Source organism: Panicum virgatum, chromosome 4N (assembly GCF_016808335.1).
Source record: "Panicum virgatum strain AP13 chromosome 4N, P.virgatum_v5, whole genome shotgun sequence".
NCBI classification, from domain to species: Eukaryota; Viridiplantae; Streptophyta; class Magnoliopsida; order Poales; family Poaceae; genus Panicum; species Panicum virgatum.
In genome coordinates, this window is record NC_053148.1 from 5,535,200 (window position 1) to 5,663,508 (window position 128,309).

The 128,309-nt window shown below is 47.3% G+C and overlaps 8 protein-coding genes, 2 long non-coding RNA genes and 2 pseudogenes across 14 annotated transcripts; 5 read left to right on the plus strand and 7 right to left on the minus strand.

Annotated features, from left to right (window-relative positions):
• The first annotated feature begins 2,375 nt into the window (after nt 1-2,375).
• LOC120671196 (probable galactinol--sucrose galactosyltransferase 6) lies at nt 2,376-5,922 on the plus strand. The gene is made up of 6 exons (XM_039951480.1): nt 2,376-2,626; nt 2,731-3,855; nt 3,961-4,170; nt 4,266-4,404; nt 4,481-5,341; nt 5,437-5,922. The coding sequence occupies exons 1-5, from the start codon at nt 2,436-2,438 to the stop codon at nt 4,745-4,747; spliced, it is 1,932 nt and encodes a 643-aa protein (XP_039807414.1). The 5' UTR covers nt 2,376-2,435; the 3' UTR covers nt 4,748-5,341; nt 5,437-5,922.
• A 1,393-nt stretch (nt 5,923-7,315) lies between these two features.
• LOC120670303 lies at nt 7,316-13,500 on the plus strand (annotated as a pseudogene).
• Nucleotides 13,501-38,818: 25,318 nt separating this feature from the next.
• On the minus strand, nt 38,819-45,060 carry LOC120670553 (26S proteasome regulatory subunit 6A homolog). Of its 2 annotated transcripts, XM_039950688.1 has the most exons (9): nt 44,819-45,060; nt 44,581-44,697; nt 43,535-43,642; nt 42,549-42,740; nt 42,160-42,351; nt 40,052-40,170; nt 39,420-39,627; nt 39,180-39,320; nt 38,819-38,998 (listed from the first exon to the last, which is right to left on the minus strand). In XM_039950688.1, the coding sequence occupies exons 1-9, from the start codon at nt 44,945-44,947 to the stop codon at nt 38,921-38,923; spliced, it is 1,284 nt and encodes a 427-aa protein (XP_039806622.1). In that variant the 5' UTR covers nt 44,948-45,060; the 3' UTR covers nt 38,819-38,920. The 2 variants fall into 2 exon arrangements, with proteins under 2 accessions (XP_039806622.1, XP_039806623.1); XM_039950689.1 differs by lacking the exon at nt 43,535-43,642 and having other exon boundaries at nt 44,819-45,053.
• Nucleotides 45,061-59,324: 14,264 nt separating this feature from the next.
• On the minus strand, nt 59,325-60,380 carry LOC120669043. Its single transcript, XM_039948869.1, has 2 exons — nt 59,941-60,380; nt 59,325-59,829 (listed from the first exon to the last, which is right to left on the minus strand). The coding sequence occupies exons 1-2, from the start codon at nt 60,378-60,380 to the stop codon at nt 59,325-59,327; spliced, it is 945 nt and encodes a 314-aa protein (XP_039804803.1).
• A 1,860-nt stretch (nt 60,381-62,240) lies between these two features.
• Nucleotides 62,241-64,875, plus strand: LOC120670044 (sulfiredoxin, chloroplastic/mitochondrial-like). Its single transcript, XM_039950022.1, has 5 exons — nt 62,241-62,455; nt 63,019-63,185; nt 64,350-64,383; nt 64,488-64,581; nt 64,662-64,875. Exons 1-5 carry the CDS (start codon nt 62,302-62,304, stop codon nt 64,675-64,677), a joined length of 465 nt encoding a protein of 154 aa, XP_039805956.1. The 5' UTR covers nt 62,241-62,301; the 3' UTR covers nt 64,678-64,875.
• A 179-nt stretch (nt 64,876-65,054) lies between these two features.
• Nucleotides 65,055-68,586, plus strand: LOC120670043. Its single transcript, XM_039950020.1, has 4 exons — nt 65,055-65,566; nt 66,510-66,795; nt 67,001-67,117; nt 67,214-68,586. Exons 1-4 carry the CDS (start codon nt 65,205-65,207, stop codon nt 68,204-68,206), a joined length of 1,758 nt encoding a protein of 585 aa, XP_039805954.1. The 5' UTR covers nt 65,055-65,204; the 3' UTR covers nt 68,207-68,586.
• Nucleotides 68,587-69,178: 592 nt separating this feature from the next.
• Nucleotides 69,179-73,933, plus strand: LOC120670086. 3 transcript variants are annotated; one of them, XM_039950078.1, is made up of 4 exons: nt 69,179-69,431; nt 70,277-70,551; nt 70,795-70,908; nt 70,981-73,933. In XM_039950078.1, exons 2-4 carry the CDS (start codon nt 70,288-70,290, stop codon nt 73,612-73,614), a joined length of 3,012 nt encoding a protein of 1,003 aa, XP_039806012.1. In that variant the 5' UTR covers nt 69,179-69,431; nt 70,277-70,287; the 3' UTR covers nt 73,615-73,933. The 3 variants fall into 3 exon arrangements, with proteins under 3 accessions (XP_039806012.1, XP_039806010.1, XP_039806011.1); XM_039950077.1 differs by having other exon boundaries at nt 69,294-69,431; nt 70,269-70,551; XM_039950076.1 differs by having other exon boundaries at nt 69,181-70,551.
• Nucleotides 73,934-76,782: 2,849 nt separating this feature from the next.
• LOC120671252 (protein FAR-RED ELONGATED HYPOCOTYL 3-like) lies at nt 76,783-78,617 on the minus strand. Of its 2 annotated transcripts, XR_005673568.1 has the most exons (4): nt 78,429-78,617; nt 77,913-78,291; nt 77,520-77,801; nt 76,783-77,437 (listed from the first exon to the last, which is right to left on the minus strand). XR_005673568.1 is itself a non-coding variant. In XM_039951542.1 (2 exons), the coding sequence occupies exons 1-2, from the start codon at nt 77,730-77,732 to the stop codon at nt 76,934-76,936; spliced, it is 717 nt and encodes a 238-aa protein (XP_039807476.1). In that variant the 5' UTR covers nt 77,733-77,890; the 3' UTR covers nt 76,783-76,933. The 2 variants fall into 2 exon arrangements, 1 of the variants encoding a protein (XP_039807476.1); XM_039951542.1 differs by lacking the exons at nt 77,913-78,291; nt 78,429-78,617 and having other exon boundaries at nt 77,520-77,890.
• A 14-nt stretch (nt 78,618-78,631) lies between these two features.
• Nucleotides 78,632-80,418, minus strand: LOC120671253. The gene is made up of 3 exons (XR_005673569.1): nt 79,830-80,418; nt 79,192-79,456; nt 78,632-79,102 (listed from the first exon to the last, which is right to left on the minus strand). It is a non-coding gene; the product is annotated as an uncharacterized LOC120671253 (long non-coding RNA).
• A 729-nt stretch (nt 80,419-81,147) lies between these two features.
• Nucleotides 81,148-85,836, minus strand: LOC120670105 (vesicle-associated membrane protein 711-like). Its single transcript, XM_039950098.1, has 4 exons — nt 85,470-85,836; nt 82,781-82,971; nt 82,321-82,484; nt 81,148-81,549 (listed from the first exon to the last, which is right to left on the minus strand). The coding sequence occupies exons 1-4, from the start codon at nt 85,687-85,689 to the stop codon at nt 81,459-81,461; spliced, it is 666 nt and encodes a 221-aa protein (XP_039806032.1). The 5' UTR covers nt 85,690-85,836; the 3' UTR covers nt 81,148-81,458.
• Nucleotides 85,837-100,501: 14,665 nt separating this feature from the next.
• On the minus strand, nt 100,502-101,030 carry LOC120669802. The gene is made up of 3 exons (XR_005672821.1): nt 100,917-101,030; nt 100,702-100,768; nt 100,502-100,557 (listed from the first exon to the last, which is right to left on the minus strand). It is a non-coding gene; the product is annotated as an uncharacterized LOC120669802 (long non-coding RNA).
• A 2,498-nt stretch (nt 101,031-103,528) lies between these two features.
• LOC120669044 lies at nt 103,529-119,361 on the minus strand (annotated as a pseudogene).
• Nucleotides 119,362-128,309: the final 8,948 nt, after the last annotated feature.

Genomic DNA, 128,309 nt, shown 5'->3' on the forward strand with positions numbered 1-128,309 from the left:
CCACTACAGTAACCCACCACTATCAGCCGCTACAGTACCACATCCTCTCACAAAACACTATTAAATCATGTGCTACAGTAGTAAGCCCCAGTCATCTGGAAATTGAGATCGGTGAAGAGCAGGAGAGGCAAAGCTGTCCGAGTGATTGCTTTGCTACTGTACTGCACTATGGGGAAAATACTGAAGGTTTAGAAACTGACAAATAACTCTGTCAGAGAATATGCTGGTACACGAAGATACATATTTTAGAAGGCCAGCTGTTCAGGTTTCTGACCGTGTGTTCCTTAAGTTGTTTTTTTGCGAAAAAAGGAGAGAGCTTTATTAATCAATAGGAATTACATCCTGAGATACCAGGTGTTCGACACAGACCGGCCAGCGTTCCCGCCAAACCGTGCTGTGGTTCAGCCGGCGCACGAGCTAGGCAAGCTCGTGCGCGATTACATTTTGCTCTCTCCCTACATGCCTAAACACGACCTTGGGCAACTTGCCAGCTTCACGTAGTGCATCCTGGATGGTGAAGAACGCAGGGGCCCTTTGCTTCTGTCGCTGCGATAGGTAACTGATGACTCTAGAGTAGTCGGACTCCAGGATCGTCGGCTTGTGAATCCATTCAGCGACGAGGTGGAGCCCCTCTCGGCAAGCCAGTGCTTCCACCTCCTCCGCAGTCGCAACACCATGGATGGACTTCCATGCAGACAGGAGTACGCACCCACGATGGTCCCTGACAATGGCACCGATGCCCGCCATCCCAGTTTTCGGCACTAGAGCACCATCCACATTCACCTTGACCCAGCCCTCCTCTGGGCGTGACCAGCTTTCCTTCGGTTTCAAGCTATCCGGCCTTCTCAACGTCAACAGAGGAATCTCCACCACACCTTTGCCCTTGTCATCGGATGCCTCTGGGATGCTGCTGCAACTAAGCGAGTCCCAATAGTTCAGCAGGAAGTTTACCGACGCCTGGATGTTGAGCCACTTACCCTCGTGTGTCCATCTGTCCTGGACAAACCAGGCGCGCCACATGGTGAGAATGAGGCAAGCTACTGACTCCGGCTCTGAGATGCTCACCACATGAAGTAGCCATTCCGGCCCAGAGTGGACTAGAAGATTTTTGTCGGGGAGCGACCAATGTTCCCGCATCGCAGAGCGGAGATGCTGTGCATGCTGACACTTCATGGTACCATGGTAGCTGGATTCAGCCTCCATCCCGCATATGTCGCATGTAGCGTCATGCAAAATGTTCCTGCTCTTCTTGTTTTCCTTCGTAGCTAGTCCTCCCTGAATGACTCTCCATGCAAAGATGCGCACCTTGTGTGGGAGTGGTAGTGCCCAGAATTTCTTCCACACTGGTCTTGTACCATCCGGGTTCGAGCTCGAAGAGCCGGCTCCTCCAACATCATCACGCAGATCCATCCCCAGCTTGTAGGCACTGCGCACAGAGAAACAACCAGATTTTTCAAAATGCCAGGCCACAAAATCCTCTGAATCCCGCCACGGAATGTTTATACTCTTAATGGCCTCCACGTCATGCCGGTAGAAGAAGCGCTCAAGGACGTCCTCCTTCCAGCTTCTACTCTCATCATCAATCAACTCCCTGACCCATTTCAGCCTGCATGATCTTTTGCGTCCCGACGGTTTTAAAGTGATTCCGCGAGGGATCCAAGCATGCCTCCATATCTTGATACTCGAGCCATTACCGACTCTCCAGATAGCTCCTTTCTTCAAGAGTTCCAGGCCATGCATTATCGCTCTCCAGGTGGGCGACACCTGACTCGGGAACGCAGTATCTAGCAAATCACCATTTGGGAAATATTTGGCCTTCAGAATTCGGGCACACAAACTGTCAGGGAACTCTATGAGCCGCCATGCTTGCCTTGCTAAAAGCGCTTGGTTAAACACTCTGAAATCCCGGAAGCCCAGTCCGCCCTGGCCCTTCCGGCGCGTGAACTTCCTTAAGTTGTTGTTTAAGAGAGAGATGCGAAGAATCAGAAATGAGTTTCTTCCCTCTTGCGGTTTCTTGCTTGGTTTCTGATCAGGGCTAGATAGATTTTTCTACTGGGATAGAACAAAGCATATGGAAAACATCTTATTAGTTCACGCTGCATATGAGGAACTATCTTAGCTTTGTGGCGTTATTATTACCAGTGATGCTTTGTTTCTGATTATCCTCCCTCCGTTTTTATTTACATATCATCACTAGCCCATTTACTTCCGATCCGTATAACAAGTTAGCAACTAGCAAGTGGAAACAGATCGGACAGCCGCTGACGCCCGTGTCCCGACTGTCACCGTGACGGTGAAGGCGCATTTGGCGCGCAGGATGATTCCGCTCGCCGGCCGTCTCCTCTGCTGCTGCGCCGTATATATACCGCCCTTCCCGCCCTCCTCTCCTGGCATCCTTGCCAAGCGTCTCGCTATCCAAGATAGGCGAAGAGGAGATGACGATCGCATCATCCGTCAAGCTCGCCGGCGGCACGCTGTCGGTCCGCGGTAGGACGGTGCTGTCCGGCGTGCCAGCCGCCGTGGCGGCGTCCTCTGCGGCAGCGGCCGGAGCGGTCGACGGGGTCTTCATTGGCGCCGACCTCGCCGAGCCGGCGTCCCGCCACGTCATCTCCCTCGGCACCTTAAGGTCCGGTGCTGACACTGGGGAACACGAGAAAAAAAAATGCCATTCTTTCGATCCATTCCGTTACACATTGACTCTGATTTCGGTTGGGGATGATAATGGCGCAGGGGCGTGCGTTTCATGGCGTGCTTCCGGAGCAAGCTATGGTGGATGTCGCAGCGGATGGGGGACAAGGGCGGCGATGTCCCGCACGAGACGCAGTTCCTGCTCGTGGAGTCTAGGGGCGCCGGTGGCGAGGACGAGGCGGCGGCTGCGTACGTCGTGTTCCTCCCGCTGGTGGGGGGCGCGTTCCGGGCCAGCCTCCAGGGCGGCGCCGGCGACGCGCTGGAGCTCTGCGTCGAGAGCTGGGACGACGACACGCGCGCGGCGTCCGTCGAGCGCGCGCTCTTCGTGGGCGCCGTGGCGTCGGACCCCTTCGCGGGCGTCGCGGGCGCCGTCGCCGCCGCCAGGTCCGCGCTCAAGACGTTCCGGGTCCACGCCGAGAAGAAGCTCCCGGGCATCGTGGACTACTTCGGGCGGTGCACCTGGGAGGCTGGGACGCCTTCTACCAGGACGTCACGCAGGAGGGCGTCGAGGCCGGGCTCCGCAGCCTCGTCGCCGGCGGCGCGCCGCCCAAGTTCGTCATCATCGACGACGGCTGGGCGCTGGCAGTCCGTCGGCACGGACCAGCCCGGCCCCGACGACCACGCCGGAGAGGCCACGCGGCTGCGCCTGCCTCGGCTCACCGGTATCAAGGAGAACAGCAAGTTCCAGAACGTGGAGGACCCGGCCGCCGGCATCAAGACGGTGGTGCGCGCGGCGAAGGAGGAGTACGGGCTCAAGTACGTCTTCGTCTGGCACGCCATCACCGGCTACTGGGGCGGCGTCCGTCAGGGCGCCGCCGGGATGGAGCGCTACCGCTCCAGCATGCAGTTCCCCAAGATCTCGCCGGGCGTCGCCGAGAACGATCCCGGCATGACGACCGACTGGATCACCGCCCAGGGGGTCGGCCTGGTGCACCCCCGCGCCGTGTACCGGTTCTACGACGAGCAGCACGCGTACCTCGCCGCCGCCGGGGTCGACGGCGTCAAGGTGGACGAGCAGTGCATCCTGGAGACGCTCGGCGCCGGCCACGGAGGCCGCGCGCAGCTCACCAGGCAGTACCACCAGGCGCTCGACGCGTCCGTCGCCAAAAACTTCCCCGAGAACGGCATCATCGCGTGCATGAGCCACAACACCGACGCCCTCTACTGGTACTGCGTCCGCCAGAACAATTCCCATCCACGAATTTCGCAGTCTTTTTTTCACGGATTTTCTTGACCAGTTTGATCGTGCCGTGCTGTGTGTCGAATTGGCAGCTCGAAGCAGACGGCGGTGGTGAGAGCGTCGGATGATTTCTTCCCGAGGGACCCCGCGTCGCACACGATCCACATCGCCGCGGTGGCGTACAACAGCGTGTTCCTCGGCGAGTTCATGCTCCCGGACTGGGACATGTTCCATTCCCTCCACCCCGCCGGCGAGTACCGCGGCTCGGCCCGTGCGATCAGCGGCGGCCCCGTCTATGTCAGGTCGCGATCAATTCATCAATCTTCAGCAGTGTTCATGCTTAGGTCTGGCGAAATTGGGAGCTGAACTCTGTTCTTGGTGATGGATTTGATTGTAGTGATGCCCCCGGGAAGCACGACTTCGAGCTGCTGAAGAAGATCGTCTTGCCGGACGGCTCGGTGCTCCGCGCGCGCCTGCCTGGCCGGCCGGGCGACCAAGGACTGCTTGTTCACCGACCCGGCACGCGACGGCGTCAGGTTGAGATGATCTGTTCACATGTGCCAATTGTGCTCTGCTTTGTTTGTGGTCTCTGAGATTGCTCTTGCCGTGCAGCTTGCTCAAGATATGGAACATGAACAAGTTCACCGGCGTCCTCGGGGTGTACAACTGCCAGGGCGCGGCGTGGAGCTTCGTGGAGAAGAAGACCACGTTCCACCACGCTGGCGTCGGCGCCCTGACCTGCGGCGTGAAGAGCAGCGACGTCCACCTCGTCTCCGAGGCCGCGACGGACCCCGATCAGTGGAGCGGCGACTGCGCCGTGTAACCTCCCGCCTCCCCGAGGCCGGGCCCGTTTACATCTGGCAGTTTTCTAGGACATAGACTGTCCTCACAGATCAACACTAGTCTTTTCTGCACACATCTGCCTGCTCATCCTGTAACGTCCCGCCTCCCCGAGGCCGGGCCCGCTTACATTTGGCTGCTTTCTAGGACATAGAGTGTCATCACAGACCAACACCAGTCAGCTTTCTAGGACATAGACTGTCCTCACAGACCAACACCAGTCTTTTCTGCACACATCTGGCTGCTCATCCTGTAACGTCCCGCCTCCCCGAGGCCGGGCCCGCTTACATCTGGCTGCTTTCTAGGACATAGAGTGTCCTCACAGACCAACACCAGTCTTTTCTGCACACATCTGGCTGCTTTCTATGACATAGACTGTTCTCACAGACAACACTAATCTTTTCTGCACACTTTGTTCTCACTCCATCTGGCTGCTTTCTAGGACATAATCTGGCTGCTTTCTAGGACATAGACTGTCCTCACAGAAGAACATCAGTCTTTTCTGCACACTTTGTTCTCACTCGTGCGCATCCGAGAAAAAACTTCCCGGTCGGTCACCCATCCCCAAATTTCTCCGGACCAAGCACGTTTAACCTCGGAGTTCTTTGGAGACCGGCCGTGTCGCCCATCAAGGTCAGAGCCCAATGCCAAATGTCTCCATGTCTGATACTGAAGTTTGCTGACTGTGAACTAACCGATGGAGCCATGGATCGTGCCATTGCTTGCAGGACCTGGCACCCGGGTTCAGGTTCGCCCCGATCGGGCTGGTCGACATGTTCAACAGCGGCGCGGCGGTCGAAGGCCTGACCTACCACCTCCTCGACGGGGGGCAAGCTCGTCGGCGGTCGGCGACGCCGGCTCCGCTTGTAGATCAGAGGAGGCCGTCGGATTGGCGTGCATGGAAGTGCGGGGGCGTGGCAGGTTCGGCGCCTACGCTTCTGTCAGGCCTAGGAGGTGCATGGTGGGGTCGGTTGAGATGGAGTTCTCCTACGACCCTTCGTCCGGGCTGGAGACCCTGCAGCTGGAGGAGATGCCCGGGGAGAGGGTTCACAAGATTGTCGTCGAGTTGTAGACTTGCGGTGCGGTAGCATCAGCAATCCAGAACACCATATGTACTACTCCCTCCGTCTTTTAGAATACAACTATCTCTTTCTCTTCCTGGGAGTCTCACCAATTTTATATAAAATAATATTAATATTTATGTTTGTTCTCGACCTCTGCATGTCTGCCTTCTCGGCGATATGAACTGATGCCTTATGGCTTATTTAGATGCAAAAATTTTACCCTGTAAATATATCGGATATGCCAGCACATTTGAAATATTAAACATGGATTAATAAGTATGAAATAAAGTATAGATTTTGTCTGTAAACTACGAGACGAATCTAATGAGCCTAGTTAATTCATCATTAGAGTATGTGTTAGTACAGCAATTTAGTGTCTAGTTATGGTTGAATTTTGAATTTTCCATCTAAACCAGACTTGAAAAAGTCGCACAAACAAGGAGACAGCCGACAAGACAAGCAAAAGCAGCGAACTGACTTCACTTGAGATACAAAGTCCACGCATGCTTACATTACATTCCATGTTGGAAGAAACTCATGAACCAATAATCGCGAATTAAAGCAAATGAAAAAAAAAACCGAGAGAACGACAAGCAGGCCGACCACACCACAAGATCAATGATGCAAGCTAGAGCGTCACAAGAAGAAGGCATCATCACTTGCACTTGTCCAGCAGCTCCTTTTTCTTGAGGCACCAAATGTTGGGCTCCTTGCTGCCTTCCGCCTTGAGCTTCTTCTTCAGCATGCAGAGGCACGGGTCGCCTAGGTCGCAGCAGTCGTTGTTCACCGTCTGTCTCACGACAGCACGAGACAGGAACTCGGTCGGCACCTCAACCGTCGGGTCCACCCGCGACAGGAACTCGGGCTTCCCTCGCCTGAAAAGATCTAGGCACTTCTCCGCACGGGTCTCCCGGTAAGTGCGGCCCGTTATCGGGCCTACGCGCAGCCGGCACCCGAGGGCGAGCGCTGCGGGGGCTTTGGCAACCAGCTCGCCGCGCCTTGCCGTCGCCGATGGCCGCCGGCACATGCTCCGGCGCCGCCCGGCGGTCCCAGCCCTCCGGAGCGCCACGCACGCGGCGGCGCGGGCCTCCGACGCCGGGGCCAGCACGTCGCGCGCGAGGGACAGCGTGTGGGTCTCGTTGCCCCCCACGTCGCGGAGCACAGCACGGCCAGCGCCGCCGCGGCACCGTGACCCGACCGCCGGCCCTGCAGCCTCATAGGCGGCATTATTGTTGCAAACAAAGGAATAATAACTTGGATCTCTGGAATTTGTCTCCGAATCTCCATCTCATTTTTTTAGAAAAAAACCTAAAGTACCGTAGTATTTGTATAACGGAATTTATTACATCATTTCTTCGCCATTTGACATGTATATATATGTCCCCAAACAAAAACAACTCGAAAATGGCAAAGCCGTGCAATCATATGTGTAGCAGTGCCAAATACATGTATAATCCGTTTCCGATTTGGGTTGGCGTAATCCTTGGCGTCCTTTTCGCATTTTCCGCGTCGCCTCACTGCAGACGACTTCCCCCCACCCCAACTGTCGCGCCACTCTTCTCCCGCGCGCCCAAATCCGCCCTCCACCACCCTTCGCGCCAAAAACCAAACCCTAGACCTCCGCGACCATGCCGCCGCCGCCGCCGGTGGCGCGTGAGGTGGCGGAGATCGCCGCGGAGCCGGACCGCGCTGCGGCGTACGCGTGGCTCCTCCACCTTCAGCGCGGCTGCGCCGACGACCCCTCCGCCGCCGCGGACCTCGCCGCCGAGCTCCCCTCTCCCCTCCTCCCGCTCCTACTCCACGATGCCGCCGACCCTGAAGAGGCCGTCGCGGCATCCGCACTCAAGTGCCTCGGCTTCGCGCTCTACCACCCCGTCCTCGTCTCTACCATCTCAGGTACTAGCTCTTCCCTGTACCCGCGTCTCTTCAGTTAAATGCTCAGTGTTGGTTGATCGACGGTAAACAAGTTCGATTCAGCAAAGTTCACACCGAAATTTGTGCTAGTTGCTCGGTGGGAGGAAGCCTATGATGTGAACGTGGAGACATTGCTTTTCATTGAGAAGTATATTGGCCTTTAGCAGTGTTGTCTTACATAAAAACTCACCCCTTTGCGGCATTGCGTACATGTATCTAGAATACTAGGTCACGCATCTGAACCCACCTGAATGTTTTAGGACTTTACGGGTCTAAAATTTCGCTTTGGATTAGTGTTTTATGATTAACTGAGCTTCTTTTGTTTTAGAATATTATCTGTACGCTTTTCTTCGAGATAGCATCATCATTTTGCCATCCAATATCATAATCATGATGAACTGTAGGCACTGCATTTTTGTTTTAAGGAGCATAGCGAATAATATATTCATCTTATCCTTCAGCGCAGACGGCCCATGATGTATTGGATATGTTGGTGCAGCTAATCATGAATACTCGGATGAAGGTAGATCTGGCCAACCATTTTTCTAATTTTCTTTGTCAAGTGCTTAAAGCGCTCAATTTTTATGTTAACAATATGTGTTTGATTTTTTAGTATATGATATGATTCCCATTTTCTCCTCTTAAATTTGTTATTGCAGTCTGTTTGTAATTTGGGAATCTGGTGCATCTCCGTTCAGCAGTTGGAACCATTGATTATAGAAGATATAGCAGAACCAGTGGTTACTGCTATTGTTCATGCACTCGACAATCCATTTGGTTCCTTGTCAACAACATTTGAGGGAGCTCAGGTAATTATGCACATGTAAATTATGTTCTATGTCATTGCATTTTTGTGAATAGGATGTTGAATTAGCAATCGAATATTTGCTGTAAAATAACTGCTTTGCAGCATCCATTATTGAACAACCATCTTCCTTCACGATGCTTCTAGTTTCATCAAAATTTGCCTCAAATGATGTAAAATCATATTATATGAGTCATATCTGTATGAACTTTCCTCATGTACCATAGACTGCAAGATAACTACTTAATATATACCTTGATCTTTATTTCTCTTGCTTTCTCGTGTAATCTTTTAATGTAACTTGGAGTGCTGAAACTTATGATGAAGGCTATCATGAAGCTTGCTTGTCAAAGTCACAAAAGAATGAGGGACCTATCAAGCTTATGGGTTCCACCAATATACCGAAGACTCTTAAGTGCTGATAAACCAGAAAGGGACATGGCAGAAAGATGCCTCATTAAAGTGTCATCCATTATCCTACCACCTCAACCGCTTCTTTCCAAGGTAACTGAAAGATTGCTGTTACTACAGATGTATTTAATTCACAATTTGATCTATCCTGTAAGTAATTACTTGTCTGTTGTATGCAAATTCATTGGATATATGCACACTGTGGCGGAGTTTAGTTTTTCTCTAAACAGATTAATTTTTTTGTTAGTGTGTAAGCAACCCAAGTACCTGAATACCTGAGTGCAACTACTTTAATACAGTCACTCAAAGGTATAAAGAATACCTGAGTGCAACTACTCAAAGGTACCTGAATACCAGAGTGCAACTACTCAAAGTTACCTGAATACCTGAGTGCAACTAAACTCGATCAGCTTCGTATGGATAAGTCCTAATTCGTACACATTTTTCTTGATGTGTCTAGAGTGCTAAGGAAACTCAGCTGAATTGCTTTAGTTTGACCAATTAGTGACATTAATGTCCTTGTGACACAATATAGTAACAACAGTATAGCTTTGTTAGAGATGAGTAAAATGATACCGAACTAATTCCCCATCAAGAATATATCAGCGTTAAGAAGGCTTAACATCATACTCATAGGGCTTGGAGGCTACACAAGCATTTCCTCCTTTAGTTGTACTTTGTAGTATTGAAATTCCTGTAATTTTATTACTTTTAGTCTAAATTGATTATAGGAGGCATGTCCCAACACAAGCTGGAAATTACTATTATTAGATTAATTTAGAAAACGTATACATCGCATAATGTTTGTTTTTATACTAGTGTTTGTATGGCATTTGATATGTGGATTGTTTTTTTCCATCACGGGCAACACCTTGGTATCATTACCTCACAGCAACAAATTGCAGATGGATCCAAATTTACGGGTGGGTGGGGGGTGGGGGGGGGGGGGGTGATCGTGAATTGTTTTAGATACCTCCTTTTTCTATTCAGTGCTGTGACCCTGCAACTTTGTATATTTCATCTGTTTTACTTGCTGTAATAGTTCAGTTTCGGATGAGCTCATCTGGTGATTATTTTCTCAGTTTATCTTCATTTTGGTGCTTTCTGCATAGGCTGTAGCTATAGACCTTGAGCGAAAGCTTCTCTGCCACATGATGAATATGCTTGATGATCCTTTGAAGAAAGTTCAAGCAGTGAGGTCATGGGGATGGATCATATCTTTACTTGGTACAGACGCAGTGAATAATAGATCTCTACTTAATAAACTCCTAAAGGTTCCTGAAAGAATGTTCATTGATGTAGACGCACAAGTCCAGATTGCTGCAATGGTAGGTTACACTATTGGGAATGTATCTGGTGGAAACCACAACTTTCGTGAAAACCCGTGCAAACCATGGCGAAAAAGTCGTTTAAATTCACCTAAAATATCACACATGTAGATGATATGATGATACACAACCTTGTAAAATATCTTGTCCAAATTCGACTTCGTTTGTGAGATATAAAAATAACAATTTTTAAGCCAGAAAGCTGGCCAGATGATTTGTTAGAAATTTGTTATTTTTATATCTCACAAACAAAGTCAAGTTTGGACATGATATTTTACAAGGTTGTGTATTATCATATACTCTACATGTGTGATTTTTTTAGTGAATTTAGACAACTTTTTTGCCATAGTTTGCACGGGTTTTTACAAAGATTGTGGTTTCCACTGGATACGTTGCCTACACCATTTCTTCTTTTTCTGATGCACAGTAACTTTTCTAGTAACATGAAGTTCTCTATTGCATTATGATAGTCATTTCAGATCCACAGGTTTCCTGGAGAAATTTGGTAGATGCATTTTTCCCATCTCAGGCTACAGAATCTGTGGGTCAAGAAACTGTGATTGCCCCATCAGAACCCAGAGAACATGCAACTCCTCAGGTTAAAAGGACAAGGTTAATTATGGTGCCTTTATGTCAAGTTCTTTCGAGAAGTCGTAATATTGTTCTGAGCTCTTCTTGTTTGAGTACATGGAATTACCTTCTACATAGACTCGGTAATTTGATCAATCATTTACCCATACTGGAGGCTGCTTTTGTGCCAATACTCAAAATAATTTTCTCATTTGGAATCAATGATCAGAACAAGCCACTGTGGTCATTTTGCATGAATCTTTTTCATGATTTTAGTTCATCAAAAAGCAGGCACAGAGAGGATTTGTGTACTCCAGTGAATCAGAACTTGGTTGCCCAATCTTGCATGCATCTCAAGTCTTTGCTGAATGCTCAACATATCAAATGGCTACCATGGGACATTGGTTGCTTTCATTTTCAACTCGACATTCTTGGCACAATTTTGAATCCAGAACTGTTACATGACATGATTCCTGAAAAGATGCTGATTGTTATGGATTCTGCAACACAGATATTCAGGTTTCTTCTAGTAGGAGTTCAAATTGAACTCAAAGAAAAGGATTCTTATGGACAAGTCAGGCTTTGCATTACAGATCTCTGCAAGTTTGTAAAGACGAAGTTGTTTCAGGATCATGTAGGAAAGCATAGTGGTAACAAGTGTGCAATGCTACTGGATTTTGGTCTTCAATTTGTGAAAGTTATTGTGGGGGAGTTGGATCATTCTCTTTTAAATTCTGAAAAGATTGAGATATGCTTAGACATCGAATACATAAAGGAGAACCAATCTGCAGAATGCAGTCCAAAGGTCTCTTTTCCAAGAATCCGATCACTTTCTTACATGGAGATGGTTTCTCTAGCAGTTTATGCGACTGCACTGTCTCTGTCCATGGTAGCTCAGTATACTGGAGAGCTGTCGCATGGAGATACTGAGAAGTTGGCTTTTATTCTCTCTTCATCAGATATCCTGAAGAGTTTTCATGCTGTCGTTTCTTTTATGTATATGCAGATCATGTGTCCGATGTTTATTGAGCAAAGATTAAAATGGTTGATGGTGTGGAACATAGTTGCAAAACACTTGAATGAGAAAATTATCTCTACTTTCAGACCAAGTTCCTATGATGTGCTCCATCATTTCTTCTGCTATCCATTTTTTACTTTTTTATACCCTGGGGCCTCATCTGTTCTTTGGAATGCTGAAAATAGCTCATCTGCTCCTGTTGCGCAAGAACTGGAGGTGGAATTAGCCATTGAAGTTTATAAATCCCTCTGTACAAGCTCCTGTAATTCAAAGGCTGCATCCAAGGTTTTTTTTAAGGGTTTTTATGACTATTTGGTTAACATTATTGATGAACACATGGCATTGTTCCAAGCCAACATTCAGCATTGCCCAGAGAAGTTCGAAAATACTGCTGTCCTTTCTGCTCTCTGTGAAGTAGTCCTTGGACTGTTGGAGAATGATCAAATCTTAGCATACGCTAACCAAGAGTTGCATGGAACAAATGAAGACTTCACTGGATGCAGGCAGCCTAACCTTTTTTTGAGCTGCTTGAACCTTGTTAACAGGTTTGTTGACTTATAAACAAATCAGATCTAACATATCATATCTAAAATAACAATGGCCTCAATCTGTTTCAATAATATCCAAGCATTTCATGATTTGCAGGTTTATGAGGTTTTCAATATTTGGCTTCAAAGCAAATCCAGCTGGACAGCACCAAGTCACAAGCAGGTAATTTAACAGATTTACAAAATTGCAGTCTTGTTTGTTGGTTTTAATGCCAGTAAGCTGCTATCGGCTGAGCACTTGAGTTTATATTTCATTCCTTCTGTTAACTTGGCTTTGCTTCAGGTTTTTTCAATCTTTATCCAATTTTGTTGTGCATGTCATATTAAAGAAAGATATTCTTCTTCTTTTCGAGGTTTGTGCATATTTCCAGAATAAAGTACATATATAGCTCCAAATGTTTCTAGGAGAGTCAGCTTCATTTGACAAGCACATATACTTTATGCCTAACTGCATGAATACACCCTTGCAGATTATTGGAGATCAACTTATTGAGTGGCTCTCTTTATCTTCCACATTGTACTGTGAAATGCAACAAGGAACAATCATTTACCAGCTTGAGAAACTTTGGATCAAGATACTCAAGTGTCTGAACATGAGCTGCCAGCTCATCAGTGATGGCCCCTTTAGTCAGAAGCAGCGACTTCTTCAAGTGGCACTCAATCACCCGCATCATGTCATTCCAGTTGCAACAGCATCAGCTTGCAGAGCAGAAGCTAATATCAAGATAAGCCTGCACTCTGGTTGCTTAGGTCCTAAGTTGGATGGATTGTTGATGGATAGAAGAAAGGGTCATAGTAGCTCCATCGGTGCTGGCAAAGCCATTGCACGTGAAGAAGTTGACATCTCGAGCAGGGTTGTATTGCAAACGTCAAAGAAAAGAACCAAGCACACAGATAGGGCAGCTGGATCTCTGAAGATCTCTGCGGGTCTGGGGCGGAAAAGGCTGAAGATCTTGAAGTATTCAACTAAACCGAAGGAATTCAACAAAAAATACAGCTCATATTGGCGGCATTAGCTCTAGGATAGATAGCGTCTTCTCATCCCGTTGTATGGAAAGTAAAGAATGTAGGAAACCAGAATTGATACTGGAAATGCTCAAGAGAAAGAGATAGCATTTTTGAACTGATTGCTCATTGCTGTCGTGGTTCGAAGAACTCAAATGTGTTGATAACCGGCATATGCACCAATACGTCGGGAACTTCCATATCACAATCTTTTTTTTTACCCCCAGATCATACCGTGCAAATAGTTTTGTGGTGTATTGTATTAAACAAATCCTTAGGTTAATTGGATAACCTGCATGGTTAATACTAACCGTCTGCCAGTAAACGCGCGGACCACTGCCACTGATGATAGTTGATCGTAGGATATATGCACACAAAATATGAAGTTTATATATTCTAGCATGATGAACATATGCGCGTCAACATATAAGGATTAGTGGTTCAGCATCCCTCGGCTGGCCCTGATGGCTAGGCAGTTGATGCTGTAACTGGAACTAAGAATGTATACAATAAAAGAGAAATTAACACGTAAAGTAAAGCAAGCCAAGCAAACAGATTGACCACAACCGATCAATTCGCAGATTGTCAAGGCTGATCAAGATTCAGATAACATAGGATGGGAATCCAGCAAAGCCTTCATAGACGACAGAAAAGAGAACTAGTACAATATATATATCACAGAGAAAGCAAACTTTAGATAACCAAACAAACTAAACTGGAAATCCACCTCATTTGAAGATGATGGGGTTTGGTTAGACACAAGCACCTCAAACGCAGCAGCTGCTCACGCCACCCGGACCTTCAAGTTGCCAACACAAACTGCAGCGGTCATACCTCACACTACCAAGGAGTTGGAAACAGCAGGCTGTAATCATGTAGTGCAACTTCTGCTACCTCATGCTTTGGCTTGAATGGGACGAGCTGTGACAACTGTTGATGATGCCATGCAAGCTCATCGTATTCTAACTCAACGTCTATTACAGATAAGCTGTAGAGGTCCAGCCATTCATCTGTAAGTTGCAACTGTAACTTCTTCTTCAATTGTACCAGCACTGTCGAGAAAGGGATTATGACTTCACCATCAATATCCTGACAAAAGAACTGGTGTCGCCATTATGTTGTCAAAAGCTCAGTGTAACACCCAGGAAAACCGCGGACGGTCCGCTAAGGATCAGCGGACGGTCCGCCAGAGTAACGCCCAGATATTTAGTTGGATGTGGGCCCGGTCGTCATCTCCTCCCTCATTCCCACCTCGACCAGAGACGAGCGGAGCTCGTCCGCTCGCGCCGCCGTCGCCTCCTTCCGTCGATCTCCCTCCTCCGGCCACCATACTTCGATTCCTCGCGCGAGCACCTTCCCCAGCACCTCCTCCACCTTCCCCAACCCCCAGCCTAGCTTCTCCCGGCCGGAATTGCCCCTGCCACCGCCGGTCACCATTGGAGCCGCTTGAAGCTTTGCTCCACCGTCGATCCGCTTCTCCGGTCATCCTCCGCTCGAACCGACCGCGGGAATGGAATCGTGGTGAGTCACTTGTGCCCCTGGCCTCTTTCCCCCTCCCGTTGTTGTCACAGAACAGTCCAAATAATACCAATCAAGTGCAATAATTAACACTTAAACTCAACCAGAATTATTGCACTCAATCGGTATACTCAGACCGCCTGCTTTAACCAGGATCGATTACACAGGAACTCTCGCCAAAAGACGAGCACAGATGATTACCGGCAACAAAAGCGTTTAAAGTCATTTACAACCCGAGTTTAACAGAAGCACTAACTTAAACTACAACAAGTGTTTACAAGCTAGTTTTACAAGTCAAACCTCAGAGTTCAACGCAGAGGAAAACAATTTAGAGTTTAAAACAAGCTTCAAAATACAGTACGATAGATAACGTCGATGTCACAGAAGACGAACTTCACATCTTGCCCACTGATGTGAGGCTCACCTGCCCGACTTCACGGAGAAGACGGGACCCACTCGACCGACCAACCGGGAGGAAGTGGTTGACCGATCCACGAGGCGCAGATCTCTTCGGAGTCCTCCGGAACGTAACCTACTAAAATATATGGCAACAACAAGCCTGAGTATTCTAATACTCAGCGAGACTTACCCGTCTATGGGTATACTTAGCCCATTATCTAGACATGAAAAGCTTTTTGGCTCTGGAGTTTGTTTTGCAGAAAAGCTACTAATATTGAATCCTTACTTTCAATATTTTAGCGCCAATTGAGTTGACCCCTATAACTTAGGTTTGCCTAGTACTCTAGAGCATACAAGGTTGATCACATTATCTTTTCAGCTTACCACAGCCAACATTCTCAGTTCAAACTCATTTCACTTCTTTACTACGATGTGACAGAGAGATCAAGGTTCTCATATCCGCGAGTCACGACGAATCGATTCGATTTAACCTTGCAAGGTGGACCTAACCAACACGGCACGTATATGCCCCGTCAACACGGCACGTATATGCCCCGTCGGGCTATACACACCAACCCTTCACATATGCACACCGAATAGGCGAACTGCCCTGCGACCCGGGACTGCTAGCCCCACCGATACCAACGAAGGGACAGCCATGAGTTTGTATACTAGCTCCACTGGTGAAGACAGTATCAAGTCCGCGCTACCGGTGCACATATGGTACTGAGCTTACCGGTTTCGACTACCTCCTACTCCCGGCATGCGGTTAGTACTGTTCAATCCTAGATCAGTAGTGCCAACAACGGTACGGTCCTCAATCGACACAGACGGAGGCTCACTTTCCATAACTTCCATATCCATAACCAATCCATCTCCGCCCGGTCTCCATTTTTACTTTCTTTTTCTCAAAGATTCATGCTCCGGAACTTTTTCATAAGTAACAAGACCTATATCTCGCGAGTGACAGGAATCACTCGTCTTCTACCGAATCCTAATTAAGCATTGCAGTACTAACGACCTGTATACTAGTAGAGCGACTGAGGAAACCTAGGGATCATGCTTCTAAGGTTCCAATCAACTCCTGGAAACTTAAATGCACAATAAATATATAACAAATATTGAATACTGAAATTAAGGGTTATGCACCGGGGCTTGCCTTGCCAGTCAGCAGGGTTAGTGGTTTCTCCGGGAGCTTGATTAACGACTTCTCCTGGCTGCGGTTCTCCTGCCGAAGGCTTCTGGACCGGCTCGGCAATCAGCTCGTATGCAACTTCGGTTTCCGCGTCTATACGATTAAAATATGTCATGCATGAGACTCAAGAAATGATGCAAGGCAATGCAATAAACATACAAAAAAATGCAGGGATAAAACGATAACAACAACCCTAACTATGGTTCAAAAGGGATGGTTCAGTGCTGATATGAAGTCCTGGTCCAAAAGTCTTTTAGCCTGAAGTGTTTCCATCAAAGAAGACGAGAGGGTGCATTGATCAGATCCAGTTCAACTTTAAGTCCGAAAGGAGGTGCTCTAGGTCTCAATTACCATTAAACAAGTGCAAACAAAACCATCTATCAAAAGTGATGAAACTATCCATTTCATGGTTCTATCAAATAGAACATGAAATTACGAAGCTAATGCAACTGGTTTTGACTTTTTAGAATTTTTCTAGGAATTTCTATGAATATTGGAAGATTTCAGTCAAATAAACAAAAAAAAGAAAACATTAAGGGGGGCCTGACAGCTGGGCCCCACATGCAAGTGGGAGCCCAGCTCCCAGTTCCACCCCCGCCTCCCCTGTTTTGCCTGCTCGGCCCGCCGTGCCGTGGCCGGCGCGCGGCCAGGCAGGCTCGCGGCGGCTCGGCCCGGGCGGAGCGCGGTAGGGGCGGCCGGGGAGCAAGGGCGCACGCATAGGGGCGGCGCAGAGGCGCGCGCGGCGCTGCGCGAGCCGCGCCAGGGCGGCCCGCGGCGGCACAGGCGGCGGCGCACAAGCAGCGGAGCGGCGGCGCTCGGCGTTCCCGCCGGCACGGCGCAGGGCGGCGGAGGAGCAGGGCGCGACCGCGATTAGGGTGGCCGGGCAGTGGTGGGGCACGCGGCGGCGCTACCCTAGCTCGCGCAGGAGCAACTCGCGGCGGCACGACGGCATCCCGACGCCGGCGGTGGGGGAATCAAGGGGGAAAATAGGTCTGGGAGGAGGAGGAGAGCACGAGGAAACTCACCACGCGTTTGATTTGGGCGGAGGGCGACCGGAGATGGGGCTCGGCGTGTGAGGGCGGAGCTCCGACGAAGCTCTAATGGCGGCCGGCGCTTGGCTATGGTTTTCGGCCAACTCGGCCGGGGAGGAGCTCAGGTGAGGGGTAGTGAAGGTTGAGGGGGTGGTGAGGGAGCTCTGGGCGCAAGGAATCGAGAGGAGGTCGAGCGGAAGCGGCGGATTGCGGCCGGGACGGTCGCCGGCGGCGGCTCTGCTCGGCTTGGCTCGTCCCGAGCGCGAGGACGACGGAGAGGAATGGGGAATTCAGGGTTGGCCACTGGAACGTCGTAGAAGCCTTAGGTGGGGGCGCGGACGTCGGCACGGCGACGCGTGGAGGCTCCGACGTCGAGGCCGGCGGTGCACCGACAGAGCAAGGGAGGCAAAGTGACCAATTCAAAGTTTTTGAGCCGATTTTGACCGTCCAATTCTCGAAATTTCACATTGGCACTCAAAATTTGGTCAAAATAAAAGTTGTAGAGGACAAGATGAGCTACAACTTTTGTTTTGGGCGAAAGTTGGATTGAAGCTCGGATCAAGGACAAAAACGAGATCGAACGCGGCTAACTAGAAAGTTACTCTGGAAACTTGATTAGCGCTAATGACGGCGATCAACCCTGATTAGCGACTAACCACACGATTAGCACCAAAAATTAACAACGGGGTGTTACAGCCTTCCCCCCTTAAAGGAATCTCGTCCCGAGATTCATACACGAGGGAATATATATAAGGCGAGAAGATTGAAAGGTGAAGTACCTGGATGAGCGTTTAAAAAGTCCGGATACTTGGATCTCAGAAATTCCTCCTTCTCCCAAGTAGCTTCGTCTTCGGAGTGATTACTCCATTGAACTTTGTAGAATCGGTTGGTTGTTCGACGAGTAACTCGATCCTTGCGATCAAGTATCTTGATTGGACGCTCAGGATAAGTGAGATCAGATTCTAACTGAATGGTGTCACTATCAATAGATTCAGTTGGAACTCTCAGACATTTCTTTAATTGAGACACATGGAAGATGTTATGAATTGCCGAAAATTTTGCTGGAAGATTCAGTCGGTAAGCCACAGGACCGCATCTTTCGACAATTGGATATGGACCAATGTAGCGGGGAGCTAGTTTTCCTTTTACTCCAAATCTTTGCACGCCTTTCCAAGGTGATACTTTTAAATAGACGTGGTCACCAACTTCAAAAACAAGTGGATCACGCCGTCTATCCGCATAACTCTTGTAACGGGACTGTACAATCTTCAAGTTCTCTTGAATAAGATGAACTTGTTCTTCGGCTTCTTTAACCATGTCAGGTCCAAAAATAGTCCTCTCTCCAACTTCGGACCAATTCAGTGGAGTACGGCATCGACGACCGTATAAAGCTTCGAATGGTGCCATTTTAATGCTTTCTTGATAGCTATTGTTATAAGAAAATTCAGCTAATGGCAAGCATTCATCCCATTTCTGCGGGTAGGCTAAAACACATGAACGGAGCATATCTTCTAAAATCTGATTAATTCTCTCTGTTTGGCCATCTGTTTGAGGGTGATAAGCTGAGCTGCGTATCAATTGAGTCCCTAAACAAGTATGCAATTGTTCCCAGAAGCGAGCAACAAACTGGGTCCCTCGATCTGATATGATAGTCTTTGGCACTCCATGTAAACATAGGATGCGATCCATATACAACTCGGCATACTTCCTTGCTCGATAGATTGTTCTAACTGGAAGAAAATGTGTGGATTTGGTCAGGCGGTCTACAATGACCCAGATCGAATCATAACCCTTTTGAGTTCGAGGTAAACAGACAATGAAATCCATGCTGATGTCTTCCCATTTCCATTCAGGAATATTCAAGGGTTGCAACATTCCAGCTGGTCTGAGATGACTAGCTTTGACCCTACGTCAGATGTCACATTCTGACACATACTTGGCAATCTCTCTTTTCATCCGAGTCCACCAGAACTGTTGTTTCAAGTCTTGATACATTTTGTTGCTACCAGGATGAATTGATAGTCGAGAGTTATGAGCTTCATCAAGAATTTGCTTTCTGAGTGCAAAATCCTTAGGCACCACTAATCGGTTCTTGAACCATAACACCTTCTCACTATCTTGGTGAAAACAACTTACTTTCGAATCTCCTTCTGATAATCTCCTCTGAATTTCCTTTATTCCTTTATCTTTCTTTTGTGCTGTGATGATTAGATCACGAAGAGTAGGGGTGAGTTCTAGATGGGCCAGTGTGCCATGTGGTACAATGCTCAAGTTCAGCTTCTCCATTTCAAAGCAAAGAGACTCGCTTAATGGTATAGCTGAGATGCAATGACAATGAGCTTTGCGACTTAGCACATCTGCAACTACATTCGCTTTACCAGGATGATAATGCACTTCAAGTTCATAATCCTTTATCAGTTCCAACCATCGCCTTTGGCGCATATTCAGATCAGGTTGAGTAAAAAGATACTTAAGGCTCTTGTGGTCAGTGTAGATGCGACAAGGACTACCCAAGAGATAATGCCTCCATATCTTCAGAGCATGAACTACAACAGCTAATTCCAAATCATGGGTTGGGTAGTTCTCCTCGTGGCGTTTGAGTGACCTAGACGCATATGCAATCACTCGGTTCTCCTGCATCAAGACACAACCAATACCAGTACCAGAAGCATCACAATATATGTCAAATGGTTTTGACGTATCGGGTTGAGCCAGGATAGGTGCAGAAGTTAACAACTTTTTCAGAGTGTGGAAAGCCTCTTCACATTTTTCATTCCAATGAAACTTGACACCTTTCTTGAGTAGCTCGGTCATAGGCTTAGCAATTTTTGAAAACTCTGGTATGAATCGACGATAATACCCAGCTAATCCTAGAAAGCTGCGGATTTCCTTAACTGATATCGGAGCCTCCCAATCCAACACATCTTGAACTTTTCCTGGATCAACTGAAATACCCTCTGCAGATATGACATGGCCTAAGAAAGGAACTTCTTTAAGCCAAAATTCACATTTGCTGAATTTTGCATACAGCTTGTGCTCTCGTAGACGTTGAAGAACAATATGAAGGTGCTTGGCGTGCTCTTCTTCATTCTTGGAGTATATCAGGATGTCATCAATGAATACAACAATAAACTTGTCCAACTCAGGCATGAAAACCGAATTCATAAGATACATGAAGTAAGCTGGAGCGTTAGTCAATCCAAAAGACATGACTAGGTACTCAAATAAACCATAGCGAGTGGAGAAAGCAGTCTTTGGAATGTCCTGAGGTCTGATCTTTATTTGGTGATAACCGGATCGAAGATCTATCTTAGAAAATACCTTAGCTCCGGCTAACTGATCAAAGAGAATGTCAATGCGAGGCAATGTGTATTTATTCTTGATGGTAACTGCATTTAGAGGCCGGTAATCAACACATAACCTCAAACTTTGGTCTTTCTTTTTCACAAATAAAGCTGGGCATCCCCACGGTGATGAGCTTGGACGAATGAAACCCTTATTCAGTAGATCTTGCAATTGTACCTTCAGTTCTGCCAATTCATTTGGTGGCATCCGATATGGCCTTCTAGAGATAGGTGCTGTACCCGGTTGGAGTTCAATAACAAACTCAACGTCCCGATCAGGTGGCAGTCCAGGTAAATCCTCTGGAAAGACATCTGAATAATTACACACTATAGGTATGTTCTCCAAGCTTTTATCCTCCAATTTATTTATGGCCGGATTGTGTGTCTTGTACTTGGTCAAAAGTAACACCGTAGAACCATGTGCACTTGAATTGATATGAGCAGCATGCGCCTGAGTATCCAACACAACTCCATGCGCCTTCATCCAATTCATACCCAATATGATATCAATCCCTTGATGTGGGAGAATGATAAAATTGGTCGGAAAGATTCTACCAGCCAAGTTGATTGGTACCATTCTTGCCATTTGGCTTGTGATTATTTGACCACCTGGGGATTGAATTTTATATGAAGTGTTCATGCACTCAATTTTCAATCCGTGTCTATCTGCACAAGCCTTACTAAGAAATGTATGCGAAACACCAGAGTCGAATAGAACCCTAATTGGATGATCATTGAGGGAAAATATATCTGCCATCACGTTCTCCCCTTCTGGCACGTCCTCACAAGTGGTGTAACTCACACAACCATCCTTAATATACGGCACCTTCTTTTTCTTATTTGTATTGCTAGAGCCTTTTCTCGGCTTGGGTAGAGTGTAACAGATATTCTCCGAGTGATGGCAACCCTCGGCTAGGTGATGCTTGCACGGGTCAGGGTGTGAGCGAAAAACATGCTGCAATACGGGTTTCTTTTGCTCCAACAGTGAAGGAGGCACATGTTCAGGCATCCCTTGTTGTAGTTGATATTGAGTTTGGAAAAAGCTAGTGGACCCCAGGCGTAGGCGTTGCACAACATTCCCAGAAGGCCCAATAGGTGATTTCTTCCTCTTTTTCGCCTTTTCATGCTTCAGCATCACATCTTCTTGGAGGATAGCTTTACTGACCAAGTCACTGTAGCTGGTAAATGTTCTTACTACTAAATGCATGAGTAACTCGGTATTTAACCCTTTCTTGAAACAATCTTGCTTCTTTTCATCGGTATCTATGTGATGTGCAGCATATTGTGCAAGATGATTGAAAATGTTGGCATATTCCATCACTGATTTGTTCTCTTGTTTCAGATTTAGAAACTCCTCCACTTTCACTTTTATGAATCCTTCTGGAATATAATGTGCCCTAAAAATCTCTCTAAATTCTGACCAGGGAATCTGTCTCTCTGTTGGTTGCATAGCTAAATGACTAGCCCACCATATCTTTGCCGGGCCTCTCAGCTGTTGCGCTGCAAAGGCAGTCTTGTCCACTTCTGTACAATTAAAAATGCCAAACTTGTCCTCCATGGTGCGAATCCAAGCATCTGTCTCAAGAGGATCTTCGGCCTTGTGGAACAGAGGTGGTTGGGTGGCAAGAAAACCGACGTAGTCAGTTTCTACTGGTGGTGCTTGTCGACCTCTGCCAGCATTGCTTTGCACTAGTTGCCTCAACAATTCGGTCTGCTCATTGCGGTCGGCGATAAGAGTCGCAATAGCCTGAGTCAAGTATGGAGACGGTGGTGCCTGTACTCCTTGACCCCTATTTCCACGATTAGCAACGTTGTTATTGCCCATCTGCAAAAGCACCATCCCTTGGTTAGCCATTCCGCTATCGGGACTAATCCATGCAATAAAGAATGTGCATAATTAATATGAACACACAGCATGAATCGTTCCCGTCGCGCTATGGTTCACCAAGAGAACAAAATGGTTTGCTTCAGTTTAAACCGCATCTAACCGGGTTGAACAACAGGTTGGTAACTCGGCTAGCTATAACGTTGCAGTTTTAAGATTGCACCACTATTAACCACGAAGCGACCAACCAACTCAAAAATCCAAGATGCATGCACGTTTTATCGTTCTCACCCAAACAATTACCAATTATGGTATACGAAGACGACCAGTGGCACAATTACGTACTCTCCCTATATATACTAGTCGTTCCTACGATCAAGGATTCATAACGTACTTACGTAGTTAGTGTTCCTGCAAACAAACCAAGACAACAAGATATAGATATAAATATCCATTTCTGGACCCTTCGTGCTAGCACACACGAACGGCCCCCATGTGTCCTACACCACACGGGTAATGCATATGCAGTTTCCCACATATTCACACATACATTATCATCCACTATAGAGATGGCACCCAAACATTTGACGCTGAATGGGCAGCGCTGCATATGTTACCGAAGCAATGTATTCACTTCCCGTACAAATCGCCTTACGGGACACCCAAGGGTACACGTGTCCCAAGGTACACGGTTATGACCAACTGCATAACGAGTCTTCACCTCGTAACATTGCCTTACGAGATGGCCGTGATCACAATCACACGGTTAGAAATCCGCACTCCATATCAGGCGGCAGATAGCAACAGGCTCGTTTGAATTGAGGCTTATCACCTCCTCGTATGCTCAACATACGGGACCCGCACACGTATGAAACACGTGGGCTATTCTAAGGACTATCAGGATACTCACCTTGCTTACCTCAGCGTAGGTGCGTCGTTACAGAATAGTAGTTGTGCATAAAAGTAAGGTTTAACGAGAAGTAAATGCTGGAAGTGCTGGAATAAAATAGATACTTAGATGCCACCTAACTTATAGAACATAATTAGGGCATACGAATTATCTACACTATTCCTTATCGCATCAAGCGTCAACTTTTCGAAAACCCGGATTTTTTGCAAAACAAAGTTTACTTAACGTAGTTAAGTACACCAGTAATCACCCCCAGTGCAATTAGCTCTGATACCAGCTGTCACAGAACAGTCCAAATAATACCAATCAAGTGCAATAATTAACACTTAAACTCAACCAGAATTATTGCACTCAATTGGTACACTCAGACCGCATGCTTTAACCAGGATCGATTACACAGGAACTCTCGCCAAAAGACGAGCACAGATGATTACCGGCAACAAAAGCGTTTAAAGTCATTTACAACCCGAGTTTAACAGAAGCACTAACTTAAACTACAACAAGTGTTTACAAGTCAAACCTCAGAGTTCAACGCAGCGGAAAACAATTTAGAGTTTAAAACAAGCTTCAAAATACAGTACGATAGATAACGTCGATGTCACAGAAGACGAACTTCACATCTTGCCCACTGATGTGAGGCTCACCTGCCCGACTTCACGGAGAAGACGGGACCCACTCGACCGACCAACTGGGAGGAAGTGGTTGACCGATCCACGAGGCGCAGATCTCTTCGGAGTCCTCCGAAACGTAACCTGCTAAAATATATGGCAACAACAAGCCTGAATATTCTAATACTCAGCGAGACTTACCCATCTATGGGTATACTTAGCCTATTATCTAGACAAGAAAAGCTTTTTGGCTCTGGAGTTTGTTTTGCTGAAAAGCTACTAATATTGAATCCTTACTTTCAATATTTTAGCGCCAATTGAGTTGACCCCTATAACTTAGGTTTACCTAGTACTCTAGAGCATACATGGTTGATCACATTATCTTTTCAGCTTACCACAGCCAACATTCTCAGTTCAAACTCATTTCACTTCTTTACTACGATGTGACAGAGAGATCAAGGTTCTCATATCCGTGAGTCACGGCGAATCGATTCGATTTAACCTTGCAAGGTGGACCCAACCAACACATCACGTATATGCCCCGTCGGGCTATACACACCAACCCTTCACATATGCACACCGAATAGGCGAACTGCCCTGCGACCCGGGACTGCTAGCCCCACCGATACCAACGAAGGGTCAGCCATGAGTTTGTATACTAGCTCCACTGGTGAAGACAGTATCAAGTCCGCCTACCGGTGCACATATGGTACTGAGCTTACCGGTTTCGACTACCTCCTACTCCCGGCATGCGGTTAGTACTGTTCAATCCTCGATCAGTAGTGCCAACAACGGTACGGTCCTCAATCGACACAGGCGGAGGCTCACTTTCCATAACTTCCATATCCATAACCAATCCATCTCCGCCCGGTCTCCATTTTTACTTTCTTTTTCTCAAAGATTCATGCTCCGGAACTTTTTCATAAGTAACAAGACCTATATCTCGCGAGTGACAGGAATCACTCGTCTTCTACCGAATCCTAATTAAGCATTGCAGTACTAACGACCTGTATACTAGTAGAGCGACTGAGGAAACCTAGGGATCATGCATCTAAGGTTCCAATCAACTCCTAGAAACTTAAATGCACAATAAATATATAACAAATATTGAATACTGAAATTAAGGGTTATGCACCGGGGCTTGCCTTGCCAGTCAGCAGGGTTAGTGGTTTCTCCGGGAGCTTGATTAACGACTTCTCCTGGCTGCGGTTCTCCTGCGGAAGGCTTCTGGACCGGCTCGGCAATCAGCTCGTATGCGACTTCGGTTTTCGCGTCTATACGATTAAAATATGTCATGCATGAGACTCAAGAAATGATGCAAGGCAATGCAATAAACATACAAAAAAATGCAAGGATAAAACGATAACAACAACCCTAACTATGGTTCAAAAGGGATGGTTCAGTGCTGATATGAAGTCCTGGTCCAAAAGTCTTTTAGCCTGAAGTGTTTCCATCAAAGAAGACGAGAGGGTGCATTGATCAGATCCAGTTCAACTTTAAGTCCGAAAGAAGGTGCTCTAGGTCTCAATTACCATTAAACAAGTGCAAACAAAACCATCTATCAAAAGTGATGAAACTATCCATTTCATGGTTCTATCAAATAGAGCATGAAATTACGAAGCTAATGCAACTGGTTTTGACTTTTTAGAATTTTTCTAGGAATTTCTATGAATATTGGAAGATTTCAGTCAAATAAACAAAAAAAAGAAAACATTAAGGGGGGCCTGACAGCTGGGCCCCACATGCAAGTGGGAGCCCAGCTCCCAGTTCCACCCCCGCCTCCCCTGTTTTGCCTGCTCGGCCCGCCGTGCCGTGGCCGGCGCGCGGCCAGGCAGGCTCGCGGCGGCTCGGCCCGGGCGGAGCACGGTAGGGGCGGCCGGGGAGCAAGGGCGCACGCATAGGGGCGGCGCAGTGGCGCGCGCGGCGCTGTGCGAGCCGCGCCAGGGCGGCCCGCGGCGGCACAGGCGGCGGCGCACAAGCAGCGGAGCGGCGGCGCTCGGCGTTCCCGCCGGCACGGCGCAGGGCGGCGGAGGAGCAGGGCGCGACCGCGATTAGGGTGGCCGGGCAGTGGTGGGGCACGCGGCGGCGCTACCCTAGCTCGCGCAGGAGCAACTCGCGGCGGCACGACGGCATCCCGACGCCGGCGGTGGGGGAATCAAGGGGGAAAATAGGTCTGGGAGGAGGAGGAGAGCATGAGGAAACTCACCACGCGTTTGATTTGGGCGGAGGGCGACCGGAGATGGGGCTCGGCGTGTGAGGGCGGAGCTCCGACGAAGCTCTAATGGCGGCCGGCGCTTGGCTTGGGTTTTCGGCCAACTCGGCTGGGGAGGAGCTCAGGTGAGGGGTAGTGAAGGTTGAGGGGGTGGTGAGGGAGCTCTGGGCGCAAGGAATCGAGAGGAGGTCGAGCGGAAGCGGCGGATTGCGGCCGGGACGGTCGCCGGCGGCGGCTCCGCTCGGCTTGGCTCGTCCCGAGAGCGAGGACGACGGAGAGGAATGGGGAATTCAGGGTTGGCCACTGGAACGTCGTAGAAGCCTTAGGTGGGGGCACGGACGTCGGCACGGCGACGCGTGGAGGCTCCGACGTCGAGGCCGGCGGTGCACCGACAGAGCAAGGGAGGCAAAGTGACCAATTCAAAGTTTTTGAGCCGATTTTGACCGTCCAATTCTCGAAATTTCACATTGGCACTCAAAATTTGGTCAAAATAAAAGTTGTAGAGGACAAGATGAGCTACAACTTTTGTTTTGGGCGAAAGTTGGATTGAAGCTCGGATCAAGGACAAAAACGAAATCGAACACGGCTAACTAGAAAGTTACTCTGGAAACTTGATTAGCGCTAATGACGGCGATCAACCCTGATTAGCGACTAACCACACGATTAGCACCAAAAATTAACAACGGGGTGTTTCAGTTGTGCGCCACCGGCGCCGGTGAACGGCCGCCGCCGCCGCCGTGCCTGCTGCCGCCTGTCGCGCGGTGTCAAAAGATGTGAACTGCGGACGGTCCGCCTAGGAGGGCCGGACAGTCCGCTGGTCAAGTAGAAGTTGTCCAGAGACGATGTTGTCTCTGGAGGGTTTCGCAGGATTGCACTGCGGACGGTCCGCTATTGGAGAGCGGACAGTCCGCTGTAGAGTCTAGGATTTTGTCCAGAGACATTGTCGTCTCTGGTGGTTTGGCAGAGTGAACTGCGGACGGTCTGCCAAGGGGGGCCGGACGGTCTGCCGTTAGGATTAGAAATTCGTCCAGAGATGTCGTTGTCTCTGGTGGATTGGCGTAGGTGTGTTGCGGACAGTCCGCTAAGGGTGAGCGGACAGTCCGCAGTATAGATTTGAAATTTGACCAGAGAAGTAGTCGGTTCTGGTGGGATTGTAGAAGTGTGTTGCGGACAGTCCGCTACTGAGGCGCGGACAGTCCGCCAGTCAGTCTAGAAATTCTCCAGAGACGATGGAGGTTCTAGTGGGTCTGCGAAGTTGAACTGCGGACGGTCCGCCCTTCGGTGGCGGACAGTCCGCAGGACATTTTATTTTGGGTATAGTGATTATGTAGTTTGGGTTGCACTCAATCATTTCATATGCATTCGTGTAGCATCCGCAGCTGAGGGCGCCATATTTGAGGTGATTGCGGCACCGTAGGAGCAGCCAGAGCAAGTCCAGGAGGAGAGGCGTGAGAACCCGGCCTAAGGCCCGTCTGACCCCAGCTTTGAGCAGCAGCCCGAAGGCAAGCCCCGGTGCACATCCTATTAATTTAAATTATGACTCTTATATATGTATTTATTACTTGTGCACTACGTTTAGGAGTTGTTTGAAACCCTAGTTGTATGAACCCTAGGTTTCCTTGAGTTATACTAGTATGTATAGGACGATAGAAATGCTATGCTAGATAGGGTTCGGTAGAAGTCGAGTAATTTTTGGTTACTCACGAGATATAGGATAGTTTTATGATTCCATATATGAGTTACTCATCTTGGGATGAAAGTCTTGGAAAGAAAGAAAGAATAGAATCTGAGACCGGACGGGAGAGGTGTAGTTCCGCCTGTGTCGGTTAAGGACCGTACCGTTGTCGGCCCTGCTGATCATGTTTGAAATGTACTAACCGCATGCCGGGAGTAGGAGGTAGTCGAAACCGGTAAGCCGAGTACTGCCTCACCTCGAAAGTACAGGACTCCATCTCACCTCCTGGGGTAGTCGAGTAGTCGCGGAGAAATGGGGATGCACATGTTTATTTTTGGTGGTCTCACGTTGAGCTCGGCTGACCATATGATGGTGGGGCGGTCCTGTAGTTCGAGGCGGGGAGGGGAAAGGTCGGTGCGTGGGGTCCGACGGGGCTTTTGCGTGGCGTGTTGGTTAGGTCCACCTTGCAAGGTTAAATCGAATCGATTCACCGTCAGTCGCTTTCGGACATGGGCACCTTGATCACCGAGTCACATCGTAGCAATATGAGTTGGAACATGGAGTCTATTATATATGTTGGTTCTATTTTGAATTGTAATTAATTTTCTACCATGTTTGTTTTAGATAGCCATGCAAATATTAGATTATGATTAATCCATATAGAATCTGGAGCAAAAATATTGAAATTAAGGATCCACTTTTAGACGTTTTTCTGCAAAATAAACCACCAGCCAAAAGCCTTGCATGTCTAGATAGGTGGGCTACGTATACTCAATAGTCGGGTAAGTCTTGCTGAGTATTAGTTGCTCAGGGCTTTTGTTGAAACATTATTTCAGGGTACACAGACGTAGACTTCTGTCCCTGCTGCATTAAGTTCATCCGCCGGGACGCAGAGGGATGGGAGGTTGTGGACCCATATGCTTAGTTAGGGACCTCCCTAGGGTACACTTGTGGTAGTTGTAGGCCTCTTTCCTCTGTTCGAACTCGAATTTCAGTAATGTAAAGTTTGTAAATTATGTATTTATTCAAACTTGGTTTGAAAAATTTATAGTAGAATCTTGTGTATATTGCTGTATTTTCAAATATGTGTCGTGCTTGTACCATCTGCGCTCACCTTCGAGTGAGACTATCGGTGTTGTTTCGATCGGGACGTGGGCTCAGAAATGGCTGTCAAATTAAACCATTAAGCTAATGTACCCGATGTGTTCGAATAACGGCCATTACGCTTAATTGAGAGTTTTAATTTGGCGGTTCCGTCACACTCAGAATAGGAGATATCATCACAATGTATATCCACTGCGATATCAAAGCCGCCAGATATTACCAATCCATCATCCATCAGTATGTTGAATTTATCAACAAGGAAAATTATTGTCAAGACTTTCTTCAGACTCTGTGAAAACATCAACACGGAGCTCAGCATGCGCCCTGATTCATCCATGAAGCGACCTCTTGTGGGCCGAAAACCACAGGTTCCTGTAGCATGGTAGCGTTCCACATACCCCAAAACCTCAAGAGACCTTGGTGATGTTGATGCTGATAGCGGTGTTGTCCTTGAGATGGGACGAAGATGCTGATAATCACCATCCTCCAACTTTCGGAGCATGTCTTGAGGGCATTCTTCATTGATGTACTTGCACAAAACTTGCTTGTTCTTGTTCATTGATAGATTGAACATGGGCACCAACGCAGGCTGCACCCCACCATTCTTTTGCAGTACAGCATCCCATCGAGGTGGGTGCGCCGGTATCTTCGATGCCGCCGCCGCCGCCTCCTTTCTCCTCTCCTCGTTCTTTCGCTGGCATATCTTCCTCCTCTCGCTTGCGCATCACCTCCTCCTCCTGCACCCTCCTCTCCTTCTCTTCCTCTGTCTCGCTTCGGCGCCTCTCCATCTCTTGCTCCTCCTGTTTGCGCATGTCGTACAGCTTCGTTGCGAGGCTCTCCAATGGTCATCTGCTTCTCTGAGCATCGCCGGTGGACGAGGTCATGGAGCCGCAGGACGAGGTGATGGGACCGGTGGGCCCTCGCCGGTGCGGGATGAATCGGCTGCTGTTCCGGTGAGACCAAAAGAGCCGCGCTTTCTTCACGGACAACTTCATGGAGTAGACGACGCATGGGTGGGAGCAAACCTTCCGTGCCACGGACGCGCCGCGCCGCTCCGCGCCGAAGGACTCCATGAAGCGCTCCAGTAAGAGGCGCCGGCGGCGGCGGCCCATCTCCTCCTCATCGACGTCGTCTTTATGGGTCTGCTTTCCGGGTAGTACCATCGACATCACCGGAGGTTGCTTGCAATCTCCCCTCCGCGTCTCGGGACACCCCGGACTCGACCCTCGTCGACCCGACCGCCGCTAGCTGCCGTGAGATGGTAGAAGCGGATCGTAGGATACGGGGGTCACGGGGAAGAGAGGCAACGGAGAGTTGTGCAAGATTTTAGGGCCTGGAGAGCATTCGCGTTTTATGAATCTGGCGCATTTGCATCTGCTGGGCCCAAAAATGTTGCGATTTGACAACGTTACTGACATGTGCGAGTTTGTAAAAAAAAGTACAATTTCTGAATCATGTAGGAATGCATAATACCATATTACTGCAATTGCTCAGTTCAAAAGACTACACTGGCTCTGTCAAGGGTTGCTCGAACAGCATCGATTTCAAAGAACAAACTGTATTTTTTTTTGCGAGTAGAACAAACTGTATTCTAACTGCATGAAAAAAAACATCATTCACCATCGGCGGAGAGCGGGCACGATCATGCACGAGCGCGCCGCCAGCGGCGGAGCCGCAGTCGAAGCCGTGGAGGAGGCGGAGGCACGTGGGAGACAGTGGAGCCTACAGGGCTCCATCAGGGCCGCGCTCGATCCGGCAGAGTCGAGCAAACGGCACGCACCAGTGGCGGATCCAGGATAAATTAAGGCTGTTGATTTTTTTCTTTCTTTTCCTTCCTTTATTCCCCTTCCTATTTCTCCTAAAAAATGGAGAAAACTCAGAGATGACTCCATTGTTTGTAGGGTGGGGAAACCAGCCGACAGAGGCAGGCGTGCAACCGGCGTGCATGACCAGCTTGGGAATAAGATGAGAGGGGGGGTATGCAGGAGAGGGGAGAGAAGGATGAGTACGTAGGTCTCACAAAACATTGGAGAGTGGACCAAAAACTGGATTGCTGGAGAGATTGGCTCTTGTGGTGATCTAAAGTGTCTTAAAGCTAGTAACTAGCTCAAACTGTTGAAGTAGACGACGCATGGATGAGAGCAAACCTTCTGTGCCATGGACGTACCGTGCCGCTAAGGACTCCATGAACCGCTCCAGTAAGAGGCGGCGGCGGCCGGCGGCACATCTCCTCCTCGTGGCCATCCTCTTTCACTCTTCCGGGCATAACCAGGACAAGTTTCCTCATCTCCACCTCAAGGCACACCTCTCATGTCGCCAGCGCCGCCATGGGGGTGGTGAGGGGGATTGAGATTAAGTGACACCAGTACTGTAGCAGTACCTTACCATCTTCTGAAAGCCATCCACCGCAAAATAACGGTTAGATTTGCATGAACGGTCCCCATGCTATAGTACCAAATAGTATTCGTGCAACAGTATTTTTGCTATAGTAATCTATCGCTAATGTGTCTTCCCTTATCCTTCAGTGCCCGTTACATTGTGACTTACTGAAGGTAAGTTACCGAATCCCGCTTGAGGGGCGGATTGGAGAAAACCTTCTCTCTCTAGATGATGAAACCCATTTTTTATATATAGGCGGGTGGGCAAAGATAGTATTATTTGCCACGTGTATGGGGTTGATTGGTTGACTAAGCCTCTTGGGATGCAAAGTCTGTCTGTATTGGACAGCCTACTCAATATATGTCCAATTCTAGTCGACACATAGCTGCCTTTTTTTATCCTTCCATTTGTTTTCTTTTCGATCTTGGCCGGTGGCTTCTCGGCCGCTTCGCATTCTCTTTTGCTCCTCACATCGCCTCTATGTGTTGCAGCCCCTACCTTTCCCCTGTGCCGCACCGCCCTGAAAGCTGTCGGCGGCAGCACTCTCAACTCTCTCCCACTTACTGCGTCCATCAGTCTTATGTTATCCCCACCTCCATGGATGAAGCTGCCAGTTCTTGCTCCCTTGCTCCATGGTTTGATCGATGGGATATTAGGAATCAGATAGAGCTAGCGCTATGAGAGATACGACGAGAGGCCGGAGAGGATGGCGGTGATGAGCTATTCACTGCCATGCCGTTGGCAACCTCCTTTCTCTCACCTGATACGTAGCAACCAAGGACAGGCTGCTTCTCCTCAAAAGATGCCGATCTTTCTGGGGAATGGAGTCGTTGGTGACCAGAGGAGCATGACAGGGACGATAGTGTGCCGGCTATGGAGAGATGATATTCTGACTATACTTTTGATGTTGCAGTATATCATGTCGCATGTCACAGTTGGTGATTTTGCATGTTGCGGCAAAAGCAAATTAAGATGCTACAAACTTTTCTTGATGTTGTTGCATGACACATTGTTCATTTGTTGGGATGGGAATTTGTTTCTCTTACAATCTGTAAAAATTGAATACCAATGAGTACTTGATGTTGCAAAAGTTATGGTTTGATGTTGCAGACTGCATTTTCGCATGTTGCAAACCGTCTGATGCGAAATTTCACATCAGACGTCAGAGCGCTAGTAGCACCGTTTTTTATATTAAGTAAACCTCAGACTTGTCTGGCTGTATAATGTCAGTCGATGAACTCTATCGTATCATTACGCTACCTAATTAATATTCACGAATAGAATGAGTTTTAGTCATTCCGCCGTGGCCGACATGGTCAGCAACAGAGAAGATACCAGATCACTGAAAATTTTATAAACGCCATGCATGGTCCTCAAAACTGAGCTCATCCATCCAATTTCTTGCATAGATAAGCATGCACCATAGCATCAAAAGATTTGGTGGCATGCTAGCTGCTTCAGCTCGCAACCCCCCAAACCCCCCCCCCCCTCCCCCCACCTAACCCCCAACCCCTATTTTTTAGATCTTGTGGGGGACTCATACCCATTTCTATATCTTGCTATGTAATTAGGTGTTAAAAGAATGTTGATGTACAAGTTTATTATAAGCTTAAATTGATTCTACGATTATCAACTATCGGAATTCATGTGTTTTCATGTAAAGTTGTACTTGTAATTTCTAGTTTTATTTAGCTAATGAACATTAATTCATCATTTATTTATGACTAGAGTTTGTTAAAATTTCAGAATGTTACATCGAATGAGTAAAAATGATTTAATAATACTATATGTTGAATGGACTATATCATAACAGTTTGGTGAGTTTCAGCTACCAATTATTCTGAGCAACTCATTGATGCGGCAGGAAAATTTAAAGTGCAAATTGTTTAATTTATTGCTGATACTATTTCTGCTAGAGTGTAGCTGAACAAGTCACATCAAAAGTGTTAACAAGCCACTACTAATGCCTATTTTGGTTAGACAGCAGCAGAGGAAGTCGCATTGAACATGTTCTGGAGTCTCTCTCGGAAGCAGAGGCGATGTCATGCGATGTGACCATGGTTCCAGAGAGTTGAAAGGAGATTGATGTTTATAAAATTAAAATATTTAAAGCACCAAAAATGATTCACTAATTTGCAAAAATAGTTGAATTAACAAATCTTACATGAAAAGACCTGAACCATCACAAAATGTTAAGTCAACAAAATTGCTTAAAAAACAGAGCAAGCAATTTTTTTTAATAAATGTTGGATTAACAAATTTGGCAGCAAAAGATATCGAGTTAGTAAAACATCCAACCGACATCATAATATATGCATGTGCACTTATGTCATACTGGGCAGGTTTATATGGAGCTGATATGCAAAGCAAGATTTTGGAGGGTGTGAAGATCCTTGTCTCCTGCGTCCACAAGGTGATGGCACAACAGAGACGCCCCTCTCCCCGTCTGCTGCTTGACACAAGAGAGGATACCTCAGAGGATGACGCTTGAGGCACCTGCTTTAGGAAAATGCTTGGTCTATCTTAGCTTGTTCTGCCTTTTGTTGGGGTCTGTTAAACTTGGTTTGTGGTTCGTGGCGCTCGCTCGTTTGAACTTGGTGAACTTGTATTAGAAATAGCACGAGAATGAAAGTCATTCTCTTGGGCTGCTCTTTCCGATCTTCCGTTCTTTTGTACCTTTCGATTTCCTTCTTTGGTAGACTTCTTGTATGAACTTGAATTACCGTTGTGCAATGGAAATGGGGTGTTCCTTGCGTCAAAAAAATGGGAAGGAACATTCTCAAAAGAAACAATTACACGCACTGATATAAAGACAAGCTTATCTCCTTGTTTAGGTAAAGGAAATAGAGAAATAGAGAAGAATACTTAATTCTTAAAAATTGCTCTTACGCTCAAAATTTTAACATTAGTCCGTAGACAAAGAATGTGGCCAACTCTTGCTATCTACACATATTACAAAAATAAATTAACCAGACAATATGTATTGTACATTAGTATTTGACAGCTACTTTTTTTTGCAAGTTGGATTACTATCAGTAAAGATCTCCATTCTTGAATACCTCTCTTTCTCATGCTGGTTTATTATCTTGTGAAATTATGTGGTAGAAGAAGATCTGGTTCTGGTGATATTTCAATTTCTTCACCTGTAGCAACTTTGTGTTATTGAGAACGTTGATCATTTCTTGGCTAGTCTCCTTTTTCTTGATACAACTTTTCAATTGTTGTTTGGTTCTCCTCATGATCAATTTCTTGGCCCCTTTTGGAACTGGAGCCCCGATCATGAACGTTGTCCCATGCAACTTCATCCATGCTGAAGAAGACAATAGGATTGAAAGCCACACAACACAGTTTCTCCATCATGTACTTTTGATGGCTTGGCTCTAGTAGCATCAGTGAGATCAGGCCAATAAATCTTACAGCATCTCTAAAATAGCTTCTCTGATTAGGCATATTAGGCTGCAACTTGATAAACACTCATACCAGATGGTATATGTAGCAAATTGTACTGATGGATTTTGCTTGGCCAACACTATCTGATCTTTATCTCCAGAGACTCTAAACTTGTAAAACTGTTTTTGTTGAGAAATCGGTATCCTTGTCCTTAACATCGACTTTCGAGAAACAGTACCAAAGTAAGTAGTTCTGTGGACTATATACCCACACTATAATATGGTGACCTTCACCTGGACAACACAGAAAACCAACTCTTTAGAAGAGAACTTATCTTTTTATTCACTATAACTTAATGCTACACAAGACTCATGCAATCTTTATATAGCTTCCCTATGTGATACAACTACACTACATGACTATAATTAATCACACCGTTCGGCTAGCAACTGCTGCCTTTATTGGCTGGCTGATGCACGCACGCCTTTCGGCTTGATGCTTCTTCCTCCTGTTGCCTGCTGGCCTGCTCTGCAGCCAGCCAAAAAAAGGCCAGCCGAACAATGTCAATGTCATCATCTCCTACTTGAGACCTCTTATGCATGATATGAAAAAAGAGGAGGGAAGCACCTCTATTTATAAGTGCTTATGGTGGTGTGGTGTTGCCATTTGGCATCTTCCACAATCTTTTTTATAAAATATTTAACTCTAGATTTTTTTCCGTCCTTATCAAACTATGTAAATATCTAATTGTAGAGAACTTTTATCTAACCATGAAGCATGTCAACTTCTATCTCTTGTTATTTCCAAATTCTTTCTTAAGAATGCATTGTTATATTCAACATTTTTCACAGGCTTGACAACCTCTAACGACCACTAGTACAGAAAGGAAATCTTGTCCCGATTGCCAACCTATTTGTATGCCCCGTGGAATTTGAACCCAAGATCTCACCTTGTGCACAACTTTCTTACCACCCCACCTATACAATGCATGTGACTCCATATGAGATGCCTTCCTTTTAAACTAACCCGTGAAGAACCCTTTAGTTCATGTTGGTACCACCAACCGGGACTAAAGGGTCCTTTGGTCTGGGTTGGTACCACCAATCGGGGCTAAAGTTGGACTTTTGGTCCGGGTTGGTAGCTCCAACTGGGACTAAAGAGCCCTTCATCCCCTAGCCGTTGGACCCGGGACTAATGTCTAGATTAGTTCTGGGCCCAACTGTGACCCGGACAAATAGCAAAGATCAAAGACCTATTATGTAGTAGTGGACCTTGCTTCCGGGCTGGTAACCAAATCTATACATGTTGGAGAATTGTACTGTGGAAGTGGAAGAATTGGCTTGTTCCAGATGACCTCCTTCGCCTCTTTGCATGCCTTCTTAACAATTCCCTTGCATTGCATCTAAAGCTGGATGTGACTAACGACTTAGGTCTTATTTAGATGCACTCAAAATTCTAAAACTTTGTGATTCCCCATCACATCGAATCTTTGAACACATACATGAAGTATTAAATGTAGCTAAACTAAATAACTAATTACACAGTTTGACTATAATTTGCGAGACAAATCTTTTAAGCCTAATTAACTCATGGTGGAACAATAATTACTAAATACAAACGAAAGTTCTACAGTAATTTATACTCAAAACTTTTCGCATCTTATTACAAGGCCTTAACGTGGACAGTTGTTACTGCAAGGCTTGTCATGTCAATGAGCTGAGCCAAAGTGAGTTCGGGACTCTGCACGAGTACAGTGGCAAACAAAGAGCCCGTTTAGTTACCAAAAATTTTCACCCAAAAATTTTCACCTCCTCTTTGAACACATGTATGAAGCACTAAATGTAATTAAATAACAAAACTAATTACACAGTTTGGATGTACACGACGAGACGAATCTTTTGAGCCTAATTAGTGTATGATTAGCCATAAGTGCTACAGTAACCCACATGTGCTAATGATGCAGTCAAAGGCCTCAAAAAATTCGTCTCGCGGTTTCCAAGTAAGTTCTGAAATTAGTTTTTTAATTAATGTTCGAAAAACCCTCCCGACATCTGATCAAACCCTCGATTTGACATCCAAAAATTTTTGTTTCTACAACTAAACGGCCCCAAAGTCTGGTATTCTGTAAGAACAGTGCAACTGTTGTTGGACAAGCCCCAAACCTGTCTCATGGCCCGAGACGGACCGGCATTCGGCAGCCGCTGCCTGCCGTGAGCTTCTCGCTCGCTCCTCGCCTCTCCTCTCGATCGATCTCACGGCCACACGGCAGCCGGCGAGCAACTGGGAGAGACGACCTGGGGTTTGGAGCCAGTAGGCAGAGACATGGATGGGACTTCAGATCGAGGAGGGGCGGGGGCCACCGAGCTACCGTGTCTAGCTTTGCCCCGGCTCTGAGAGCAAGCCCAAGTCCAATAAGCTTGTCTTATAGACAAGCCATGTCATCTAACCTCAAAACATAAAAATTAAGGACCTTTTTAGTTCGCAAAATTTTTTAAATTTGACTATTGTAGTACTTTCATTTTTATTTAGTAATTAGTGTCCAATTATAAACTAATTAGACTCAAAACATTCATCTCATCATTTACAGCTAAACTGTATAATTAGTTATTTTTTAAACTACATTTAGTACTCCATGCATGTGTCCAAAAATTCAATGTGACGAAAAATCTTGAAATTTTTTTTGAACTAAACATGTCTTAAGCGTACCGGCAACGGGCCGTTAATGCTCTCTACAGCACAGACATGTCACAGAAAAAGTTGAAGAGGGAGAGAACATCGCTACGTCAGAGAGAAAGTTAGGCTCTGTTTAGATCACACCTTATAAACCACCCTATAAACCCGTAAGCAAAAAAAATGTCACATCAAATATTTCGACACATGCATGAAATACTAAATGAAGTCTATTTATAAAACTTTTTGCATGGATGGGCTGTAAATCGCGAGACGAATATAATGAACCTACTTAATCCATGATTTGCAACAGTGATACTACAATAACCATCCGCTAAATATTAATTAATCATGGATTAATTAGCATCATTAGATTCATCTCGCGATTTACAATTCATCTGTGAAAAAAATTTTATAAATAGACTTCATTTAGTACTTCAAATTAACAAGATTCTAACGCAAAAAATTTTGCGCGTAGAACTAAACACGGCCTTAGAAGAGGGAGAGAACATCCCTGCATCTAGCGAGAGCCGCTAGCGCTTGGTTCCATATTGAGGCCCCGTTTGGGAGGGCTTCTAGAGCGGCTTCACGAGCGGCTCCAGGTGAAGCCCTCCCAAACGTTTGTTTTGTAACCGGCTTCACGTGCGAAGTCGGTCTTGAAGCCATCGGCAGCTTACACAGGCAAAGTAAAGCCATGAAATCGTGGCTTCACGCGGCTTACACATCAATCTAACAAGTGAAGTTATTTTGCTAAACATTTTCTAAAACGGCTCCAACTCCACCAGAGAAGCCGCTCCATCTAAGGAGCCGGAGTCGGAACTGTTTTTGGAAGAGCCGGAACCCTAACAAACAGGCCCTGAGTGAGCTCCACTCATGGTTTCCAATGCCAAGCGGGCACATGCAAAGAGCAGAGAGCGTGCGCAGCACCACCACGAACGACCGGGCAGGCGGACCCTGCCGCCGCCCGCTGCTGAGTGGAGCGGAGGCGCCGAGTTTCGCCGCCGTCGCGTTCGGAGGAGAGGTGCCGCACCACCGCAGGCACGAGGAAGCGCCCTACCACCGCCCGCCGCGCGGTGGAGCGGAGGCGCCGCGCCACCGAGCGCAGCCTGAGGCAGCGAGCAAGCGTGCTGGATCGGTGGATTCTTGGCGCACCCCCAAAACTACAATTTTTCTGGCGCACCAGAGACTGAAGCAAGGGCCTGCCTGATGGTGTTAAAAACTCACATCTCCAAGAAAACGCAAAAATATATCTTGGACCGTACAGTTACAAACATTTAGCATACATTTTATTAAGCATAGTAGTTCAAGCTCGACTTCTTCTTGGCCTGGACTTGTACAATTCCTTCATTAAAGTCCTCGTGAGTCACCTGCACAAGCAGACACCAATCTCAGAAGCTACATCAAACAATCATCCCAAAAAGAAAGCGAGAAAAAAAATAAATTTGATCAACCTATAGACACCAAAAATATTTTCCCCCAATACTATTTTGCTTTCACATTCATAACAAGCAAGTTGTAGAATTGTACAAATGAAGGAAAGTAAGTCACCTCTGTAGCATCTCGCCTCAGGGCAAGCATACCAGCTTCCACACAAACTGCCTTGAGCTGTGCACCATTGAAGTCATCTGTTGAGCGAGCCAACTCTTCAAAGTTGACATCGGGATTTACATTCATCTTTCTCGAATGAATCTATAGGGAACCATACACAGATATTAGTTGGAGCATGACCTAGAAAAAAACTATTGACAAACTTGAGCAAATTAGACATAATAAGTTGTGGAGACCTACTTGCAAGATTCTAGCTCTTGCTTCTTCAGATGGGTGAGGGAACTCGATCTTTCGGTCCAAACGACCAGATCGCATCAGAGCAGGGTCAAGGATGTCGGCACGGTTTGTCGCAGCTATGACCTTTATTCTCTCATCACTGCTGAACCCATCTAGTTGATTCAGCAATTCCAACATAGTCCGCTGAACTTCTCTGTCACCGCTAACTTCACTGCAGAGACAACAAAACTATAGTTATCCTAAAGAAAGAAGATTTTTTCCTAATAGGACTATTTTATTTGGACTACATTGAATGACAAATAAATATAGTTTCTGTGATCTTATACATGACGAGATTAGTGTCTTCAGTACATGAAGGATACAATCATCAGCCAAGACTAATGCAGGAATGAAAAATTATAACACAAACCTAACTACAACGCAGAGGCACACAACAAAATTGTAGTTATCCTACAGGCTACAGAAGATATTCTTTTTTTCCTAATAAGAATATTTACATTGAATGACAAATAAATATAGTTTCTGTGATTCTATGCATGATGATATTAATCTTTTCAGTACATGAAGGATACAATCATCACCCAATACTAATGCAGGAACAAAATAATATAACACGAACTGTCATAAACACATACCTATCAAATCGCTTGGTACCAATGGCATCTATCTCATCAATAAATATAATACAGGGAGCTTTCTCTTTGGCAAGCTGAAATGCATCCCGGACAAGCTTTGCTCCATCACCAATAAACATCTGAAACAGCAAAAGAATGTCATTAGTACTCTATTGGAAACTATGCTCAAGATAAAAGAATAAATAAACAGATTTTGCATGGCAAAGTATCGTCTCATGTGTGTCTCTTCAAAGATGGATCACATGGTAAGTTAGTCATGCAATCAGATTGGCATTTAGTCAAACCACTAAACCATGCAGCTTTGTTCTACAAATGCCATAGCATAGAATACATAAACTATAAATGAAATGCAAAAGCCTGGATTAATTCGCTAAGTTCTTTATGCAACTGAGTAGAAGTCCAACTAAATAAATTTGAAGGGCAAGCACCATAATCAAAAAGTGAAATCTACTTGGACAGACACTAATAACAGAAAATGAATGGCGGACCTGGTGCAGTGGTAGAGACTCTCCACTTGTGGCCTCGAGGTCCTCGGTTCGAACCAGCCTCTTAACAGAATTTTAAAGGAATTTTGCAAGGGTAAGGCTGCCTAGGAATTCCCTTCCCCAGACCCTACCTTGTATGGGAGCTTTCAGCACTGGGTACACCCTTTACTAATAATATGTATGCAAAAAATGCTTACTAAAACATTGAAGAACACACTAGACCTAAACAAGATAACCAACAATATTTATGTCGGTACCTCAGGACTGGAGTACCCCCTCTTGCTATGTCAAAACTCGTGTAGTTATCCGTAACTGTGCCCTAAGGAGCTGAGCAGCCGGATCTCTGGGGTCCGGCTTCATCTCACCGGACCAACAGCCCCGGACCCGCTTCCTGCTCGGGACAGGTCCGGTGTCACCACGTGTCCTGGAGAAGAAAGCGCTCAAGGCCAAAACGGCCGGGGCCCCCGGACCCCCCACGGGGTCCCGGACCACCATATACTATCCAGATCCCTCGGCAGGGAGGGAACAGACACCCCGCCTGGGGGGTCCGGAGCCGCCACGTGTCCGCAGACGCAGATACGCGCGCGGCTGCCAAGCTTCCTCGGGAAGACTTGGCCACCTACCGCATTCAATGCGGGAGGCGTTAAGAGCGCTCTACCACAACAGAGCCCGAGGAGACTTTCGCCAGGCTATACTGTTGACCGCGCGTTACCAAGGCACATTGTACAGCCGTTGGCGCCACTCACGCCACGCACGTCAGTCTGCTACACCAGTTAGACACGACAACTCGGCGACGGAGTATCATAACGCCTACACGGTAGACCCAACAGTCTACGCCGCAAGCTACACTGCCTCAACGGGCGCCTCGCCGATGAGACAGGAGAAGACCCCCCCCCCCCTCGGCCAGAGAGTCTACAGGACGATGAAGGGTATCCGGCAAGAGATTCTCCATCACGGTAGCACCACTACTGTCTAGTAAAATATACATCCTTGTTGGGCCCACCTGTCGGGGTCCGACGCCTGTGTACGCGTCCTACTTGCTCTATAAAAAGGAGACGCCCATTAGAGGAAGGAAAAAGTCCAAAGGAGAGACTTGGGGGCAGAGGATAGACTCATTCATAGTGCAATACACCCCACAGTGGATGTAGGGTATTACACTCTGGCGGCCCGAACCACTCTAAATCCGTGTGTTCTTGCGTTCTTGCCCCGAAGCTAGATCAGCCTAATAGCTTAGCACTTCCCCGAGTACTCCCTCTCGGGGAAAAGGCGGGTGCGTGCTGTGGGTACCCCCAAAAGCCCACGACAATTTATATCAATGTCCCAAAGGTAGAAGGCACAAAACATGCCAAACTAGCTTCTGAGAACCTTGACATAGGAGAATACTGCTCCAGAACCAAAAGGTTGCACAGGAGACAACAGAAACCAACAAAATAGCAGCATTAACAGAACTTGAAGGGAAGAAACCACAAAACCATTCATGTACATAAAAATTAACTTGTGCGGTGCTATAGCAGAGATAACTCCAGGTAAGAACAAAGCGCAATAAGTAGCAAGTACAAACATTATCACATGAAATCGAGTCACTCGGGTGATAAAACAGAGCTTCTCGACTAAAATAATTACCTGAACAAGTTGTGGACCAGCTAACTTCAGGAAAGTTGCATTAGTCTGTGCAGCACATGCACGAGCCATGAGTGTCTTCCCTGTTCCTGGTGGTCCATACAGAAGAACTCCTTTTGGAGGACGAATACCCAACTTTTGGAACCGGTCTTTATGTGTCATGGGCAGCACAATTGCCTCCACAAGCTCTTGAATCTATTATATTCAATTGTATTAGATGCAAGGAAGAAGATATGGAGGAGCAAATGAGTGGAAAATAATACTACTCATTGTTAATGAATGGATTGATGCCACATACTCGACTATTCACTAAAGAGCAACAATTGGCTCTAGATATTGCCATTTACTAAACAGAACACTTACAAGGTTTCAACATTCATAAAGTAAAATACCTGCTTTTCAAGACCTCCAATATCATTGTAATCCTCAGTGGGCTTTTCATCTACCTCCATTGCCTTCACTCGTGAATCATACTCCGATGGCAGTGTATCCAGTATAAGGTAGCTGTCTTTGTTCACACCAACCAGATCACCTGGCTTGAGCTTGTCAGGGTCAACTAACCCAACAACAGGAAGGAATATAGTCTGAAATCATCAACATATAAAACAAAGATTTTCGATCAGTGATTTGATTCCTTAAACTCAAAATTATACTCAAAGAAAAAAATGCAGTTCATAAAATGCTTCAATGCTTTAAAGTTGAACCTTAGAACATGATTCAATCAGAGACATGGAAGAATTAGAATTGATGGGCTAATGACAAAGTAAAATATACATAATCCATACATGCAATGCCAGGCTCATACAGAAGAAAAGACTTTGAATTACTGATTAGAGCAAGCATACAACTGCTCTACACAACTCTTGTCTTAAAAAAAAAACTAATCATATGACTGCTAAAACATATTCCTCTTTTCGTTTAGTTTACATTTACATATTTAGTGGCATCATGCATGCACCCAAACCATAACAACATTAAGTTAAATTCAGATCCCAACATGCCTAGACCTGGTAAGTTAAGATTTATCGTTAAATTGAAATCCACTGTCTGATGATCAAAAGAAGCACTGTAATCATGATTCGCCATTTTATTGACTTATTGTCTTTTATAAAGGGCATCTAATGTAGCCTTTGACAATTACCCTCTTTAGATATATGTTAGTAACAACAAAAAAATGTTTAACTATCAATGATATGATACTTTTGATGAAGATTTACTAAACTACATCTTTCATACTATAAATCTAATACTCATACACATATTAATGGCCAAAGTTTAGAAAGTGCATTGCGACATTATATGAAATTTGAATGCAAGTAAAAGAGAAACGGTGAATATGATGTAAAAGACAGAAATGAAATGAAAAGAGATTGCTCACTTGTCTCGTGGAGGTCTTCAGAACAACACATTTTCCTTTCCTTTGTGAGTCTAAATCAATATTAGCACCATCCTCCTCAGCTTCATCCTCGGGGTTCATTTCCAAGATCTAAAACAGTTGATAAGGGTGGAAAATGATAAGTAGGTCATACAGGAAAATATCCCAAATCAAAACATGTACAGACCATCTGCTCGCCAAATGCCAAAGATAAAAAAAACAAATAACAACTATTTATCACACGTCCCAATGAAGAGTGGAGTGAAGCATAGTAAGCGACAACAGTGAATCATACTACATTGTGCAAATCATCGTTTATTTAACATGAGATACTTGAATGCTGCATAGATTCTTTTAAAAAAAAGTACAAAACCATCAATTCTGCAAAGATAGCGCTAATGTCCTGATGGGGTTTATTTGAACTTGAAATCTTCAAAGCTAAGGGTGTTGAAACAGACCAGTAATCATGTTCCAATGCTTCTGAACATTACGATTTCTAACCAGATCATGGTTTACTCAAATTAAATGATAGCTGCTGTAGAGACAAACTACCCCTATCTAATTTGAAGTGGCTGAATTTCTGAGCAGGAGAAACATGTGCTTAAGCCCTTTATGCCATAATCCTAACATGAACAAGATGGGGGAGTTTTAATAAAAATTACAATAAACAAGATCTGGGTGTTAGGATTCTTATGACCAGAACATGGTTACTCAAATTATAGAATCATTACTACTAATAAGGGCAAACTACTCCTTACTATAATTTGTAAAAGAAAACAAGCAGAACATTTGTTTTGTTGCATATTGTGGCCCTTACACATAAAGATCCAAAAAAGAATTAGAAGGCGGAAAATTGAGAACAATTCACAATAAAGGTAACACACATTTCACCCATTCCCTTCTTATGATAGCAAATCTCGTGACCACCGACCAGTAACATACATTTCACCCATTCGCTTCCATGATAATTTAAATTAAGATCAGAAACAACAATAACCAGAGGTCTAGCAATTTGGAAACGAATCCGAAGGCGTTGCGGCGTATCCTACCTCAACGATGTTGCCGACGAGGTAGGGCAGCTGCTTGTTGAGCTTAATCTTCTCCTGGTTCTCCTTGATCTTCTCCTTGACCGACTCTAGCTCCAGGTTCGTCCGCTGCAGCTCGTCCTGCGTGTCACCAAAAACAAAACCAACCCAACGAATCAAACCCAGGCCCTAACGCCGGACGAGGATTCAGAACCCTCGGGGCAGACCGCGGGGGACCCGATCTAGGGCTGGGCTCGCTCACCTTGAGGACGCGGATCTCGTTGTCGAGGAGGCGAGAGGCCCGGACTATGTCCTCCGTGGACATGGAGGTGAGCTGGTCGTCCTCCGCGTCGTCCACGGCCATCGCTGCCGCCGGGGCGGATGACGACATCGCCAGCGGAGTAGGGTTTCGTCGAGGTGGGGAAGAGAAGAAGCGAGTTCTTGCTGGAGGGAACGATCCAGTTCGCTCTGTTGGGCTTTTCCTTTTTTTTTTAGCGTCTTTCAAGGGTTAGCTATCCTGGTTAGGGTATTTAACATTTATACCATTACTCTCTCTGTTCTTTTTTTATGACACTGTTGACTTTTTTTTCAATTTTGATCAACATTAATTAATTAATTAGTTAAATGAAGTGAAATGAGTATCTTTACGTCTATTATCAAGAGTCTCTTGAATCTAATTTGAAGATTTGGCTATTTGTATAAATATTTGTAGAAAAGACGAATAGTCAAAAAAAAAGTCAATAGCGTCATATATTTAAGAACGGAAGGAGTATAATGCAATGTACCTCCTCATATAATATTAATTTTGCCACTACGAAAATAGCAGAGGAGAGAGAAAATCGATATAATTTTACCACTCTTGCTTGCGTGGACACCACCTTGTCGCTCCAGCAGAGATCCAGGTCCACACTCGCACGCCTAACCTGAAATGTCCAGCCCAACGCCCAAACCCGGCATACCCCACTCTCTTCTTTCCCTCTCCTCTGCTCTGTCAACGCACTCCCCCGCTCTCCAGCAACGCCGGCGGCACGCCGCCATGTCGCACTACGCGCAGTCGTGTAGAGCTGCTAGGGCGAGAAGCAGGCTTCAAGATGCCCGGAGCGGCCGCATTGCTCCCGACATTGCAGGTCCACTAGGTGAGCTCAGCGGCTTCCCGCTGATCCCATGCCCGGAGTGCAGCTTGACTCGGGTGGTTGAGGGGCGGACGAAGAAGGTGAGAACCATGGTCGCCTGTTCGTCAAGTGTCCCAGGAATGGGGTAAGTTTGGGGTAAGTTTTTAGGCTCTGTGCATGTTCTTCCATGTTCTTCACCTTGAATCAACAGCTAGGGTTCTGAGACTTGTTTGATTTTGCTTAAGTATCCCAAAATGTGTGGTTACTATAAGTTTGAGAAGGGATACTTCCAGCAATTGAAGGATGATGGCATCATCGTAGTTGGCCCGTCAAATTGGGAATAGGTTGTGGATCAAGAAGAAAGTTCAGCGCATAGTCCAAATGGTGATAAGATTGGAAATGAACTGGAGAAGAAGATGGAGTCACTGATGAACATGTTCTTTGTGTGTGTTGTCTATGTTCTAGTTGGATGCGTGATCATGTATGTTGTAATGAAGTGAGTTGCATGGTTCCGCTAGGCGCTAGGCGGATTCTAGGCGCTGATCCTCAGCCTAGCGCCTAGGCGGGATTAATCGCGCCTAGGCGTTGCTAGGCGTTTTGCTAGGCGTTCTATATCCATTCATATTTTACCTACAAAAGTCTATTAGAAAAGAAAAAATAGGACACATGTGGGCCAAATATTACATAAAAGGCCCATAAAACAGCCCAAGCCCAATTTGTACAGCAACCTTATCTCTAAGGGACCGCATCCCAACCCTATCCCTTCCACCGCACGGTGATTTCCCGACTGCGCCGGTCGCGGTCCCCGTCCCAGCCTCCTCTGCGACTTCGCCGCCCCCGTCCCAGCCTCCTCCGCGCCGGTCGCCACCTCCGCCGCCCCTGTCCCTGCTTCTCCGCGCCAGTCGCCACCTCCGCCCGCCTAGATGGGCGACTACCCCCATAGGCGAGGCGACGGGCTTCGCCCAGCGCGTAGTCGCGCCTAATCGCCGGCTAATCGACGCCTAGCGGAACAGGGGTGAGTTGTAATGAACTGAGTTTAATGAAGTGAACATGATGTTGCTCTTTGCCAAGATGACAGAAATAGCATCATGTTTGTGGCAGAACCACCTGAATTATCCCGGCTCAAGTGCGCAGGACATCATCATAAAGGCAACACTGGCACAAACGCACTTCAAACGGAACAATTCTTGGTCTGTCGGGTAATGTCCCGATACAACCACCGGTTCTCGGATCGAACAAGCATACCCCGCACGAAGGCGAGTCCAGAGTTATTACAACCACAAGTTTTGCATCACAGGCACAAAAGTTATTACAAACCAGTTCTAAAGCATAATTACAAGACCTACCTTATTAAAACAGTTATCCAAGCCATAACCATAAGTTCAGAGTTTAAACACAGCGGAAGATAAAACACGACGGCTACAACACGTCGTAAAATGGTGCCAAGCTAGCCCAAGCATGGCATCACTCGTCAAAGTCATTGCCGGCCGAAGACGTATCCCACTCTACGGACCAGCCAGGAGGCAAAGAGCATGGATAGATCAAACTAGCGATCTGCTCTTCGAACTCAAACCTGAAAAAGGGGTTCAACAGCAAGGCTGAGTACTCTAATACTCAGCAAGACTTAACCGTCAACGGGTATAAGTAGCCCACTATAGCTAGACTATGCAAGGTTTGTGAGGCTCTGGTTTTCCTTTTTGCTGAAAAGCAATAAAGAGTAGATCCTTACTTTCAAGTTTTAGCTTTCAAGATTCTAGTTGATTAACCATTCTATGTAAGCAATTACTAACCAATCATGGTAGAAAACTAAGCAAACATCAATATTGATAAATAATATTATTGCTCTTATTACTCTGTGTGGCAAAGGGATCAAGCAGTCTCATTTCATCGTGAGAGGCGGACGATTCTGAATCGAAATTCAACCTTGCAAGGATAAACCTAGCACACACGTCTGGAACACCGTCGGGTCATTCCCAAACAACCGTTGACCTTTCTTTCCGGCTTGTGGATAGGAACACTCTCCCCGACTACAGGGCTCCAAGGTCCACCCGTGCCCGGTCCACCCTTGTCCCTTGAAGTCATAGTGTGGCGCAACATAAAAATAAAATCTATCCCTACAAGAGAGTGTCAGGTATATCTATTCCCCGGTCCAATCGGCTACTAGGCTTGCCGCGTACCATATTTACGGCATGTGGCTAGTACTTTCAAAAACTTAACCACCGCTACCACACACCGCGACCTTAGCAAGTTCATCAATACAGACGAGGTCTCACCAAAGGTCATGATATCGAATACGACCCCGTCCGTCGTCCTTATATTGATAACAGAAAGTAAACAAGCAATTCCTATAAAGCTCGTGAGTGACAGGCAATCACTCGACTTTTACCGGTCCTATAAGCTTAGCAAGTAGTCGAACTCAAGTCTAGTGTTCAGTACATAGGTTCCTAGGATCATGCATCTAGGGTTTCAATTCAAATCCTAAGAACGGTAAATGCACAAGTAAGTAACAACAGTAAATGATCATAATTTGAAATATGGGTTATGTCCGGGGCTTGCCTTCTCAGTAGTCACTAACTATTTCAGCCCTAGGCTCTTCTGAACTTTGGTCCGGGGCTTCAGTTAGTACAGCGGTGTTCACCTGAGCTTCGAAATCCCTTTCTTCGGAATCCGGGATCAGCTCGTACGTTCCGTCCGACAAAGCAGTTGTATCTATATGTAATGCAAGAACAGAATTATAAACACACATGGGCAAACGTTTATAGAGTAGTTACATAACAAATTTAACTACACAAGGCATCAAGATCAACAGCACAAGAAGGTTAAACTAACTTCATAAAATGAGTGGTGGTTGATTCCTATAGCAATTAATTCCATGGTTGCTAATAAATAAATAACTCAAAGCACAAACAGTAATAAATTTAGCAAAAATTACCCTAAACAGAACATAAGCAGATTAAGCTACCCTGTAAAAATCATGCCAAGACATGTAGCCATATAATCACAACAATTCATTCATTCAGACAACACCTAGAGCAAGCTTGAATTATAGAGGTCAAACTAGAGAAAAGCAGAAGCTCAAAAATTTAACAGGAGGTTTACACAGAGATTAAATAGCTACTGTGAATTTTTCATAATTTTATCTACACAGAAATAATTTTGAGAAAATAAACAAAACAGACTTCAGTTTAGCAAGATTCATTTTTAACCCCTGTTCTAGTCATGAACTGATGCTCAAACTTCCTGGAAAAGCTAAGCTACTCAAGAAGAACATTCAGAAATATTTTCATGATTTATTATGAACAGAAACTATTTTCCATAATTAAAGTCTACTAAACAAACATTAAATCAAATAAATAGCTACACATGAGAACTGAGCACGGAATTTTTATAGTAAAACTAGTGTTACATGTGTAAACTACCATAAAAATTTCAGAGCAAGACAAGCTTTCAATCATCAGATGAGAAAAAGATAAAACATTTAGTATTTATTTACCTAGTGACACAAAACCATTTATACAGCAAAAACTTTCAACAAAAGCCTAACATATTATGATTCTACTGCATAGAGCTAAACACAAGGATTCCAAAACATCAAAGTTTATATTTTTCTGAATTTCCTATGAATTTCTATGGAATTTCAAAGTTCTCAGCAAAAATTACAAAGAAGTCCTTAGTGGCACTATTCATATGAGTCACAGCCTATTCACATAACCCCCTGAGTTTTTGATTCTTCTCACCCGAGGTCCTCGGCCGGGTCAGAGCAGAGGGGCGGTGGTTGACCGGCCAAAACCGGCGAGAGGAGTCGCCGGCGGCGAGGGTGGGGTTGGGGGAAATGGAGAGCAGGCCAAGGCGAACCCAATGGTGGTCTTTTTGGGGCTCGGGGTGGTCGGATTGGATGTTCCCCGCGGAGCAGTTGCTCCAGCGGCGGAGGAGGACGGCGGAGGCGGCGCTCCGGTGAGGACTGGGCGAGGAGGAGGGGTGGGTGAGCTTCGAGGGGCCAAGGCGGAGCTGCTGGTGGGGTTGGGTTGAGCGGAGGAGGACCGGAGCTATGAGCTCCACGGTGAGCAGGTGGCGGTGGAGCTCTTGGCGGCGGCGGAGCTCGACGGCTAGGGTTTCTGGTGGAGGATAGGCGACGAGAAGAAGTCAGTGAGCTGAGCGAGAGTGAGGCGGATCGATTGGCGGGGTTAATTACGGGCGGGGAAGGGCGGAGGGTGGCTGTCCGCGGCGAGCTCCGAGCTCGGGCGGTAATGGCGGAGGCGGTGGTGTTCTGGGCGTCCGGAGCGAGGAAGCGGCAAATGATCGAAGGGAAAAGAAGGAGGGAGTCGTCCTGGTTTTAAAGCGCGCGAAAGGAGAGGGCGGCGGCCTCCAACCCGTGCTGTCCACGGCGGTGTCGCGGTGGCGGCCGGCGGGGGGTTCTGGGCGGCGTGGCGTGCATGCACCAGGCCAGCGGAGCAGCTTGGGTGGCGGCGGGGACCTTCCAGGCGACGTGTGGAGGCCAGCGCAACGCAAAGGCGAAGTTGGAGTTGGCCGGGGAGGCGGCGGGCGGCGCAGCGCGGTTCGGCGGCGCGGGAAGCAGAGCAGGCAGGCTGGAGAAGAAGACAGGGACCTAAACGCTATTTCCAAAAATTTCAGGGACATATCTGTAAAACAAGGATAACTATTAATCTAGGGCTCAAATGAAAAAGTGCCAAACATGAAAGTTGTTTAATTTTTCAAGATCTACAACTTTGATGTTGTGCAAAAATTTATTTGATCAAAGATTCAAGAGCTAATTTTTAAAACATAAGAGGGATTTTGAATTCCAGGAATTTTGTCTTTTTCAATGCAATTTCACTTTAAATTTTAACTTAAAAGCAAAATTTGCTGCCATGTAATAAATGCACTGAATTTTACAAAAACACCCTCCACAAAAGCTATACTTGCACACCCTATTCAAATTAACTATAGAAAGGACCTTGCATAAAATCATAATTACACATATAACCTTTATATTTACAAAAAGATCCTTTTTCAAGCAATTTAAGCATATGATGCATAATTTGGTTCTAATTACCCTAAATTGGCTATTTTAAAAAAACCTGGGCCGTCACAATGTTCATAACAAACCAAACTGAAATTAACAGAAATAGTTCAGGCCAGCAACATATCATGGCCAAGGCCAATTGTTTAGACCATCAACACTACAATATTTTAGGCCACTTACAGTTCAAGCCATCAACATTGCAAGACCAATTACAATAGTTCATGACACCAACATAACAAGGCCAATTGCAATAGTTCAGGCCGCTTGCAAATGACAAAAGGTACCAAATCATGTGGTTAGAATCAATATGTTACTGGTCTCATTTCCCCCCTTGTTGCTGTTGGCATTTCTTAACGTCGCCACCAAGAGGGATTAGTTCCCAGTAACGACGCCAGAAATGTGTGTTGACCTTTCTTGGCATAACCACTAGGAACGGGGGTGTTAAGCCCATCCCTAGCAATTGCACCAAGGACTGCCACTCTCGTGGTATAGTCTATATGATTACAGATGGGATCCGCAAGCGCACGGATATACCATTGTAGCATTTTACTCGGAGAGTAAGGGTATCGTTATTTATATTTTCCCAAAGAATGGCAGTAGCAAAGGTACTATACTTAACATTAATCATGACATTGTTCCTCAAGTAATAGGCAAAACTCTAGCAGGGGTAAGCCATGATATAAAAGATAAAGCAGGGTAATGTGACACGATCACAAATCCAACACCCAAGGAAGAAAGAGAGAAAAGAACAAAAGAACAAACTAAACTATCCTATGTTAGGTTAGCTGGAGCTTAGGTTAGGTTAGGTGTCCTATTGTATCTATTCAAAGCAAATATTATGTTAGAACATGGTTAAGGCTGCAGAAACCAGGAAAAGGGATAAGGGGAGAAGGTCCCGCACTAGAGAACATCCAGTCCCGTTACCTGTTTATGTACCTCCTACACCGAACCCGAACGTCGGGGACTTTGCTAAACGCAACAACTGTTGTTACGCCAGATGGACATGGCTGTCACCTCATGCCGTCTACCCCTTTCACACCGTGGAGCACGGGAATATCCACTAGATCCCGCATACCTGAGCACCATGCTCGCGTACAAGGTTACTACTCTAATGCCCCCAGGGCTCCCACCCTCCAGATGGACAAGCAAAGCACTAGAGCAAGCCCGAAAGCACAACAAACCATTATCCAACCCCCGAACATCTGGCCTAGCCATACTCGTCACACAACTCATGATGAACATGAGCATGGATTGATAAACTATCAAGATAGCATAACAACCATGATCAAACTCTATATTATGAATAGAGTATTGAAAGAAAGAATACAAAGCCATACCGAGAGTCAAGGATCGCTCAACGACTCCGAGGACGACTTGATTCGCTAAAGGGAAACTAGCCTAGCTCCACTACCCTAAACTAAGAGCAAGAGAGAGAGCCTTGGGAGAGAGAGAGAGAGAAATGGTGTGAAATGGTGTGTGTGTGTTGTGAGGGGTGAGAGGGGGCCCTATTTATACTAGTGGAGGTCGGTTTCCCGCCATCTACACATATGGAAGGTGATCAGGAGGAGTAGGGGGCACGCCACGTCGAAGTGCACCTGGATGGGATGCCATCCAGGTGCGGCCGACCCCTAGGGTCGGTCGGCCCCACGTGTCAGCCGGTCGTCCTCATCCTTCTCTGAGACGCTGACTTGTGGCCCCTGATCTTATCCACGGGGTGCATTTGCCTTGGCCCGCCCGTTTTCTCTAATTTGTGGGCCCTCCTTGTAAGTGAGTGACGCCGATTGTGATCTTCTGTGTAGTTGTGTGGCGTCCTCATCGTGTTTTCCTCTTATTTCGCTCTTGCTCATCTGAAATCTTACAAACTCTAAAATAGCTATGGAACTAGGTTAGTGAAACATAAATGGTACTTAACGACCGTCAATAGTTGCCTTCTTTTTGGTTGGGGTTTTCTTGATCTTGGGTACCAGCTTCTTCTGTGGAGTGAACTTCCTAGGTGCAGGTGGTTCCACATCTAAAACAGTTGAGTCATCCAGGTTAGCCACAAGTTGAATATCAAGGCAAAGATTCTTGTAATTGAAGAACACAGTATTAGAATGGCAATAATAAGACAAGCAACAGTGTTTGTCTAGTTTTCTTTACCTCTTAGCTCTTCGAGGGGATGAAGGTTCTGGAGGTTCAACTTCAATTGGCTCTACATCCATCTCTGTAGCTATCGCAGCTTCTACAGCTGCAGATGCTTTGGCTGCAGCTTGTTTAGCCTCCATTGCTGCCCTAGCAGCCTCTTCTCTTTAACATTTCGGAAAAATCCGGGATGTAACAGAGTTTCTCTTTAACGAAAATCCATGGGGAATCTTAACCCTACCGGTTTTAGTTTTGTCTCTCTTTGTTAGACATACGAGTCCAAGTACCACGATTGAGGTTTTTCATTACTGAATGTATGATTACCGAAACATACCAATTATTCAATGCGGATTCTCGATATCTAAAACTATTATGAATAAATTTCTTGAAATTTATTTATGCTTAAAGAGATAGCAATTCATGATTTATGTGTGCATTTTTAATTTGCAACTGATTTCTTAATTTTGCACATGCAGAAGACGGAATTTACACTGCAGAAGCTAAGGGGTGAAACTTTTACACCTGTAGCTACTATTGACACCACCAAATCACCGTATCGCTACAAACTTGGTGGTATCTACAAGAGCATAGTCCAGAAGGCGGGAGCATATGGAGTTTGTGTAGATAAAATCACTCATCCTGCCTCAAGACAATTCATTGGCTTCCATTGATTTGATCGGTAAGGTATTGATTGAGGGAGAGAATGCCCAAGAAACCATCAAATTGTGTTTTGAGCTGAATTCCTTATATATTAAGGGAGTTTTGGTGGGGAACAACTTCTACGAGCTGTGGAAGTCTGGTGATCATTCTTGGTTAGTGGATGAGAGCATTGCCCTCGAGTGTGGAGACAACTACTATGAAATGTTCGAGCATCGTCACAACCCTGAGGTCGAGCTATCAGACGCTGAGGTAGTCACCGTGTTCAATACCTTCATCAAGCTGGACCCTGAATCACCGAGGGCTCTATTTCAAGCGTCGGCAAGATGTATTGGCTTGATATCGTTAATATTCATGGAGCCTAGCCGGCGATGGGACATGACGGAGAAGATGTGCAGTGGTGATCAAGGCACCACATACTACCTCGTGATGGATCTTCCCTGTTGGAATATTGTTCACTCATGGGACAATCGGTCTGTTCAAAACCGAGGTGGCCCTAATACCCACTAATATGATGACCTACACCTAAGACACACCAACTCACTCTATAGTCAGTTAGCCTTTTCAATTTCTAGCTACTTAGTGTGTAAGGTCCATTTGACGGCAGAGCCGCCTTCGCGCTTCCAGTTGGCAGAGCTTACCAACAGATGAAACTGGCTTCCGGGAGGCAGAGCCTTCCTACGATAAAGCCCAGACTCTTTGGGATCCTGGGTGGCAGAGCCAACCTACGATAGATCACAACTTATACACTAAGTACTTAGAAACTGGGAGACTAATACTTACAAAATACTTGCTTTATTATAACACAATAGTATCATACAAGAGTACACAATACATCCTCTCTTTATGGCTATCCTAACACTCGTCCTTCTCATCTACTATACTCTCTTGGACGGATGGCATGACAAGAGAGGGGGGCTCTATTTATAGGCAAGGGGTTCCTAGATATTACAACATTATCTAATTTATTTTATTACTAAATCTAGACTGCTCCATGGTAAATATCTTACTCTTGCATAGTGTAGAGCATTCTAGAAGGTTGCCTTGCCTTCTTTCAACACTCCCCCTCAAGGCAAACTTCTTTTCAATGTTGTCCTGCAGACCATGCCGAGTGCCTCTCGAAACTTCTCAAACTTTGCTTTGTTGAGACTTTTTGTGAGTATGTCAGCAGTCTACTCCTCTGTCTTGGTAGGCACCATTATGATCTCACCCTCAAGGACCTTTTCTCTTATGTAGTGATAGTGAACTTTCTATGTGTTTGGTCCTTGCATAAAAGACAAGATTTTCTGCCAAACGAATGGAAGATAAATTATCACAGAAAATCCTTACTTGGTATTCTGTTGGCTGGTGAAGATCCTCCATCAACTGCTTGAGCCAGTTGCTTTCTTGTGCTGCCATTGCTGTTGATCGATACTCTGCTTCGGTACTGGATAATGCCACAGTTGGTTGTCTCTTACAGCACCATGATATAGCTCCAGATCCAAGACTGAAGAAGTATCCCGTAGTCGATCATCGTGTGCCACAATCTCCTGCATAGTCGGCATCACAGTATCCCATCACCAGACAATCATTTGTCTTCTTGTATAGAATACCAAAATTGATGGTGCCTTTAACATACCTGAGGATACGCCTAACTGCATCAAGGTGAGGCTTCTTAGGATTACTCATGTATCGACTAACCACTCCACATATGAAATATCGGGCTGAGGTAATGTAAGATAGATGAGACTCCCGACTAGTTGTCGATACATAGTCACATCCTCCATATCCCTCCCTTTATCTTCTTGTAGCCTCACATTGGGATCCATAGTAGTAGAGATGGGTTTGCAGTCAAGCATTCCGTACCTTTGTAGAAGGTTCTTGGCATATTTCTGTTGGCCCAGAAATAGTCCTTCCTTTGTGCGCTCCACCTCAAGTTCAAGGAAATATTTCAACTCTCCAAGCTTCTTCATTTTAAATCGTATCGAGATATTTTCTCTTGTCCTTTGTATTTCCTCGGAGAAATATCTGGTTATTATCAAGTCATCAACGTAGACTAGAACTATTACTAGTCTCCTTTTTTTCCTTGACAAATAAGCTAGAATCTGATGGAGCAACTTTGAAACCACTTTGCAAAAGAAACTCACCAATCTTCCCGTACCATGCTCGTGGTGCTTGCTTCAAGCCATAAAGAGCCTTCTTTAATTTGCAAACATACTCGAGGTGAATCTTGCTCTCAAAGCCCCTTGGTTGCTCCATGTAGATATCCTTAGATAAGCTCGCCATGTAGAAAAACATTCTTGACATCCATCTGCCACAACTTCCATGACTTGCAAGCGGCCAATGCGAGCAAGACTAGAACAGTTGTGATTTTTGCCACTGGGCTAAATATTTCCTCATAATCCAACCCATACTGTTGAGAGAAACTCCGAGTCACAAGTCGAGCCTTATACCTTTCAACTGAGCCATTTGGACGAGTCTTTGCTTCAACTGCCACAGATGCAGAAGCACATGGAAACACACTCAAGCAAAAAAACTGGACAGCTCGCGTTTAACTAGGCCTTTCCTGTCGGCCCAACTCAGCCAACATAGGCCCAGCAAACTTGGTGTGGATGTTGCTGCAGCCGAAGCGTGTTCAAAACCACTGAATCTAGTCTCAAGCAGCACTTGCTAATATTCCCAATATAAAGCGTGTTCCAGTGAGCACAAAGTCTGAATATTTTGTTGACCTGCGTGGAACGTTTTATATTTGATTGATGCAACTCTGTTATTCAAAAATTATTGTCGTCAATACTATATAATAATTATCTCCTTGTACCTGATAACTAACAGTGCTAAGCACTCGTGAACGACAAACCGACAACATGAGCTATGTCTCCGTGGAAAGACTCTCATGTCTCAAGTCTAAACCAGGAAAGAGTTAACATTCTCCAAAGTTCAGTTTTACTTACAGGGACACACTGTTTTGCTGATCTAAACTTAGTGTGCGTTAGACTCCATAACGGAAGGAGCAATGCCGAACTTGGATTATTCCTGGCCTCCCATCTTTACAGCCATGAGCCATTCATATAGCTTTAAAAAACACGATTCGTGACATGTTGCGGAGAGAAGGGGGTGTCAGGTAGGAAGCCTAGTCGCCCAGACACTAGAGAGCAGTAGAGAGACGAACACGAAAATTGAGACGCATCCAACATTAGATGTATGGAGCTGCATCTGGATGCATATTCCTTCTTTTCATAGAGTACCGATCAGGATGCATACATGCATAGGAAAAATTCACATTTTTTTTTGAGACACTCTAACGCGCATATATTTGCGCATAACAACAAAATCTCAACTGTGTTTATTGTTCAAGACGCACACAAATTTTCACTTTAAAAACCCTTTAAAAAAAGATGCACATAAATTGGCACGTTCTGATTTGACACCACTATAAATAATAATTAACATGAGTATACTTTTGCACATAACAAAAATTATAAAATGTTAGATGCACATATTTTTGTGCGGATAAAAATTATTATACATAAGATACATACGCACACAAATTATCCAGAAAAATGTTGCAAGCACATAATATTTTGCGCTCAAAATTAAGAATGTGCAGAGTAGTACTGTTGTTCAACATGTTGAACTGTACATTTAAAATAGGGCCTTGTTTAGATGCGAAAAGTTTTGAATATAAAGTACTGTAGCACTTTCGTTTGTATTTGATAATTATTATCTCGCCATGGGTTAACTAGGCCCAAAAGATTCGTCTCGCAAATTATAGTCAAACTGTGTAATTAGTTATTTTGTTTAGCTACATTTAATATTTCATGCATGCGTTCAAAGATTCGATGTGACGGAAAATTTTGTAAAATTTTGAAATTTTGAGTGCATCTAAATAAGGGCTATGTTGTGGAGATAAGAGAGTACGGTTCCAGATAATTTAATTAAAATATCTCCCTCCCGCACTTCATACATGCATCGGTGATAGACTGAGTTTATTATGCTCTTCTTGTCTATTATGCATCGGCGAAAATGTCATGCACTTCTTACCGTCATCATGCTAGTGAGCCATATGTTTATTATGCTCTTCTCATGATGATAACTTCTGCTCTGTTTATTTAACTGGAGTTTTGCTCTCTGTCTAGATTCAAATGTATGCAACTTGTGTGTGTTTGCATTGCTTGCTTCCAACAGTTCTGCCCCCTATCAATCATGTTGAGCTTCTATTTTGCTTACTCTCAGGACAAATTTAGGCTACGCATTTACATGAGACTTAAGAGAGTGAACGTCTGCCAATGCACTCAGTTAGTTTGTTGTGTCATTGGGGATGGCTTTGTTTCCATCCGAAACACACGCTAGAGCCTGCTTTGATTGTGCAAGATGAGAACATAGAGCAAACCGCCCCAATATGACTGGAAGACACCATCTCTGAAGCACCAAGACCCTGTTCTGAAAGAAAGAAACCTGGACGTCCTTTGAGGGATTAAATCAACGATTGAGAGCTTTGAGGTAAAAGAAAATGCGCAAGCATCTGAAGTTGCTTTTTTTAGGGGTCATCTGAAGTTGCTTAGAGCATAGACTTCCATTGAGTAGGGCTCATTTTGAAAAATCCCAGCTCACGTCGTCCTAAGGGGGTAGTATTCAGACATCCTCGGCAAATCTAGTGAATGTACATGAAAAACATTTCGATAGTTCAATGGATGCATAGCAAGTAATCACGAGTTTTCTAATGATTTCTCAAATGTGACAAAGAGTAACATAATTTGAGATTATCAAAGGTATATATAAACAAATTTGGAAAACAACCCTTTTACCACGCACTGTCATACGAACTGAGCCCAGCGTAACAAGAACTCAATAATAAAAGCACCACAAAAGTCTAGAATCAATCAACATCTTTGGTTCAACATAACCCAGCGTAACAAGCTAACAAGACCCAACAATGTTATTATGCCAAGCATAAGTTATTAGAGACTCTCCATTCTTTCTTTCTCCTCTAAGCTCTTTTGAATCTCATGAGATTCCCTTAAGTGTGTCAGACATGAAACGTCCCTATTTTGTCTCATTTAATTAGAAACTAAGCATTCAAAAATTTTGAAATTTCAAACAAATCTCAAGTTTTAAGTGAAAAGTTTAGTTTAGACTCTCGAACTATCACAAATGTCTGATCATCAACATTAAACTACAAAATCAGATAACCAGGGCCGTCCCTGTTCAAATCGGGCAAATTTGACCCCTTGAGTTGTTTTAAAGGTGGTTTTTTATTTTGAGAAAATTAAAATTATTCAAGTTTAAACTAAAAAATCATAATTAATTTATTTTAAATTAGAAAAATAAGAAGAAGTGCCAAATTTTTTATAAATATGTAACCTATCTATTAGCACTATATTTACCAATTTTTAAGATCCAATTTTTTCATGTTCTTAGCATTTATTTGCTCGTAGTTATGCATATTATTTTTAATAATAAGATTCAGACAGAGCTCCAACATATAGGAGAAGCCACGGGAGTGAATTAGGATATGGGTGCATGGTGGCGGGGGAGTGTGGGATAAATAGCAGCGAAGAAAAGCATCATGAGGTTGAAGATGTGCTAGTCAATAATGAACATAAAACTATACTATACAAGATAACAATAATGTCTATATAAGAATTGTTGATATATTAAACAAACAACATGATCACTACAATCATAAAACAAACCATAATACACGAAGAGATACATATAGCGGTACCACATCGATACAAGTCGCCATGGCCATCGCTATGAAATTATTATTTACTCCTAGTTATTAGTAGGATGATACTAAACTTTACCCAAATATATTGTCTTCAACGATCTAGGTTGCCATGCATCTTATGTGCATGCTAGACCATATCCAATACCTAGAAGATGTCCATATTATTCATCATTTGGTCATGAAAGAAATCCCCAAGTTGGTCAGCAGTCCAAGCCGCTTGTGAGCCCCCATCCTCCATCACTGGAGCCACATATGAAGTAGTAGCCCCAATCTGTTGGTCACCAGCCCAAGCGGCTACTTGGTTGCTGGTGCTGGTTTGGTTGGCGTGGTAAAGGATGTGTGACTGCACTTGAGCCTGGTTGTTCATTGTGGCGTGCTGGCCACTAGCACCATAGAGGCTTGGGTTGTAGGCACCTCCAGCGAAGCTGAACCCTTCCCAGTTGGAGGTATTATTTTGAGCCAAAGGCTCGGTATCATAGAGGCCGACGTCGTTGATGCTATAGCGTTGCCTACGAGTAGGATTCTCCAGCCTTCGAAAGTACTTCTGGGCATGGCTAGAGACTTGCAGTGGTGTCCTAGTGGTGACGAAGTACCTAGAGATGTTCTTCCAATTGCCACGGCCGTATACTTGCAAACCACGAAGGAATAGCCTGCGGTGGCACAAGATTTAGGATGAAAACATCCGACATGATCCAAAATAGATAAAAATACCACAACTTGAGTATGCAAGAGGATATAAGAATTACTAGAGAATCAATAACCTGTGCTCCGCCTTGGTCCAGAACCTGGTGTTGTGTGCCCTCTCCATCCGAGGAGTAGACTGCCTACGCAGCACCTCCTGTGCGACCCTCCTAACCCCTGTCTCCATTGTTGGATAACCAAGCAGCATGCCCATGTTGTTCATGGCGGAATCCTCCAGAGGAATTTCAAAATTGTTCACAAGATCCCTACCCGTTGTCCCGGAATAGTAGGAGCCGTCACCGGTGCCGCTTTGCATCGTCTCCACCATGAGATCAACATACAAGTGGATTACTTGATGCTTCTCCTTCATGGGGAACATTGTCTGGATCTCATTGACAATGTCACTGTGCTTCTTGCTCATGTCACCTAAGACAATGTTGCTATTGAACCTAGCGATGAGTGATTTCACCATGTTGATCTCAGAGGCACTCCACTCTCCGGTGGACATGGTGGAATCCATGGGGACGAGTGTTGTGTATGTACTATGAAAAAACGCTACCGGCTAGTATGAACTACAAAGAAGGTTGTTCTTGGGATGCAAAGAATGACAAGCACAAAGGCTGTTATTTATAGATCCAGTGGCAAATCTTTTCATCCTGGTTTCAATTAATTAGAGAATCAACCTTGATATCAAGTCAAGTAGTGATTGCTTAATAGTAGGTCAAAGATATCAAGTCATATCTAATATTTTTTTTAAAATATTTTAATGTACTACAGATTTCAGTTTTTCAAGTGAAAGAATAATATAAGAATAAAAAATTACCTAGTGGCTTAACTAATTTAAGGAGAGCAATCCGTTTGTGCATGTGTATGTACAAGGTAGACAGTAGAGACTGCAGGCGAGCAGCCGACTGTTGACAAACCGACGACCTCTATTTGTTTTAGAAAAACCAGCAGCACTGGACTGTACCTAAGTCTGAAACTCTGAATATTGCTAGAGAGCAGGAAACCCCTAATAATGTGCCGATCGAGTACGGAGTATCCTTCAACACCGCCACTAAGGTGCCAAAAGGATGCAGGTACATGTCCTAGAGGCATGGTCACACGCATGGTCGGGCATGACCATACCACCTTGCTAGCAACAGCCGACATTGTCACTCAGGCGGCACACAGGATCGCATGCATCAAGATACTATACGACTGCTCGGTTTCCTGAATCTTATTTGGGTACTATATCAGTTAACTTCATCTTTAGCAGGTTTACTGAATCCAGTACTTCACTATATGCAATAATGCAACTGCCATAGCATATCTCTCTTCCCTCTCTCTCTCTCTCTAACGTGTAATTGATTGTCTTAGATAGTTCTATCTCAAAAATGACCATGAACTGTTTGAATCGTACATGCATATTTTTCTCATGATTTGCATTAAACTAAAAATATATACTTTTTTTCTGATATACATATTTATAGGATCTTTTAAGATATTCTCAAATCAATAAGATTTGATTAAAAATTAGAACCTTTTGCCTCATAGGAGTAATAGGTCATCAAAGTCATTGAAAAATACAAGTCTACACCTATTTCTAAAGCGAATATAGTTTCTACCTAAATTTTTAGTTTAGTCTGTCTCGTATTATTGACAGGTGGGTCTTAGTCTACGACTCGATCACGTAAATCCATACTACAAATTAACGCACGAGCACCAATACGTATCCGACTTGTACCAATTTTGTCTATAGCAAGCCACAGATATAATTGCCTAGTAGATTATAATGTCTATAATATCGAATGATCACATAGATATGTGTACGCCTCTTTTTTTTAGGGAAGATAGGATACTCCAACTAGGGGCAATGCTCAGGGTCACGCGTGTGACCCCGAGTAGAAGTGTCGTAGCATCACTGTTCCTCGGGATTTAGTGTTTTGGACCTAGAACTAATAAATTGGTCCACGTATGTGATCTAGCCGAATTTGTTGCTGGAACAATTTCTTTTTGTTCGGAACAATTTTTCAATTGTTCCAGCAATAAATAAAAATTGTTCCACAACAAAAAAATGTTCTGCAATAAAAAAATATTCCACCTTGTACACGTATGACTTCTAACTTTTGCTCACTAGCAGGGACCACGGAAGTGTCCGTGACACAAAGGTTATCTATAGCAGATTATTTGAAAAAACAAAACAAAAATGCTTTTGTTTAGTACTTGAGCATCCCGGCCCAGCGCACTCTTAACTTGTAAGGCCCAATAACAAAGCCAACACGACCTTAATATCAAAGCCAACATGCCCAATAACAGCGCATGAGGAGGCCTTTCCCGGGCGGCCCAACCTATCCAACATCTGGCCCAGGGAATTCTTGTGGCACACATGACACATCGAGCTCTGAGGGCCGGCAAGAAACTTCTGGCAGCAGGCGCCAGGCGCAAGCGCATCGCAAGCAATGGCGCCGAGTTCGAGCCTGGATTTGGCGATGGCCCCGAGCGTCCTCCTCCACCGCCGCGTGGTCACACACGCCTCCTTCATCCGGGGAAGGGGAAGGGGCGCGAGCGGGAGGAGGAGCAGCAATCTGGCCCTCTCCGCTTCCTCCTCCAACGGTACCTGCCCCCCCTCCTTCGATCCCTTCCCGTATTGCAATAGTTTCGAAATCCTGAATTGCCGGTGTGTTTGCTTCAGTTCAGCTCAATAAATTGGTCTCTCTAAGCTTAAGAACTGGTGCGGAGGGTTGAATCTTGGTCAAACACCGTATGTCAGGGTAGATCCTGGTGTTACTGAACTTTTTCTTGACATGGCTGGTGTTACTGAACTTGGTGTACTCTCTAGGTTGTGCAGGCGTGCGCAAGTGCGTTGTTTCAAGAAATTAAAATTTTGGGTTCTTGATTTCGTACTCCACTTCCAACTCGCTGGAAGTTTAATTTAGTTTTGTCAGCAAGTTCTGCCTGCCTGATACTGAAGTAGCTACAAATAAATTAAGACTTTCGTTTGGGGATGAGTCTCATGCAGAGTTAGATAATTTGAGATCATGATTCATGAAGCTGAATATGTATCTGGGAAACTGACTGACTGACTGTTCCGGCATGCCAACATTTGTTACCCTGTGGTGGGAAATGATTGCCGGTGGAGTTCATGGCGCTGAATGTATAAATCCATCGCGATGCAGGTGCAGCAGTTCCATCCCTGACAAGTGACTCGGATAAGAAGGGCCCTGTGATCATGGAAATTCCACCGGACCAGATCCGAAGGCCACTGATGCGAACACGTGCCAATGATCCAGCCAAGGTGCAAGAGCTCATGGACAGTATTTGTGTCATCGGCCTTCAAGTACCTGTGGGTATCTATATTAATTTCTTTTCCTTTCAAATTATCAACAGTAACTCAACTCTGTGCTAATGCCTATACCTGTTCCATACTTCCACCTTAATGAATTCAATGAATCGCAAAGAAAGCTTTGAACACAAGCAGAGCAGTTTTTCAATTTACTTAATAGTTAATATTTGGTCGAGTTCTTGTCAATATGTCATATTCCCTCCATAATATAACATTATGCCAAAGGTATTGCCGTTCTCTTTAGTATGCGTGGGAGTACCTTTTTTGTTTCAAAAATGTTGCTCTGGTTTTGTTTAGAAATTTACTACTTTAGATGATAGCATGTGGGAAGTATGGCAGTTTGTTCCTCATGATCCAGTCAGAGCCACGCCCATTTATTTTTCATCACAGTTATCTGGGGGGAAAAAAAGGCAGACCTAGTAAAGAATTGCATATTGATGCTGAAAATATATGCAGGTCCACGTAAACTTTTGTTAAACTCATGAAGAGAAGAAAACACCAATTTGATTAGATTGAGCTTTACTAGGATCAGTAAACATCTGGGTCCTGCAGCTGAGCCACATAATGGAGCATGTTGCTGTAGTTTCTAGGCGGGGTAAATTAGATATTAGTTTACATATCATGCTTCTTGAACTAGTATAAATTTACATTCTTGAACTAGTATAAGTTCAGTTGGAGCATGCCTAATCACAGAGTAAACTTTCACAGCATTAGTATTGATGATTTTATGAGGATTCAGACACAAAATCGACATGTAACAAAATGTTGTGTGTTGTTTACTAAGCTGCTGATCGCTAAATAGTGAATAAATATCAGTATTTCATTTGACTGATTTTGTAGCTTCCTTTTCAGTTTCTTTCTTTCTTGATGAGTGTAACTTGCATAAGGTTAGATGCATGAATGCTTCTTCAAGCTGATAGCTCAAGCAGAGATATATATATCTGTATTGGTCTTCCTAGCTTTTTCTTGTGCCAGCTTAAGAGCACATAGTTTAGTCAGAATTTTGTTTCACTTATGGGATCATGTTACAACATTCCAAAGGGCTTGTTGATCATCTATATGTGCCATAGGACACTTTCTCATGCACTGCGAGTGTTGGATTTCCGATGCTGTTGGTTTACTTCCCAATGATTCTTACTTGGCTCAATTTCTTGACTAGGGCAGATTGATGTGCTAGAGGTTGATGGGGTCTACTATGGTGCGTAATCCAGACTCCAGATCCGATTCATGACTCACCCTCTTATCACTTCAAGATCTATATCCATTTACCTTGTGCTGAATATGCTCGTGCGTGATCTTCAGGCTTCTCTGGATGCCACCGCTACGAGGCACACCAGCGCCTTGGTCTCCCAACCATCCGCTGCAAAGTCCGTCGAGGGACGAAAGAAACACTTAGGTCAGACCATCCTCTCAAGCTTGGATTATCACTGCATATTCGAATCACTTGATGCACTGAACTTCAGTCTGCTCTTTCAGGCACCATATGAGATGAGTTGGATGTTATTGGTGACTAAATCAGCTAGAGAGTGATCTGTGTATCTAGAGCTAAAACAAAACCTTTCATCATCTGTAATCGTCCATACTTGTAAATGTTACTCAAACAGATTGGCGAATACTAAGTCTGAACTCAACAGCAAGAGGAAATGTTGACTCATGCCCACACCATTCTTTTTCGGATCGGTGGAACTTCCATTTACATGGAATAGGATGGCTGCATGAGTAACCGAATGCATTGTGATGTTTACTTAATGTCGTTTATCAATTATCATGCTAGTATAAAATATAGCGTTTCAACTGAGGAAAAATGGAGAGGCACACTGAGGCAGCATTTGTCCATGTGGCCCAGAAAAAGGAAACTATTTTTAGCCCAGTATAGTGGGCCGTAATCGCAATCCCGTTAACTTTTGATCCGGCCCAGTTAGCTAATCATTCTTCTCCTCAAAGACACGAGCACTCTCCCCGAAACCACCACTCCGCAAAGCGGCTCGCTTTGCTTTAACACGCGCGCACCCGAACCAAATGCGACGCGCTCCGGAGGAGATGGCGATGGAGTCCGATTCGGCGGCGGTGGAGGAGTGGCGGCGGGCGGAGCGGGATGCGGCTGGGCGCATCCAGAAGATGGAGGTGGAGATAGAAGCCAGAGACAAGGGGAAGGTCTGGAGAGGAGGTGCTCCAGTAGAGGAGGAGAAGGCGGCGGACGGGGTCAGGGGAGAAGGGTTCAGGTGGGAGGAGGGCGGGGCGATCGGTTGGAAGGGGAGGATGCATGGGCACCAGAGGCAGCCGGTCGCGGCGGGGCACCTCCCGTTCTGGAGGCCGGGAGGCGGATACGTGAGCGGCGGGAGGGGAGGGAGAGGAGGGTTTCAGTTTCATCCCCGCCCTTGGTACGCTCGCCGTGTGGTTGCATTGTCCCCGCCTTCTCTTCGGTTTTTTGCATCGATCTGACGCGTTCTTGCTCGTGTTTCGTTAGGTTTCTTGGTGATTCGTGTAGTTGTGCTTGGTGTACAAATCTTTACTGATGAAGTATTTCTTGCCAGTTCTTTGTGGCATTTCGCCTTGTTTTACTGTACATTGTGCTGTGGTGGATTGGTATGCATTTTGGGGAATTGTGCTTTGGCTGTAGGATAGAAATGCTTGTACTCACCCTAGAGATGTTTACAGGTTCTGAAGAAACAATCTTGTTTTAGGTGCGCGTGTGATTTTGGATAATCAGGTCTTACTGTTGCTTCTTGGTACAATTATGGAAGAGAGAATAACACCTGGATTCAGGGCCCTGTGGATTGAATCCTACTACATAGAATATTTTGTTGTTGTTATCAAGAATTCAGAATGCTGGATCTGGATGTTTGATTCCAGATTTACTGGAGACACTATATAGCAGATTACCAATTGTTCTCATGGAGTCCTAGTTGATGTTTAGTGTTCATGATTGCTTTCTTTGAACATTTCTAGTTTATGCTTGTTCTGTTAGTATTGTTGAGATAATTGCATGTGTCTAGCAATAGGGAAGGCTAATTAATTTTTGGTGTCAGCAGCATTGTGCTTTTCTCAGTTTCTGTTATTAGTTCTGTCACTGTTGGGTGTAGATCATGATCTTTGTTAGCCTGATTGAAAATGCTAGACTAAATGTGAGTTCAGTTGCTGCTAAGTCTTCAAAGTTGGCTATAGCTTGTGTTCTTTGGATATCATTATATTTTCTGCAAATACCTCCAATAAACCTGTATTATACAGTGGCATCATTATTAGCTTGTGGATGTGTTTGCCGAATGTAATTTGTCTCTGAATTTGTGCTTATAAAGTGTTATTGTCTTTTATTACATTTTCAAGGAACCTGCAGCACCACAAATTGGACATCTCTAACAAACCTGAAGTATATGGTGGTGCAATTATCATCTGCAATGGTTTGACTAAGCGTCAGTTCTTCGAACAGAAACATTTTGCCCTTCCTGGTTATGCTGCAACTTTTATAAAGAAGATCAGAGCTGGTATGCTTCTCTTTCTGTTTGAGCATGAAGAGAGAAAACTCTATGGAGTGTTTGAGGCAACTTCAGATGGAGCATTGAACATTCTTCCAGATTCATGTGCTTCATTGTGCAAGTTTCGACCAGCGCAGGTAAGTATGCTTTTGCTTTTGGCTTCTTCTCATGGTTTTACCAGTTTACTGGTCCATTTTCTTTGGCAAGCTCAATTATGCATTGCTTCCTATGAATCTTTTCTGTGATTTCATAGTCCTTTTTGTTGCTTTGTTCTGGTTTTATCATGTGTGAATGTGCTGATAAAGGCTCTTCTATTTTTCATGCTTGCTCTATGAAATTCAGGTTCTTTTCAGAAGAGTTTGGTTTTGTAAGCCCCTAACTGAAGCTGAATTTTCTGATGTCATCAAAGGAAATTGTCTCCTCCCTCAAAGGTCTTTCTTTGGTATATCATACCAACAGGTTTGCTGTTTCTAATTTATGATGTGATTCAGCTATTGTCCTTAGTTAGAACCTCCTTGCTAGTTGCTACTGATTTGAGGATTCTCTCATGCATAGGTTTTGGATCTTGTGGACTTATTTGCTTCAAGAATGATCAGGCTTCAGCCCTACCAAAAACCAAAATCAAGAGTTTTACAGGATTACAAAATCTCTCTGGCTCGTACTGGTCGAGAGTTCAGTTTATATACTCATAGCAGTGCCTCCTTTAGTCGTTCGTCTTCCATGTTCTGCAACAACAGAATCTCTTTACCAAATAGCCCCTTCATGTATGCCAAACACAATGGCAAGCATCCTGCTCGTAAACATGAGTCTCCTCTTCAGCCTTGGCATAAGCATGCTGTCTTCAAGGCACAAGATATCTTAGAAAAAAGCAAACCAGATGATGCTGATTATATACCACTTGAGCTAGATGGTTGTAACTCTGACAGTGATGCAAATCAGTCAACTTTGATGGGGACTGTAAGCTTCCATTCAACCATGGAGAGTAACATCAGCTGTGAAAATCAAGTTCCCAAACCATTTAATGGAAAACACAATGAGGATGATAGGTGTAGTCCTCTTGTGCTGAACCAACGGTTCATTTCTGAAAGTGAAACTGGTCACAACAGTGTATTTGCGCACATTATGAAAGAGAGCAAATCAGAGTTGCAGGCTAAGGGGTGCAAACGAAAGGCAATCGTCCAGCTTGATGAACTCTCAGATGTCTTATCCCCTACAATAGCTTGCAATGTGGCAAAAAAAGTATCATTTAGCTGTGGTGGCAATGGAATTTCTGTTACTTCTGATAAAGCATCACACGGGCGGACACTTTCTGGAGTACAACCGAACAGAGAAGCAGTTCTAAAAGGGAGGAAGGAACAGATTGGTTTTTCACCTGGAGACATTCAAAGCAAGGTGAGAGATGCTTCAGCAAAGAGTAAGCTGATGAGGCCATCCTTTGCAGAACGACTTAGGAATCAGCATGCTCAGAGCCGTGCCAGAAATAGCGATTTGCAGGTGACTCAATCTGGTATCAAGTTGACATCCACACTTCTCGCGGATGAGGACTGAGGGTAGAAGGGACCGTACTTTTTAGCCCAACAGTGACGATGTTGTGATATAAGGAGCTGATGACCACAGTATGTTGTACTAACGCTTTTTGCCTCGTGGAATTTCTGGAGATAACCCTATGAGTAGTGTAACTTAGGAACTACGCGCTTTTGCCACGCAATGCTCGAGCTGCTGTAAATAGACCGTGTTAGCTATCGCATTGTTACCTTCCAGTTGATTTAGTTCAGAACTGAATTCAGTGTTCGGAGCCATAATCTGTAAGGAGATCTTCATATGCTTCTAACTTGTGGTTGGCTAAGATTATGTAGGCACTCTGCTGATAAGATGCTATCTCCTACGTGAATTTTACTTGCAGGCTGTTTCCTGGCATATTCTTTTCAGTGAAAGTGATTGGTGCTTTACTCTCATCTGTTCTTGTGATGATGATGATGATGTCCAGACATGGATTTGATATGATATAATCCATGGCAGGCTTGTGATGCTCAGATATGAATGCTTTGTTATTGACATCATGACATGAACGTCCACTAGTTAGTGGCACTACATATTGGCGTTAAACCCATGCAATATAATCTAGTGCAATCGAGATTAGAACTGGGTCCAATTTCAAAGACAGTTTTGAGCTTTGACACATAGTACTCCACAAGCGATCAACGCTAGTGGTAGAACCACTGAAACCAAGATATCATAATGTCATCCAAATGCAAGATTCTAGATTTATATTTAACGTGCACCTGCCAAAGTTATTTCCTTATTCATAAACTCTCTCAACAAATATCCATCTGTATACTTGCACCCAAGAAATAATAAAAATTAGTGTTTATTCACAAACTATTTTTTGAGAAAGGACCTCTGAGTATTGCTCTACAAACTACTGGGGGAAAAAAAGAGGAAATGTTCAGACATTCTGGCGATGGGCTGGACAGTGGACACCGGGAGAAAAAAAAAAGGCATGCCCAGCCCAGCACGAGACCTCGAGACACTCGCTCACGCGCAACGGCCACGCCACCGACCTCTTCTTCTGCGGTTCTGCCCCAGTTCCCCACTTCCGCCGCCGAACCCGTACCACGCCGCCGAAGAACGCCGGCAGCCTCGGGCAACCCTGCCCTTGCAGTAACTGTCGTCGTCCACCTCCCCCCGCGCCCTCTACTATACTGGGTTGGCGCGGGAACGGAGGACCCATCCGTACACGGCATTGATCGACTCCTTCCGTTGTTACTTGGTGGTAAGGAACCCTAACTTGCGCGGATGAATTTTCCGGGAAGGCCTTTTTCTGTGGGTTGTTTTGGCTGCTCCGAGAAGCCAAACCCGAAGCTTTCTTCAACCCATGAGTTAGTAGCAGATTCTTTTGCTGCGTGGTAGAGTGGCTAGTTTGATCATCCATCCATCCATCCTTGGTTCTGCTCTGGTTCGATAAGCAATAGGCTATTCTCCTTCATCAGCGAGGGCAGGATCGATCGGTCCAGATTCCAGTCAGAGGACTGAGAACCCTTGGTGCGGGGAATGTTTTTTTTTTTTTGCGAAAATGTTGGGGATTCAACAAAAACCCCGGGCACCACGGCAGAAACCCGCCCCTGTTAATCGCAGTTCAATTTCGAGTGTCACGAGTTTTCTTGGGATCGCGATTCCTTGGAATGTAGGTTGAGTTGCTCATCGTATGTAAGATTATGGACCCCAAACAGCAAAGGGAAGGCCAATTGTGTGCATTTTTATGGCTTTTCTTAAAAAGATTTATCATGCAGTTTTCCTGTTTTCAATTCTAAGTAAAAATGGAAACCACATCTATGATGTTGTCAATCTTGTGTGTTCCTTTTCATATTTGAGCTTGGTAGTCCTTGATATACAAATCTTCATTCAATACACAACAACACACAGCTGCTGTTTACCTGAGATTGTCTTCTTTTCAACTCGAGTGATATGCTGTTGTTTTATGTATTGGTTGCAATTCTTTCCCTGCAATACCTGCAGCAGCCAAGGAAGCATTTGGTCTATTTTCAGCTTGTTTTTTGGTTGTAATGTTGCTTTGCTTACCCTTTTCATTGCCAATTTACATGTTACCAAGGAATTCAGTGAGTTTTGGAATGGTGAAGACACAGAGTAAGGAATATTCAGCCTTTGGTGGTGCAGTTTTTCTGTGCAACCAATTGACCAGGAAGGAGTGCTTTAACAAGAAAATCTTTGGCCTCTCTCCTTACTGTGCTGATTTCGTAGAGAAAGTTAAAGCTGGCACAACTTTATTCTTATATGATGTTGAGCAGTGTAAGCTTCATGGGGTTTTTGAAGCAACTTCAGATGGAGCTGTGAACATTATTCCTGATGCATATGGAAGGCGGTATCCTTCTCAGGCATGAATACTTTTGAGACTTGCTGATTATTGTCTTTTAGGTCAAATAATCCAGTGCTTTCATGTATTTTTCAATGAAGTTGTGATATCCCACATGGAACACATGTTTCTCTCTATTTTATGTTTTCAAACTAATTTCATAGCTATCTCATTGTACAATATTGCAAGTAAATCTCATACTGCTCTTCCTGAGATATTATGAAACGTGATAATTTATGTTCATGTTGCATTTCTCTGAGTCCAGATACGTTTCAAAAGGATTTGGTTTTGCAAGCCTTTGATGGAAGGTGAATTTCGAGATGCTGTCCAGAACTATTCCGTAAAAAACAAGTTTAGTTATGGTTTGTCACATCAACAGGTCTGCTCCACCGTCTTCTCGTGTTCTATCAATATGCTTAGCTACTGACCTCACGATGTTACTGTTATACAGGTTGCAAAGCTTCTTCACTTGTTTTCTTCACGAAACAGGTTGCAACTTTGTCAGAATCCAAGATTAAAAGATGACCTCCCAAAGGAGCTTGAAACTTTTCTGGTTAAAGTAATTGATGTGCAGTCCAGTCCAACCAGCAGTTCATGTGGTTCATTCAAAAGCCCCTGTCAAACATGTTCCTCGTCCACTCTGGGTGACAAATTAACTGATTCTGCGTCATTAGTGCAGAGAGGACTGCAATCGGACATCTCTGATGTGGCTAAGTCCAAGAGCTCACAACCTCCCCTGCACACTGGAGCAGATACGGCCACGGTCACAATACCTAGCAACCAAGAAGCAATGCATGACAAATCTACTGATGACTTTATACCACTTCCGCAGGAGGAAGATACTTTAGAAGGTGTTGATGATCTGTTTGGGTTGCTAAAAGATGAGAGCCCCTCTTCTGAATCTAAAGGTAGCAGTGACTCTGAAGACCATACTACTTTCCACCATGTTTGTGTTAGGAAGGAGAAGGAAGATGGATGCGACCCGCCAATGTTAAATTCGAAGCTCCGCTCTGACAGTGAAGGGCGAACAAGTGTGTTTTCTCGGTTAATGAAAACACATAAAACTTATATCCAAGGAAAAAGGTCCAACACCGAAGCATCTCCACCAATAAGTGTTCAGTCTTTCAATCCCCTTTCTCAGAGGGAAAAAAAGCAGAAGGCACAGCATAGCAAGCCATTTCCATGTCAAATGCTGTTTATGCCTTCAAGTGATAGGCTGAACAGACTTCCAGCATCTAATCGTTCATTTGTCTGGAGAAGATCCACCAAGTATTCTGGGGGGAAACAGAATGAAATTCAGACGTGCCTAGAGCCATTGCTTTGTGAGGATGGAAATAAATGGGATGTGTCTGCCAAACAACCTGTCAGATTCAACAGCTGCAAAAAGTCATTTGTTCCTAAAGGTTGCTCGAAGTTGACGGACTCATGTGACAATGAACTACATATGTCTGCAGTGTTTGCTGGAGAACATGACAGCAGCGAGGTTAATGTTAAAGAAGAAATGAGAACCTCTTCCATGAATGTTAAGCAGCATGCTGACGATTCATATGTTGAAGGAGGGGATCCGGATTTTTACAGTGAGGATGTTGAGGGAACAGGAGCGAAGAAGAGGCAAGCAACTTCATCCTTCCCTCAAGAATGTCCAAGTGCCACTGCATTGGTTCCTAAAGGCAGCAATACTTTCGATATGCTTGCAATAACTGATGAAAATCCTATAGAGAAGGGCATCATTTTATCGTGTAAGGATGCACATAGTCAGTTAGCTAGACCATATTTTGAAACCAAGGTGCTCCTTCAAGATGAGCAACAACAAATCTTTCAAGGTTCCTTTGAATACATTGAAGAAATCACAAGTGATTCATCATTGATTCTTGAAAGTTCCACAATCATGGACACATTGGGCAAGCATGGTTTTGGTGATACGAAGACTTCGTTGAAAGACGAAATGCAGAGCCATGTGGTTGCTGGTCATTTGGGAACTGAAACATCCCTCCAACAGAAAGAAAGCCAAAGCATTAGGAGCTGCCACAGAGTGGTTAAAGGTGATAAAATATTGCTCATGGGAAAATATGAAACCATGGATATCTTGCCCAACCATGATGAAGATTGTGAAAACAAGAAGAGTTTGCCTTCTGATGGAAGTGGTAGGCTTGTTACCTCTTGTAACCTTGAAACCGAAATGCCCCTGCTGCAGAAACAAACTGCAAATATTCAGAGCTGTTCTGAAGTAGTTCATGATTATGAAGTGTTGATTCCAGAAATCTCTAAAGTGATGTTTCCCAAGTTCGATGCAGACTCTGGAAACAAGGGTACAAGTATGGGTTCTGGTTATCCAGAAGCGGAATGCCATCTTGTTAAAAGCTGTCAAGAAGCTGTGCCTAGTGATGTTACACCAGTTCTTGAAGGCTGTGGGCCTCTTATTAACTTCCCAGTGTTCCATGTAGATAGTGCCAAAAATATTATCTTATTGGATGAAACTTCAGAGCATCTGTCTACTGATCATCAAGGTACTGTTATGCTTTCTCAGGTCGAACATTACCGCAGCTGCTGTGGTGATACTTCATCTGTTCTAGAATATTCCACTGTGGACACAAGTGCTGAGGATGGAGATAGTGAACACAAGAACTCATTTGATCTGAAAGATGATGAAAGTCTGTATTTGGTGACTGATTGGAAAGATCATAGAAACACTGCCAACACTTCCTCATCTTACGGAAGTCGCAGTTGCGCACCTACTGAATATCAGGAATGCAGCAAACACATGCTGCTTAAAGAGGAGCAGCACCAAAATTTCCAAGACAACTCTAATCCTCTGGACTCGTTTGCAGTCTTATCGGAAGGCTGTGGAAGCAAGAGTGGGATATCAGTTGATAGAACATCTCTCCATCTGGTTGCTGATCTTCTGGGGATGGGCTCGGAGTCCAGAACAAGTTTCATCAATGACTCCTCAAATGGACCTAATAGGACTTTCAGTACCTCTGCTTTCGGTGTTGAAACTACGGACCACACCGCCAACGGATCAGGAGCCTATGCAGAGCCGCCCATACTTCAGCATGATCCTGGGGAAGCCATGGAACAGCTGTGACCGTCACTCTGCATGCACAACCTGTGACCGTCACCCAGCTTGAGAGGAGCTTATCTAACCAGAGCATTTGGCATTATGCAGTGAATTGCCCTGTGTTGTTAGAATGTTACTAGAACCGTTGTCTGTTGTTAAGAGTATTATCATCCCTAGCAGAGCATAAATTCGAACCACGGGAAGTTAAGAAAAATAGTGAACCTGGTGTTGTGTAGTAGCTGTTTACTTGTTTACTATTCCGAACCTATGTAATGCAGACGGTGAAGACCGAATTAACATCGTAATTGCCAGATGTGTATCCGTGTGTGTACGGAAAATGTGGAGACGACTCTGCTAATGCTTGATTGCCCATATTGTTATGTTGGGGACAGACCATGTTGATCCCTGATGGGGAGGATGGCGGTGCCATCGTGATCACATTGTCTGGGTCCTGTTGTCGATTGGCAACCGACAACACGCACCATCGTCAAATCTGGTGTCGTCGGCGCTGCCGTGTTGCGATTCGCACACCTGCTGGGTTGCGGGTCGACGATGTGCGCGCACGGCGTGTCGTCGTGTCGTGCGTACCCGCCTGCGCTGCTGGCCGCGCCAGTTCGTTCGTCCCTGTCTGCGCGGCGGGCGCCAGCCGCCAGGTCGGGCGGGGCAAGGGAGCCCCGTTCTGGGTGCCGGGGGCGTGCAACAGCCACGGCCGCTGCCTAGCGCGAGGAGGAGCGCGCGGGGCAGTGGATGGACAATGGTTGCCATGGCCTGGGCTCGGCAGGCGGCGGGACGGGCGCGCACCGTGCTCTCGTGAGCCCGCCGGTAGGGTGGTGCAGCGCGCCGCCGCCGAGCGGTCGGCGGTCGCCGAGGGGAGTTTGGCTGGGAGCTCGTGGCGGTCGTGCCACGGCATGTGCGCCGTGCCGCGGCAACGCGGGGTGCCCCGGTGGGTCAGGAGTTGCGACCCGGGCACGGGCTGACGAGCGGCGAACAGCCAGCGAGCGAGACGGGCGTCAGCTCCGTCAAGTTGGCACGGAGCAGCGAGCGCGCCGTGCGTGGTGGTTCAAGGCGGCACCAGTCGGCTGCCTCTGCTTCGCTTGGGCCGTTTGCGCCCTGCTGGTCAGAGGTATGGACAGCTACGTACAACTGTACAAGTGGCACGCGTGTGGGCGCATCTGAATCAGATAGATTTGCTAGATTGAAGCGGACACTTCTGTCAGCATGAAGCGAGAACCTTCGTATGCCAACATAAACCAGCGATTCAAAGATGGCAGAGTTCCCTTCGTCCACTGTTCTACTCTAAATGTCATTATGTCAGGTTAAATTAAATAATTCTACAACATGATGGCACATTCGTGTCCCGCAAATGTTTTCGTGTCCACCACATTGGATATCCCCCCTATAATATGCCATCCGATTCTTCTTCAAGATTCGCGCTCCGCTCCTACGTGGCACGCGGCAGTGCACTTAAACATGCTGACATCAGATTGGCTGCTAGCTTAACCTCCTTGCGGTCAACAATGTCTAGAAGACCCGTTCACATTGTACCTGAGTTTTCTGGATACGACTCTTCTTCTCCCTCCTCTTGCGGCCAACCTCCGACCAGATCTCCACCGGCTGCCTCCCTCTCCGCCTCCGGCGACCTTGTCAGCGACGAGACGGGGCGGGGCTCACCCTCCACTTATACATCTTCGTTACAGATCATATCTTGCTGTTATCGCCATTGCCATCGCCGCTCTCATCTCGTCGGATTTGTGACCTCGCACATCGGTCTTGTTGGCCACGGTGCGGGAAGTGACGCTCTCGTCGGCTTCGATCTTCAGGAGACATCGGTGAGCCTAAATAATCTTTTCCCCTTTCTAGAACTGGAGATGCTTTGTTCTGTTGTGCACAAATCGATCCACCACCACTCATCTCCGGCCATCTGTCCATCCTCACAACATCATCTCCGGCACGATCCCCTCCAGAACCACGTATCCTTCCTGTGGAACATATGAACAAATCCCTACTGCTGCCTTCTTTTCAATCCAATATTCGGTATGCGTTGATGCTTGTTGCGCTTTTTTTTTAATCCCAAGCAGAGTCCTGGTTGCTTTTGTCGGTACTACTACTCTCATCTTCCCGTCCTCCCCTTTTGTTTATTGTTCTAGAGTTCTTGCGGGTGATCTCGAGTTTTGTCTCTGATCGGTTGTGGATTCTTGTTGATATAGAGTTTCAGATTTTGATTTCTCGTACATACATCACATTGAAATTCAGATGGGCCGTCATTATTCAGTTAACTGCAGATCTGGTGCTGCTTGATTATCAGCTCTCCAGTGAGGATGATAACTCGGAGGTCAGATCCCATTATTTTGTTCAATTGGAGGTATGCCTTCTCTCTCCTCTGTTCAATTGGAGATCTAGTTAGTTTAGACTGGATACAGTTTTGTATAACATAATTGGAGCATTATTTCAGCACCTTCATCAGTACAGCTTATGCTTATCCAGTACATCCTGCTTGGGAATTTGTTTTTATGGAATAGTGTTTTCTAAAATATTTTATATTGTAGTCATGTAGGATGGTCCTATGATACACTTTTTCTCTATTTTATTATATAGATAAGCAAGTTTTCTTGCTCTATATGGTAGATAAACTAAACTGTGCTTTTACTTGACACTTCCATGTACAGAAGGTGGAGGTCAAATGACTACAATTCGTCTTGGCTAAGGGGTTCCTTGAAGCTCGAGGCTCCTCAATTTGATTCTTCACCCTAGGATGCTTAGATAATATTATTTTTTATTGTATTTGGATGTCCACAGTTGTATGTACTATTAATATGATGTGTTTGGAAATAAGAATTACATATAAAGATTGGCAGTTCTCATTATCATTTATTTTAAAGTAATCATTATGTTTCAATTAGCACTCATGTGGTAAACCTCATTATTGAGTTACAAGATGCCTAGCTCATGTGTACGTTACATCCACTCACAGAAATATTGGAGTTACTCAAAATGGACCTTTTCGTCGTGATCTTTTACAGATAATTTATCAACTATCAGGTGCATTTTAGTATGTCATCATGTGAAGGCTTGATACAAGACCAACTTGTTACTAGCTGTAATAGGAGGAAACATACACGTCATATACTTACTTGAGTGGACAGTATTAGTCCTATTTCAGTGTGTCAACATGTACATCATATACTCTACTAGTAGTAAATAAAAGTAGTGATTGTATACTGGACACAATGCTCATATTGAGTTCAAATTTAATAAGATTACAATGCGTGTATTATTGGTTCCAAATATAAAAGAGCATCAGTTTTACATACGCATACCGGTAACATAATTAAGGCAACTTGAACGGTTACTTCAACTGCATAAGTTCTAAAATGCACTTTGTTTTCTTCTTGGCTGGGTTCTCTTCCTCTGGCCACTCTGATGCTTTAGTGCTTGGATCATCGGCTTGGCACGCTGCAGATTTCTTAGTGCTTGCAATCCATGATTTTAGTCCTGTGTTTGGTGGCCTTCCACCGAATATTGTTCGGGGAGGACAGGATGTGGGCTTCGAGGTTGGCCAAGAAGTTGTTGCATCTTTAACTTCACCAATTTGTTGACCTGATGTCTCACTTACCATGGAATTGCCAATTACTTCTTCAATTGTTTTACCAAAAGAGACGAGTCGTCCCTTGTCATCCACCTTGGTAAGTTCACAAGCTTTTGCCAGAAGCATCTTTCTCTGCATATTATGCGATTGCTGCTCCAAGGCAGAAGATATCGATGTTTCTTTACATGGTATGTGCCCTTCCTTTGTCCATCTTCTCATTATGTTTCCAGCTGGGATTTCCATTTTGTCCAGATGGACGAGGACCTGTTTTTGTTTTATATAGTTTTCAGTACAATTTTATCATTGCAACACTTTTACAAATCCAATTTAATAATTCATCACTCACCTTGAGAGTATGGCGGCAAAGCATGCCCATATGTTCGTAGAAACCACATTCACAACTGATCTTATTATCTCCTTCTAGCTTCACCCTGAAATGCTTAGCATCTATTTCCTCTTCGTTCTTTGTGTCTACTAAAATGAACTCACTATCATTGATCCTCTTAAATATGGCAAATGATCCTGACTCAAATAGCTCATCACAGAATTTCTCATACATTGCTCTTGTGTACACCGTGCTTGCGTGGCGCTCTATTGGAACCCCTACTCTTAGCTTTTTTCTGAGAACCTGTTATAGGAGAGATTGGACCGAACAATTAGTGTCTGCACAGTTATTATCATGGTTTAGTGAGATTTACTCATGCCAAATATCATTTTCTATTTTCTGCTTATCACATACCTGTTTAGTAGAATGCTGCTCTTTTCCTTCCTGGTCGTGTCTGTCGCTCTGCAGCTCATTGAATTTACTCACAAAAAGGTACAGAATATGTCCATGAAATATGGTTTAGCCCATTTGTCCCGGTGCTTGAACAACCTCTTCAAGTACTTGTTCTTGACAAGGCGGTATTCCTTTAGTAGTTTTACCCATTCATTCTCGAACCTTCTTATGTCAATCTCATCAGTTATTAGTTTATTGAATTCACGCTTGAACTTCTTACGTTTTGAGTAGATGTTCCCAAGCTTCTTTTTTGCATCCTTCAGCACGTGCCACCTGCACCATCTGTGCCTTGTAGTCCGTAGTGTTGATTTTATCGCCTTTGCCATGGCGGCACACTGGTCTGCATAGTAATCGACAATGTAGGTGTCAATCTACTTAAGCATTGCACTACTAGTTGTGATGTTTTCAGGCTGGTATATTTACAAGATAAAACTACTGGATACAATGATCTGCTGAGGATGATACGATAGGTTGTACCTGTTAGCATTGTCAGGGGAGCTTTACCATTCATTATTTCTACAAAATTTGTGAATGCCCATTCGAAATCAATTATTTTCTCAGATGTTAGAAGCACCCCTCCGAACACTATTGACTGGAAATGGTTGTTTACACCAACGAAAAGACCAAATGGCAGGCTGTAAAGGTTTGTCCTGTAGGTTGTATCAAATGTTATGCTCGTAGTCCACTCTATTTTTACCGGTGCACCAAAGCATTGTTTTCATCGCGCCACTGCTGTCCATTTGGAACCTTACTTCAAGCCCAGGGTCAGTCTTCTTCATATCCTCCAAAAGTCCCATTGTCTTTCCAATATCATCTTTCATGTTTTCTTGGGACAGTTTTGCACACAAGGACCGTATAGACTCCTTTCTCATTGTTTTGCTTGAGGTTGCATCCGACACACCTAGGATGTTGCAGATCCTCCCAACACTTATATTGTTCTCCCTAAGCTTCTTAACCAAATCCTTTGTTAGTGGATCTATGTCACTATGCGATTTCCATTGCTTGTTTTCACCATAGCCTGCTGAAAATGGGTGGTTGTGTGTGTCAACCACCCTGCTGATGTACCATGAATGATCATTTTGTCTGAGAAGTCTGATCATTGCCTTGCATTCAGTCCTGATTGAAGCTGCTGTTGTGCTCTTGTCTGTTCCCTGCATATATTAAAAACCATCAATGAGTTACAAGTCCAATTTGAGAAATAATAGTGTTGTGTGTGCAGACAACATATATTAGTGTGCACCTCACACGAGCAGACAAAATCTTGCCTAGTTCTATACTCTTTGCTGTTCTTGCATCCTCACCCTATTCTTATTCCGAAACCTTTCTCCCAGGAGTATAAGTTGTAGAACTCTTTCGCCTCATCGCAGCTGTTGAACACAGTTCCTTTGTAAGGGAAAAATATTGGCTGGTCTGGCCGTTCAGCTGCAAGGCGTATAGCCTTTGTCACCGCATCTTCCTCATCTTCTGGGGCTATTCGTTCATTTGGACCTTCACGGGCGCGTTTCCTGCATGAATTTAATACAGAAATATTTACAAACAACTCATTATTATTCCACATTGCTAATTATTGTGGCTTACCAGAAAAGCAATGCATCGAGTTGCTGCAGTACTACATGATCTTACGCAATGTGTCATGGAGGCAGTAGTATTCTAAACTCATTTTATCACTAATCGAACTAGCTAATATATCCAACATATTGCCGACATGAGCAATTCAAAAATATATCAAACATCTTGCCGCTGCATCTCTGACATAAGAAATTCATTATTCTCTTATATGCAGTACCACACATCAGCTAATTATGTTCATCTGACATCTATACAAGACGATTGATATGCAATTTCAAGGGATCACATATACAGTTTATAGGAACTCACCCGCGACGTGGCGTGGAGGAAATCCTCCTGCCTCACCACTTCATAAGATTGCATTGCTTGTTGATTTCTTCTCCTCTTCGATTGATGCCTGGCAGCTAAGCTCCATGCGGCCTGTAGCCTTCGATGCTTCAAATGCTCCGGTTTCCATATGCTCTGCACGAGCTTCGGCGCCCCAATTTTTGCCGCCTAATCCTCTATTTTCTACAGGCTCTTCTTGCACTCCGCTCATTCCCTCACCATCTCCAAATCCTGTAGTTTCCATCAGGTCTAGATCACGAATCCCTTCTCCATCTTGCATTTACAGATATGCCTACTGGCACTAGATGCAGAAGACTCTAGAAGCCTAGTTTCCTTCTAACGCAAGGTTCTCTCCTAGATAAAACCTGTTCTGGTGTGAAAGGCAATGGCCTATCGGGTTTTCTTGAGTTGACCGTTCAGTCATGGAAGAGCTGCCACTCTGTAAATCCGCGAGTATAATGATGTCCACGTCAACTTCGTAGGAGGTATTTGCACCAATCGCCAAGCAATACGCATCTCATCCTGACCGTTCCTTGTGGGGGTATACCTTATGAGGGGGATAGAACATCCGCTTTGCTGGGTCCTGGGCTCCTGGCGTGGAGGGTTCGCTGCACTCCCCGGGGATGGTCCCCTCTGTCGCCTCCTCAGCACCGGCCCCACCGCCCACTGGGTTAGCGCCGCTTGTGTCCTCAGGAGGGTAGGGCGGCGGGACCACCACCGCCGCAGTCGCCACGGGCGTGGTCGCCGAGGCAGCGGTGGCATCGATCGACGAGGGAGGAGGACCCCCCACCACTAGCGTCGTTGCCGCAATTCCAAGGATGGCAGGGGTGTCAGTAGCAGCGTCGGTAGCGTCGGTGGAGTTGTCGGCCGGCACTTCGAGTGCCGCCCCCGTGGATGCGTCTCTCCTCGCCTTCGCTCGCGTGCCCTCCTCGGACGCGATCTCGCCCTGGCCAAGGACCGGCCCCCGAGTCGCGTCGCCGCCGGTTCCTCGGCGTCGGACACTTCGATCACGACTGAGGCGCGCGTCCCCGAGCTATCTTCCACGAGTGGGGGCGCAACATTATCCGTAGTTGTCCCCCGCTCTCCTGTTCGCTCCTCGACCGCTTTGGGCCGAGGTATCTCCGTCTGCTGCGGCGCGGCTGCGGCATCAACCGACCCCTTCTCTTCATCTCCGTCCTGAGAAGAACAAGCTGGCACTAGCTCCCATTAGTTAGAAGGCGATGACGCACTGATCGGTGCGGCTGGGGATTCAAAAAAAAAAAAAAATCTTTGACAGCTCATGTGTATGTCAATTGTCATCTTGTCCAACTCAAGCATATACATTAGATTTTAGCATAGCCATAATATAGACGTAAATGAATCCATGTACAGACACAAGAATAGCCGCAAGCGCAAATAAAACACGACCCAGGCACGCGGAACTACACCATAGCAAGACCCCGCGAGATGGAGACCTTATGCAAAGTTTACATCTTTAATTGAGTTTTTCACAATCAACGCCATCACTATTACACCACAATCTGGAGCTCTCCTCTACACCAAAACCAATTGCAAAGGTACGATAGCTGCTCCCAAGGAGGGACATAATCATACAAACACGCACACCATACCCTAGCGTATACAAGTTGGTAAGGTGAAACCATGGCACACGAAGACAAGCGCGACATATACTATTACCAGAAGGAGAAGTATCAACGCAGCCCTGCAGGAACAGAGATAGAACACGTTCATTGTAGGCAAGAAAGCTCAAATAGAAGTCAAAGTAAACATCATAGCATCATACTAAAGAGTTAATAATTGTTCAAAAGTGGAAGGTTATGCAGAATGCTGCTTGCCACAACAAAAAAGGAGTGAATGTCATCAAGTACATGGCTACATGCATCACACACTAAAAGTTAAGGATTGATTAGAGCATACAACCAACAACAGGCCACAAAGTGCAAGTCATATTTCGTGCAACTAGAGTCCACTTTTCAGAATGTAGCATCTTATCAATTAAAAAGGTTTCTTTCATTCCACCTTTTATCAACACTTGGTGTAATTTCTTCTGTTTGCTTTAGCCAGAAGATAGTGTTATGTATCAAACTCATTACTTATGCTACTACGACAGATCCAACAATGGATGCAACCTTTTGAAAACAAATGAAAACTGAGTAATGACCTATATATGGTCACTATTTGTTGCCAACAAAACAATACAATACCAATATTCATAAAGCTGCATTCAAATCTACTGCATAGTCTGCATTGGATCATGCTGGGAACTGCTTAGTCGATTATTTTTTAACAAAACTGCAGCTAAGGTGGACATTAAGAAGCACAATTAAGCTAGTCCCCGAGGGGATGCAAAAATTCAGTGGGAAGCTCACGAACCAGAACCACACATAGATTCGTACGGCAAAAGGAAAAGGAAAAAATCAATTATGCAAGCTTATGATACCATGGTATTTTTAATTAGTCAGAATATACATACGTGAGTTTGACATTTCTCCACCAAACAGTGTTTCTGAAGCGCCGAGCTTGTCTTTTGAATCGAACAGTATTTCCTTGCATATTAGCGGTCTTGTCAACCAGCAGCTCCAAACGATCACCTCTTTCAAGGACCTTGTCAATGTTGTCAATCATAACACTACGAACCTGCCAGAAAAATAATGAACAGTAAATATCCATTTTGAACTGTTAGAACCTTACTTGGCAACATGCTCGATCAACAGGATTTTTTTTTATGGCTTGATTTAATACAAGTATCTGGATTCTGGAAACAACAAGCAGTTCCACAAAGGTGGCAGTTCAAGCACTTTAAGCATCAGCATTTCCACTTCTAGTTTATAAGATCAGAATCACAACATAGATTCAAATTAGTTTTCAGAGCATGCTTTATTCAATAATGACAGTCTTCATAGACAAACCAACTGAAAAAAAGGGTGCATTACCTGATTGATTTCTCCTCTCATGCGGTTTATTCTATCTGCATTAGGGTCATTTGAATAGTAGTCCATTTGTTGGCTAAGGACCCTTGAGAATTCATCATTCATTGCATACGCAAGAGCTGTCAGTGCAGCACGGCCATATGTCTTGACGAATCTTCCATGAATGTCTTCCAAAAATGCAAAAGGTATCTGTCCTGTGGCAAAACGGGAGGAAAAAAAACACTAATAAGTGTAGGAAAGGTAGGATGTGTATAATGTGGTCGATATATTGCAATGAGTCCCTTGGGCGGTATATATAGGAGTACAAGGCTTGGAGAGCAAGGCACCTCCCCTAGAGATAAGGAAGGCTATCACAGGATTACATCAATCCTAAACTACTATATCTGGAGTTGCCTAATATACTCTAACATCCCTCCACAGTAGTAGCGGTAGCAACACGAACGGTCAAACTGGAGAACAATGGAGACGTATCCCCCCTGCAGTCGGAACGCCGGTGCGAAAGCTTTGACTGGAGACTCATGCAGATGATAGCCCTTTAGTGCCGTAGTAGCCGAAGTCGAGGTGGACGTGGTCGAAGCCGTGGAGGGGGCGCGGGTCGAAGCGTCGTCGAGGTGCTCGAGTACACAAACTCAGCAGCTTCTTGCCGAAGACAGCAGCAGGACGGTGCGGCAGATGACGATGGTAGACGGCGCGGTTTGCAACTTAGGTCACGCTCAGGACAGGGGTGGCGACGGCGCAAGTTGCAGCAAGTGTCGCGCTCAGATCAGGGGGGGGCGACGACGTCTTCCTTCAGGAACATCGGCGGCGATGTCCGCACGAGAACGGCTCGAGGCGCGGAGACGGATCGAGCGCCTGCTTGACGAAGACCGGCGACGAGTGGCGCCACCGCCTGAAAAGGTGACGACACTGGTAGGGTGGGCTTGATCACGAACGTCGTCGCTGCAGCCTGGAGGGCGCAGCAACAACCTCGTCCTTCGGGAGTGTCGACGATGAACGACGACGAACGGCAGGGCAACGCAAACCGATCTTAGATCGGAAAAGAAAAAAACAGCAGCAGCAAACGAACCTTGGGTACATTCTCGGGGTACCCCTAGCGCCCCTCCCCCTCCCTTATCCCTTCCCCGTGGTCAACACGGGCATAAAAAGGAGCAGGCCACCGGCGCTGCCTCCTGTGATTCCGGCGCGGCGGCGCGCCCTCCGCTGATGTGGGGAGCGGCCGGGGCTCGCGCGTGGGTCGGGAGGTGCCCGGCGGAGAGGTTCTGGGGATGCCGAGATGGGGTGGAGCCCCCACGATGGCGCGGCCCGCCGGCGACGGCGGAGGAGCGACGTGGTGGAGGAGCGTGGAGGCCGGGGCGAAGCGGGGTGGCCCCGCTGCAGCTCGTCCCGGCGGCGGATCTCGTCGGGCGGCGCCGGAATCGACCGGCGGCGCGGTAACCCGCCCCAATCTCGCGGCTCCGATGGCGCAGCGGCATGGCGCACCTCTTGCCACCTCTGCAGCCCGCGCACAGGGCAGCGACGGCGTAGGAGAGAGGGCCAGCACGGGGCCGCGCGCACGGGGGGAGTCGGCGAGGAAGGGGCGACGAGGGAGCCGACGAGATCGCATCACCACGGGAGGTAGGTCCTTCTGCTGTGCTTGTTGACGACGACGGCGGCGCGGATCAGAGGGCTCTGTGGCGCATCCTAGGAGGGCGCTGCCCCCGGCGGAGATCGATCTCCCCGGGGGCGGCGCGACGGCAGCGGAAGCGGCGGCGGCTAGGTCAGGATCTAAAACCTAGGCGTCTGAAGCCATGTAGGAAAGGTAGGATGCGTATAATGTGGTTGATATATTGCAATGAGCTCCTTGGGCAGTATATATAGGAGTACAAAGCTTGGAGGGCAAGGCACCTCCCCTAGAGATAAGGAAGGCTATCACGAGATTACATCAATCCTAAACTGCCATATCTGGAGTTGCCTAATATACTCTAACAATAAGCTATTGTTAAGCATTTCGCGACAGAAACATATAGCTGGCCACGACAATACCAAACTTCAGGCACAAAATTCTAGTAGATTTATTTCAGAAAACAATTATAGTAGATACTTAGTGCCAAAGATGCGACAATTGTTGAGGATCATATTGTAAGGCGTATGGTCAACTGGGTTGCTGTACAAATCAAAATTCTAGCATACCAAAGTTGCTCTTGGTTTGAGCAAACAAAGAACAACAGTTTAGTTTGAATGTGTTCGGAGCCAAGAGGCAGCTACAATGAGAATTACTAGCACTTCCTGCAACAACGAATGAGTCTGATCCCAAAAGTCAACAGCCACAAAGCAAAACCGGAGCAGCCAACCCAGAGGACAAGAACTCCCCCAAAAAAAAAGCTGAAACTATGCACCGGCCCATCCATTCTCAGACGCCATTTGGCTCGCTATAGCTGAATCCAATCGCTACTCCTCAGTTTGTCCCGATCTACCACCAATCCCCTGAGGTCACCCCAGCTAGTGAACAGACCAGATGGACGCGTGACGACAAACCCCCCGAATTACTCCCCGTTCCCGGATCTCCGCTACCCCGCCCGCCTATGGCGCCCGCCCACGTGATCCCCGCAGCCACCCACCCCGCGGGCGGATCCCAGTCGAGTTCGAAACAGCCTCGCGCGCGACTCGACGCCGGGGAGGAAACAGCAGGACGGGGTGGTGGGGAGGCGCTTACTCCCCACGGCGTCGTCGGCCATGCAGAGCGCGGTGATGCCGTCGGTGCGCTTGGCGTGGAAGACGTAGCGGTCCTGCGTGAAGGAGACGTGGCTGTCGGCGCCGCCGCCGGGGAGGCGCTCGAGGACCTGGCGCGCGACGGCGCCCGCGTTGGTGGCCGCGGCGCTGTGCTCCGCCAGCACCACCGTGCCGCGCGCCACCAGCGCGTACAGGATCGCCATCCCCGCGCGCGCCCGCCACTCCTCCCCCGGGGTGGCTGGCCTGGCCTCCTCTGCCGTGTGGACTCGGGGGAGAGGAGGGGGGAGGGGGAGGAGGAAAAGGGGAGGACAGGTTGGGCTCGGCTGGGCCGAGATGGAGACGGAGGACGCGCCGAGCTGGCTGGCTGGCTGCCTATTGGGTGTGGTGGGGTCGGGACGCGGGATCCCTTTGTTAATTGAGGTGGGGCCAGGCCGGCGCGTGTGTGTAGTTGTGTACAAGTGAGCTGTTGTGTTTGGGCGCGGCGCTGGTTAGGTGGGTTGGTTGGGCTGGCTCGGTGAATCGGTGATGACGGGAGCGACCGTTGCTTCCAGAACGGAGTCGGGGTCCGGCTCGAGCTCGTCTCGTTCAACCGCAGGCCCGTTGAAGGCCAAGTGCGAAGTGAGCGACCGCACATGGCTTTAGAATTGAAGGGCTCCCAAATTATTCTATCAAGGTCTACAGCAGATGGCAATTTAAAACAGCAACGATCCATAGCCGTGTTTAGATCTAAGAGCTAGAGCTACTTGTTTGGCTGTATCTTTTATTTTTTATTGGGCACGTCTGCAGAACCCAAGTTTCAAGATGGTGCTGGAAGCGGGAGCGGAAGTCTCGAAGAACACAGCCCTATTCTTCCACCCGCAAGAAGTTCCCTCAGAGAATGCAGGGACGGTTTTGCTTCAGTAGTTTTTCGGAGGCCGCGGAGTGGTTTTTGCTTCAATAGGACATGCTCCTTCGTTAACTGTAGGGTTGGTTTACGCTTAGTTTGTTAGCAGGGGAGAGCCTGCACGTTTGTCTCCTCTTCAGTTTAGCTTCTCTGGTTGGTTTGGTGGTGGTTTTGCTTCGGCTGACTCTGGTATCAGACTTCTTTCCGTGAGCTGGAGCTCTTTCTCTTTTGTCTTCATGTGGTGTTAGTTTAAATTCTAAACTTGGATTGTCTTGTAATTTCGTTGCTACTTCAGTAATGAAATTCGGGCTTGGCCCTTAGTGGAAAAAAAGAGCAGCAACGGTCCATAGCTGTGTTTGGATCTGAGGGCTAGAGCTATTTGGGGTAGAGCTAATTAGCTCCAGTAAATAGCCCTTGACATATTTGGATCCAAGAGCTATTTATACTTTAAAGCATTTTTTTTCAATCATTGGAGCCTATTACCTATCTTGCTATAGTGGGCCCCACCAGAAATAGCCCAAATAACCACCCTTTAGATGGAATAGTTTTTTTAAGTTGGCTATTTGCAAATAACCAAGAACTAGACCTCATGTTTGGGGATTTTGAGTTATTTTGGGCTATTTTAGGCTAAAAATAGCTCTAGCCGTTGGATCCAAACACGCCCCATGTCCACTGGGAGGGAAAAGCCAGTGGCTCATTGCCAATTCCTTCCACGCGAAGACACCGTCGCCGTCGTCAATGGCTTCGTTCAACCGATCGACGTAAATATTGACACCGTAACCGCATTGCTCGTCGTTCGATGACGGACGCCCATCCGTGCCAAGATCGAGGTGATGTCGCCAGTAGTCGTGCCGCCAGCCGCACCGTCGCCGGCTTGCTGCGCCACGCCGGCGCCGCCGCGACGCACCGTCCCTGGCTCGCCGCATCACGCCATCGCCGCGGGCCTCCATTTGGGTTTCGCACACAAGCCTCCAAATCCTAGAGACGGCCCTGTTCAACCGTAGGGTTAGGTTCGGGTCTCTTGAGTCTTGACCCACCCCTGCCACGCTTCGAAGCTCTAGGGTCCAGCTTTAGCCAAGTTTTATTAGATCTGGAGTAAATTATAAAGGTCAAAACTTAATTCCTCCGTTGTGCAAAGAGTATAGTTTTAGAAAATTTCAGACATCGTGTGCTTTTTTTAAGAAGTTTTATGAATAATGCCGGCATCGTGTACTGTCCCTGAACCCGGACGTGAACAGAGCTGGCCATGCTCTTTGGCTCCCAAGGACGCAGGTCTGAATGAAAAACTTATTCCGATCCCCTTCGTTTGGGGAACTCTTGCAGCTAAGAGTTTGCTAAATTTTCACTGCAGTTTCGTAGGATACTGCTATTCTTCAAGCATGTCAAATATATCTAGCTGGTTGACCGCTGACAGGTTCATCCTGTGCTTCCTGAGCTTTCACCGGCGGCGCCCCGTCACTGCAGCAGCCATCCCTGGTTCTCCCTGGCGGCCAGGGGCCCGCCGACGGCGGCGCGGTAGTGCTCGCGGAGACCAGCATGCCGCCGAGCTGCCGCCGGGCGCCGCCAACGTGGCACTCGGAGATCATGAGGCGTTCTGCGAGACTGTGACTATGGAGCTCCGCAGCTGGAGCTGCTCGAAGAAGAGAAGCTGCACCATGACGGTGCATGCCTTAACGGACAGCTCCTGGCAGTCCATCACCCGGCAGAGGTCTTCCTTGTCCGATTTCAGACAGATATGGATGACACGTCAGCATATCTCAGCGGGACTCCTTTTCTAACACAGTAAGGAATACTAGGACAGCGCGCGCAGCCGGAATTGCGGAATCCATGGGCCGGAAGCTGCGCTTGTATGGGCCGCGGAATTGTTCTGGGCGGCGATATTGTTTCTGGGCTGGCCCGTTACCTGCGTGATGTTGTGTGAAGCAAGTCGGTTAGCTGACGGCGATGGGACAGAGGCGGTTTCAAGAAGTTTGGTTTCTGCCTTTGGTTTCGTCAACGGCAAGGCAAGGGATCTGATATAATGCTTGGTTTTTCCTGCAGCGGCAAACCAAAGGAGAAGGCTGTTCTTTTTTCTTTTCGGCGTCGGAGCAGTGGGAGAGGTGTGGCTCCGAGACTCACAGCGGTGAGGAGATGGCTGGCGTTCTTGCTGTGCATAGTGGCCATTTGGGCTGGCACTTCTGCGGTGCAAGAGCTGGCTAGCGAGTTCATGGTTGAGACTTGAGTTCGTGAGGGTGTTCTTTTGGCAAAATAGAAGATGCAGTAACCACCTATATGCCTGTGAACGGGCAGCCGAGCCTAGTTGATTTTGTATGCTATGTTTCCTGTATTATCATGTGAGACTACATGTATGCGTATCCATATATTGGACTATATGAAGTATTGTTGCAATTGATATTCCCAGTGTGATGGTTGCAAAGATTCAAGAATTGGTGTGACCATTGTATCTCTGATTGCATATATACTGGCATTTAAATGTTTAGGCGCATGTCAGTTAGCAGGTTGCAGAAAGCAAAAAAAGTTTATAGACTGGACAACACAGAGTTTTGATAACTAAGCTGCAGCCTGAAGCATGATAGGCACCACATAGATTAGTTACAGCGATACAGGTTTGCTCAGGAATTTGTAGCTGTATCGAACAGGCATAGTCGTGCAGTACAGGCAATGTACGCTAGTACAAACCACATACACCATGAGCGGTAGCTGCAACAACATTTTTTGTCGACTAAACACACACAAAGGCGAAACCAGCAAGGAGAAATCAACAGCCTGCTATTCAGCACCATCTTCAGCCGAAAAGGTGACCTAGGAACTCGGTTGTGGCACTTTGGCATGATCCTAAAGCCGGTTTCTAAGACTCTGTGTGTAGAGCCGACATAAAGTTGTCCTCTAAAGCATAGTTTGGATTGGTGTTGTCAACGGTGTTTCATAGCAGAATACCCAAAAGAATAGTGGCCTAGTTGTCATGGTGCTGTTAACACCCAAAAGAATACTGGTCTAGCTGTTGTGGTGCTATTATTTGACAAACACAGCTACCAGAAGAAGTGATATACCATAGTTAGTCGTGCTAGATGCTATGGCACGCAAAAGAATCCATCTCTAGATGGAGAGGCGGCTGCTGTCTCTGTTTCTGCAGGACAGAGGTACCAGCAGCGAGTGACTATATACAATGGACAGAACATTGGCCTCCTCCTGCAAGGATATTTAGTTCAATTGAGGATCAGTTAGGTGAGGAGATATTAAGCAGGCATATAAACAGATGGTATTGCATAAGGAAAGTAACGTACAGAATGGAGTGGTAGCGTGCTTGGCCTCATAGATGATCCCATCACGAAGGAGCTTGAGGAGAGCCAAAGCAAGCTGATCACAGCGAGATGGATTGGGTTTGTTGCCGGTGAATATGAATCCAGTCTCTGTGTCTGCAGAAATGGCCTCATCACTGTGAACCTTCTGAATTGGCAGCAGATCGCCAAAGCTGTCACAGATAGAGGTGAGGTCATTGATCATGTTGGTGTACCGCTGTTTCTGAACATTACGATCCTGAAGTAGCTTATTGATCTTGTCTTGCAGAATTTCATAGAAGCAATCATTGTTGAGCTCGTTTTGTTTCTTCTTAATGAATGCCTCATTTAAAGGATAGGTCTTGATATCCATGTTCTCTCTATGCTTTTCAATAGCAGAGATAGCAGCATCCCTTTCCAGAACCAGACGAACCACTCTATCTTGCATGGCAGCACAGAAGAAGTTGCTTGCATCCAATTCATGCTGTTTCATTTTGAGGATGCCATGACTGAAGTCATTGATGCTCACATCTCTAATGTTGCAATAGTAATTGAGGACTGCCTGGCACGCGCTCTCATCAGCTTCAATGCGAGAAGGTTGTGGGTCACCGAAGATGACAGTGGTTGAATCTGCTCCAGGTTTGTTTCCGCATGGCAAATCAACATGCAGCCATGCTGTTTCCATGTTGAGTGGCTGGAAGGTAGAATCATAGCCTGAGCTGTGCACTTTGAGTTTCAGCTTCTCCATAACTTGGCCCAGGATGAGATGTCGAGAGACATAAACACTCTCATGTATCTGTGGAAGGAATACACAAAATTTGTTTCACTGCTTCCTCCTTGGTATCGGTGTTTAAGGCTAAAATAAATAGATAATATGATCACAATATGTCATGCATGAACCAGCAACAAAGCAGCAGTCCTATGGATTCAATGAGTATTTTGTGTGCTGCTTAACTTGTGCAATGGATCTGTGCGCAGAACTAACAGAGGTAGAGAGATTGCACAGGTAATTATCTTAGAGGAAGATTTGTTTTTGGATACACTTAACAAAGGAAGTGGGTGTGCACCTCAGGCTTGATGATGACAGGTGAAGTGAAGAGAGAATCATTGGAGAGATCATGAAATGATTTCTTATCATCCAAGCACAGAAGCACCTGTTGAGGCAATGTACAGAGGGATAACAGGTGTGTTAGTCAGAATTGAGGAACATCCAAGCTTGGTACAAATGAAAGATGTTGATTACCATTTCTTTTTTGACACCTTCACCATGAGAGGGTGGCTTGAAGTTGCTGGCAGTGGCGCGATCGAAAAGATCGGCGGGCACATCTGCTCCCAAGCTGCATCGCGGATCTGGAAGAGCCAGTGTCTGTCCCATCTCTGCCTTGTTCAGAATAGGGGCATGCAAAAAAGGCTGCGCATTGATTGCGGCGTGTTGCGAACTGTCCATCTTTTGGCAACACATTAAAAAGGAAAGAAGTCAATAGTTTGTTTGCTGCAAAGATCCAGAGAAAGTGACAAAGAAAGGTAGCTTTTTTTTCAGATGATGCTACATACATGGCCTTCGGTTGTTTTGATCCCAAGATCGCCATCATCATGCAAATCTTGGACGGGTACATGGAGCTGGGCTTCTTTGTTTTCAGCAGAGGTCATGTTCTTGTTTTGAAAATGAACAACATGTGCATTAGTCCAGATGGTCATGCAGAATAATTATAAGTCATTCAACATGGTGAACACAAATTAGTGAAGAAGGATGAATCTGCATTGTAGTGTTGGATAATGCAGCTAATTGTAACTGGAGTACAAAGAGCTGAGAAATCTTTACCTGGTTCATGCCGACTGGTCCACGCAAGGTCCACTGCCTGAGTATTTTTTTCTTTGAGTGAACTGGGTGGTGGAGATCCATTGCCGGTGTGGGGGAACAGGGAATCCAAGGAAAACGTAGTATATGTAGGCCTACTCCTGCAAGGAACAGGGAAGTACATCACGTGTCGATCAGTGAGAGGTCTCCTGGGAAAACCGGCCAGGGGAAACTGGTGGCGGTATTGGTATTTTCGGTATGGTGGAACAGGAAGGCAAGAAAAAGCTCGTAGAACCGGGCTGAAAGATAGTTGGGCTGGGCCATAGGACTCTGTTTGTGCATAACATAACACAGCTATGCTCTACATCAATTAATTGCATGGGCCACTAACCTCTGCAACACTCACGCACGACGGTTCAGCACATGCATTAGACACTATCAGCATTGCCAATAAGAAGTCTCAGCTCTAAGTTCTAAGTTCTAAGTTTACATTACAGACTCTGGAATCTGGGCACAGTAAGCTGCAGCTAGGCAAGTACAAAAGAGCTAGTCCAACAACATCTTAGAGCGGTTGAGCCTGCGGCCACATGTTCCTGGCCTAGGAGTTTTAAGTAGTATTCATGTTATAGAGTACACACTAACAGCAGCTGCAGCCTCCATCTACGTTAATATGGCCGGTCGCCTATTCACCGTCTTCGTCGTTGTTCATGGACAGCTTCCTAGCCGCACGTGGCCTCTTGTTCTTCATAGAGAGCATGCTGATGAATGGAATCATAAAGCAAGTAAGAGTTCGTTTGAGATGGCAGATATGTTAGAAAATGTGATGGGGGAGAAGGTGACCTCACCTCACAGTCACTATCTTCCAGAACTCCCTCCGCATTGGCCTCAGGAACAGCACGCTTTTCCTGCGTTGGGCTAATGTGATAAATCCAGTGGCTGTGAATGTAATATGTTAGGAGTGCAGGGAATTTCGAAGGGATGCGCACCTTGGTAAGAGCCGGTGTGGTGATCATCTGTGGAGCAGCGGCCGCGGCATCCAGCACATCCTATGTGTTTCATCATGAGTCTATGCATAAAGGAGTGTATTGGAGCTATATTGGGCTGGGGTTGCACCATACCTCAGCAGGCGTAGAGACATTCTTGCTTGCTTCATCAGTCTGTTTGTCGGGGACACCAACAGCAGGCACTGCTGTTCCTTTGGAGGTGTTTGCGATGGCAGCTGCTGTGGCAAAAATGTAAGGTCAGCCGTTATTGGGGACGTTGCATGAGACAAAGTTAAACAAATCTGTAACCTGAGGGATATACATACATGGTGCCACTTCAGGAACCGCCTGCACTTCTAGCTCAGCAATCTTTGTGAAAGAATCAATTTTGAAACTTGTTTTTCCTCTGCGAACAGCGCCTCTTGGGACACTGACTTTCAAGTCATACTTGGTTCCATACAGCCTTGTGATCTGTTCAGGAACATAACCCTGAACATTTGAGCCAAGGCTCACGAGGCTGTCGGCTGGCAATCCAATCATTTCATCGGCAACTGCTCCGAAGCAGATGATTTCAATCGTCTTCTCTGGAGCATCTGAAGGGCCTTCTGGATCAATTGCAAGGAAAGCAATTTTGTACCTAAGTTGCAACACAGTCATCATTTAGCCGACACAATTGCAATGCTACAGAATTGGGAAGCGAGGGGGGGGGTGTTAGTGCTGTTAAGAAGTACCTTGGAATGGCACCTGTACCAACTCATGTAGTGTCATAGCATTTGTAGCTATCTCCATTGGGCCTTGTAGTTTCCTTGCATTTGTTGCATGCTAGATACCACCACTGCTCATTCGGCACTAATTCCTTTATCCTTACTGTGAGTTTGTATGTATTACCCTGTCAGAGAGGCAGTGTTACAGAATGAAGGCACTAAAATCAGGAAAGGCAACAAAGCTATTGTGTGGTAAAAAAACATGCCTCTGCCTCATGCGGATTCTCTATTGTTGAAAGTTCAGCGACAGTTTTAGTCTGAGGATGATTGCTATGTTCCTCACCTATCCAATATGGCTGGCCTACAGCAGCTCCAAAGCTGTTTTGAAGGTAATCATGTGCAATTTGTACTAACCCAATAGCATGAAAACGCCGCAGACTATCCTGGTTTTTGTTTTTCTATATTTTACGCATAGGAATGAGGAATGTACCTCCGCTGTAGCTTAGCTGTCTCTGGCAGAGCAGGATTCACATACCAGGTGGATGTTGTGGAGCATTGAAGTGTGAGATGACCTTATTTGACATAAAAAGGTTAGATAACTGGTAAGAATAGTTAATTCATGCTGAAATAGTAAAGGCACGCACCGGCAAAAGTGTTTGAAGTCACACCAACAAAAAGGAGCACCACAGGAGCATTCCTGCCTAGTTCCATGAGTGCCTGGGCATCAAACTTTTCTGCATGCGAGCCCCACAGAGCAAGCACAGCATCCTCTCTGGAAAATAGGAAATTTATGAAGCAATTATACGGTGATCTGTCATATAAGTGGGCAGACTAAGCTAGAATTTCAGACTGTAAAGATGCATGCTTTGAAATACATGAGGTTACCTGCCATCAGTGATGTGGACATTGACTAATGACTGCACTCCATTTCTTGTGGATTGCTTCGCAATGCGTGAGCATTTGGTAAACAGCCCGATAACATCTGAGGGTTAAAAGCACGATTAGGAATAGTAGTACAGGGAAAAGGCACACAAAAATTCTGTAATATGGACATAGGAACAGCACAACAGACCTGACATTTGGTCTCTGATACCAATTCTATCACAGAGCACGTGGAATGGAGTGATGGAGCATGCATATAGAGGAAATTGTGATGGTACTGCGGTGACTTCATTGATCTTTGTGTGTTTGGTGAAGCGAGCCATGTACGGGTGATCAACAGGCCGGTATATCGCTCTCGCATTGCAGACCTCGAAGTATTGTATGGTATAGACCCTGTCTTCTGCAAGCTTAGCCCTTTGCTCATCAATCCATTTTGGTGGGACTGCAGCCTCCATGGCAACATTCTAGTTATAGATATATAGCATTAGTGTGATGAAAGGCACAAACCAAAGTGTGACAAGCATTGCTACTGGGCATAGTAGATTATACCTCCTCATCGAGCATAATGAATTCGAATCTTGAGAGTTTTGGAGGCTGATCATTAGTGAACTTTTCACAGAAACGAACAGCTCTGACCTTCACTTTCCAGCGCGAATGGTCTGGACAGACTTTCTTTAGCGGAATGCAGGCCATCCTACATACACAATTCACAAATACCAGTTAGAGTGTGAAATAGAAAGCAACTGTGCAATGCGAGCAGAAGAGGTAAACAGAAAACAATCCTGTAATGTAACCACATTCTGAACATGTTATATGAGAAAGGGGGAGCACAGAAAAAATGTGGAAATAGCAAATAGAGCATCTGTGCAGCATGTCACAGTAGCTTGTATACCACAAAGTTATATAAACTCTAAGATTTCTCTATAAACAATATTTCTTGTGGTTGTTGTAGCAGTTCCCTTCTCATCTTCAATAACCACAGTCAGGCCCTCACATGATGTCACCCTTGATATGGCAACATACAGCTGTCCATGAGTGAAAACTGGTTCCCGCAGATACACACCTACATGGCTGAGTGTTTGGCCCTGACATTTGTTTATTGTCATGGCATAGCAGACTCTAATAGGAAACTGACGGCGCTGCAATGTGAAAGGCCAACGCGGGCTTGTGCCATTGAGAACTATTCTAGGTATCCCTACCAATGCACCAACGCGGTTTCCAGTCATGATTTCAGCCTCAAGAATGTGATCCCCTAGTCTTCTAATAAGCAGCCTTGTTCCATTGCAAAGGCCCTGAGCTTGGTCAATGTTCCTTAAGAGCACTACAGGAACATTAACCTTGAGCAAAAGGCAATGCTGTGGATAGTTATTTAGAACTATAGAATTGAGTACTTCAGGCGGGTATAGCAGTTCATAGTCAGAAGGCATCTCTATGGAGTTTGCAATCTGATCAAAGCTCCTATATTCTTTAGACTCATCAGGCACCCTTCCCACCATAATTTCATTCAACTCATCAACAACCGTGTTAACGAGACAGACTATACATCTCTGAGCTAGGTAGGGCACAGAGCAGAAAGCGTTGTCAAAGTCACCGTAAACAGCATCGATAATTGCAGAAGGTTTCCCACCCTCCGGGAACCTAACTATATCATCAGGTATGCTAATCCATGTATCTTCTGACTCTCCGTCTTTTCTGCGTGCTGGAACTTTTCCCTCACCTACATCCAACACCCATTGTGCAAACTGGGCCATACGCGCCTTCTCAACAGCGCTCAGTGATGGGTTAGAAAGGCGCATGTTAACCGTTAATTTTAGTACCACCACATATTTCCAAAGAGGTGATCTGATCAGCGAGGCATTCAATATTTGGCAACGGTCTGCTCCCTGAATAACAGGGAGAACTTGCCTGAAATCACCTCCTAATAGTATAGGCATACCGCCAAAGGGTTTCGCTGCATTGGATGGGTCATCAGCGGAGAGCAGATCTCTTAGAGTTCGGTCTAGTGCCTCAAAGCAAAATCTATGAGCCATTGGCGCTTCATCCCAAATAATAAGGGATGTCTTTTGTATCAGGCCAGCTAATATAGTGCCTCTACCTATGCTGCACATACTTCTATCATGTATATCCAGCGGTATTCTAAATCGCGAATGCGTTGTTCGCCCTCCGGGCATCAACAAAGCAGCAACTCCTGAAGACGCAACGGCCAAAACTATATGATCTTGGGACCTCAACCGTGCAAGAATCGTCCTCCATAGAAAGGTCTTTCCCATGACACCATGACCGGCTATGAAATATACAAATGATTGTATTTGGCAAACACTGCGTACGACAGTGTCATAGATAGCTCGTTGTTCCCTATTAAGCGCTAAAGCCATAGATGTTGCTTCAGCACACAAGACAGTCTTGTCATACGCTAATTCTTCAAGAATCAGTCTATTAGAACCTTTAGCGTGTGCAAAGTCACAAGGCTGAGGCACATCATAGGAGCTTATAGATAGGCCATTATTTGAAAACATTGCTGAGAGTTCTGCCAACAGACTTGACAATAGCACGCTGTCCGAAACAGCATACGCAGGATTGCTGATATTTTTGCGGATCTTATATTTGATATCATCAGCAAGATATTTCCAGTAGGCATCAAAAAGCGCCCTCACATTGCCTACGTCGCAGTATATTAAAACTGTCATGAATATACTTCTAAGCTGAAACGGACTTGCCCACCGAATAGCCTCATCAAATAGAGATGTCCATTCACTATCATCACCAATGAGTCCACGTGCCTGGCAGGCCTCTCTGAACGTGTTGTATACAATACCTTCATAGGTTCTAACATCTGCATAGCTAAGGGCACCTCTAACAACCATAAGCAGCATCCTAAGGTAAAATGCATCGCCAACCCCCGGATGAATAAAACGCAACCTGCCAATTTTGGTCCCTCGCCTACGACCCTTCCATGTCTTGTTCTTGTTGTTCCAAGTGTAGTAGTTTGGGAACTCACAATACGTGTACTTTCGTGCTGCTGGGAATCTTTGATTAGCAACAAACCACTCTGTCAATGTGCTCTTGCTTGAATCAGGATCATCCACAACCCCCTCCAGATCATCTTCCTCCGATAGAGCAACTATATTCATACCCGGCAAGTGCACATGCAGCCTCTCAACTGCTGGGAATTTCTCATGTATCTCAAACCCAAATAATCGCCACATAGCCTCACACCACGAAAGGTACCTTGATTTAATGTATTCAGCAATCTCATCAACACCGGAACTATTGTTTGGGTCTGTATCCCCGGTTGCAGAACTATGAGGAGCAACTCCCAGCCTTGCAGCATCAGCACCTTTGTGACAATACTTGAAAAGATACTTAATAAGGTAAGACTGATTGCAAGCTTCGACATTGATGTGCGCTTGGAATTTCTTAAGTATTCCAAGGTTGTGGGGCACAACCCATCTATTGTCAAGATCCACACCATTTTTTCGGGCCCTCACACCGGTATCTCGCTGTCGGTAAATAGGAAATCCGTCTGCATCGAATGTGGTCTTATCTTGGAAAGTCTTTGGAAATCTTTTGGAACACTTTCCATCCTTCATACATGGGCAATTTGGGTTAAGGTCACCACAAGGGCCATGCATCATGAATTCCTGCACCAACACAAAACCTAGCGGATCTTCTTTTGGATCAGGCAACTCAGCAGATATAAACTGATCCACAAAGGCGGCTGAAGGTTCGCGGTCACTATCAGCTTGCCAAATAAGGATATGAGCATGAGGGAGGCCTCTTTTTTGGAACTCTATAGTATCAGCAACTACAAACAAACAAAACAATGGTAATGCCTAGACAGTTTGCTTTATGAGCAGGGTAGAAGACAAAATGTTGTAATCTTAAATTCTCACATGCTGTGACAGGACCGTACGCTTCTCCGCTCCTAATATCCTCTATATATTCTTGTAGTTTCATGTGGAATACACGACTGGTGATATCGGCACGATCAGGAGGTTTTTGGCCAGGCTCACATCTCAATGCCTCTTCAACCTCTGGCCAGTTAGCATTGCAAGTGAAAGTTGTGAACAAAGTGGGACAACCATAGACTCTAGTAATGGCCAAGCAATCATGATAGTTCTGATTCAGATTGCGTCTGCTGCCTGGATAAGAAGAAGGCAGCACTGTTTTGACCCCTACATCCTTACCCGTTGAGGCACCTCTACCAAGTGCATCAGAGATTCCTTGATACGTCTCACTACGGAGGAGTTTCTGATTGAAAAAGTGGAAAGAAAGTCTATTGGCCTCAACACATGAGTAGGCGTTGACACCATACTGCTGTGAAAGACGGCCTGAACAGAGGACTGGGTTTGGTTCGCCTCTACGGTAATGCTGGTAATAGCAATGAAATTCCATCATGCTCACTTCATCGCGAGCACCTCTACATCCTGCGGAAACCTCTCTGAACTTTATTCCCAACTGGTAACCCTTATCACCGTAAGGAAACATAATTGGATACTGCAATGCCATAAGAGCAGGATGTATAGGAGATACACGCGTGAACTTTCCCTGCTTTGATTCCAGAACTATATCAAAAGGATGTGTGGAAGAGGACATATCCCCCACAAGAAGCGCGGCCAATTCATTTACCGCTGGTAGACTGTATCTATCTGCACTTGTATCAGATGATCCATAAAGCTTGATACGAACATCTGGAGCAGTAGGAGAAAGAAGTCTATCCCTAGCCATGCGAAATTGCTTAACCAAAGGGTTGCAGCGATCGAACATGGAAATCAGAGAGTCGACAATCTGAGCATCCGCCCCAGAATCGCGGCCTGCATCAGAAGAGTGGATAGCAAGCCTATTCTGCACCTCATTTGCAGTATCATATATGTACAGCTGCGCATACTGCGGTCTATTCCCTTCTTCTGGAATCAAAGAACCAATACGGTGGTGAACCACTCCATTGATTCGGAATATGTAGGGGCCTCGACCAGTATTTATGGATTTGTCAATGTCTACTCCTAAAGAGGTAAAGGAAAACATAGAATTGTACTGCCTAATAAGTTTCATGAAATTGTTAGCTGCTGGACCTCCATTGAACTTTATCAAATCACACAGTGGAGGAGGGAATGGGCGGTGCTTTGGAAGAGAGATACGACCACCACGGCAGCAAGAATGGTACACGATGCGTTTCTGCACATAGGAACTCAGACTAACTATGCGCTCTTGGTACCAAAAAAAAAGCGTTGCAGTGCTCGCACTCGTAATCTGGGCCCCCATAGTAAGAACAGGCGGAATAGTTCTCTACAGCAGAAAGGTAAGGTGGTAAGATGCGCAGGCACAGGAAATGGCTAGGAAACAAAGAGAAAGAAGAAATCAGAACTGCACCTTTTAGCTGACTGGCATATTCTTTTGTGAATGCAACAATAGGCTCACTAAAAGTATCAAAAGGGATACAGGCTGCATGTTTGAACCGGAGTGTTAAAATTTAGGCCACCAAATCATTTCAGCAGAACAAAATAGTGCGGTCCAAACAAAGCAAACCTTTTCTGAGCAGGACCTTTTTTTTGTTCCTGGACATTCTCCTGGCCCTATTTTCTCGAGCAGCGGTTGCAGACAGAAGAGGACAAAAATGGTCTCCTAAAGATAAGGTCCACCCAAATCATATATATAGGAAAAAGCATAGTAAGATAAATTTCAGTGGTCTGAGCTGAACTCACGGACGACAACGTAACGTCGTGGAGCAGCAAAGCTAGGATTTTGAGCAGCAAAGGCAGGATTTTGAGATGAAACAGCAGCTGCTATTCCAGAGAAAGGAACACGCGACAGAGGCACACGCTGGCGTACATTTCTAGCAGAAACGGCTCCGGCACGAGCAGCTAAAGTAGCCGCTGCAGCCTCCTCGCGACGTCGACGTCGCGAGGCAGCCAAATCTGGCACAGGACACCTAGCACGCACATTCCTCGCACTGGAAGGTATATCTTCCCTGCAACGACGCCGAGAAGGACCAGGAACATCCATCTAAACACTTACATGGAAAGTTCTTGTCACGTGAGAGGCCAAAGAAACAGGCACCAAGAAAATATCACTACTGCAGGGTAGGAGGGCTCAGGTGCAAAAGCAGGCACAAACAGCACCTAAGCACACACAAGAGCAATCTAATGCGGCAAAGATCCTGAATCTGTGTACTGGCTAACCAAACAGCATGGGCCAAAAACAGGAACAAAGAAAGCAGCACTACAGCAGGGTAGGAAGGGCCAGGTGCAGGAGCAGGCACAAACAGCACACAGCCAGAGATAGCGGCAATACAGCGGACCGAAAATCCTAAATCTATATACTAAAAAGTAAACAGCAGGCGCAGCTCCATGAAACACAAAAAAAGTGTATAGACAACTACACTCTGCGCATCTCAGAAAGGACAAAGTAGCAAGCATCTCCATACACATATGAATGGCTATATCGCAGCCCAGATCCATAAATAGACCATGGAAGAAGGAAACACACACCTGATGAACTGCAGTCAGAGGTCACCCACAACAATGCGCTCCACAGCCACGGCACCTAGACATAATAGAGGCAGAAGGGAGCAAATCAGCCGAAAGTTAAAGCAATACAAATCCCAACATTTGCGCAGACACAAATTCGCAGGCAATACTCTGGAGAAGCGAGCACGAAGCACGGGAGAGGAGAAGCAGTAGCACGAACCCGTCGCAGATAGCAGAGCCAGGCAGCAAGCGACGGCCGAAGCAGGTTCACCAGCAACACGGACTTGCTTCAGAGCCCGCAGGCAACACCACCGGCGAAGGGAAGAACGCACGGAAGGGGCACATGAAGGAGGAACGCAAGCATCATTAACAAATCATAGAAGAAGCGCAGGGCCAACGGATTTGGAGGCGACATCTCACAGATCTAGAACTCACCACAGGGGCCGGACGTAGAGAGGCAGGTTCACCAGCAGCACGGACTCGCTTCAGAGCCCACAGGCAACACCGACGGCGAAGGGAAGAACGCACGGAAGGAGCACATGAAGGAGGAACACAAGCATCAGTAAGAAATCACAGAAGAAGCGCAAGGCCAACGGATTTCGAGGCGACATCTCACAGATCTAGAACTCACCGCAGGGGCCGGACGCAGAGGCAATGCAGTGGAAGACCCGCGCTCAGGCGTGAGCGCGGCGGCTACACTGCGCCGCCGTCCGAGCTGGCCGCCCGGCGCACCAGCGGCGGGCTCGCCGCCGGCGGGCTCCTCCACTGAATCTCACCCCCCCACCCCGAGAACTGCGAAATGGAGCACTCCCCAAACCCTAGACCACCTCCACCGCAGCGAGGCAAACCCGAAAAGAAAAGGGGCGAGAGGCTGCGCCGGCCCGTGGAGACGGGTTCACGGGACCCCGGCGGAGCCCAGCCCGAGCGGCCCCCACCGCGGCTGAGACGGGCGCGAGGCGGTGCGACAGGGCTGTGGGCCCCGACACGGCGCGTCCGCGCGATGCCGATGCAGCAAATCAACGGACCGCGTCTGGTGTCCCTCCCGCGGAACAGGACACGCGTCGTCTCACGGGGAGCAGAGTGCTCCCACAGCTTCTCCTCCACACTGTATAGAGTATAAGATATTAGCTCGAGCGCAGACGGGCAGTCCCCCGAGAGAGGGCCGGCGGGTAAGGTACCAATTGGTGACAAAATAATTAATGTTTTGGCAGAAACATCCTTTAACATCAAGTTTTTATGGGTCTCCACCCCTTCCACCTCCCTCGGTCCTGACATGTGGACCTAGTGTGAGGGGTACGACGGGTCCGACCTGAGTAAGAAATGTTTTCAATTATTTTCGATCTTTATAGTATAGATAGGTACGGTGTTTGGTTTCTACTGTGAATTTTTCACGCACGTTTTCCGAAAAGAAAATCTCGCATGTATTGAGTACTAAATGAAGTCTATTTGCAAAACCTTTTCAGAGATGGGTGTAACTTTTCGAGACGAATCTAATGACCGTAATTAATTGATTATTTACTACAGTGATGCTACAGTAACCATTATCTAATCACACGGTCAAATGCCTCATTAGATTCGTCACGAGATTTACACGAGGGGTTGTGGAGGTGGTTTTGTAATTAGACTTTATTTAATACTCTAAATTAGTGGTCAAAGGGCCAAAAAAAATTCGCGAAAATTTTTACACCCCAAACCAAACACAGAGATTTATGGAGTAATTCGCCTTAAGACTTCCCCTAGCAAACTTAGTGAGTGTAAGATCTAAGATTTCATCAAGTGAATTGTGTTTAACCATCTGTAATGAAGAAAAGGATGTTACTCCCTCCGTTACAAATTATAGGTCATTCCAAGAATCTTGGAGAGTCAAACTATTTCAAAGTTTGATCAAAATTATAGAGAGAAACATAAAGATTTATGACATCAAATAGGTATACTATAAAAATATAACTAACAAATAATTTAATGATATTTAATTGGTATCGTAAATGTTATTATCTTGTTGTATAAATTTAGTCAAACTTAGAAAATTTTGACTCTCCAAGATTATTAGAATGACTTATAATTTGGAACGGAGGGAGTACTTTTTTTTTCAAGAGTTCACCGGGGATGAGGGTCCCCTCCTGAATTGGTTTACCACTAATCCCGACAAGCTGGTAATGGAGGGTGCTTAACACCAATTACATGATGGACCTTGGTAGATATAGAGAGTATATTAAGGGGGAGAAGAGAGGAACACCACCATCAACATCAAAACAACACACTCCAACTAAATATAAGAATATATATATGGAGAACAAAACTGCAAGACCAAGGGTCAACCTCTCACAATGGGAGAACCATGCTACCACTGGATAACGATACTTCAACAATCTCCATTACACAGACGACCACACGCGACTATAAAGCTCTGCATTGAGGACGACAGTCATAATTTGCATCGTCAATGGAGCACATCCAAGATCCAACCCTCAATGCCATTTGAGGGAAGGAATCCCCAAGGATGGAGGACTCGTGATAGGAGAGCAAGGAGATCAAGAGCGGAAGTCATGGTCCCACAATCCGACATTTAGAGAGATGATGAAATCAAGGATCAGGAACAATGACTGGAGCATAGCCACCGTAGGGCATACATTCATACAATGATACGTCATTATACGAGATCGGCCTTGTTTAGGTACAAAATTCAAAATTCCAAAACTATCACGTCGAAAGAGAATCTTATATACATGGAGTATTAAATCTAAACAAAATAAAAAATAAATTGTATAGTTTGCTTGTAAAATGCGAGACGAATCTAATGAGCCTAATTAGGTTATGAGCAGACACCAAATTGCTACAGTAACTGGTACAGCATACATGTGCTAATGATGAATTAATTAGTCTTAATAAATTCATCTCGTAGTTTACAGATGACTTCTATAATTAGTTTTATGATTAATCTATATTTAATACTTCAAATGTGTAAAAAATTCATTTCAAAAACTTTACAGATGCAACTAAATGAGGCCAGAGTCCAATCTCTGATGCAATGTTTTTTTTGGCCTAGATGCATAAAGGTCCATCTGATCTAACCAAGCGCCCATGATCGCAGATTAGCGCCTGGCATGACAAAAAAAAAAACTTCCGGTAATAGCCATGTTGACACAGGATCCCACAAAAGAGAGTTGTTTCCCGGCGGCGGCTCGGGCCCGGTCCGACGTCACGGTGCTACGGGTCGAGGTGCGGGTGGCGACGCAGCGCGGCGCGCTTCATGTGCTCCATGCCGCGCTCGTACCCGGCCAGCGCGTGCTCCGCCAGCCGGAGCACGTGCTCCGTGGATCCCAGGTACTCCTCCACCGCCGCCGCCCTGGCGCTCCTCGCCTCCCCCGCGCTCGCCTCCCTGGCCCCGGCGAGCTCGGCCTTCGCCTCCGCCAGCTCCCGCCGAAGCGCCTCCGCCTCCCGCTCCCGCGCCGCCAGCTTCCCCTCCAGCTCCAGCGCGTAGCCCAGCGAGAACGACACGCAGTTCGCGGCCTGCATCCATTGCCATGATAGATAACAATGCAAGAACTTGGAACAAGACACGATTTGCGTAAACGAGTACTCGAGTAGCACGACGCCGCCTCAGTCTCCTACGGACCTCGAGCATTGCGTTGTAGCTCGATTCGATGACGTCGGAGGGCTTCGCCGCCGAGAACGCCCGCTCCCGCGACGGCGTCACGATGCTTTGCAGCATCCGCCGCGCGGCCTCCTAGCTGGCGGCGCCGCCACCGTCAGGTAAGTCAGGCGTGTGCCACGGCTTTGGAATCGGGTCGTGGTCACGGACTCTACCCTTCGATGTCCTCTGGGTGGAGAAGCCCGGCGGCACCGCGCCAGACGACGAGCCGTGGGCGTGATCGAGCGGCGTGCTCGGCTCACGGCGAGGCGGCCCCTGCGTCGTATTCGTGGCGTTCTCCGCGAGCTTCCTCTTCGTCCCGGACAACGGCGTGTCGCTGCTGGGCTCCCTCTTCACGGTCACCTTCTCCCCCGACGCCTGCGCGGCCTTCGCCGCCCGCAGGCTCTTCATCATGTCGTAGACGGATGGATCCATCCCTGGCACGCACACACAAACGCTAAGCCCTTTTCTTGTTACAAGACCACGTCATGGCAGTAGCGAGGTGCTCGAGTTTTACCTTTGGCGCTACTAGCAGTACGAGGAGAAGGCGGCGGCGGCGGCCTCGGTGAGCCGGTGGCCATGGCGGCGGCAAGGTTGCTCTCGGAAAGATACGTCTTGAGATCGACCGCGGCGCCGTGAGCACGGAGCAGCTTGGCAGCCAAGCTCTTCTCCTCTCTGGTGAGGACTGGCTCCGCGGTGGAGATCTTGGACGGCTCGCCCCACTTCACGGGGCACGGCCACGGCGTCGGCGACCTGAGGAAGAAGAACCCCTCCTTCCACCCCTTGATAGAGAGGGGCAGTCCCTTGAAGAGTGCGCCGGCGGAGTCCCCGCCCCGGAACCAGTACCATCCCTTGAGCTTGTGCGCGCACAGCGAGAAGAAATGCCGGAACACGGCGAGCGTCGGAGGCACGCCGGCGAGGTGGGAGAGGACGAGGAAGCCCGACATGACGCGCCACCCGTTGGGAGTGATCTGGCTCGGCGCGACGCCGAAGTGCGCGAGCGTCTCGCAGAAGAAGCCGTGCAGCGGGACGCGCATCACGGCCTCCGGCGCCTGCGCGTACACGCAGACGGCCCCCTGGGGCGGCGGCGAGCACGCGCGACGGTGGCCGCTCGGGAGGATCGCCGAGTACCGCTCCGGGACGCCGTACTTCCTGCACAGGGCGTCGAGGGACTCCTGGAGTCCTGGGTAAGGAAGGAGGACGCGAAGCGCTCGGCCACGGGCCTCGAGAGCGCGCCACCGCAGCTGGCGTCATCGTCGGTGTCGGTGTCGCTGCCGTCGAGGGCGGCGTCCGGTGCGCGCGCGCGGATGGGGTCCGCACGGAAGGGGGAGGACGAGGCGCCGATGATGCAGAGGGAGGAGGAGGTCTTGCCGTGGGGAGTGCGGGTTGCCTGGGTCTTGGCGTGGTGCAGAAGTAGAACAGCAGTAAGACCGAGCTCTCTGCCCTCGGTGAGTAGAGAGACGGGTAGACTGCCTCTTTGAGGCTGTGTTTACTTCTAAAATTTTTTTCTCCAAACTTTACTATTTATTTATCACATCAAATTTTTTACCTCATACATGGAGTATTAAATATAGATAAATAAAAAAATTAATTGCATAGTTTTGATGTACACGACGAGACGAATTTTTTTGAGCCTAATTAGATCATGGTAGGACAATAATTACCATAAATAAACAAAAAGTGCTACAGTATGCCACAGTATCCAATATAACCTTTTTACCACTATTTTACAGATTTAAACACATGCTGAGATTCCCCCGACGCGTGCAAGGCCCCTCGAGAATTTTCGAGCAATTTCTTAGATTTTACATACTAGAAATCTAGTCCACAAAGAATCTGCTGTGCTCAGTACCAGAAAAAAAAATCATGACGACCCGCGTGACATGATTTATCACTGGAAAGCCTATGTAGCTAGGGCTGTAATCCTGAAAAGGCTACCGTATAGCATAAATATAGGTTGAAATATGAATGCAAAAATTAATTTTATATTTGAAACTTTTTTTCTAATAACCAACACATGAAAATCTAAATAACTATTTATTGGTTTCTTTTTTCTTGTCATACTAGCAAATCTATTAATATTAGAGTAAGACTAACACTAACACTGTGTTCACTTGGTTTGTCAACCAAACAGTCAGCAGTACTGTTCTCTCATACAAAATTAGCACCAGCCACTAGCTACCAGCCAGTCAGCAGTACTGTTCTCTCCTAACAAATCAGCACTAGGCATCAGCCACAGCCAAGTGAACACAGCGTAAGAATTTAGCCGGCTGCTGGCTGCAAAAACCTTTACAACGCCTATTTGTATAGTGGTTTAGTTCTCCATGATTAATATATGGTCCACTTGTCTATCTCACAAAATTTTTTGATTCTTGTGTCGAAACTAGTTACAAGCTTACAACACACTTCTCCTCTCTCTCCTCTTCTCTATCCTTCACCTCAGCATTCAGTCTATTTATAGCCCACGATAATACTTGCTCTTATTAGTACACGCTACAATATCAATAGATTGATCTAGGAATATGAAATCAAAAAGTACTTCCTCCGTCCTGAAATATAGGTCATTTTTTAATTTTTCTAACAAATTATGGAGATGGAGAAAAGACACTGAAAGCATCTAGGCCCTCTAGGTATGTTTCGGTGATTAATGACAACCATTATTGTGACTAATGAGTTTGTGCAGCTTAATGAAATCTTATCGCTCATTGGATCATATGTTAAAGAGGCCCCTAAATTTCATCATTCAAAAAGACGATCTTGATATTCAACTCAAGTATATAACAAGACTAAGGATCTTTCTAGTCCTAAGTGTCGCAAGGGTGAGAATGACACTTAGGTTAGTATATGTTTTATAGTTTTGTAGAGATCGCACTACTAAGAGGGGTTAAGGCCAAGTAAATTGAGCATAGACATGTCAATCATAAAATGGATGCACACATTGGTCATTCAGGTTCCTTGGAAGCTCAAACAAGTGTTATTCAACTCATATCTCAAAAATATTTGGATTTCATTCAAGACTCAAATCAAAACAGACAAAATCAGGAAAAAGTGTTATCACCGGTTTAACCGACGACATCAATTTTCTATGTGTCGGTTAAACGCTGTCACTGAAGCATGGACACTGAGTACACCGGCTAAATCGACGATATTTGAAATTAACGTCGGTGCAGTTGTCCAGAACGTTGTTTTTCCAGGGATTTCTAAGTTTATACTCTCCTTTATAGCTTGTGTAGGTTGTTTAGTTAGCCGGTTGGTGAATTGAGTCTTACTAGTATTGCATAGGTTAAGGTTGCTTTATTTTGTTTTAGAAATTTGAAAAAAGCCCAATTCACCCCCCTCTTGGTCCATCGATCCTTACAATTGGTATCAGAGCCTCGTTGCTCATTTGGATCATTAGGCTCCACCGCCTAGAGCTATGGCCAAGATGGGTGGATCGCCTCCTCACTTCGAGGGAAAGAACTTTGCTTATTGGAAAGTTCGCATGGCCGCATATCTTGATGTGATTGCCCCCGAAGTGTGGTTAGCAACAAAGACCGGGTTCACCGGAACTCCCACCCCGGAACAACTCAAGTGGAATGCTAAGGCTAGAAATGCAATTTTCGAAGCCATTAGTGAGGAAGTCTTTGCTAGAGTTAATGGCATGGACTTGGCAATTGATATTTGGAAGGAGCTCATTGAAATTCATGAAGGCTCCACCAAAGTTTGTGAGCAAAAATATCACTTGTTTAGAGTTAAGTATGATTCTTTTAAAATGCTAGCTCATGAAAATTGCAATGATATGTATTCTCGCTTGAATGTCATTGTCAAGGACATTAATGCACTTGAAATATCTAAAATTGACAGTCCGGATCCCAACTAGTAAATGCCGCGTGTTTCCTCGTCCCAGATGATGATGCAAGAGGCAACACAGTAATGCATGGGTTTATCCTGGTTCCGGCCACGGGGCCGTACGTCCAGCAAAGGGGTGTGCGAGGGCACTGTATTATCTTGCACCCGAAGTGCTTGTAGTAGGGGATACAAACGAGGCGAGAGAGTGAGGGAAGCTCCCCAGTCTCTGCTAGAAGAGGGGTTTGAGCGTGGCGAATGACGATGTTGGAGCTAGGAGTAAGTGCGTGTGTCCTGAGCGGTAGGTGTCTAGAGAGTTGACCGACCCTTTTAAGGGGTGCCCGCCTCCTCCTTTTATAGACACAAGGAGGGACGGGGTACATGCGTAGGAGAACACGGAAGTCGCTGTCTTCCCCCGAATCGCGGGGGTGCAGTGGTCAAACACTGTAGAAAGTACACTATGGGGCATGGCGTTGGGCGTGGCAATCGTCCTGGCCATCGTCCTAGGTCTCGCGGAGATTGCGCCGGCGTCCCGCCAACCCCTGCAGGTGGAGTGGTTGTCGCTGTAGGGCGTACAGTTCTTCAGATGTGGCGTTCCGTGGGCCCTGCGGGTCAGGGTCTTGGGTACTCCAGCGGCGGCAGGGTACGCAGCGGTCCCAGACCCCCTGGACGGAGTGCTGATGTGCACACCAGGAGGTCCGGAAAACACGTGGAGGTCTCGGACCCCTCGAGGGGGGAGGTCCGAGCTCCTGGTTGCGAGTGCTGGGTGTCCCTCTCCGAGGGGCTCGTGGCGACACCGGACCTCCTCCCGAGCAGGAGGTGGGCCCGGGGCCATACGTGTGATGATGTAGAGTCCAGACGGCCGGAGTTGGCAGAATAGTACGGAACTATGCCGAGCTCGCCTCGCCCCGCGTCACAGGTCCCACAGTGCTGCCACAGCGCCCGGGATGGCGGAGCAGTGACCGGAGTTGGCGGATGGGACTCCGGTCACAGCCGCCGTGGGAAATGGCGTTCTGACACCGTCTGTCCTGAGCACTGTGGAGGAGTGGTTGACACTTAAGGCCTCCGTACGATGGGCGGGTGAGCTGCACGGCTGTTTGTCCCTTACGCCGAGGGGTGGCCTCGAGCGAAGCGGAGATGAGTTACCTGCTCGAGGGTAGGTTCGCTACCCTCGAGCGAGGCGGAGATGCGGGGCGCAGTCGAGGGGTCTCGACGGGGACCCTCGAGTGAGGCGGAGATCGTCCCTCGGGTTCGAGGGGAGCGTGGATGGGCCGCTCCATGTCAGTGGGCCGTGTGTTGGACTTCTTTGAGTCCTTTCCTTTCTTCCGGATTGGAAGGAGGCCGTGGGCCTCGGTGGGCCCAGTTGCCTTAGCATGTGTTTGCATTTTTAAAGCGATCTTAGTACCCCGATTAGGGTGTCCCTGATTGTGGTACCCGACAGTAGCCCCCGAGGCTTTGGTCGAGTCAAGGGATTCGGCCAAAGGGTGATTCGGCGATTTCCCCCTGGACGTGATCGGTCAATGTCACGCACCCGCCAGACGCGCCTGAACGCCAGCCCGGCGGATGTGACAATACGTCGGTCGGGGTAGTGCGCCTACGGGGGGAGTACTTCGAGGCGCGTGCCTTTTTTGTTTTGTTTGTTCTGGGGACAAGGTGTGCCCGTGCGCTGAGGACGGCCAGGGCGACGATGGCGCCTGCTGCTCGGCAGCTGGCGCTTTCATCGCGCTGTCCCGCGCTCAGGGCCTGGCCCCAGCCCCCCTGGTTGCCTTGCGGCGCGCCGTTCGAGGACGGTCGGCCTGAGCCGATGCTGCACCGGTTAGCGTCCAAGGGCTCAGCTTTGCTTTACTTCGTTCGGTCGCATCTCGGCGTGGTAACTGAGGGCATCCTTTGCTCGTGGAGCGTTGTGCCGTCATGGGCGGTCCAAGCCCCTGCCTCTCGACAGACTTAAAGCTTAGCGCCTGACGCAGCTATAAATAGGGGTCGTGGGGTTCCCTTTCTTCTCCAACCTCCCTGCTCCTTCTTCTAGCATCGCCTAAGTCCTGTAATGTTTTCCTTTGCCTTTTGTGACCGGCCCCCAGATGGGGTGGCCTGGCTCTTTTAGGCTTTGATGCTAGAAGAGTGCTTGCGAGTGGCGGGGGAAGACCGGAGAGGGCGTGCGCACCATCCCTCAGCTTAAGTGGGATCAGCAGAAGAGCATTGGGCCCGTGGGGTCCTGCTCCTGCGATGTCCCCTAGCCTGAAGGGGGATGGAGATGCCTGACCGTGGCGCTGGCGCCAGGTCTGGCGGCTGTTCTTCGCATCGTCCCCCTCGGCAACAAGGTTGCTCTCGGGGAGACGGTGCGGAGGGTGCTGTCCGCCAGCTCGACCCCCCGCGTAGTCTTCGGTGGAGGAGATGCTAGAAGAAAGCTTGCGAGGAGAGCATCCCGCTAGACCCGCGAGGTCTGGGGGCTATTCCTCGCATCCCTAGCAGCCTGGCCGTCGTGTCAGCCAGGGGCTCGGTACCTTTCTTCGTCACTCGCTCCTCCCCAAGACAGGGAAAATTGCCACGCAGGTGGCAATGTGTTTGTACCTTTCGATGGCTTCGCGCCGGTAACCCTTTGTAATCTTTATTTGCATTGAGCAATAAAGTTCCCCTTTCTTCTTTACGGGAAGCATGATAGAAGGTATAGGGGTGTGTAGAGGGTTACAGTCTTCGAATATGTGTGTGAAGTTTCTCCGTGGGGGCGCGTCAGCGCACCCGCGGGTGTAGCCCCCAAGGCCTTGGAGGAGAGTTTGTGCTCGTCCAAGGTCTATAAACATTGTCCCACTGGGTTGCCTCACCGGGGTGGTCGTCCAGCGTCTTTTTCGGCCGGCAACGGCACTCTTTTAGCCGCCCTCGGCATTCTCCATGCTGGTACAGCGACCCGGCGTTCAGCTTAACCATCAAGGGAGCGTACGTTAACAGCGGGGGATTTGGTTATACACGTGGGGCTTCACAATCGACTATCATCGACCTATTCGAGGGTGCGGTCTGAACCGTAGCGTGCGAGGAGCCCCCGAGCCTAGGCCCGTGTGAAGGCGTTCAGGGGAACCCTCGACTTTGATTACGACCCTCGTCGCCCTTTCGCAGGGAGGAGGGGTGAAGCGCACCATGCTACCCATGCCCGGGCCGCGAGCTATGGCTGCTTCGGTGAGCTATTAGCGGGTAGTTCAAGCGGACGTCCGTGCCCCGTTCGATAAGGGTCGGTTCGTGGTCCATGGACACGTCACATAGAGCGCTTGCGAGGGTTCGCTAGGCGGGGCTCGGATCCATTCGATAGGATCCGAGGGCTCGATGCTCTCCCTCGATGGGATCCTCCTTCTAGGCACCCTCGACTGGCCTTGAACACTGCGTGGGATGTCTCGAACTCCGAGTTCGAGGGTGGCTTGTACGGCACATCCCTGCAGTCCCTGACTCTGGCGATCTGGGGCGCCTGTCGAACCCCCGAAGGGCCAGGCTTCGAACCCCTGATCAGTAAGGCCTCAGAATGCGATTCCTTCGAGGGTAAAGGGACCCCTGGAGGAATATTCCGTCTTGATTCGAAAACGACGCAGAGCCGCGAGTCACGCGCGCGGGTCTTCCGCTGGTGGTGGGCGACGTGGCCCGATTCGTGCGGTGCGGTGTGGGCGCGCCTTTCCAGGCGGCAGCCTCGGTCAGAAGAAGCGGCGTGGGCGGCGGCTGACGGATGGGATAGTGCAACAGTCACGCCACGCCCGCCGGTTACCATGCCGCAGTTACTGCTGCGTGCGCGCGTGGGAGACTCCGCGGTCGCGGGGCCCAGCCGTCAGCGGCAGCGAAATCTACCGCATTCAATGCGGCAGATTCGGGCTGAGGTGGCGGACCCGCCCATCGTGGTAAATAAAAACGAAGAGAAGGGGGATGTTTGGGCTCACCTGGCTGTTTGCCTTCATCTCACTTTGCCATCTCCGCCTCCCCTGCATCCTGAGCCCGCAGCCAAGAGCGAAAAGGAGGAAGAAGAAGGAGAGAAAGAGAGAGAGAGAGCACCTTATCCATCCCGGAGCCTTCATTCCCACATTCCCCCTCGAATCGAAGAAATGTCGGATATCCAGGAGCCCTTGCCGTAGGGGAAGTCCTCCGCCACCATGGCGGTTCTGGAGCAGTTGGTTGCCGACCGGCTGCTGCCACGGAACCCCGACTCGGGGGTGCCGGCGTGGATTTCCCCGCATCCAGACGAGACCGAGCCGAAGCCTCCGCAGGGCTACGTCGTGAGCTTCGTGCGCCTTCACGAGCGAGGCTTCGGCGTCCCCGTCTACAGGTTTATGCGGGCGTTGTGCGACTACTATGGAGCGGAGCTGCACAACTTCAGCCCCAACTCCATCTCGCAGGCGGCGGTCTTCGTCGCCATCTGCGAGGGGTACCTCGGCATCGAAGTCCACTGGGATCTATGGATCCACTTGTTCCGCGGCGAACTCTTCATCGAGAATGCGCGGGGCCAGCCGAAGCGGTTCGCGCGTGCCGGTGGCCTGACGCTGCACGTGCGCCCGTACCGGAAGAACCTCTACATCCCCTGCAAGATGACGACGAACAACGCCGGGTGGAGTCGAGGGTGGTTCTACCTTCGGAACTTTAGCGGCGCACTCCCGGCGTTCACCAACAGGGTGCTCTGGGAGCGACCACCGAAGTAGGACTGGGGGGTGTCGCCCCTAGTGCAACTAGCTAAGCTCGGAGTCCTCACCGACGCGCTGGCGCATCTGGCGAAGAAGGGGTTGACGGCGGTGGCCGTCATTGCAAACTTCCACTGGCAGAGGGTGATCCCTCTCGTGGAGAGGGTCCTGCCTATCTTCCAGCTCACCCCCGGGAGCCAGGCGGAGGGCTCGAGGACATCGTTCAAGCTGCTCTCCCACAGCACCGCCGCCCGGCGGGCAAAGTATGCGGTGGCGGAGTTCCCCCACGATCCCGAGGATCTTTGGAGGATCAAGATGCGCCCCGAGACGAGGTACATTTGCAGGGGTCTTGTGTAGCCAAGTTTTGATTCCGAATCTACTATGTCTTGTGTAGCCCCTTTTCTTGACTCCAACTCGGGCATGTTTTGCAGGGGTTGAAGAGCCACCCCTCGAAGCCCCCGGTCCCGAAAGAACGCCTAATCAACCGCCTCCATGCGGAGAAGTTGAAAAGGCGGAAGGACGTGGTGGAGGCAAAGGCCGAGAGGAAGAGGAAGAGGAAGGCAAAGCATGACAAGGCATGCAAGCTTGCTCGTACGGAGGGGAAGCCGCGGCCCGCCACGCCCGAGTCCTCGGAGGAGGACGAGGAGGAGGCCTCGGATGCCGAGGACCACGCTCTGAGGGGCGATGGGGCAGCAGCGGGTGCGAGCTCCCCGCCCACCTACGAGTGGGATGTCGACGAGAGGGCGCCGGCCCTGGCGGAAGAGACAAGGGCCATGGCAGAGTCATCGGTGGGTCCGTCCCTCGAGGGTGCGGAGCGGGAGCCGTCCCCTCCGGCAGCCGGTGAGGAGACGCCCGCGCCCCAGGTGCTTGTCCGTGGCGACGAGTCTGCGGCGGGCACGAGTCACCAGGCCGACACGAGGGGCGCGCCTTCGGGGCAGTCTTCGAGGGGCGGCGCGGTGCCGCAGGCCCGGAGAAGCACCACGAGGAAACAGAGCATGAGTGCTCGATCCGGGTAAGTAAACTTGGGTTTCGTTTCTGTTGCGTGTTTGGTCGATTTCTCGATCCCGTTGTCCTCAACCTCTGTTCCTCGGTTTCCAGCCCAGGGACCATCGCCAAGGATGCGGTCCAGCTTGCCCCGGCTAAGGCCCTCAAGACCGGGGTACGCAGCACGCCGCACACAGCGCCGCAGCCCCTGCCTACCGTGGACCTCGTGGCTGAGGCGGCGAAGCTGCGGGAGGCCATGGCTCGAGGGGCCCAGGCGGCCCAGCAAGCCCGAGCGCATGAGGAGGAGTGCGATGTCAGCCGAAGCGGCGCCGAAGCAGCCGCTCAGGCCGACGATGCCGAGGAGTCCGGCCGAGGCGGTGCGGATGGCGCCGCCCGACCGGACGTCGAAGTTGAGGCAGGTCAGGGCGACGCGGCCAGCGCCGCCCGACCGGATACAGGAGGTGAAACTGGCGGGGGGGCGCAGGAGCGCCCTGCCGACCAAGCGGAGGTGGAGTCCCTCGTCCTCGAGCCCCCGAGGGCCGAGGGTGAGGGCGTCGCAGAGGAGACGACGCTACGGGCGCCGGGGGTGGAAAGAGCCCCCGTCTCGGAGCCCACCGAGGTCCGGGACGAGGGTATCGTCGCGGTGGTGCCAGCGCCAATGGCGCAAGGGAGCATGGTGGCGGTGGTGGAGCTGCCGGACAGCAGCGAGGAGTACGGGGACTCGATGGACATCGACCCTGCTGCTGCGGCAAGCGCCGCCACACACATTGCTGAGTTCACATCGGCCAGCGCGGGCATGCTCGAGGCGGGGACGTCCGAGGGGCGTCATCACGGGGCAATCGTCCCGTCCGGGCTCCCCTCGGAGTTTCTCCGCAAAGAGCAAGAGGAGGAGGAGGCCTGGAACACGTAGCTCAACGTCGGCCGCGAGATCCTAGAAGCCCTCGACCGCGCCTTCTAGCTCCATCAGGGGACGGATTACCAGGTCAGCCAGGTAAATACTTTCCCCTGAAAATTGCTCGGATTCGATTTCGGTTTTAACATGCTTTTACCCACACCTTTCCACTTGCAGCGGCTGAGGGAAATCTCGTGCGAAAAGAGCGCCGAGATGTCCCGGATGTACTCCCAGATGAGCCAGCTAGGGCAGCACAATGCCGAGCTAGTGCTCAAGAACATCGAAGCCAATACTAAAATGGCGGATCTGGGAGTGCGTCAGCAGGCGCTTGAGGAAGACTTGGCGCGGGTAACTGGTGAGCGGGACGTCCAGAGGGCCGCGGCGGAGCAGAAGGCCCGGGAAGCCGAAGCGCAGGCTGCCGAGCTGCAATGCCTCCGGACAGCGCTCGAGGAGAAGGCTCGGGAAGCTGAGGCGCAGAGCGCCGAGCTACAGCGCCTCGGGACATCGCTCGAGCAGCAAAAGGCCGAGCTCCTCCACAAGGAGGTGGCCATAGTTGCACTCACCGGGACCCTCCGGGAAAAGGGCGAGGCCCTCGAGGGGAAGGAGGTGGCCCTCCAGAACGTGGGGGCTACCCTTAGGGAGAAGGAAGCCTCCTTGTCCTCGCTCGAATAGGCCGCCCGAGCCCAGAGGGAGGAGGCGCAGAGGAACATCACGGTTGAGTACCTTCGAGAGGAACATCACGGTTGAGTACCTTCGAGTTTTCGTCGATTTGTTTCTTTTCATAGCTTACATTGATTTCCTTTGCCCAGAGCTGAGGCAGAAGGTGGCGGACGAGTCCGCGGCGAAGGAAGCAGTCCACACCGCACTCACGGCGACGCAGATAGAGTTTGCTAAGCTGGAGCAAACCGCCGTGAGCATGTGTCAGGAGCTCGAGGGGGAGGGTGCCGTCTCGGGCAGTTCAGTGATCAGCTGCCTGCGCGCGCTAGGCGGTCGGATTGCCGAACACGCCAAGAGCACCTTCCGTCTCGGTGTCCTGCGGGCCCTTGCCGTGGCCTCGACACACTACCTCATGGATCTCCAGAGGGTGTCGTCGGGGTACGTCATTCCCGATGATGCTAATGCGGACACCGCGTCGGTCATCATGGACGAAGCTGACGCAGCCGCGGAGGAGTTCGCCACGATCCTCGCCGAGAAGCTTGAAGCCGACATCCCTCCCATTGCTGAATTCGACGCCACTGAAGACCCGCAAGGGGGGATGGTAGCATGTAGGAAATCTGAGCCTCAAAGCCCATGTAATAGATTAGTGATTATCGTAGTCACACTTTGTAATCGTACCTTATGAATATAAGAAATTATTTTTGTTAAATCGACTGTGTGGCCCATCGAGGCCTTGTGCGTTTGAGCCTATGTTTTCTTTACTTTATTTCCGTGTTCTCATATGCGACTTAGATAAGCGTCTGCGAGGAATTTCGCATTCATAAGCAATGTAGGCGTGGGGTGGTGAGGGGGGTGCCGTATCCCGGAGGCGTAGGCGGCCCCGCGACTCGGCCAGCCCCGTACCATAGTTGCTTATGCCTCGCGTCCGCTTTTTCCAAGGATACGAGAAGCTTAGGGTCGAGACGGAAATATTTCGAAAAAACATTGGCGATTTTTGGGGACGTTCGGGGGTTCCCCCCGTAGTAGCCCCCAAGGGAGGCGTGGCTTTGCCGAGGGTAAAGCCAGGCGTACCTCAGTGGTTGTGCGCATCCGAGCCTTCGAGGGTCCGGAAGGTTCCCAAAAATAAACAAGTAAAGCGTACTTCTTTATTATTTCGGGAAATCGGAAATGCGAGTACAAACGATGTACAAATAGCTCGGAATTCTAAGGATAGAAGCGACGTAGCTATTGTATGTTCCAAGTGTTGGAGAGGACTTCGCCTTTTTCGTTCGCCAGCTTGTACGTGCCGGGTTTGAGCTCCTCGGCGATTATGTACGGTCCTTCCCAAGGAGGTGAGAGCTTGTGGCGGCCCCTATTGTCCTGTCGGAGCCTCAACACCAAGTCCCCTTTGTCGAGGTCTCGATGCCGGACTCTCTGCGCCTGATACCTTCGTAGAGATTGCTGGTAGCGCGCAGAGTGTAGGAGCGCCACGTCTCGAGCCTCGTCTACTTGGTCCAGCGAGTCTTCGCGAGCCCGCTGGTTTTGTTGCTCTCGGTATGCCTTGAGCCTCGGCGACCTGTACTCCAAGTCCGTGGGAAGTATGGCCTCGGCGCCATAGACGAGGAAGAACGGGGTAAAGCCCGTGGCTCTGCTTGGTGTCATCCTCAGGCTCCGAATGACCGAGGGTAGCTCCGTGAGCCATCTCCGGCCAAATTTGTTCAATTTGTTGAAAATTCGAGGCTTCAGTCCTTGGAGGATCATGCCGTTGGCACGCTCCACTTGCCCGTTCGTCTGTGGGTGCGCCACAGCCGACCAGTCCACACGTATGTGGAAACTGTCACAGAATGCCAAGAACTTCTTGCCTGTGAACTGGGTGCCATTATCGGTGATGATCGAGTTCGGAACCCTGAACCTGAAGACGATGTCGGTGAAGAATAGAACCGCTTGCTTGGATTTGATCTTGCCGATGGGTCGAGCCTCGATCCACTTAGAGAATTTGTCGACTGCCACCAGCAAGTGGGTGAAGCCCCTGGGCGCCTTCTGCAGCGGGCCGACGAGGTCCAGTACCCACACAGCAAAAGGCCATGTAATGGGAATGGTCTGCAGAACGTGCGCGGGGAGGTGCGTTTTTCAAGCGTAGAACTGGCAGCCCTCGCAGGTCTGCACGACGTCGGTGGCGTCGGCGACCGCGGTGGGCCAGTAAAAGCCTTGCCGAAACGCGTTCCCCACGAGGGTACGTGGTGCGGCATGATGGCCGCAGACGCCAGCGTGGATGTCGCGAATCAGCTCCTTGCCCTCGGGGATGGGGATGCATCGCTGCAAGACACCCGAGGGACTGCGCTTGTACAGCTCGTTGTCGATCAGGATGAAGGACTTGGCCCGTCTAGCGAGGCGCTGCGCCTGAACACGGTTCGAGGGTAGAATCCCTCGAATCATCCAGTCAAGGTACTGGACGCGCCAATCTCGCGAGGTGGGGGCCTCGTCAACTTCCATTACTTCGGCCTCGTCCGCGGAGGTGGTCCCGAAGTCAATGTCCATGGACTCAGTCTCGTCCGCCGGGGGATTCCCACCAAAGGGCCCAGCGGACGAGGGGCCCAGCTCCGCCGGATCCTTGAATTCGACGGAGGGTTTGGTGATATCGCGAGTGAAGATGTTCGGGGGAACGGTGGTCCGCCCCGACGTGATCTTGGCTAGTTCGTCGGCATCCTCGTTGTACTTGCGCGGGACATGATTGAGTTCTAGGCCATCGAATTTGTCTTTGAGGCGGCGCACTGCATTGCAGTATGCCTCCATCTTCAGGTTGTGGCAACTAGACTCCTTCATTACTTGGTCGATAACGAGTTGAGAGTCGCCGCGTACGTCGAGGCATTTGACGCTGAGCTCGATGGCGATTCGGAGACCACTGAGGAGGGCCTCGTACTCTGCCATATTGTTAGACGCAGGGAAATACAAGCGTATCAAGTACCGCATGTGTTCCCCGAGGGGTGAGGTGAAAAGGAGGCCGGCGCCGGCACCGGTTTTCATCACCGACCCGTCGAAGTACATGGTCCAGCATTCGGCCTGGATCTGTGGTGGGGTAGCTGAGTGTCCGTCCACTCAGCCACAAAGTCAGCCAAGATTTGGGACTTAATTGCTTTGCGAGGGGCGTAGGTGAGGGTTTCTCCCATCAGCTCCACAGACCATTTGGCAATTCTACCCTCGGCTTCCCTGTTGCGGACTATCTCTCCCAAAGGGAAAGACGAGACCACGGTGACGGGATGGGCCTAGATGTAGTGGCGCAGCTTGCGCCGAGCCAAGACCACTGCGTAGAGCAGCTTCTGAATCTGTGGATAGCGTGTCTTAGTTTCAGACAACACCTCGCTAATGTAGTACACCGGCCGTTGGATGGGTAGAGCATGGCCCTCCTCTTGTCTTTTGACAACGACCACCGCGCTGACCACTTGGGTCGTCGCAGCTACGTACAGAAAGAGGGGCTTGCCGTCCGTGGGTGGTGTGAGAATGGGGGCTTGAGTGAGCGATGCCTTCAGCCTGTCGAGGGCTTCTTGGGCTTCGGGGATCCACGTGAAGCGCTCGGTTTTCCTCAAGAGTCGATACAGGGGTAAGCCTTTTTCGCCAAGACGCGAGATGAACCGGCTGAGGGATGCTAGGCATCCCATGACCCTTTGTACCCCCTTTAGGTCTCAGATCGGTCCCATCCACAGTGCTCAGGACAGACGGTGTCAGACCGCCATTTCCCACGGTGGCTGTGACCGGAGTCCCATCCGCCAACTCCGGTCACTGCTCCGCCATCCCGGGCGCTGTGGCAGCACTGCGGGACCTGTGACGCGGGGCGAGGCGCGCTCGGCTCAGTTCCGTACTATTCTGCAAACTCCGGCCGTCCGGACTCTACATCATCACACGTATGGCCCCGGGCCCACCTCCTGCTCGGGAGGAGGTCCGGTGTCGCCACGAGCCCCTCGGAGAGGGACACCCATCACTCGCAACCAGGAGCTCGGACCTCCCCCCTCGAGGGGTCCGAGACCTCCACGTGTTTTCCGGACCTCCTGGTGTGCACATCAGCACTCCGTCCAGGGGGTCCGGGACCGCCGCATACCCTGCCGCCGCTGGAGTACGCAAGACCCTGACCCGCAGGGCCCACGGAATGCCACATCTGAAGAACTGTACGCCCTACAGCGACAACCACTCCACCTGCAGGGGTTGGCGGGACGCCAGCGCAATCTCCGCGAGACCTAGGACGATGGCCAAGACGATCGCCACGCCCAATGCCATGCCCTATAGTGTACTTTCTACAGTGTTTGACCACTGCACCCCCGCGATTCGGGGGAAGACGGCGACTTCCGTGTTCTCCTACGCATGTACCCCGTCCCTCCTTGTGTCTATAAAAGGAGGAGGCGGGCACCCCTTAAAAGGGTCGGTCAACTCTCTAGACACCTACCGCTCAGGACACACGCACTTACTCCTAGCTCCGACATCATCATTCGCCACGCTCAAACCCCTCTTCTAGCAGAGACTGGGGAGCTTCCCTCCCTCTCTTGCCTCGCTTGTATCCCCTACTACAAGCACTCCGGGTGCAAGATAAACCCGTGCGTTACTGTGTTGCCTCTTGCATCATCATCTGGGATGAGGAAACACGCGGCATTTACTAGTTGGGATCCGGACCCCCGGGTCGGGACATCGACAATTTGTTTGGCAAGTACAATGACTTGCTCAAAAAGCACCATGAGTCACTTGCACTTGCTAAGCAAGTTGAAGAGAATCACAAAAAACTGAAGCAAGAGCATAGGGAGTTAGCTCACAAATATCAAGAGCTTGAGTTTGCCTATGAAGCAATTGACCCGAGTCTTGAGAACTCTATCAATGAAAATATTGAAAAGGTAAATGCTTCTACTTTATGTGATGATCTACTCAATGATGCAAATGCTACTTATGTTTTGCCCGAGCTTGCTCCCTCTAGGGAAAATGAATTGATGGATCAAGTGGCAAGCCGCAAGAGTAGTGTGGAGAAGCTCTCACGAGGAGAATACATCCACAAGGAAATTCTCTTCAACAATGCTCGTGACTATGGCAAGAGAGGTCTTGGATCATTTCCGGAGCCAAACCAAGGCACTACACCTTCTACGGAGATCAAGATTATCTTCATTAAAGAAGTTGGATCATATTGTCAACATTGCCAAGTCACCGGGCACCACACTAGGGAGTGTCCTTTGCCATCACGTCCTTTCCCTACTTTACCCAAAAATTACTCATCTATGCATTAAAATAACCATTTTCTTTTGAGTAAGGTAAAGGGTAAGGTGAAGGCCAAATTCATTGGCAAGATTACAAAGGAAGCAAAGAAGAAGCTCCCCAAGCAACTTTGGGTTCCTAAAACTCTTATCACACATGTGCAAGGCCCAAATCTCGTTTGGGTTCCAAAAACTCAAAAATGATTCTCATTTGTGTAGGTGAACTACAAAGCCGGTGGAAAACATTGGGTACTTGATAGCGGTTGCTCTCAACACTTGACCGGCAATGATAGCATGTTCACCTCTCTTGAAGACCCCGACGATCATAAACATGTCACCTATGGTGATAACTCAAGGGGGAAAGTTTTAGATTTGGGTAGAATAGCAATTTCTAAAGATTTATCCATTCCTAATGTCTTGTTTGTAGAATCACTTAGTTTTAATCTTATTTCAATTGCTCAATTATGTGATCTTGGACTAACATGTACCTTTGACAAGAATGGTGTTTTAGTAACCTTTGAAGAAGATAAGTCATTGGTATTCACGGGGTTTAGGCATGGCAATATTTTCTTGGTGGATTTCTCTTCAAAGCAAACAAGCTCCATGACATGCCTCTTCACCAAGTCATCTCTTGGGTGGCTTTGGCATAGAAAAATTGCTCATATTGGCATGAGCAACCTCAAGAAAGCCCACAAGAGAGGGATGATCACCGGCTTGAAGGATGTCACCTTTAACAAGAACAAACTATGTAGTGCATGTCAAGCCGGAAAGCAACTTGCAACACATTATCCCATCAAGACGATGTTGTCTACCTCCAAGCCGCTCGAGCTACTTCACATGGATCTTTTTGGTCCAACCACATACAAGAGCATTGGTGGTAACCTCTTTTGCCTTGTAATCATTGATGATTTTTCACGTTATACTTGGGTCATGTTTCTAGGCGACAAAAGTGAAACTCCAGAAGTCTTCAAGACATTTGCAAGAAGAGCTCAAAGGGAGTACAACTCCGCAATTGTGAAGATCCCGAGTGACAACGGCACCGAGTTCAAGAATATGAATATTGAAGAATGATGCGATGAAGAGGGTATCAAGCATGAGTTTTCCGCCACCTACACGCCTCAACAAAATAGAGTGGTGGAAAGAAAGAACAAAACACTAATCACTCTAGCAAGAGCAATGTTGGATGATTATGGCACGTCCGAGAGGTTTTGGGCGGAAGCAATCAATACGGCTTGCCATGCATCCAACCGGGTGTATCCCCACCGACCCCTCAAGAAAACGCCATATGAACTCATCACCGGGAAGAAACCAAACATCTCCTACTTTCGAGTCTTTGGTTGCAAATGCTTCATTTATAAAAAGAAAAGGCTCGGTAAGTTTGAGAGTAGATGTGATGAAGGATTCTTTCTTGGTTATGTATCAAACTCCAAAGCATATAGAGTATTCAATCAAACCTCCGGGTTAGTTGAACAAATATGTGATGTGGAGTTTGATGAATCTAATGGCTCCCAAGAGGAGGTTATTGGCTATGACAATGTAGGTGATGAGGAGATTGAGGAAGTTTTGAAGAAGATGTCCATTGGGGATATCAAGTCGGAAGAGGTGCATGAAGGCAATGATCAAGGGGGAGGACCTTCCTCGTCTACACCAAGCACCTCCATGGCACCCCAAGTGGATGAAGATAAAGAAAAAGATGATCTACAATCTCAAAAAAGTGTTCCAACGCCAACACCCCAAGTGCAAGAACAAGAAGAGCAAAATGTTCCACCACAAGCACAAGTCATCCATGATCCACCTCAACAAACACCCACGCATGTACCGCTAGTGAAGCATGGTCGTATCTCCAAGGATCATCCAATTGATCAAATTATTGGTAGTCCTTCCAAGGGAGTAAGAACTCGTTCTAAGCATGCTTCATTTTTTGAACAGTACACGTTTATTTCTTGTATTGAACCCACTAGCATAGAGGAAGTGCTTGAGGACTCGGATTGGGTGATGGCCATGCAAGAAGAATTGCACAACTTCACCCGCAATGAAGTTTGGTTCCTCGAAGCTCCTCCGAAAAACAAGAACATCATCGGCACTAAGTGGGTCTTCCGAAACAAGCAAGATGAACATGGGGTGGTGGTACGTAATAAAGTAAGACTTGTGGCAAAAGGGTGTTCTCAAGTCGAAGGTTTGTATTTTGGTGAAACTTTTGCTCCGGTTGCAAGACTTGAAGCTATCCGCATCCTTCTTGCTTACTCTTCTCATCATAATATCAAATTATATCAAATGGATGTGAAAAATGCATTCTTAAATGGCTTTATTAACGAACTTGTTTATGTTGAGCAACCTCCCAGGTTTGAAGATTCGAGGAATCCTAACCATGTTTATAGGTTGCACAAGGCACTCTATGGGCTCAAACAAACTCCAAGGGCTTGGTATGAGAGGTTTCGTGACTTCCTAATCATGGAAGGCTTCATGATTGGGAGGGTGGACACCACATTGTTCACAAAAGACGTCAACGGGGATCTTCACCATCGGTTTAATCGGCGTTACTAAGTTATGTCTCAGCTCAGTCAAATCCAGGCGTTCAACCGGCGTATGCAATTGTCACAACATCGGATCAACCGGTGACCGCCGCTTTCCATGCAGCGCACGCCACCGCGCGCTTGACCGCCACCGCCGCCAACTGCGCCGCCACCGCTGCCTTCATCCTCGTCGGAGCTCATCCACGCAAGCACGCCTACGCTTTCCATGCAGCGCACGCCACCACAGCTCCTCGCAATGGAACGCCGCACTCCATTGCCATCCACACCACGCACGCAAGCTGCTCGACAAATTGTCCGAGCCGTTTTTGCGTCGCCTCATGCTTACCTTAGCACACCCGCGGCCGCGTTCTCACCACTACTCACCGAGATGGGCCGTGAGAAGAGGAAGGGCAAGGAGATCGTGGTCGAGAAGCCGGTCCGCAAGCGGACCCGTGCAGAGAGGGAGGCCGAGAGGGCCGAGATGGTGGCCAAGGCCGCCGAGGAGCAGGCGTCAGGCCGTGCTCGTCCGTTCAGGATCCGGGAGCAGCCAGCCAGAGGCAGAGGCAGGGGCAGAGTCAGAGGGGGCAGGGCCATCAGGGCCGCGTCTGAGGCAGCTGCAGGGTCAGATAGCTCAGATTCAGATGCAGCGCAGTCAGAGCAGTCTCAGGGACAGAGTACTCAGAGGTCACCTACTCCACGACGTTCTGGCCGCACTCAGCAGATATCCGCAGCAGCAGAGTCTCCACCAGCGACCGAGCATCGCATCGGGCCCAGGACGCGAGGTGGTCACCAGCCACAGGTGCCTCGTAGGTCCACAGCAGCAGCAGTAGCAGCTCGCGGAGCCGAGGCCCTAGAAGCCGAGCGCGCAGTGTTCCGTATGGACACGGTCGTGCATCTAGAGCTAGGGGTCCTGCTCCAGAACTTGACCAGAGCCAATGCAGCTAAGGTCAAGAGGCTCAGGTGGAGCGTTGAGGAGGAAGACTGGTTCCCCGTGACCCATGACAGCAGGGTTGACCGTTGGTTCTGGATGCTTCTTCAGGCCAGTTTCTACGAGACCTATCAGAGGCGGGGACATCGGATCTTTCTGCACAGAGTGCTCGACTGGGTTTCTCTGAGGACTGCAGCAGGAGGGGCGGATGTCAGAGAGCACTTTTCTCACTTCAGAGGGCTGCCTAGACTGCTTGAGATGGAGCAGAACAGGTACATTGAGGACTAGGTAAGAGTGTTCGATGCCACAGCCTGGATTGCTCCCGAGCGCAGAGCCGTGCATTTCATGTTTGGAGGCCAGGTCTTTGGTTTGACGAGGGCGACGATTGCAGGAATCCTTGGAGTCAACTTGGTCGATGTCTCCCTGCACGAGAGAGTCTACGGGGACGCAGATCCACCTCGCAGGGCATTGATTGGCGGGATAGCACCTTCTCACGAGGCGATGTCTCGGTGATTCCGCCAGCCTTTCCCAGCCTCGTATGCCAGAGTCCCCAGCTTGCTGACCCCAGAGGCGTACACAGTTCACATGGCCCTCCGGAGGACCTTGTTACCGAGGAGTGGCTACCCAGAGGGGTTCACAGGACTGCAGCAGCTACTACTACTCCACATCCTCACTCATGAGCCTTTCGACATTGTGGACTTTATTTTGGCTGAGATCGAGGATGTGATCACTGACGGGATGGGTGTTGTGCGCCAATTTCCATATGCCCACTGGATCAGTTTCATCTACTCCATGATTGTGCCAGCTGAGTCACCCATCAGTGATGTCTACCGTCAGGATGAGGCTCCTCGGTTCCCAGTGTACCGTTCGACTGCTCCCCAGGACCGGAGGAGGGGCAGACAGGCCGAGAGAGCTGCCATGGCACAGCTATCGGCAGAGGTTCAGGCCCGAGTGGCCGAGGAGGATGAGGCACAACTTGAGGCAGAGGCACAGCTTCCCGGAGGAGATGACGAGATCCACTGGTCAGACATCGAGACCGACTCCTCTGAGGACGACGAGTACTTCCCTCCTGCACCAGCTGCTCACAATCACGAGGCAGGAGGATCCAGAGAGCCAGCAGTCACTACTGTCTCTGAGTCTCAGGTGACTCAGCCGTCCAAGCTCACCTCTCTACTCCAGCAGCTAGTCAGTCAGCAGAGAGAGGACCGGCTCGCGACAGAGGCCCGGCTCACTGCCATCCAGAGGGAGGCTGCTCTAGAGCGTGCTGCATCTGAGGAGCCGTTTGTCGGCCTACTTGATAGAGTCACTAAGAGGACAGACACTCAGTTTCAATAGATGCAGCAGGGTATGATGGCTATGTTCGGCATGATCACACAGCTATACTCTCACTCCGGACTAGCCCCGCAGCAGCCAGGTCTTCAGGGTATGGGAGCACCTACACTTACAGTCACTCCAGCTCCAGCCTCTACAGCAGCTCCAGCTTCTTCGATGACACCGGAGACCACATTCTTGTTGTCCGCACTTCTTGGGTCTACCAGTCGTCAGATCTTCTCGCCACTGCCAGCGACTACGCTTTTTCAGGACTCACCGTCAGCGGTTCAGTCAGTTGCCCTCCCCATCGTACCACAGGCACCACTTTCAGGGGGAGGAGCAGGAGAGGAGTCCCTACCACCGCAGTTGACGCAGCCAGCAGCCTCAGCAGTCACGACTTCAGATGCTGACACCTCTTCTGCTGACCCGATTACGACTTCTACGGATCCTCTCCTAGGTAGTGCCAGCACGAGAGCCTCCACGACAGCTACACCTCCTGTCAGCTCGAACCCGCAGCTCCCGTCCGTCACCGAGGGTTCTCCGTCCGACGACGACGACGACCTGGACCGCTTCCTCACCGTGCCGCGATAGCAAGACCCGTAGCTCGCCTTTTTGGTGTTTTGATGCCAAAGGGGGAGAGAGTTAGGGGGAGTCGAGTTGGAGTCAGGGGGAGGGTAGAGCTAGCAGAGTGATCGTAGATGCCAGGACTTGATTGTTGTATCTTTATTGGCTTCTAGTTCATGGACATGTATATTTGACTCTTGTGCGTGTTGCTCTTTTTTGACATGTCTATGGATACTGTTCGAGCCTTCGTGCTCTTTGTGCGTTTCTTTTCACGCGTTAATCTTTCTTGCTTTACTCGTTTAAGTTATTGTTTGTGTTATCATCAATCACCAAAAAGGGGGAGATTGAAAGCATCTAGGCCCTCTAGATATGTTTTGGTGATTAATGACAACTATTATTGTGACTAATGAGTTTGTGCAGCTTAATAAAATCTTATCGCTCATTGGATCATATGTTAAAGAGGCCCCTAAATTTCATCATTCAAAAAGGCGATCTTGGTATTCAACTCAAGTATATAACAAGACTAAGGATCTTTCTAGTCCTAAGTGTCGCAAGGTTGAGAAGGACACTTAGGTTAGTATAGGTTTTATAGTTTTGTAGAGATAGAACTATTAAGAGGGGTTAAGGCCAAGTAACTTGAGCATGGACATGGTCAATCAAAAAAATGGATGCACACATTGGTCACTCAGGTTCTTGGAAGCTCAAACAAGTGCTATTCAACTCATATCTCAAGAATATTTGGATTTCATTCAAGACTCAAATCAAAACAGACAAAATCAGGAAAAAGTCTTTTCACCGGTTTAACCGACGACATCAATTTTCTATACGTCGGTTAAACACTGTCACTGAAGCATGGACACTGAGTACACCGGTTAAACCGACGATATTTGAAATTAACTTCGGTGCAGTTGTCCAGAACGTTGTTTTTCTAGGGATTTCTAAGCTTATACTCACCGGTTAAACCGACGATGGATTTGAGTTAGCGTCGGTGCAGTTGTCCAGAGAGTTGGTTTTTCAGTTGATCAGTGGACAACTACACTCACCGGTTAAACCGATGATACATCGGTTAAATTGCCCGAGCTGTAACGGCTAGTTTTTCAAATGGGCAGTTTACATTCATCGGTTAAACCGACGATGACTTTTGGAGGGCCGTCGGATTAACCGGCGTTGTGTACTTTTTTGGCAGCTTTTCTCCAACGGCTCTATCCGCGTGAGCTGCCTATATATACCCCTCCAATGGGTCATTTTGAACTCTCTTGACACCAGGCAACACTCATACATTCATTCTATTGTTGAGAGCCACCTTGAGCTTCACATTCCACTCATTTGATCTTTCAATCATCCAAGAAGCAAGGTTAAGGACTTGAGTAGAGAGAAGCTTGTGTGCATCCGTTCTTGGTGATCGGTTCTTGCTCAAGTGAAGGCCCTAGCTTGTTACTCTTGGTGATTGGCATCACCTAGGCGATCTTGGTGATTAAGGTGTTTCTTGCGGAGCTTGCCAAGTTGATTGTGGGAGCCCGAAGAAGATTGTACGTGGCTTGAGCTCCACCACGCCGGGATGGTGAACGGAGACTCTTAGTGAGCACCCTCGTCTCGGTGACTTGGGAGGTGACAAGACTCTTAGTGAGTGTCACAACGTGGATTAGGGGTGTGTGCCAACACATCGACACCACGGGAAAAAATCCGGTCGTCTCTTGCCCACTCTTTACATTCAAACACTTACTTTCATGCAATTTATTCATGTGCTTGACCCTAAAGATCATAACTTAGCTCTACCTTGCTTAACTTTATATCTTGTTGTATCCTTTATAACTTGTGTAGGTTGATTAGTTAGCCTGTTGGTGAATTGAGCCTTACTAGTATTGCATAGGTTAATGTTGCTTTATTTTGTTTTAGAAATTTGAAAAAGGCCCAATTCACCCCCTCTTGGTCCATCGATCATTACAGACACTTCTACCTCTAATTATTAAGCATTGGGATTCTATTTGAATAATTAAATATGTGCTAATTAAAGTACTATGCTCTTTTCTATGCACTTCCCCACATGCACCTCTCCCTACATGGCTGCATGCACCTCTTTTTATTGGAAAAGATTCGAAAATGATGCACTATTAAGATAGTTTGATCCACTCTCAATCTAGATTAACTTACATTTGAGTACAAAATTTGAATTCTAGAATGCCCTACATTTCAGGACGGAGGGAGTAGAAAATGAGATATCAGAAGAGATGTTTTATATAAATTTATGGAAAATATGAGAAAGGAAATCGAGATGATCCAGCAATTATTTCATATTTCTCTCTTCTTTTTATGTCAGTAAAATTAATATTTAATGCTATAAAACCATCCACAAACCCCACTAAAACTGGTTTAGTTTTAGACAGCCTCAAAGCATAGTTTCATTGCACGATTACCTAGAATAAAAACTAAAAAAATTAAATAACCGAGCTAGATAAATTTCATGGGATGAAACTCCGCTCACATCGTATAAAACTTTTTTCAATCTCCCTATAAATATCCTGGCACATCAGCAAAATTAAATATCAATAAAACTGTTTTAAAACTCCATTGAGACATAGTTATCTAGACTGAAAAGTATTTCTTCCGTCCTCAAATATAAAGCGTTCTGGAATTTTTAGCACAGATTATGGCTATGTAGAAAAAACTCTTCTACTT

Excerpts from the sequence above, each read along its gene's own strand:
- LOC120671196 (XM_039951480.1), top strand. The coding sequence starts at position 2,436 with ATGACGATCGCATCATCCGTCAAGCTCGCCGGCGGCACGCTGTCGGTC. Across the intron at positions 4,171-4,265 it reads GGCGGCCCCGTCTATGTCAG|TGATGCCCCCGGGAAGCACG; the intron begins GTCGCGATCAAT and ends ATTTGATTGTAG. Across the intron at positions 4,405-4,480 it reads CCGGCACGCGACGGCGTCAG|CTTGCTCAAGATATGGAACA; the intron begins GTTGAGATGATC and ends CTTGCCGTGCAG.
- LOC120670553 (XM_039950688.1), bottom strand. The coding sequence starts at position 44,947 with ATGTCGTCATCCGCCCCGGCGGCAGCGATGGCCGTGGACGACGCGGAG. Across the intron at positions 42,352-42,548 it reads TTGGAGGTCTTGAAAAGCAG|ATTCAAGAGCTTGTGGAGGC; the intron begins GTATTTTACTTT and ends TGAATATAATAG. Across the intron at positions 39,628-40,051 it reads GGTACCAAGCGATTTGATAG|TGAAGTTAGCGGTGACAGAG; the intron begins GTATGTGTTTAT and ends TTGTCTCTGCAG.
- LOC120669043 (XM_039948869.1), bottom strand. The coding sequence starts at position 60,380 with ATGGATTCCACCATGTCCACCGGAGAGTGGAGTGCCTCTGAGATCAAC. Across the intron at positions 59,830-59,940 it reads TGGACCAAGGCGGAGCACAG|GCTATTCCTTCGTGGTTTGC; the intron begins GTTATTGATTCT and ends GTGCCACCGCAG.
- LOC120670044 (XM_039950022.1), top strand. The coding sequence starts at position 62,302 with ATGGCGCCGAGTTCGAGCCTGGATTTGGCGATGGCCCCGAGCGTCCTC. Across the intron at positions 63,186-64,349 it reads TCATCGGCCTTCAAGTACCT|ATTGATGTGCTAGAGGTTGA; the intron begins GTGGGTATCTAT and ends TGACTAGGGCAG. Across the intron at positions 64,384-64,487 it reads GGTTGATGGGGTCTACTATG|GCTTCTCTGGATGCCACCGC; the intron begins GTGCGTAATCCA and ends CGTGATCTTCAG.
- LOC120670043 (XM_039950020.1), top strand. The coding sequence starts at position 65,205 with ATGCGACGCGCTCCGGAGGAGATGGCGATGGAGTCCGATTCGGCGGCG. Across the intron at positions 66,796-67,000 it reads GCAAGTTTCGACCAGCGCAG|GTTCTTTTCAGAAGAGTTTG; the intron begins GTAAGTATGCTT and ends TATGAAATTCAG. Across the intron at positions 67,118-67,213 it reads TTGGTATATCATACCAACAG|GTTTTGGATCTTGTGGACTT; the intron begins GTTTGCTGTTTC and ends TCTCATGCATAG.
- LOC120670086 (XM_039950076.1), top strand. The coding sequence starts at position 70,222 with ATGTTGCTTTGCTTACCCTTTTCATTGCCAATTTACATGTTACCAAGG. Across the intron at positions 70,552-70,794 it reads GAAGGCGGTATCCTTCTCAG|ATACGTTTCAAAAGGATTTG; the intron begins GCATGAATACTT and ends CTCTGAGTCCAG. Across the intron at positions 70,909-70,980 it reads ATGGTTTGTCACATCAACAG|GTTGCAAAGCTTCTTCACTT; the intron begins GTCTGCTCCACC and ends ACTGTTATACAG.
- LOC120671252 (XM_039951542.1), bottom strand. The coding sequence starts at position 77,732 with ATGTATGAGAAATTCTGTGATGAGCTATTTGAGTCAGGATCATTTGCC. Across the intron at positions 77,438-77,519 it reads TTTGCCGCCATACTCTCAAG|GTCCTCGTCCATCTGGACAA; the intron begins GTGAGTGATGAA and ends AAACAAAAACAG.
- LOC120670105 (XM_039950098.1), bottom strand. The coding sequence starts at position 85,689 with ATGGCGATCCTGTACGCGCTGGTGGCGCGCGGCACGGTGGTGCTGGCG. Across the intron at positions 82,972-85,469 it reads GGCCGACGACGCCGTGGGGA|GACAGATACCTTTTGCATTT; the intron begins GTAAGCGCCTCC and ends GTTTTGCCACAG. Across the intron at positions 81,550-82,320 it reads TGGAGAAATGTCAAACTCAC|GGCTGCGTTGATACTTCTCC; the intron begins GTATGTATATTC and ends CTGTTCCTGCAG.